We start from the raw sequence: 144,179 nt of genomic DNA on the forward strand, positions 1-144,179 counted from the left end.
TTACCGATCGAAGGTAAGCTGGGCGACGGGCGCTGACAGCCGCTGGGTTAGGTTTAGGGTTCACAGAGGGACTTAGGGTTAGGCCGCCCCAGGGAAGGTGAGCCTAGGGGAAGGGGGGGTTAGGCACCCCCCTGAAGGACTTAGGTTTAGGTGGCGGGGAAGGGGGGGTTAGGTTTAGGCACTTAGGGGGGAGGTTAGGCACCCCTAAGGGAGGGTTAGGGGGTAGAATAGGTTAGAGAATACTTACCTGCGGCCGGCGGTAAATCATACTGAATCCCTACCCTATGTATGATTGCCACAACCTGTGTTAAAACACCCTTCTCGCCAATTACCTAGTTCAACACAGGTGGCTGCAATCATAAATTAGGTGGGAAGTCCAGGAGCAGAGCAATTTGTACCTGGTGGAACAGGTCATGTTGTTGGAAAGTCTAGCACAGGCCTCTGAGGAGGGAGAAGTTTACTTTATATTTACAGCCATTTCTTCTCCTCATTAAACACCTTGCAGATCCAAGTAGCTGTATGTATCTTTCCTGTGACACACATCAAGAACAAATGTAACGTGTCATGTACAGTACCTAGCTAGCCATTATAGAGATAACAGTAACACTGTACAGCAGCAAAATACGTATCTCCCGCCTTCACCAAGATGGCGTCAATGTGCTGCCTGACGTCTTATATCTGCGACAAATGCTGCGTCACTTGCCGTTGCCATGGGAAACCGGCAGATTTGACAGCTGGCTTAGAGACAGGGACTGGACTGGAGAGGAGCCGGCAACTAACGGTGGGGGTCGCAGTGTAACCGCTGCATGTATATTGAGCTGCGTGTAGGGTGGGATGTGTGTGTGATCGTACTGTGTATACAGCTGCCTGTAGGTTGGGTGTGTTTATAGAGCTATATTTATGGATATAGATAGACCGGGATGTAGGGTGTGAGTGTGTGTGTGTATATGGTAGCGGACAGAATGTGTATATATATAGCTGTAGGTATGAATTTAGAGCTGTATGTAAGGGTGTGCATGTAAACAGTGCTGTACAGTATGAGGTGCCAATGTATATAGAGATGTATGTATCTAGGGGGAGTGTATACATATAAAGCGGTTTGAATGTATTTCCAAGTTGGATATAGGGTGTGTGTATGTATACAGAGCTGTACAGTATGTAGGGGGTGTGTATGTATACAGAGTGTATGTAGGGGGTGTGTATGTATACAGAGCTGTATGTAGGGGGTGTGTATGTATACAGAGCTGTATGTAGGGGGTGTGTATGTATACAGAGCTGTATGTAGGGGGTGTATATGTATACAGAGCTGTATGTAGGGGGTGTATATGTATACAGAGCTGTATGTAGGGGCTGTGTATGAATGCAGAGCTGTATGTAGGGTGTGTGTATGTATACAGAGCTGTATGTAGGGTGTGTGTATGTATAAGAGCTGTATGTAGGGTGTGTGTATGTATAAGAGCTGTATGTAGGGTGTGTGTATGTATAAGAGCTGTATGTAGGGGGTGTGTATGTATATAGAGCTGTATGTAGGGGGTGTGTATGTATATAGAGCTGTATGTAGGGGGTGTGTATGTATATAGAGCTGTATGTAGGGGAGGTGTATGTATATGTATATAGAGCTATATGTAGGGGAGGTGTATGTATATGTATATAGAGCTGTATGTAGGGGAGGTATATGTATATAGAGCTGTATGTAGGGGAGGTGTACGTATATAGAGCTGTATGTAGGGGAGGTGTACGTATGTAGAGCTGTATGTAGGGGAGGTGTACGTATGTAGAGCTGTATGTAGGGGAGGTGTACGTATACAGAGCTGTATGTAGGGGGGTGTACGTATACAGAGCTGTATGTAGGGGGGGTGTACGTATACAGAGCTGTATGTAGGGGGTGTGTACGTATTAGGGATGTGCAGGCTCGGATAGGTTCGAGTTTGCACGTGGAGTTCGGATTTTTCCCTCCAAAAAAACGGAACTCAGAACGAGGCAAAACGTCATCTTACATGGACGAACATCATCATTCCTGGTCTTTTGTCCAGGAATGATGATGTTCGTCCATGTAAGATGACGTTTTGCCTCGTTCTGAGTTCCGTTTTTTTGGAGGGAAAAATCCGAACTCCACGTGCAAACTCGAACCTATCCGAGCCTGCACATCCCTAGTACGTATACAGAGCTGTATGTAGGGGGGTGTACGTATACAGAGCTGTATGTAGGAGGGGTGTACGTATACAGAGCTGTATGTGGGGGAGGTGTACTTATACAGAGCTGTATGTGGGGGAGGTGTACTTATACAGAGCTGTATGTGGGGGAGGTGTACATATACAGAGCTGTATGTAGGAGGGGTGTACGTATGTAGAGCTGTATGTAGGGGGTGTGTACGTATGTAGAGCTGTATGTAGGGGGGGTGTACGTATACAGAGCTGTATGTGGGGGAGGTGTACTTATACAGAGCTGTATGTGGGGGAGGTGTATATATACAGAGCAGTATGTAGGAGGGGTATACTTATACAGAGCTATATGTAGGGGAGGTTTACGTATACAGAGCTGTATGTAGGGGGGGTGCACGTATATATTGCTTGATTCCGACGGTATTGCATAGCCGCAAGGATATAGCTGTGCAATACCATCCAACTAATATGCTAATGAAGCAGGAGCTGTCTGTTGGAAATAGACCCCTCCTGCATGCATCGGCAATCCGAGTGCAGTGTCCGTAGATGCTGCCTCAATACACCATTGTGACCATCTGTTGCTGCTTTGCCAGGCTACATAAGCTGAAGCTTACTTAGCCTGACTGGAAATCTGCGTCCTACGACGTAAACCCTGGCCGCGGCACTCCCAGGAAATGAGGACGACGTGCCCCTGTTTCTGGGAACACAGCCTAGTGCCGCCCCCGAATGGCCATAGCATGTCAATCATGCTGCGACTTGGGGACACTGCGTGCTAACATGTTCATGTACAGACCCACAAATATTGAATATGTACGTAAACCATAAAGTTTCTGTAGATATCTAAATTAGGCTCATAGAGCTGCATGTAGGGGGTTTGTATGTATATAGATCTGTATGCAGGTGGAGTGTACGTATATAGAGCTGCATGTATGTATTTATAGCTGTATGTAGGGGGTGTGTACACTACCGTTCAAAAGTTTGGGGTCACTTAGAAATATTCTTATTTTTGAAAGAAAAGCACTGTTTTTTTGAATGAAGATAACATTAAATTAATCAGAAATACACTCTATACATTGTTAATGTGGTAAATGACTATTCTAGCTGCAAACATCTGGTTTTTAAAGGAATATCTACATAGGTGTATAGAGGCCCATTTCCAGCAACCATCACTCCAGTGTTTGCTAAGCGCGTTAGAAGACTAATGGATGATTAGAAAATCCTTGAAAACCCTTGTGCAATTATGTTAGCACAGTGAAAACGGGTTTTCTCATTAGAGAAGCTATAAAACTGGCCTTCCTTTGAGCTAGTTGAGTATCTGGAGTATCACATTTGTGGGTTCGCTTATACTCTCCAAATGGCCAGAAAAAGAGAACTTTCAAGTGAAACTCGACAGTCTATTCTTGTTCTTGGAAATGAAGGATATTCCATGCGAGTAGTTGCCAAGAAACTGAACCTTTCCTACAACGGTGTGTACTACTCCCTTCAGAGAACAGCACAAACAGGCTCTGACCAGAGTAGAAAGAGAAGTGGGAGGCCCCGGTGCACAACTGTGCAAGAAGACAAGTACATACATTAGAGTCTCTAGTTTGAGAAATAGCCGCCTCACAAGTCCTCAACTGGCAGCTTCATTAAATGGTACCCGCAAAACACCAGTGTCAACGTCTACAGTGAAGAGGCGACTCCGGGATGCTGGGCTTCTGGGCAGAGTGGCAAAGAAAAAGCCATATCTGAGACTGGCCAATAAAAGGAAAAGATTAATATGGGCAAAAGAACACAGACATTGGACAGAGGAAGATTGGAAAAAAGTGTTATGGACAGACGAATCGAAGTTTGAGGTGTTTGGATCACATAGAAGAACATTTGTGAGACGCAGAACAAGTGAAAAGATGCTGGAAGAGTGCCTGATGCCATCTGGCAAGCATGGTGGAGGTAATGTGATGGTCTGGGGCTGCTTTGGTGCTGGTAAAGTGGGAGATTTGTACAAGGTAAAAGGGATTTTGAATAATGAAGGCTACCACTCCATTTTGCAACGCCATGCCATACCCTGTGGACAGTGCTTGATTGGAGCCAGTTTCCACCTCCAACAGGATAATGACCCAAAGCACACCTACAAATTATACAAGAACTATTTAGGGAAGAAGTAGGCAGTTGGTATTCTGTCTGTAATGGAGTGGCCAGCGCAGTCACCAGATCTCAACCCCATTGAGCTGTTGTGGGAGCAGCTTGACTGTAAGAAGTGCCCATCAAGCCAATCCAACTTGTGGGAGGTGCTTCCGGAAGCGTGTTGTGAAATTTCTTCAGATTACCTCAACAAATTAACAGCTAGAATACCAAAGGTCTGCAATGCTGTAATTGCTGCAAAAGGAGCATTCTTTGACGAAAGCAAAGTTTGAAGGACAAAATTATTATTTCAAATAATCATTATTTCTAACCTTGCCAATGTCTTGACTATATGTTCTATTCATTTTGCAACTCATTCGATAAATAAGTCAGTTTCCATGTAAAACACAAAATTGTCTGGGTGACGCCAAACATTTGAACGGTTGTGCTATGTATAAAGCGCTGTATGTAGGGTGTGTACAGTACATTTATGTAGAGCTGTATGTATGTATTTATAGCTGTATGTAGGTGGTGTATATGTATAAAGAACTGTATGTAGCTGCATGTATGTATAAATCTAATGATGATTTAAGTATCATTATTTGATTATGTTGTATGTTACTTGTTACTGCTGAATCACATATAATGTAATAGAAGTATGCCCCTGCATGCCTGTCCAATGCAATATTTTGTAAGTTAAATGTCGGCTGCAACGGGCAGTGTATGCTCAGCCGCCGCTAACTGAAAGACATTTCCCCTGTTTCTTCAGAGGGAAGAAATGGGGAAATGTCTCCTCCCCAGGGGCGGAGCGCAGATATCGGGGCCAATTCACTGAGATATCTCACAGTGTATGCCCGTGATATCTGCAGGGTGACAGCCTGCCAGATAAAGGGGGAAATTCAATTATTATTTTTTGGGGGCATGTTATTTCTGTGTCCAGTTTCTTCACAGTGATCGTGGCTAGCCAGCCTGCTGGTTAGGTCGCAATTCAAATTAGTTACATGTGGGCGTGTAAAATTGGTGGGCGGTGATGATCCTTTCTTCTCATGTCTTGTTAACTGCGCGCTCTGCCAGACCCAGCTTCCCGACGTTAGGCCAGGTAACCCGTGTGTAGTGCAGACCGCACTACAAACAAAAAAACACCGGCGCCTCCAGTTTAGGTCCTCACTCAAATGGCCATAGTAGTGTCCCCCCTTATGTATTGTCCCTTAGAGTGCCCCCAGAAGAGGTCCCCGATGCCCGTTACACAAACAAATACAATGCTTACCTTACTCCCCGTTCCTGCACCTGGTGCAGCCGTCCGCACCTCTGTCCTCCAATGTCTCTGCACCCACAAGCACCCACGGGCTGTGGTCACTCCCAAGCCAGTCTTCCGGATCCTGCTGTGGGTGAAAAGATGTGGGAGGACAGAGGTGCGAACGGCGGCGGCGGGTGCAGGAAGTGGTGATCAAGTTAAGTATTGTATTTCACCCACGGCAGAGGCGGGCTGGAGCTCACTCCCAAGCAAGCCTTCCGGCTCCCGCTGTGGGTGAAGAGACGTTGGAGGACAGAGGTGCAGTTGGCGGGTGCAGGAATGAGGATTAAGTTAAGTATTGTATTTTTTTGTGTATTTCTAATGGGCATGGGGGACCATTTCTGGGGGCACTCTAAGGGATAATTCATTTGGGGGGACACTACTGGGGGCACTTCTTAGGGAGGACCTAAACTGGGGAACAGAATATTTGGAAACACTATTAGGGGCACTCGGGCACTAATGGACCTAAACTGGGGGCACTGTAAGTGACATTGAATAAGGGGGAACACTACTGGGACCAATAATGGGGGCACTCCATAAGGGGCATTGCATGGGTGGACCACTACTGGGGGCATAAGGGGCACTGCATAGAGGGGACCACTAAATGGGGAAATGTATAAGGGGGCACTGCATAGGGAGAACACTACTGGGGGCACTTTATAAGGGGCACTGCATAGGGAGGGCCTTTAATGGGGGCACTCTATAAGGGGCATTGCATAGGGGGGAACGCTACTGGGGGCACTATATAAAAGGCACTACTGGGTGAACTGTATAGGGGAACAATACTGGGGGCACTCTATAAGGGGCACTACTGGGGACACTGCACAGGGGTGAACACTACTAGGGGCACTATATAAGGAGCACTGCATAGGGGTAACAGTATGGGGGGCATTGCATAAGGGGCACTGTATATATTTTATGAGTGACTGAAAGCATTCATAATAAATATTTATTTTACTACTTCCTCTGGATTATTACCTATGTGGGGTCAATTTAGTTGTTTTGTAGCCGCTGCTGCAGGAGTCGGGCCCCAGATAGAGCAATTCAATTGTTGCTTTGTATGGGCACATACAGCTGCGGGAGCACAATTGTAGTAGAAATGCACGATGAATTAGCTCTTTGGATGTCAGAATGTGGGTTTGCGCGCTTAGTAGGACTTAGACGCTTTACGCGGCCCATGCTCCCTCCTCACAGCTGCAGTTTCTTGTAACAAGATTAAGGAGGAGTTTCTTGAATCAACTCAAACGAGGGGGATAAAGGAGCCCAAACAAAGTAATTTTAATGAAATATTTGATTAAATCAATGATATTCACCCTTAAAAATAGTATACCAGTTCATTATTAATAAAATTCTAATATTAAATTACATTTTATTCAAAACTCACACCCTCTAGGGGTCATGAGAACTGACAGTGAAAAATAGGTCGACCAATATTTTTTATCACGCCTAATTTACAACAATTGAATAGCCCTGGCCATGTTACAGATAGGCTGAAATGTAGGCGTGATAAATCACAATTCTCACGTCCAAAAAATGTACAATTGAATAGCAAGTAAATGTTATCACACCTAAACACATGTGTATCACGGGAAAAAACCCAGTGATAAAACAATTTAATTCCCCCCCAATATGTCTGTTGGTCTGACAGGCATTTCATTTGGCAATGTATGCCCAGCATAAGGTATCGACTTAAATGCAGGAGTTTCGGACCATCTACGGGGCGAGTCTCAGCCTCTGACTGCGAACCTGTACGCATTTGAGAAGTCTCTGGTGTCTCAGACCACCGGCCATTCTGAGTAACCGTAGGGTTATTTAGAACGTTCATGATCGATCTGCGTCCAATGCTACGTCTTTGTTCACAAGTGATTGGTTTTGCAAAGCTGCTGGTGGGCGTCCTAATACACGGCAGCTGCGTCATTTGCATATTTTCGCACAGTCACAGCATACAAAGACACAGTTGCGATGGGATTTGCATCCATCTCTGCATCAGACCCTATGTAAATACTGTGTATGACCTCTAGTAGTTTCAGAGTTGTTGGCTTTTCTATCCGTGTACTGTAGGTATATAAAGGGTATCATTCTCTGTACATTGATTACAATATTATATGTCCCCAAAAAGCACCATGACCTTATTAAGAAATTGGACTGCGGGACAGTTATCTAAGATGCAGCATCTTCTGCTTCTGTATACTTATTCTATGCAGTAGGGAGTATAGACACCTTAACTCTTATGCTATTACCTGTCCTGAATATTGGAATGATATTTCTGCTTACTACTCTTACTGAATATATTGGTATCTGTTTCTTGTATCAGCATTATTGTTGTTGGCTTACTGGAAAACAATGATAAATAGCCACATGCGTTTATAAGTCTATGGCAAATGTTAACGTCCCCAATACCATCCTCTATCTATCTATCTATCTATCTATCTATCTATCTATCTATCTATCTATCTGTTCGTTCGGGCTAATCTCTTGAACCACTGTACATATTTTGATGAGGTTTTTACTATTCTATACAGCATTGGTCGAGGAAGGTTTAGGTTTGTCATCTGTGACAAAAAGGAGCCGAGCAGTGACTATTTTAGTGAACTAAGTCACAGAACAAAGGGTCTGATTCAGACCCGTTCGCTAGATGCGGTCGCTCGCTCCCAGCGTAAGCAAATCCAGCGCACGCCTAGCAAGGCAGGCGATCCCACGACAAAGCATTAGCACGCCCACTATGTCTTGGCGTGCGATCACTTTGTGTATGCAGACGCCCACCATCCATTCATAAGATGCCCACTTGCGCACGTCATCTCCTGGAAGTGCATGAAAACATTGGTACATCGAGCACCATCGGATGTGCTCGCAGCGCTTGGGGTTGACTATACCTTTCCGCAAGCACTTCAGTGTATAATTCAACCAGGTGACGTGTACTATGACGCTGCCTTTTAATTATGCACGCCTCTAAAACGGCGTTAAGATTCTCAAGCACACCTGCGTTTGCACCTCCACCCCCCCGTTTACAATGTCCAGCTCCTGTTACCGCCCACAAACTGTTTGACCTGTCACTCATTCAGCTGGGCTGTCTATGCTGGGCGAGCGAGTACTTCCCGATCACTTGCACTAGTTCACGCACGCGCACTGTGATACATACGCATGTGCACATTGCGAAACATCGCTCGCTACGAGCGATCGCTTCCTAGCGAACGGGTCTGAATCAGGCCCAAAGTCTTGCAGCAAGCTGCTGTATAGGACCTGGCCAGGGTGCTGAAACAGCAAAAGAAGCAAGTCTCTGAGACCGTGAGAGCCAATCGGAGGTAGCAATGTGCCCTGTTGCTTAGCAGCAGCCTTTAGATGGGAGGAAGTCAGGTACTCTCTCTCTGTCTGCCTCATACGTGACTTCTGAGGTAGGCAAAGAGTGAGACAGCCTCCAACGAACCCATGAAGATGCCCTGATGCAAACACAGTAGCCAGGCACCTCCCATGGAAGTCAGCGCTGTTCTCGGACAGGGTCACCACAGTGAGGAAGCTCAACAGGAAGCCCAGGAAATACATAGTACGTTGTGCAAAGAGGACATTGCACATCGCCATGTTCGGCAGATGGGAGGGGTGTGCATGTAGGTTACGGAAAGATGCACAGGTGCCCCAGCCCTAGGGACATGCTATTGATAATGATTATGGTAGCTGCAATACAAGTCTCTCAACCATAATCCTCCTGCCCTTCCAAGCACATCCCATTGGCTGGGCCCCAGCTAGCTTCAGTGCAGCAGTAGTGGTTATGGTGACATTGGTGAGAAACAGGGTGTTGATGGCGAGATGAAATTGCTCCCTTGTGAAGCCGCTGCGGGTCGCTAGTTATCGTATATGACGAATGTCATAATATCTGTAGAAATATGTAGTTTTGCAATGTTTTATTATATTCAAATATTCAATTGTACCGTTGCGTTCTTTCTAATAGGGGATGTCTATTCTAGACATGGGTGAGACAGCAGTCCTGTTCAGTCCTCTACCCTGGAAGGTTCATTATCTTAGGGAGTCTAGCAGTTGTATCTGTCACATTATACAACCAAAGTTCTGATATCTAAAAGTCTGGGGGGCTGATGCTGAGTTGTATGAACATTTGTTTGCCATGAGTATCTTGTGTGTTTTGCATGGGTTATGCAAAGTCGTATGCATTTCATTCACATCTACACTAAGGAGGTGGACCTCTCACATAGGCAAAGTTAAGTAAGGGTGTGTCGACACCACTATGGACTACGGCATGCAGAGTTTGATGCAAGCGTAATACACTTGGTTTTACACCTACTATTGGGTCGGTGCAAGTCCGCACTGATGATGAGTAGTAGCAAATCAGTCGCACACATCTGGACACACTATTGTAGAGCCAATATCTTGTCCCAAGTCAATTAAAAGTTATTTCAACTTGAATTATCATGGATATCCAGATGTACAGATTTGGCATGTCTGAATTGTACCTGGAATTCTACCCTAGCATAAGAGTGGTGTCAATATATCCAATGTCACTAACAGGAGAGATGGTAAATATTCCTGCCTCCATCCTTACAGGTGTGAGCTCAATAACAGGATCCTCACTCATAGCGTATGGACACAGCACCAAAAACCCTACGCGTTTTGTCTGTTAGAATAGACTTCTCAAGGGGTAAAATCACATCTGTAGGAGATGACGTTCGATTAACCATTCATAGAAGAGAACTTTCTCTCAAAGGCAGTTGATGGCTCAATCGGAGAAATAATAAAAAAATTACCCCTACAGGAGATGGTAAAAATAGAGTTTGTGTGTTCTTAGAAGAAACTGCTCACAAATCAGTAGTATCAATCAAGCAGCCAAAATAGGTGTCCTCTAATCGCAGCGGTATATTGTGTGTGTGTGTGTGTGTGTGTATGTGTATGTATATATATATATATATATATATATATATATATATATATATATATACATACATACAATGTGTGTTCGTGTGTATATACACATATATATTTCGCGAACACAGCTATTTTTTTTTGTTTAACTATAAAATCTTTTTTTTGCACAAATGTCCCCAATTTTTTTATTATCATGTTATGAAGTTAATAGCTATTTAAACTTGATTTTACATGATATGAATCAGGTTTAAATAGCTAATAAAAAAATCCACAATTGGGGACATTTTTAAAAAAATATTTGTCAGTTAAGTGGTTAAGATGTATTTTAATTAACTACTGTATGTGCTGTATTTATTTGTTGTAATTGTCTAATTTCTCTAAAAGAAAAACAAATGTAATTGTAGCAAAGATCACATGTATTCTGCTTTCCCAATCATGTGTTTGTATATTGGACTAGTGCTGTCTAGAAATGTAGGGTCACCTGTCTGATCATTGGTGTGCAGAGTGGGTTCAGACTGTTCCTGATTATGTAATCTCTTGCATCATCACTTATCAAATATATTAGTTTTACACAGCTTTGTTCTGACTGATGTCTGGATGCAGTATACTTGTTTCGGTGGAATAATAACTCAGGCTACAGACTTTGGGAACTAGAAGGTAAAAAAATGGTATACAGCCAGTAGATGTCTCCTGGATTACAATCCAGTCCATGTTCTTATCTGCCAGCTAATATACATGTTGCAGATTAGGCTTTGCAGCTGCTGTGGAGCTGGCATTCTGGGACTTGTAGTTCTAGAACCACTACTTTCTTATGACCGTTATAGATGTAATAGGTAATTAATACAGGGACCTCCAAACAGATAACAAATATTTGCGTTTTTTAAAGTTAATCTAATGGAGCATACACACGGTCAGATTTTTCTTCAGATCTGAACGATAACGATTTAAAAAATTGTTCAATCGTTCATATCTGAAGGAAAATCTGACATATCTGTCAGATGAACGATTTGAATGATGCGCGTTCCCGATGGTCAGATAACGATATCTGACCTCTGATGTGTTTGCAGTCAGACTTGGAGGATTCCATTCATTTTAATGCAGTCAAAAATCGTTCAAATCTTAGGTAAAATCGTTCAAATCGTTCATCTGACAAATCTGACCGTGTGTATGCTCCATTAGATCAAGGACAAATCACTTAACAGTGTAAAATAGAGACCATTCAGAAATGGCAGTAGGGGAGTGAGATAAATAGCCTGGGTAAGACTGTAGGAGACGTTAGTCACAAGAAGCAACATTTCAATGAGATAGAGTTAAGTGTATACATAATAAGGGTGGTATAATTTATAATACATGTGATATATATGATCTAGCACATACAAATCATAGGATAAGAGAGTTTAGAGACATAGGGATAAATTTACTAAAGTGAGAGTTTTTAGAAGTGAGTTTTAGAAGAGATGTTGCCCATAGCAACCAATCAGATTCTACTTAACATTTAAGTAGCATCTTCTAGAAGATAATAGCTAGAATCTGATTGGTTGCTTTACCTCATAGTGTAAGTATTAAGAGAGAGAGGTTTTTGAGATTGGCCTGTATTTGCTTAGGTTTGCATAAGCACTGCATGATAATGAAGGATGTAAAACGGAAATTTTATTAACAGTTATTTATGTAGTATCAGTATATTCCATTGTGTTTTACAATTGGGAGTTCATCAAATGTGTGTCATTTTATGTAGGTATCAAGGATTATATATATCAGCCATTTACATTACCTTCAAGATGGCCAGTAACAAAAGCAACTGCAGGTAAGTGGCAATATTTCATATACAATTTCAAATAAATAATCATTGGGTTGAAGCGAGAGAAATGAAGCGTGTATGACTTCTTTTCTTTTATTGGCAATGGGAAAATGTTAGTGTTTCACCCACCTCTGGGGACCCAAAACTAAACTGCACCACAATTGAGAATGGCACAAGGAAAGTGAACTCTTGGGAGCAGGATTGCACTATACCTAAGTGAGCAGACTGGGTGGTGGGGTGGGGTGTGGTGTGATATGTTGACATCCACAAATGTTGACAAGGTAAAAATGTCAGCATGTTTATTATGTCAACAGACAGAATGTTGACTTACTGTATTTTTAATATTTAAGCCTAAGCCTACTGTAACCCTAAATGTAACACTAAAATGTACCTCTGACTGCCGACGTGTGAAATGCTGACATTTTGACCATGTCAACATTCGTATGTCAACATTCGGAACATGTCGATGTAACTGGATACCCTGGTGGTGTGCCGCTGCTTACACGTGCATATCAGCCACAGGCTGCGAGGCAAAACTTGCAATGTGGATAGACGTGATGTGCCGTTCCATAACTGCACATAGCAGGTACCGCATTTAATTATTTGCCCATTGACAGTCCCCAGATTTGTTGTGAAATAAAGAAACAACAGATCTCTCCGTAGCTGTACAGTATTGAGGAGAAAGCGGCTGAGTGGTTGTGTGAGATGGGTGTATAACAATAACATTCTGGAGTTCCTGAATGAGATCCCAGCCTCGACTACTTTGGACACTGGGCCAGATTTATAGTTGGGCGCAGAGCCGATGTTTGCACAATTGAGCGATTATTTGCTACTACGCGTGTGCAAAAAGTCCTGAAAACCCTGAGTGTCGCAGGTATTAGAAACAGCTAGACAATACGATGGGCATTCCTGGCTGGTGACTGGTAGGTGGCCTGAAGTGAACAGGAAACTGGGACTAAGTATACATTTCTAACATATGAATCGCCCCCTACCCATCTCCCATACTTCATCAAATATCCCAGTCAGACCCATTTCACAATGACCTCTAATTTTCCCACTTATTTTTACAATTGCAGGTAAAAAGCCTGGTGCATTACACTACACCATCACTTGTGACAATTCTTTACAGTGGTGCATGGTTTCAAGACTGACCCCCTATCTCAGCTATATCCAAACTTCTAAGGGCTGTCTCAATTATAGATACATTTAAGTGTCTTCTATTTAGATCAATAGAACAATTTATTTTTGGGGAGTTTTATTCATTGCAGCTGAAGCTAAACTGGATGTTTCCAGAAGCCCAGTATAATTACCTTCATGTAAATATTCTAGGTGCATTTATGTTCATTTCAAGGAATAAAAAGTAAAGTAAAAAACAAAAACAAAATTGTGCTAATGAAACAAAACATTTACTATCATATTCTGTTCTAGGTTTTAACTGTAGGCAGATAATAAATCACTGAAATCCAGTTAATCGAAAGCAGTTCTTTGGGGACGTGTTTTTGCTGAAACACTAATTAATGAATGGGCTGATAAGGCTTTGTTGGTGGGAATATAACTCACAAATCCTATCTGACATGTAAAAGGTGTCTGTATTTCTTTCCAAACTGTACTCAGTATTTAGCACAGAATACTTAATGAAATAAGCTATAAAATAGCTATAAAATAAAGTGACTGCTGATTCATGGGGGGAGGGGGGTTTAGTAACAAAGGGCACTAACACGCCAGCGAATCAGAAATGAGCTTCAGCTGATTGTGTACATGGTCGACAATGAGACCCAATGTTTGATTGGTCGCTATCTATTACTGTACTTTTGCAGTTTGGTATAAAGCCCCGCTGAGATGAGGCACTTTTTGGGACATTTTTAGAGTAACGCATGCATCCCTTTATGCAGTTCTGTACTGTGCATGCAGTGTGTCCATATTTAGTTTTAACTATCACTTTGGCCACCTACACCTTGAGAAAGATACAGCGCGGGTTAGCAAACAGTACTACAGTAAGGGCATGTAGACGAATGTTGGCACACCCCAGGAGATTGTACACTGACACTTCCCCTGATATGCTTCTTAGGAAGCATTTAATCCACTCAGTCATGTATTGTACTTTGTAACCAGTGTGGGACAAAGTTTAGCATAGATAAACATACGGTACACAACTTTCTAGCACTTGTCTTACAAGTAATATAGCTGTGGAAACACCCAGCAATGTTTCAGTCCTGTATTTGTGTCAGGCAATACATTTATATACTAGCTGGGATACCCGGCATTGCCCGGGTTGAAGACTGGGGCCCTGAAGTACACCTGCAGCCTTCATTTCTTTACATTGTCCTCGTCTATAACCTGGATAACTATGCAAATTAGGAGTAAATGACAGGGCAGGCAGGTGTATTCTCATGCTGTTTGGAATGGGGTATATCAGGAGCAGACTGATTTACAGAATAGAGATCAGTATAGCTTCCATAATCACTTGTATTTCAGAAATCACTGCAGAACAGAGGGGGTGATTCGGCTGCGGACGGTTATGCTAACATGTTAGCAGCTGCGATTGCTGTAATATGGTAATACAGCAGGAGGCGTTACTTCTCCTGCATGCATTATTCATCTGACTGAGCTGCATCTGCGATCCCTTCAGCTGGCTGAGTGAGCATGGGGTCACGCAAGTCGGCCGCCGCCGATGATTAAAAGAGGCCTCTCCACTCCCCCTCCCCCCAACGCGGCAACATGCCTCTGTTTTAGGAAGCGGAGGCCGTCGCCTCCCGCTCCCCGCCCAGAAACAGCAGCAGACTGTCAATCACTGACAGTCTGTTGCTTGACTGCCTGCAGGATTGCAGACCCATACTGCACATGCCCAGTATGGGTCAGGTGCATGTACAAATTGCCGATAATCCTGAATCTGCGTGACCCCTGTCACTGCATCCGCAGCTGAACCACCCCCTGAAATCACTCTGCAGACCAACATTGAAGACCATGTCTAGCAGGGCTGCCATCAGGGTGGAATGCCGGGACTGGAGTACCATTCCTAGACAGAAGGGGGCCTGTCTGCAGTGCCACTGTGTGGCTGCGATTAATCTCCCCTGCTGTTTGTAATCTCCATATGTTAAGCTTTGCCAGGATCAAAGATTGTGGATTGATTATGCTGTCTGCCACAGTTTTAATGTAGTTAGTGGGATGTATCAAATGCTGAGCAGCCCATTAGCCTGCCAGAGTGTGACAGTGGCCCTGATTCAAACCCGGTCGCTCTGACAGAGCACTCGCTTTGAATCAGGGCCTCCTGGCTGCTCGCATAGCTGTGGGTGACCACCCACAGCTACAGCGAGCGGCCATGATGATGGTTGCGATGGTCAAGACCATCGCGACCATCGGGCTTGCAACGAGACCCTTGTGGCAGGGTCTCATGGCCGCAAGTCCCAGATAGATTTCGGCTCTAACAGAGCCGGAATCTCTCCACTGACATCACTTGTGATGTCAGTGGGGCTGGCCCCAAACGGTAGGCGTTTGGGCAGCCACCCCCGGCCCACCCACCAAAGGGGGCGAGCTGTCACTCAACATCGACAGCACGCCCCCTTTGGTGCGAGACCCGGAGCGACGGATTGTCTGAATCAGGCCCAGTGTGTGTATGAAGCCAGCCCCAGAACCTGTGTAATTTAAGAGTGTCTCAGTTTTATGGGATTGTGTGACAGTGTGTGGCCCTGACGAGGTTCAAACCTAGGCAAAACCCTAATCCTGGTCAAACTATACCACCATGCCAAATTTGGTGGAGCTAGGTACAAAACTCATAAAGGACAAACAGACAGACACCAACCTATCTATTATATAGATGTATTCTTTTTTTTATTTTATACAGTGAAACAAATTTTATGATATACTGTAAATTTGCAGTTATGAGCAATGTTGGTAAATATTGTGTGTACAGTAAATAACTGGTCAGTTCTTGTATAGTACAATAGTTGAAGTAGTAGTCAGAATATAGTTAGTTACAGATATGTCTTTATATTCATTTGGAAATTAAACATACCTATAAATCCTCTGTCTATTTGATATATCCAGCAATACTCTGATTACTTTCAACTTTACAAAGCTTACTTATCATATGTTTTTGCAATTGTGAAATTCAGTTGCTCGCTGTGTGATTTGAATGTAAATTGCATTGCAATTAACGTTCACTAAATTATGTCTATCTTTATTCAAAATATGTCATGTAATGCAGGAGAGTGAATAACATCACAGTGATACTTCAGTGACTTGTACAGACCTGGCAGTGATGGCCTTATACACTGTTTTTTCCCATCCGTATCTAAAGGGGGACAAGATTTTTATATAACAGCTGTCTTACAGTTCTCTTTGTGTGTTTACAATTTGGTTTTCATATACGTTCTGCAAAAAGGGTATCCATGGAAATGCTTTCAGGTTTGTATTTTGCAGGCTTTCATTAGGACCACCCTTCGTTATTTAAATTAAAAACAAGTTTTTACATTTTAAATACTATTTTTATGATTTTGCTCTCCCTCCATAGTTGTAGTGGAATGTAGTACCTGAATTAGCCAGCAGATGCCGCTACTGCTATACCTCCAATAGAAAGCATATTGCTATCTTGATATGGTGTAGTGGAACTAGCGACTCCAACTGGCTGTAACATATAAAAAGAAGTATATGACTGTTTGTAAATAGAACACACATGTTATGCGAGCATTATTTGTGTTGATTACATGAATGTTTTGGAAAAAAAAAGCTATGTAGGTCTGTCATTCATCCTCCGGACCAGACAAGTGGGAAGACGTAGCCATTGTATGCATTTTACCCACAATATTGCCTGCCAGGTCCCTATGTTTAGGGAACAATAAGCTACCTCACATGAATTAACAGTTATTAAAAAATGTGTTCTTCTCTTGCTCTACAGCCTCAACCTGTTGGACCTGCCTTGGGAAGACGTGCTTGTTCCTCATATCCTCTCATATTTACCTCTGCGACACATCATAAGTCTGCAGAGGGTCAACAAAGCCTTCCAGACACTGGTCCAGCTCTATCTGGCCAACTGCCGCAGCTTTGATTCCACACAGGTAATTCAATTTACTTTCATTCTATTTATTAAGGTTTCCACATATTCACAACAGTGTTGTACAGTGAAGCTGGGTACATACTAGGTGGACGGGTGTGTAACCAGTGAGGGAATTTGTCATATGGAAGCTTGTTAATAAATAGTGGGAAGTTCCCTGCTCTTCCTGAGATACAATTTCATCTTCCAATCATTTGCGAAAACTTATTCTGGAACTCTGAGCAGTTGCATCCTTCAAAGAGGATGTATTTTTGCTTTATACATTGTTGATGCCCTCCAGTATATCTCAATGGATCTGGATTCCACTTGTACAGAGAACACCATTTGGACAATACTGTATATTCACTTCTGTGATTGGTACAAATTATGAATGACTTCCCATGTGGCACCATGTGTCAACTCAAATCCCACTGACATTTTGTTCATTCAGCCTTGGGACTTGCTGCAATTGTAAGGGGATTTTAGAAACATTTGGTGTGTCCCTTCACTAGGGAAAGGTTATTGGGATTTATGTATTAACATAACAAAAGACCCATGGATTGTCTAGTTGAATTCAAGTCCCCTTTTAATTTCTAAATCTAAAAGCATGATTTTATCCTTTTTTCCTACATATAGCTAATGCTTTAATTGCAAGCCAGCTCCCATAGTATCTAAATATAAACTGGGAGGGTAGAGCAGGGGCTACAGGAGTGGTGCCCCATGTTACCCCCATGGTGATGGCACCCCATACAGTAGTGGTAGTCCGGTCACTGGTTAGAATGAGCTTCGGAACGGTTTTAATCTTGTCTGAGGCTTACAATACCTATTTATTTTTGTTAGTTTACTAGGTATTGTTTATGTTTTTCTTTTTCTTCTGTGTTGTGCATTAATTGCCAGTACAGGTTGAGTCTCCCATATCCGAATATTCCGAAATACGGAATAATTTTGGAATGACTGAGAAAATGAAACCTTTGATTTTTGATGGTTCAATGTACACAAACTTTGTCTAAGGCACAAATTATTAAAAATATTGTATAAAATTACCTTCAGGCTGTGTGTATAAGGTGTATATGAAACATAAATGAATTTCATGTATGTACACAATCTTTGCTTGAGCCACAAAATTATTGGACATATTGTATAAAATGACTTGCAGGCTGTGTGTATAAGGTGTATATAACACATAAATGCATTCTGTGTGTATATTGGGGTCCCATTCCCAAGATATTTCATTATGATATGCAATTATTCCAAAATACGGAATATTCCGTTATCCAAAATACCCCTGGTCCCAAGCATTTTGGATATGGGAGACTCAACCTGTACTGTGCTATGTGGGCCCTACTGGGATAATGACCGCAGCTCAGGAGTAACTGAGAACTAAAGGGTAGATTTATCAAACCTTCCAAACAGCACAAGTGGAGATGATGCCAATAGCAAGCAATAAGATTATAGCTATCATTTTATAGAAGGTACTAGATAAAAGACTTGTTTTCATTAGAAGGCTTGAACACCCCCCCCCCTTAGTCCTTCTGTGTCCTTATGAAGGGGTTGGTGTTTTTAATTCTCCCCAATTCATACATTTTCTCATGTTATATATTATCGTGTCCTGTACCCTGTACCAGTAAAATATTGTTTTACATGAGTATTTTTGTAGGTATTAAGGCACAGATTATGTTTTTGAAAAATGTATTTTGTACAATGAATCATTACTCCACCATAATTCACTGTAACCTTATTGCTTCACATAAAGAATATTTTCAGGCTTGGCATCAACCATGTGAATTTGATGATTATTGCAATAAATTATTAGTAATTTCTTCCCTTAAGCATATATTCAAATGAAAAACCCATCATTTGCATATATTTCTTATACATAGGACCAAAGTCACAAATGTGAAGTTGGATACAAATTAGTGTTAATATCTTAATTTTTTCAATTGCAACACTTAAGCTGCATACACACACAACGATTTTGTTACCAACGATTTTCTGAACAATTTTCTGTCAGATTATCTGTCGGATTTTTAAAGTGTAATGAACGATTTTTTTTTTGAACTACAAACTCTTTTTGCATATTCCCTTAATGAAAATCGTTGAGTTGACAAGTCTGACTAAACTACAAACGTGAACGCGCATGACGATAATCGTTCATCGTTTGACTCAGAAAGTGAATGATTTTTTCAAACGATATCGTTTAACAAATCGTTGTGTGTGTGTGTGTGTATGCAGCTTAAAGCTCACTTATCACAAACCACTAAAGGACTACTACAGTAATCTACAGGATTCACTAAATCTGAGGTTTTGTTACATCTGTTTTTCATTAGTGTTGTTTATGTAAGGGGCAGATGCCACTGTACGCACCAGGCCGACTTGTCCACCGACCGGGAGGCCGATTGGTAAGCCTATACACACTTCCCAATCTGCTGCTTAATATGTTTGTGCGGACATTACAGCTGGACAGGCATTTTAATTTGCCCCCCCTCCCCTCCCCCCCTAGTTGAGATGTCAGTCACCGACAGTCCCTGCAGCAAGTGTACGGGCGGTCGGCGGGTCGCCCATACATACAGCCAGATGCAACAATATATCTGCATAGACTGTGCTGCAGGGCCGACGTCATACGTCTGTGAACGATTTTGTTCTCAGACCTATTCTCTGTACTCACGTACAGATACACTATGCGATATGTCGTTCGGCTGATTGAATGACAGAACGCATAGTGTGTACATTGCTAAGAGTATATGTCCTGGATGGTCACTGTATGTGTTCCCTGCAGTATACAGTAAGTGTGATCGGAGCATTACTAGCACACCATGATAAACTCACATCCAGCACAAAAATGTGACAACCCTCATCCTGCTAATGAAGAGCTGTAACTGTGATGTAGAAAAAAATAAAGTAAATATAAGTGGAGGCAGAAAGGACATGGGGGGGGGAAATTAAAAAGGGTGGTAGCCTCAGGCTTTAATGCCTGGGGCTATTCAGTTAGAGCCACTTTTTCTCGCCCGTTAAATTACCCTGGTAACGGCTGTTAGCACACAGAATCTGGGATAAGTTCCCAGACCTACTGATAGTCGCGGCACCCGTTAATAGGCTATTTATTGGGGATTTTTTGCAGGAAAAAATCCTAACTAGCCTGCGGGCTGCCTTCTGGGCTAATTGAATAGTACCAGGGGATCAATTAGACCGCGGTAAATTACTGCGGCTAATTTAACTCCCCCTACAATGTAACGAAAATAAAGTTATGTATTCTCATGAAGTTTATAATAAAAGTTTCTTCACATTTATCCCTAGTCCTTTAACTTCCATGTTAGTGAATGTTTCGGATTCTATTGCTTGTGATACATTTTTCATTCTCCTACTGAAGGAAACGCGGGCATAAAACCATGAGATACATATCTCTCACAGTAGAATCAATTGTGTGATATGAGTCAATCAATAATATTTCACAGGGATTCATTCTCCTCAGTGGATAATTATTCAGTAAGGTAATTGGAAAGGAAGGTGTAGAGTTATGTCCCTCATCATCGGTGTAGTGGCAGGTTATCAGTGAAGATGTTATAAGAGTCAGACATTTCTCTGTGAGATTAGACGAAAGACATTGACCTTTTATATACTGAGCAGTAGGTGGCTCGGCTGATTGAAACATATTGCTACAGAGCTGACACAGGCAGTTAGATAATAGAGAAATCCAATATCACACACAGCTAGCTTGGATTCCTGAAACAAATCAATGATTGCTATTAAATAGAACATAATTTTCTTGATATATTTATATTATATGATTTACAAATATCTGTGTCTTCATAATTTGCTGTGTGGTAGATCTGGAAGTTCCATACATGATACTGACCTGTCTTTTCCTATTGTAATATGAGGACTTTTACCGTACATATGTTTACAAGAAGCATTTTATATTGAATTAACTTCTATTTTGGGTCTGAGCTTTTTAACAATGCTCTAGCAATTGAATAAGTCAGTTACACAATCGCTAGAAGAGTTAGTGCTGGTGACGGGCTAGTAGGAAAGGTTGAATTAACCTTCATAGTAATGTGGTTTGTTGGTTGCTTATGCGATATGTTAAAGCCACATGTATGAAGTCTTGTCTTGTGTTTGGATGAAAACCAGCCAGTCTACAATTTTGTTTAATGAAACCATTGTAATAGTTTTATTATACTGTAAGCTGGAAGGACCATTGCACAGCATCAGTCAGTCACTGTAATTATTCCGCAGTGTCCACACAATTAATTACAATGGTTGCTGAAAGCCAAATCCCTTTTGACCATTATAGCAACAGAAATGTTACCTGAAGTTTATAGCATCATTCTCTGATCTTCCTTTCCTTAACCTGGAAACCCAATGTAGTCCAAGCCCCATGTCTCATAATAACCTGGTTGCTTGCAATTTAAAGACAGATTAAAAAAAAAAGGTATGTATGTGTAATAAATACATTTTTATATATATATAAATACACGCACACACTGTATATACAGTCAGGTGCATAAATATTGGGACATTGACAGAATTTTCATATTTTGGCCTCTATTCACCACCACAATGGCTTTGAAATGAAACAAGCAAGATGTGCTTTAACTGCAGATTTTCAGATTTAATTTGAGGGTTATTACATCCAAATCAGGTGAACAGTGTAGGAATTACAACGGTTTCTATATGTGCCTCCCACTTTTGAAGGGGCCAAAAGTAATGGGACAAACTAAACAATCCTAAATCTAACTTTCACTTTTTAATACTTTGTTGCAAATCCATTGCAGGCAATTACAGCCTGAAGTCTGGAACACATAGACATCACCAGACGCTGGGTTTCATCCCTGGTGATGCTCTGCCAGGCGTCTACTGCAAATGTCTTCAGTTCCTGCTTGTTCTTGGGGCATTTTCCCTTCAGTTTTGTCTTCATCAAGTGAAATGCATGCTCAATCGGATTCAGGTCAGAGGATTGACTTGGCCATTGCATAACATTCCACTTTTTAGCCTTAAAAAACTCTTTGGTTGCTTTTGCAGTATGCTTCGGGTCATTGTCCATCTGCACTGTGAAGCGCCGTCCAATGAGTTCTGAATCTTTTGACTGAATATGAGCATATAATATTGCCCAAAACACTTCAGAATTCATTCTGCTCCTTTTTATCAGCAGTCACATCATCAATAAATACAAGGGAACCAGTTCCATTGGCAGCCATACATGCCCACGCCATGACACTACCACCACCATGCTTCACTGATGAGGTGGTATGTTTTGGATCATGACCAGTTCCTTTCCTTCTCCATACTCTTCTCTTCCCATCACTCTGGTACAAGTTGATCTTTGTCTCATCTGTCCATAGGATGTTGTTCCAGAACTATAATGGCTTTTTTAGATGTTGTATGGCAAACTCTAATCTGGTCTTCCTGTTTTTGTGGCTCATCAATGGTTTACATCTTGTGGTGAACCCTCTATATTCACTCTTGTGAAGTCTTCTCTTGATTGTTGACTTTGACACATATACACCTACCTCCTAGAGAGTGTTCTTGATTTGGCCAACTGTTGTGAAGGGGTTTTTCTTCACCAGGGAAATAATTCTTCTGTCATCCACCACAGTTGTTTTCCGTGGTCTTCCGGGTCTTTTGGTGTTGCTGAGCTCTCCGGTGCGTTCTTTCTTTTTAAGAATGTTCCAAACAGTTGATTTGGCCACACCTAATGTTTTTGCTATCTCTCTGATGGGTTTGTTTGATTTTCAGCCTAATGATGGCTTGCTTCACTGATAGTGACAGCTCTTTGGATCTCATATTGAGAGTCGACAGCAACTGATTCCAAATGCAAATGTCACACCTAGAATCAACTCCAGACCTTTTACCTGCTTAATTGATAATGAAATAATGAGGGAATAGCCCACACCTGTCCATGAAATAGCTTTTGAGTTGATAGTCCCATTACTTTTGGCCCCTTAAAAAGTGGGAGGCACATATAGAAACCGTTGTAATTCCTACACCGTTCACCTGATTTGGATGTAATTACCCTCAAATTAAATCTGAAAGTCTGCAGTTAAAGCACATCTTGTTTGTTTCATTTCAAAGCCATTGTGGTGGTGAATAGAGGCCAAAATCTGAAAATTCTGTCAATGTCCCAATATTTATGCACCTGACTGTATGTATATGTGTGTATGTGTATATATATATATATATATATATATTCTCATCTATATCCAGCAAAGGTCAGCACTCTCTTTAAGCGGTCAATAGTGCTGCCTGGGGTGACCATTCAATGGTCCTTGAAAGCTACCAGTATACAATACATATCATAAGGAATGCACTCACCAGGGCTTCTCTTCAAGGTTCAAAAACTGGAAAAACCTACTTTAACGCGGTCTTAGGACATGGTTTCACCTGTGGTGTCCTGAAGAAGAACGCGTTTGTGCGGTCGAAACGTCGACCTCTTGACATTTTAATCATGGTGTGAATATTAAAGTAGGTTTTTCCAGTTTTTGAACCTTGAAGAGATGCCCTGGTGAATGCATTCCTTAGTGTGTGTGTGTGTGTGTGTGATATGTATGTTGTTTGTGTGATATATATATGTATTTATGTGTGTGCACACAGATCAACCATGACATTACCACCACTGAAAGGTGATGTTAATAACTTAACTTTATCTCATTACAATGGCACCTGTCAAGGGGTAGGATATATTGGGCAGCAGGTGAACAGTCAGTTTGTGAAGTTGATGTGCTAGAAGCAGGAAAAATGGGTAAGCCAAAGGATCTGGGCAACTTTGACAAGGGCCAAATTGTGATGGCTAAACATGTGCCCAACTGGGACATAGCATCTCAAAAACGACAGATCTTGTGGGTTGTTTCTGGTATGCAGTGGTTAGTACCTACCAAAAATGGTTCAAGGAAGGACAACCGGTGAACAGGTCTGGGCGCGCAAGCCTCATTGATGAGCGTGGGGAGCAAAGGCTTGCCCACCTGATCAATCCCAAAGAAGAGCTAATGTAGTAAAATTGTGAAAAAAGTAAAAAATTGGCTATGATAGATGTCAGAACACACAGGGCATCACAGCTTGCTGTGTCGATGTAGAGCGGTCAGAGTGCCCACGCTGACCACTGTCCACCGCCGAAGGCACCAAAATGAGCATTACACTTCGTCCGCCTGCTTGCCTTCTTCCCAATGTTCTGCTGGTAAACCTTGGATCCTGGCATTCATGGATGTTACTTTGACATATAGCATCTACCTAAGCATTGTTGCAGATCAAGTACACCCCCTTTTATGGCAGAGGTATTCTCTGATGGCAGTGGCCTCTTTCAGCAGGATAATGTGCTCTTCCACACTACAGAAATTGTTCAGGAATGGTTTGAGGAACAAGATGTTGACCTCCAAATTTCCTAGATCTCAATCTGACTGAGCATCTGTGGGAAGGGCTGGAAAGACAAGTCCAAGCCATGGAGGCCCCACCTCGCAACTTAAAGGTTCTGCTGCTAATTGTCTTGATGCCAGATACCACAGGACACCTTCAGAGGTCTTGAGGAGTCCATGCCCCAAGGGGTCAGAGCTGTTTCTGTGGTACAAGGGGGACTAACACAATATTAGGTAGGAGATTTTTAATGTTATGGCTGATCGGAGGGTTTGTGTTGATATGTATGTATAATATATATATAGTACCTTGCAAAAATATTCAATCCATCTGCATTTTTCATATTTTGCTGCCTCACAACCTGGAATTAAAATGGATTGTTTGAAGGTGTGCATCATTTCATTCACAGAACATGCCTACAACTGTGAAGTTGTGTTTTTTTAAATATTGTGAATCAAACAACATTTAGGACAACATAACAGAAAACGTCAGCGTGCATAACTATTCACCCCCCTAAAGTCAGTACTTTGTCGAGCCACCTTTTGCGGCAATTACAGCTGCAAGTCGCTTTAGATAAGTCTCTAGGAGCTTGCCACATCTTGCCCCTGAGATTTTTGCCCATTCCTCAAGGCACAACTGCTCCAGCTCCTTAATGTTGGATGGTTTCCGCTTTTGAACAGTAATCTTCAAGTCTGACCACAGATTCTCAATTGGATTGAGATCTGGGCTTTGACTAGGCCAATTCCAACACATTTAGATGTTTCCCCTTAAACCACTCGAGTGTTGCTTTAGCACTATGCTTCGGGTCATTGTCCTGCTGGAAGGTGAACTTCCGTCCCAGTCTCAAATCACAGTCAGACTGAAACAGGTTTTGCTCAAGAATATCCCTGTATTTAGCACCATCCATCTTTCCCTCGACTCAAATCAGTTTCCCAGTCCCTGCTGCTGAAAAACATCCCCACAGCATGATGCTGCCACCACCATGTTTCACTCTGGGGATGGTGTTGGGTTTGCGCCAGACATAGCGTTTTCCTTGGTGGTCGCTCTCCGTACTAGGTTGCTGCCTCCCCAGTTCCTGCTGTGCAGGTTTGAAAATGTTAATTCAGTTCACTTGTGACTGCAGTGCAAGAAAAAAATGGCTGCCCCACTTGTGATTTGCATGAAAGAAGAGCAGCGTGCAGCGATTAGTTTTTGTGGTCTGAGGGTGTATCTGCTGCCGATATTTATCAAAGACTTTGGGCCTGATTCAGACTTGGGAACAGAGCGAAATATCTCTCTCAACTGATCATCTTGGTGAAACCATGCTGCACTGTAGGTGGGGCAGATCTAAATTGTGCAGAGAGATTTAGATTTGGGAGGAGTGTTTCCAAACTGACATCTAAATTGTAGAGTAATAATAAAGTTGTGCAGTATTTGTGGGCTACATGCAAAAGCAACCAGTATTTACCCCACATGTAAAAAAAAATAAAAATGTATGTATTTACACCCCTTGCATTGCAATATGGTCTGTTCAGGTTCACAGTGAGAGAGATATCTCACTCTATTCCCAACCCTGAATCAGGCCCTTTGTGCACAGGATGGGGAACTGTTTTGACGTGAAGAAGTGTGTATGTATGGATAGAGAAGTTCAAAGGTCGCAAAAGTGTCAGCCATGAAGGAGGAGCCGGACGCCTGTCCACGACTGATGAGAACATTGAACGTACACGTGAACTGATTCTGTTGGATTGACGAGTGACAGTGGTTTATGTTGCAAATCAGCCATGGCTCTGTGGCTTCACGTTTGATGGAGGTGAAGACAGCGGTGCATTCGTGGCTCGCAGCTCAGCCTAAAACATTTTTTAATGAGGGAATACGAAAGCTTGTTGACAGATGGACAAAGTGTATTAAAAAGCAGAGAGATTGTTGAAAAATGTTTTTATATGTATGCATATGTTTAATTGTTATTGGCATATGTCATGTCTTAACAGATTTATACTACGTATTTTCTTTTGTTCTGAGTGACAAATAAAAGAAGACTTCAGTTGATATTACTGATTCCTGGAACTACGTTAATTGGTACAGGATCACCTTATATTATTTTGAGCACACTGGTGATTGCACCGATTTATTGCACTAGGAGATGCCTCATTTGTTTTTGTTTTTTTACATGTTTTTTTTTTTTTCCAATAAAGTTTTTTTATTGTATAAAGCACCAAAAAAAAACATCAGTGATACAAATTTCAGTATGCAATGCAAATAATATAGTCGCATAGGTTTAAATAGACATTTAAACAATTGTCTCATAATAGAAACAAGAGATGAGATATACTTATAAACAGAGATACCTTTTCAGTAGTCACAATATAGAAATAGTTATCACAAATGAAGAAATATTACAATACATCGATATAAAGAGACAGTAAATATGATGAACCAATGCAATAAGAAATGCAATAAATTAAGGAAAAAGAAAAGGGGTGGGGAGCCGCGTGTGACAACAAGACCCAACCTCCAGGGGATACCACAAAGATCAATGTGATCACTGCGCACTAAAGGGAAGATCTCCCAAAAGTCGCCGTTGTTCATACCACATGGTAATTTTCAAAGTATCTTCAATTCGGCATTGGTATTCCCCTGGTAAAGTGGAGAGGTAGCTCTCCCATGTGTCAAAAAATCGCGGGGCCAAGCGCTCCCTGTTCAATGAGGTTTCTATCCAGTCCATATTAAAAATATGGAATAGTTTAATTTGAAACATCCGCAAAGATGGGGGAGAGGCCGATATCCAATTTTGTAAGATAACTTTTCTGGCGGCCACACTAATAGCTAAGAGCAGCTTTTTACATCCCCTTACAACTCTCTGTGTGGTGGATACCATTCCACATAGAGCCCATTCCGCCGTAAATGGGATATAATTAACTAAATTATTGAGGGAGAACCTCCTAATCGCCAGCCAGAATTGGTGCAATTTTGAGCAAGACCAGAAACAATGGAGGAAATCTGCCTGAGGGGTTTGACAACGTAAGCAGTTGTGTGAAGGAATCATTCCTGCCAAGTATTGCCTACGGGGAGTGAAACAGAATCTGTGGAATATGTTTAAAAACATTTCTTGATATTGCGCCGCAGGCAATAATTTACATGAACTACGTAAATTGTCCAGCAAGTCGTGATTTGTTAGTGAGGGAAATGAAGCTCGCCATTGACTGACCCCTGAGCTGACCTGTTCCTGAGCCATGTGATTTCTCAGAATACTATAATGGCGTGATATTTCCTTCCTGGCGAGTGGAGGAGACCGTAACACATTGTCAACAGCATTTCTGCCAATCCGAGTCACAAAATCCATGTATTACAGTACTCTCATAATGTGCTTGAAAAATCTTTGAAGTATTGGATGTTTGTCTTTAGCCTGATCAAAGGTTAAAAAACTCTTATTAGGAACATCTAAGACATTACTTATATCTTTGAGATGCCTAACTTTTATATATATGTGTGTTCTGCAATAAAATGAATACAAATGTACTAAATCTTATTTGTTTAAAATATTACCTTTTATTCTTACAGCTTGGCTCACAGTTACCCAAAAGTGCTTTTTCAAATATGGTTAAGCACAACTCCGTATTGCAGAGAATTGACCTGCGGAGCTGTTCTGACTGGTTAACAGACAAGGAGCTACTTCCAGTTATCGGGCAGAATCATCATCTCCTTCATATCAATCTGAACAGCTGTGTGCAGCTGACCCGACAGTCCTTGGTGGCTATCTCGCTCAGCTGTCCTCACTTACAGAATATATGCCTCGGTCACTGTGAATGGGTGGACTGCCTCTCCCTTCGCAGCCTGGCAGATCACTGTAAACATTTAGAGGCCGTGGACCTGACAGCTTGCCGTCAGCTGAAAGACGACGCAATATGTTACTTGGCGCAAAAGAGCAGGCAAATTAGGTCCCTATCACTGGCTGTCAATGCAAACATTAGTGATATTGCTGTGGAGGAGGCTGCTAAAAATTGCAGAGATCTGGAGCACCTCGATTTAACAGGATGTCTACGTGTGAAGAATGAATCCATTAGGTAACAATTCTTTCATATCCGTTTGTTGTATTTCCCCTATAAGTCCGTGCAGGTGTTTTGAGCAGACTGCAGCTCTTAGGACAGGCAATGTAGTATGAAGCAAGGGAGAAATTTCTCCGACAGCTAGAGTTCATCTTCTATTATTTCTACATTATCCATGATTTATATACTCCTAGTTGCTGCAGCTCTTATTGAGTCCTCTCAGTCCATGCCCCGTGGAGCCTACAAACTAATTTCCTTACTGCAGGTACACGCACACAAAAAGGCCAATTTAGTCAGCAGCCAAATAATTTTCCTTGATTTTGGAAAGCCATATTCTTATTGCCTTCTCCAACCACATTACATGCAGGAGCTCCAACACAAACTGGGGCACATTCTTTACAACCCTCATCAGGGATGGGCTGACAGTGCTTGTCCTGAGGGCTCGGTTGGATAAGTAATGCTGGGTACGCACCTAAAGATTTTCTGTCCAACTAGTTGATTGGTTGGAATGAAAATCTGGTAAAGTACTGTATGAAAGCAAATGACAATCAGCAATTTGCTCCCAAACGCTGTAAAATGGACAAAAACTGTTGTTAGAACAAATTGTTTAGATCAAACATTTAACAAACTTGTCTGACCACCATTTCATCTGTATTCTGGCATTTAGGAGCAAATTGCTGATCATCAGTTACTCCCATACATTACCAGATTTTCATTCCAACCAATCAACTAGTTGGATGGTTGGACAGAAAATCTTTAGGTGTGTACCCAGCTTTACCTGTGGTTCAGAGCCGGATCACCCAGTAGGCAAATTGGTTTCCTGCATAAGGCTGCTGGGCTCCTTTTTTTTTTTTTTTTTTTTTTTTTAAGATTACCTCTTGCTGTTGCTCCAGCATTTGTTTCTTCTTTGTACTTCAGGGACAGCCTATTGCTGTATGCACCACTGCGTAGTGGGGGCTGCTACTGACAGTCTTGGTCCACCCTACCTCTAGTAACACTTGGTTGTTAGAGGCAGGAGGTGGGCAACTGTGCTTCTAATGATCTCAGCATTGGCCCCATGAGCGAGGAACAGGCATGCGACACACATGCTATGAAGCTGTGATTGGTAGTCCAGGGACTGAGGAACTACCCTCTACAGTAGCGTAACCCACAAACGAAGAGTGACTTAGAGAATGTACTACCAAGTATATATTTATCAATATGTTGAATACAAGAAGGTGCAATTAAGCCAAGCGCATGTACACGGTAAGTATATAGTGTTATGGTGGAAAGGTGCAGGGGAAGATTGGGAAAGTCATTTTAGTAGGGACAATTGGAGGAGGGGGCCTATCCAACTCTTCCCTAAGCCTATAAAAGGTCTTAAACACAAGTACAGCAGCATCTATGTACATGTATATTTTTAGACACAGTAGCCATGCTATACTGCAGGATAAGGACAGCTGTACTATCTTTCTATAGAGAATCCATGTATGAAAATGTTTTCTTGCTGGTAAACAGATGCCTAGGTAATATACTATGACCTGCTCAATGCCCTCATTTCAGAGCTATCCGTCTGTCAGTGCCAGTCTTTATTGCCACCCACCCCACTTAGTTTAGTTGTAATATCTACACTATACAGTGGCGTAAGTTCATCCCAGATGCCCGGAAGAAAGTTATAATTTGGTGCCCCCCCCCCCCCGTTACAGCCGCTGACACTGTAATGTAGCAATTTGCATGCAGACAGGCTATCGATAGACGAAGGCAGCAGCTGATGGTCTTACATGGAGCTCTCCACTAGTGTATGGTGGCTTCTCAGGTGCCGGGAATGGGTGTCATGTATTGGGTGGCCGTGACGGTACTCTCCAGGTATATAATTACAGCCCTAAGTGGGGAGAATATGTTGTGGACAATGGAGAAGGTGCCCCTTCAGAGCTGGAGCCCGGTGGCAGGCGCCTCCATTGTCTCCCATAGTTCTGCCCCTGACACTTAACCTATTCAGAAGTACAGTAAGTAGGTCAGTAATAAAACATTGAGGATCACAGCATGTAAATGAACATCCAATATAATTTGGTCTATGGATATAACTGTGGCTTATTTGTCTAAGCTGTACCAACCAGGCTGTTAAAATAAAGCATTTAATTTCCGTGTAATTCTATTTAAAGCTGTGATTTCTACCCAGCAACAATAAGCTTTGGGCTCCAGGCAAAATCTTTGTTCTACGTTTGCTTACATTGGGATTTTCGGAAACCATTAAATAAATAATCACACGAATGTTGGTTTTTAAATCCAGTGTTCCTCTCCAGGAGAAATACCTATTAATGTTTCACAAGTTAAGTGATAAATCATTTATGGAGCCCCTGAAAATTATAACAAGGTGTTCAGTTTTACTCCTTAGAGAATCTTAATTTACGCAGTTTATCAAATACAGTACAAAGTACCATGGGGAACTTGTCTCTGACCCCCACAGTCTCCCCTGTGCTCTCAGCTGCCCTGCCACCCATCAGTGTATACTCTATATACTTGAACTGCTCAATGTATTTTCACTAAGGTGTCGGGTGGGAACAAGGCTCCAGGACTGGAGATCTTCTTTAATAATGTATTCAGGGCAGGGTAGTTATTTACTTAAGAAAAAAAAAATGATTAAGAACAAAGTTATTTTAATCTTAGCACATATCTGCGGGAATAAATTAGCTACTGGGGAATCTTTTGTACTGTCCTGAAAAAGGAGTACCAATTGTAGCAGAATGGGCGGTCAGACAGATTGGTAGATATTTAGCATTATTTTATTATGTTGCTTCCTACAAAGGATTGCTTTATTTTCAGTTTAGTTTGCTGAATAGACAATTGTACTTTTATAAAAATAAACATATTTACAGATGAATTGTGAATTTGTTATACTGAAAACATTAATTAAAAGAACCAAAGCTACTCTACACACTGATGGCAACAGTACTTACTAAGCGTGGTGCCCACACACCTGTACTACAGGTTGAGTCTCCCATATCCAAAATGCTTGGGACCAGGGGTATTTTGGATAACGGAATATTCCGTATTTTGGAATAATTGCATACCATAATGAAATATCTTGGGAATGGGACCCCAATATACACACAGAATGTATTTATGTTTCATATACACCTTATACACACAGCCTGCAGGTAATTTTATACTATATTTGTAATAATTTGTGCCTTAGACAAAGTTTGTGTACATTGATCCATCAAAAATCAATGGTTTCATTATCTCAGTCATGCCAAAATTATTCCGTATTTCGGAATATTCCGTATTTCGGAATATTTGGATATGGGAGACTCAACCTGTACCACCTATAGACATTTCCAAATGTGCCCCTTCCCCTGGCAATGCGCAGTGTCTGCTCCTATGTTCATATAATAACCAAAAAATGTGTGCAGGTGGGAGGATAAACCACAAGCCGCAATGGAGAGAATGTGACAGGTGCTTTGTCCTCAGATGCCATGTAAAAGTAGTGAAATATATGATTTGTCAGTTGTGCATTACAGATCAGTCAGAGCCCCTAGAAAACACAGCTGCATGTAGCAGACTCCAGCTAGTATGTTGTCATTTATTTTACCTTGGTAGTACAGGTAGTTCTTCAGGTCAGACTCCCTTTCTCATTGAATAGTTCTGTCTTTCTAATCTTTTTAAATATTTCTAGCAACTCTTAAACATCAACATTACACATAGACTTAATCCCAGGATTTAGAAGTTATTTTGTGGTATAACAATACTTTTTGTCTCCTGCAGGACCCTAGCAGAATACTGTACCAAACTGAAATCCCTCAAAGTAAAGCACTGCCACAATGTGACTGAATCCAGTTTAGGAAACCTACGGAAGAGAGATGTAACGTTGGATGTGGAGCCCCCTTTACAGAGAGCGTTGGTTCTCTTACAGGATGTTGTCGGATTTGCACCATTTATTAACCTGCAGATATAGAAATATTTCCAGAACGCATCATCTCATTCACCACAACCACTGCCAACATGAAAGCAATCACGTGCCATAACACTACCACACTGGCACACAGTCTGCAGCCAGACTTTATACTGGCAGTAAACATTTCATAAGGTGCTGTAAGGACAGAGGACATTACTTTGTGGCTGCAGGCAGCGGAGATTTACTGCCATAATTCAAAGGGAGGTTGATGGTGATTATTAGCACATCAGGATCTTTGATTTGTTGACCTTTTACAGAGCAACAAACAGCAGACTTCCCCGCTGGTGACACTACGGATGGGTTTATTTATTACTGTAGGACTAGATAAGATATATTTACACAATGCCATTCATTCTAGCTAAACTCAAGCAGCACCTGAAGCGTGGCTCCTTTACAGACCAGACTAATAGTATAGTGTTTGGTGATTACTAGAGTTGAGTCATTTGCTTAATGTGTTCTGTGGTTAAATATTTAATAAACTGTAAATATGATTTCATAAAAGGGGATTATCTTTAATTATTATACTATTTCAGCAAGTTAAAAGAATCTCAACATGCGATTGCAAATATACTGTACCGAGCATGTTTTTAAACATGCTAAAATAACGGGTGATGTATTACATAAGCTAGCTGGTTCCAACTTGGTGAACATCACGGATCACTTCAGTTATAGGAGATGCAGATGTATAGTGCATCATCTTTTCATAACTGCTTATTTCACCTCTTTTGTGGATGTGATTCTGTTCTTTTACTTTGTACAGCCACTAACGACATTAAGAATCCAGATAGGAGTGCACTTGTAAAAGTCACCAGTCTGGCCTGTTAGCATTGTTGAACTATGGGCCTGATTCAGAGATGTACAGTAACCCAATAGTTAGCGTACATCTCCGATGTTTCTGTATCTGCAGAACAGGCTCTGCGATCATGCTGCGGCGTTTGGGGGACGGAGCTGGTCATCGTTCCATGAAATGGAAATTCCCCCCTTTTTCCCGGGAGGGATGAGGCCAGGGTCTGCGTCAGTGGATGCAGATTCCTGGCCTCTCAAGTGACCAGGACCCGGGCAGACTGCGGGAAGCTTCAGCTCTATCAGTCTGACCAAAGGAGCAACGGTTGTGAAGTTGATCCAGACTGTGACCTCGGTCACAGCACTGGGATCGCAAATGCAGTAAGGAGGTGTCCAACACATCCTGCTGCATTTGCATTTTACAGGGACGGAATTGTACAGCTGCTTGTGTGCGGCTCTGCAATTCCGGCCATCTCTGATGAAGCATGCCCTCTGTCCTTTATCCATATGTGGGCGGGGGAATTACAAGTATCCCACTAAACTAGAGTTTCCCAAACTCTGCCATTCAGTCCAGATTTTAAGGATATCCATGTTTGAGCACATGTGACTTATTTAGTACCTCAGTTAATTTGATTTAATCATTTGGACTCAACCATATATATCCTCAAAATCGCGACTGTAATGGCGGAGTTTGGGAAACTATGCTCTAAACCAGGCCTGGCCAACCTGTGGCTCTCCAGCTATTGTAAAACTACACATCCCAGCATGCCCTACCACAGTTTTAGCATTCCCTAATAGCAAAACTGAAGCAGTGCATGCTGGGACTTGTAGTTTTACAACAGCTGGAGAGCCACAGGTTGGCCATTCCTGCTCTAAACCATGAATAATTTCTCCTCTCCATGAAGCACAAATGATTTTACACCCCGCAGTTGCGTCCGCCTAACTGCGCAAGATATGTAGTAATCACACGCAATTGTTCAAGTATAGCTGCATAATGTCAAATCAGCAGGAAAAAATCAAATTCAATCACGATGATTATAAACAAAGTGTGATTTAATCTGCCATTTATTGAGCTTTACAATTAACTAAATAAAAAATACATAAACACAATGCACAAAATACAACAAAATTAGCTGTACTGAGAAATCATGGCTACATAAATAAAATTATTCAAAATTCTGCTGTTAAAGGCATATGAGTAGTTATTATTGCTTGCTCAGTATTAGCATCATTTAGCAAGGCATCAGATACTGAGCTAAAATCCTCATGGTCCGCTGAAAGCCCGTGTACACTTACATAGGTTACGCTTCAAAAGACTAGCTAACATAGGTGCAAACTCTGTGGGACTGTCATACAATGTTTTAGTTGTATGGTTACATTAGAACTACAACTTGTCTTCAATTACAGTTTGTCAATATTAGGACGTTTCCCATCCAAACTGCACTGTAAAGATGAATGAATAATAACTTTTTCCTCTGTCGCAATAACACTTGTTATTACAGAGTCTACCCGGGTTGCAGCTCAGTGGAAAAGGGTCCCAAAAATATAACCCCTGCCCAGTGACCCGGAAATCCAACCTGGGTAACGACCAGGATTGGACATGGGAAGGACCTGGGTTAAGGGGCAATCCATCCTGGATCACGTTTACAGATCTGGATTTCCTGGGCGTTTGGAGATGATGTCATCACCAAGCGCCGGCAGAAGAACTGCACACAGGTGCTGTGTAAACGGCACCGATCTGGGGAATGACCAGGGATTTTGGTGGAAAAGGGGTATAAAACTCCTGCAATACTGATGCTATGGGAAACTAGTTACTATCAAACAGTTAACATATCGCACTACAGACACCATATAAATAAAATAATAATCAACTTTCATGTATATTGCTCACTTCAATGCTCATCTAATTAAGATATATTTTCTACTGATCTATGGATACTCCTAAATCATTCTGCTGATCCTACTCCTCCCACCTCTTCCCCACTAGCAAATGCAACTTCACTCTGCAAGTTGGGAGTAGGCCCAGAATGCAAATATCCCTGTAATGACAATATTAAGAAGTGCATTAACTTGCTATAAACACAAACACACTATATATATATATATATATATATATATATATACACACACACACACACACACACCTCAGAGTTCCTTCCTCTCTCTCACCCTTTAGCTCTCTGACCGATCTTTCTCAGTTTCCTCTCACGACTCCTTTTCCCCCCCACAGCCTCTTACAGTAGGTGTTCCCCAAGGTTCTGTTCTTGGTCCTCTCCTATTCTCCCTCATAACTTCCTCTCTAGGTGAACTCATCAGCTCTTTTGACCTCCATTATCTCTATGCTGATGATACTCAAATCTACCTTTCCTCCCCTGATCTCTCCCCCTCTCTTCTGACTCGTATCTCCAACTGTCTCTCTGCTGTCTCTTCCTGGATGTCCCAGCGGTTTCTTAAACTTAATATGTCTAAGACAGAGCTGATCATCTTCCCACCCTCCCACATCACCTCACTTCCCACTATTTCTTTATCAATTGATGGAATAACTATCTCATCTAGTCCCAAGGTGCGCTGTCTTGGAGTTATCCTGGACTCATCCCTCTCCTTCAAACCACATATCCAGAACCTTTCACAGTCCTGTCGTTTCATCTCAAAAATATTTCTAAGATCAGACCCTATCTCACCCAGGATGCTACTAAAACCCTCATACACTCACTGGTCATCTCCAGATTGGACTATTGTAACCTCCTCCTATCTGGCCTCCCCAAATCCCATCTCTCTCCTCTCCAGTCTATCCTTAATGCTGCTGCACGGCTTATCTTCCTCTCCAAGCGCTCTACATCTGCCTCCCCTTCCCTTTTAGAACCCAATTTAAGGTTCTCACGCTCACTCACAAAGCCCTCACCCAATCTTCTCCCATATACATCTCTGATCTCATCTCCCTTCACGCTCCTCTCCGCCCTCTTCGCTCAACTAATGCACGCCGCCTTTCATGCCAGCTGATTACTTCCTCCCACTCCCGCCTCCCAAGATTTTGCCCGCACTGCTCCCCACCTCTGGAACTCTCTCCCACTCCCCAACAGACTCTCCACCTGTTTGCAATCCTTCAAACGGGCTCTCAAGACCCACTACTTTATCAAAGCCTTCCAGCTATCATTCTAACTCCTTACTACATGCTCCTTCGTCCCCATCTGTGTCAACCCAGTTTGTCTTCCCCCACCTTTTTAGAATGTAAGCTCTCACGAGCAGGGCCATCTACCCTCTTGTGCTTCTCCTTACTATAGTGTCATTTACTTCTTACTCACCACTAGGGCACCTAACACTTGGTTGCTTATGCTCTGTTGCTTATCTGGGGATATGGTCGCTAATGTAGCAATATATATTATCCATGTCCTGTATTGTATTGTTCTGTAAGTCACTTGTATACAATTTGTTTTTGTACTTTGTAAGGCGCTGCGGAACACTTGTGGCGCCATATAAATAAATGATAATAATAATAATAATAATTTCCCCCAACGTCATTACACACTCCTCTATAAAGAAGTACTGCAGAGCCATTACATTGCAGGATTACAGTGAGACTGAAGAAAAACAAAACAAGTCAAACTACCTGTCATTTTTTATATTACTGCCAGCATATTGCCCATTCAGCATATTGCCTAATACAGGAAGAGGAATCAAATGGTCCATATAGCCCCTATGAGTTTTAAATGTGTTAACATCAGGTTACATGTGTGTGCTATGAAAAAAAATATATAATAATGTACACTAAACTGCATAGGGAGATATGGGCCCAAAATGAGATCCAGTGTTTCTATAAAAGTGGTCATGTGAATAGGGAGAGTGCGCTATAGCCAACATGCTATAGGTTGCAATATATTTCATTAGTATTTTGATAATCACAGAATAATCTTCTTTATGGGCAGCTGAAATGAAACCGAACAAATAAAATTGATGTCCTTTTTTTCTAAAGAAAAAAGCAATTACAACATTTTATTTTTGCTCCATTTAAAAGAAAACTTCATAAAAATATTTACATTAAGTATTGAACAATGTAATTGCTGTACATAAAACTAGGAGGCTGTACGAGTAGTACAGAGAGATATAAAGGGTCTTATTGCTTAGGAGTATTGCCATGGACTATTGCTCTGTTTTGTGAGGTGTGTAGAATCCATTGATTTCTAATAAACCCATAATGAAAATAGTATATAAAAGTACAGCAAAGGGAAGTATCTGAAAAACTAAAAACATTGAAAATATATATATTTTTGTTTGACATGACTGGAAAAGCAAGGTGTTAAAGGAACCATATATTAACCTGTTAGTGTAACTGTATATGATTTTATATAAACAATGACATATAAGAATAACTCAGCAATGTCAGTATTGTTATGGTCCCCAAACACCAGTGACAGATTGTCACGATGTTACGATCCACAAATGCAGAGTCGGAGGATCGGTGAAATCCAACATGTTGGATTTCACCGATTTGCCGATCACTATCAAAATATGATTGTGATTTGCAAAGCGGGGAAATTCAAAAGGTATAATTTTACGGATTCTCTAATGGATTGGGGAATATCGATGCCCGGCAGATTTGCTTTTCCAATCCAATTGCAGGTACATTGGTAGGTGCATGGGGGCCGTTGGTTTCCAAAATAGTTCAAATGTGCAGTAAGCCACGAGGGCCTATGACCATAAGCTGGCCATACACCTTAAGATTATTTGTCCAACCAATTATCTGGTTGGAATGAAAATCTGGTAATGTGTGGTAGCAAATGGCAATCAGTCCAAAAATGGACAAAATCAGTTCAGACAAATTGGTTAAATGGTTGGACAGATAATCTTAAAGTTTATGGTCAGCTTTCTATTTGAGACAAGTTTCTGGTCGCTATGGTCTACTGCACATTTGTGTTTTGTTTACACCCTGTTTATCCTACTCTCATTTAGGGCTCATTTCACTACATGAAAGTGGCTTAATTGGATAAAATTGGGAAAAAGTGGTTGGATAACACACAGGATGATAGAGGTAATCTTCCAACCTGATTTATCAACTTGCTCAATACTGATTCAATTTCAATTGGATTGTAAGTGGGGGATGAAGTGCAATGAGAAAAATAATAAATATATATTTATTATACACACACACTTACTGTCCACACACCAATTGCTATATTCGCCAGGGCCCATTTGCTCTAATGGTCAAGTCTCTAATGTATGGAAATTTTACATGGGAGAGGCAACAAAACCAGCTCAGCTTATCTCAAGCAGGAAGAGATGAAAAAGCACTTTATGGGAGCCAATGCAGGATCCTGGTGGATCAACTAAACAGAGTGAAGGCAAGCTATTTATTTTTCTCTTCTAGCAAAGACCTCTAAAACTTATTTTTTTGATTTGTGTGCAGTTAGTATGATGCACTTATTAGGGTGTTAGTACGAATTACCAGTGGATATGTAGTCAGTAATGAGACGGAGGATTGAGTCCAGCAGAGCGTAGAGATATTATACATACTGAGTGCTGAGAGACACAGGTATGACATTGATAAGTCTAACTGTCCATCCTTGACAGAGACACTAACAGGGAAGTAAGTAGTCCCTGAGTGGAGCCTAAGTCTTTCAGGAAGCCCCTGGCATTGTCTGGAAGCTTACCGGAGTTATGTGCCCAGTAGAGCGCCTATATTAAAAGTGCCGACAAGAAATGATAGGCGAAGTTCTGAGAGAAACACCAGCAAATGATAAGTGGAGATGCAGAGACACAATGCATATATGGGCATGATGGGACTGATAGTGTGCAAAACGCAAAACTGTACCAAGCTGTGGGGAGGGAAGCCAACAGAATGTAAGAAAGCAGATACTGTAGTAATAAAGTAGAGAGAACGTGAGAGAAAACCGTTATAGAGCTCAGTATACTACATGGGGGGACTTTTATTGGCACTAACAAGTTCCTGCAGGGGTTTAATAAAGAATGGCTTTTACCAAGGAAGTCTGCCTGTGATAGTACCAACTATACTGTGACCTATATACAGTCATGATGGTCCGTCATCTACTTGAATGGACTGCGGGTCACATTTTACATTTAGGTGATTAAGCCCACATGTGCACCCTCACCACTAACACATGTGAAAACGGGGCTACACTTGTTATATAGGTAACCCCATTTATGAAAGGGAGCCTTACGTGCTCACCATTTGTCACTAGAAAGTGTATTAATTCATTTGTAGATCGGAACTGTACATTTTCTCTGGTTTTTGTGGGGTATCTGGTCAACTTGTCGATATTCAGAATGTCGACATGGTCATTAGGTCAACATTCAATATGTACACATGCATTTAGGTCGCCATGGTTAAAATATCGACACGCACAAAATGTCAAAATTTAACATGTCAACATATGGTTTTTTGTTGATTTTTAGGGTTAGGCTAACCAAAAAACCATATATCGATATTTTGGTGTTGACATGTTGAGTGTCGACATTCTGAATGTGTCAACATTTCAATCATGTCAACCATAATACATGTCTACATATTGTCAACCTAAGGACCATTCTGACTGTCGACATTCAGAACCTTTTGCCCAGTCATACCACACCCTTTTGTGGGCAGTCTGACATTACCTAATGAAAATTTGAAACACAGACAGAGACTTGCAAAATCACATTGTCAGTCCTTTCAGTAGCTGGTATATGGATCTCAATTAATTCTCAAAATACACAAGGCAGCATCATGCAGAGAAACCAAGACCACACAAACACGAATGTGCCATAGAAGGAGGGGAGTTATAATATCTGATAATTCCACACTGTCATATCTATACATGCCTATGGTACAGAACATTATTCTGTATGGTATTTTACTCTCTGTAGTTTATCTCTACACTGACTGACTAAGGTTTTTGTTTCCAACACATGTGACAGTGCTGGCAGTTTCAAGCAGGCAGAGTAAATGAGCTGCTCTTTTACTGGGATGTTCCAGTGTTATACACCTATTGGGATTCATAGCTTTGTGTATTCAGGAACAGCTGAGGGCAGGTTTACAATGACAAACTTTCTTCCCAAGAGCAAACACAATTTACTGATTCAATTTCTATACACATGGAAATAGCTATTTTAAAATAGCCTGAGACAAGCATACAAGATATATACAAGTAAGAGTTATGAATCACTCTTTCCTTATGGTGAAGGAAACCCCTACCAGTGAATAAATAGTTATAGATACTGAAAATGCAACAAACAAGTTCATTTCTCTGTTACAGAGCGTATAGTTATCTACCCATTCAGTGCACATATCAGACAGAATAGAGGTTGGAAAGACCTCTGCGTCCTATCACCTCTCAGTGAAACTTGTATTTTCTTGCAGGCTTGAGATTTATATAGGTTTTCTTCATCTCTTCACTCTCTGGTTTCTTGATATCTTTGTATCTCTCCCCCTTCGTAGTGACCACTTGATTGTCAATGTATCGAACCATTTTCTTAGGTGCCTAGAGTTGCACATGCAGAAGGCAATGACATATATAGAATATATAAAGATCAGTGCATACAATAACTTACAGCACTCCTTACATGTATTACACTAAAACATGTATAGCTATATACTTTATTTAAAAAAAGGGACTTTAGAAGTGCCCACAATATGAAGCATATAATATCACTAAAGTACTGAGACACTTGGTAAGTTAATCAATCTATAGTGGTAAAACCTGGACTGTAATGGCGGAGTTTGGGAACTTCTGACCTCGAATCTCTTCACACTTCCGCTCACCCACTTCGCTCCACAAATGCATGCCGCCTTTCCTGCAAATTGATGACCTCCTCCCACTCCAGTCTCCCAAGATTTTGCCCGTGTTGCTCCCCACCTCTGGAACCCTCTCTCTCTCTATAAGACTCTCTACCTCTCTACAAATCTTCATATGGGCTCTCAAGACCCACTTCTTCATCAAAGCCTTCCAGCTCTCATCCTAACCCGCTGCTCCATGCTTCTTCCTCACTGTCTTTCCATATGTGCCCTGTCTATCTGCCCCAACCCCCCCCCCTCCCACCCCACCCCCCTTTTTGAATGTAAGCTCTCATAAGCAGGGCCCTCTTTCCTCATGTGCTTCTCCTTCCCTTACTTATACTATAATTTACTCCTAACTTCCCACAAGGGCACCTGACACTTGGTTGATGACGCCCTGCTGCTTATTTGAGTGTTATGATCGCTATTGCAGCAATGTTTATAAACCATGTACTTGTCCTGCATTGTTTTGTACTGTAAGTCACCGTTTTCTTATGTGCTCATTTGCTTATGTACTTTGTAAGGCGCTGCGGAAATAAAGGATAATAAAAATAATCTGGTATAGTTACTATACTGTGGTTTGTCAAAGCTGCTGATAATCACGCCGTGGAACGATAGTTTTCAAACAGCAAAAGGAATTAATGGTAAACCAGGCTTGTTTTAGCATTAATTCCTATTGTCAAGGTAGCTAATCACCTACTGCTTTGACAAACCGCAGAATAATAAAGATAAAAATACTTCTAGGTTTTGAGACATTTCAAGATTCCCTGCTCCCGGCCTCAAAAAGTCTCGTTACAACTGGAGTTCTATTCCCTGATCTATGAGATGAAGATTTCACTGAAATGATAGCACTTTTTTACCTGGGCAGTTGTGTGCGTGTTTTTAAAAAAAAGAAAGAACACAGAAAAAAATTATCTATGTACTTTGAAAGTAGTTTAGGGGTAACTTGTAAATCCATAGTGTGTTGCGCTCACCTCTTTAGGTGCCAATGGTCTGTGAATCTTTTTGTCTTCTTCATTGTCAACCATCATGTATCTAAAGCAGAAAGAACCCCAAAACATATATTCAAACATGTTTTTATATCACTTTGCTTTTTAATAGCTTAATAAGTGCAGTCCACAAGTATTCTTGGCAAGATATATTATTGGGGCTGGGTATGAAATACCGGCAGTTGGGATGCCGCTGGTCAGAATACCGACACCGGCATCCCAACAGCCAGAATCCAGACACCCATAGCAACTAACGGTAACTGTTTTCCTAACCCATACCCTAACCCTCCCCCCCCCCCCCATAGTGCCTACGCCTAACCTCTCCCTCCCCGCACCCTAAACCTAAACTCCCCCCCTAGTGCCTAAACCTAACTTCCCCCTCCCCGCACCCTAATCCTAACACTCCCTCCCCGGTGCTTAACCCCAACCCTCCACCTAGTGCCTAACCCTAACCTCCGCCTAATACCCCGATACTTACCTTCGGGATGGCGACGGTTGGGATACTGGTGCCGGGATTTCGGTGCCAATATTTAGACCATCGGCATCCTGCGCGCCAGGATGCAGACTACATCCCATATTATTGTCCCCTGAAAACAGTGGCTGTACGTGATGGAAAGGACATTCTCCACTGCATTTAAAGTTAATTTGACCATTGCAGTTTCACCTGTATTTCTATAACTGTAAATATTATACTGCCGGTTTATTATTGGGCATTTTAGACATCTGCTTTGTGTGGTTGCATCGTATATTACGCTATTTTAGGCAGAGGAACCACTACACCCCAAATTGACATTTTCAGATGTGAATCATGGAGATAAAATACATTATCCAGCTGACTGTCTACTGCAGTTCTGTTAAAAAAGCAAAGTACAGATGTGTCCACATAAATCTAGCCTCCTTGCGCATTAAACAGCCCTTCTAGTCACGCCATGCCGTGGCACGACTCGGTAGCACTGAGGCGATGAGAACAGGACGCACATGCAGCTTATACTGAGTAAAATGATATGCGGCATGCCTATATTATGTGTGCGACTGTGGATGTATCTGCATGCGAAATGCTATGTTTATAGGCCCGTGTTCAATTTGAGCTGAGCTGCGATACTTTTTCGCCTCCCGGACTTTTTGCCTACATCACGTGTTTTGCAGGCGGAAAAGTATCACGCGCGTGCCCGCGTATCGAAAGTAGGTGAAAACGGGACCCGGCGAAACTTAAACAAGCGGAAAGTACTGTCAGATTTAGGGAAATCAGCCTGACACCCCCAAAAAATGCTCTGACATGAGGGTTCCCTATGGTTACCCCTGATTTGGCTTGCTGAAGGTATTTGGTGTTTTTAAACGGGCTCAATAGCTGCTAGTGTTTTTGTGTAAGTGGTGCAGAATAGTATTCTGAAGTTTTTTTTGCAGAAAATAACTTATCCCAATAAATTTGGGGTACTTGAAAATGGGGGTCAGAATATTTTAACGTTGATAAAGTTAATCTTTAAAAAACGTGAAAAATCCACCTGCCGCAAGACCCCTGCAATGAAAAAAAAACACATGGGGCATACTTGGGGACCACCCCAGAGTAAAGTTCGCTAGTTTTTAAGTTTGTCCCCCAACATATTTTTTTTTCCGCCTCCAAATTCAGAGTGATTTTTTAGGGTGTTCTTAAGTGTTTTTTTATAAAATTTTTGACACAGATTACCTTTGGGAGACTGTCTGAAGGCTGCACGGGGGTTCCCGCAACGTTGCACCCCAAAACCCCAATTCTGCACTTTTTCCCCTCTGCTATTCATAGGTGTAACTTTTCCGCATATTACATGGCATTGACTTTCCGCTCCAAATTGAATATGGGCCATAGTGTCACAGCCACTGACACTATAATGTAGCATTTCGTATGCAGATACAGCCACAGTTACACACAGTATACAGGCATGCCATATATCATATTAATCAGCATAAGCTGCTTGTACATCCCATTCACATCACTTTGCGAATAAGACACATTTTAAGAGAAAAAAAATGCACAAAAAGATGCGACTTGTAGAGCACGGAGGATAGATGGATGTGAACACATCTGAATTAGCTCCCTGCTATGTTACCAACAGTTGAAGCTCATCCCACATGTTTAGCTTAACAGTGTCATCACGGCAACTGATCCAGGTCAAAAAGCGTCAAATGCAATCAGGTCATTGTCTGCTGTTTACTTAGTGAATCACCTCCCATTTAACTAGAAAGCAAATTGTGCAGTGTGTACGCACAGCCTGAAGACCAAGCAATACATTGGTCCAATCTTTCCTCTGAAGACAAACAACTCATTTACTGCATTTTGATTCACTATAAGCTAGGTACACACGACAAATAATACACAATATTTTTTTTTGAGAGCTGAAATTATGCTATAAACATCCAGTTGACGGAGGTGACGTTTTTAAACATCGGACAATCTCTGGACACACTACATTTGTGACAAAATATAATCTCATCGGAATAATCATAAGTTATAAGGCACTGCAGTTGACGTAGGTGCTGTGTACACACTGTACAATAAATAAACTGGGAAGACCAGAAATGGCTGTTCGGCACAGTGTGTACCCCACTTTACACAGAAGTCTCCACATTAGATCAGATAATCTGTGTATTTATTAGCAGTCAACGTGTGGATTTTCCATACATATGTTATTCGCTATGCACTACTGAGAAAAGTGTGTATTAAAGGATTTGCTGGCATTTAACAAAAAAAACGGTTTATGAAAGGGATATATGCCTACTCAGTTCTCTCTAAAGTGAACTTTTTTTTATGGAAATGCCGCAGTGTTGAATGCTCAATGTGAATATCAGCAGTAGGGGTTGGGGAAGATATAGCAGCATGGAGCGTATAGGGGAAGAAAGTTCTACATGCATAGACAGAGTATGATAGTTTTAGCAATTAGAGAGCTGAATGTGTATTTTGAAAAAGATGGATGTATGGAGTGAGAAGGATGTTGTGATGATCCAATGGGAAGATTGTGGGTACTGCGTGGGATGTGGGAGCCACATAACTGCTCAGATCTCAGTTGCACAGAATGCATGTGTGTATTCCAATGAGCACACAATTCTGTGAATTAGCAGCTCCACCACTTTGTGAGCGACAGCAATCTCACTCTGTGAGAGTGTTGAATCTGCAGTTAACCACAGGATGTGATGGCATACCATACCTGTACTGCGTAAGGAACACGTCCATTAAAGAGTCAGCCTTAATGATCATAATTTCATTGTTTTTTGAAGTTTGATTGGCAGAAATTCTATAGGTTTTGTGAAATTTCAGATCATGTCAAAAAGGCCTTAATGGGAAATGTGAAACCGTAAGGTTTTTTTGTCTATGGAATTTCATTGCTTTTTTTATAATTTATTAACCATCAGGGACGGGAGCAGCAAACTGGGCCACCTGCAGCCGAGAAGGGCAACAAAATGGTACACTAGTGCTGGAGGGAACAGCACACAGGAGGTGTTTTGGGGTGCAGAGGGAGAGAAGGGTGAGGGGGCAGGCTGCAGGCGTGTCGGGCAGTGCACAGGGGAGCAGTGGGGACAGAAAGGCTCACTGGCGCTGATAGTCCCAGCCCTGAACTGGTTCTCAAGACCCCTACACACGGAACGATGTGCTCATGATATGATATCGTGAACGATTTCCCTTGAACACTCCCCGACACGATATGGTGCTTAAACAGCACATTTTGACTTTGGTACTATCGTGCAAGATCTAAAAGATAGCTGACTGCATACACGGATCAGTGAGATCTGTGATGCAGGCATCTGTGTAAAACAAATGATTCAGAGATGCACGCACGGATCAGTGCGATCCGCGTGGCTTGCATCTGCAGAAAAAAAAAATCAATAAGACACAGATGCATGGACGGATCAGTAAGATCCGTCCATGCATCTGTGTTAAATTTTTTTTATAAAAAGTATATTTAGAAAAAACAAAACAAAAAACTGCGTGCCCCCCCAGGAACAACCAGTCCCGGGCTCTGGAGACCCAGTACTGGTTGTGCTTTATACAGGGGACAAAAGATGTAGGGGGTCCCCTGTGTGAGGCGCAACCAGCACCGGGCTTTTCAGAACCAGCCCTGGTTGCCAAAATACGGGGGACAAATGACGTAAGGGTCCCCCATATTCAGCGCAACCAGCACTGGACTCTGAGCCAGTCCTAGTTCTGGAAATACAGGGGAAAAAAAATATGTACGGTCCCCCTGTATTAACCAGAGCCAGCACCGAACTTTTTCTAGCGGGTGAGTACTGCCACAGCCAGGGGAGCCCTATCACTGGGCCCCCCAGCCGAAGAATCACCCCTGACTGCTAGTCAGCCCAGGACGGGGGAACCTTGGGGAGTTGGGGGACCCCCCATAAAGGGGCCCCCCTCTCCAGGGCACCCCAGGCTTGGACTGATAGCCCGGGGCTTTCCCCGGCACCCCTGGCCGGTGGGTGCCGGGTTGATAGTGTAGTGTTGTTCATATGAAAGTAAAAATATTGTCTTTTGCAGTAGGACTACAGGTCCCAGCAGGGCTCCCCCGCATACTGGTACTTGCAGAACCACAAGTACCAGCAAGCAGGTGATTAAGGGCCTGTTGGTACCTATAGTACCCCTGTAAAAGAAATTTTAAAATAAAACAAGGACACCGTTTTTATGAATATTTTATTTGCCTGCACCTTCACCTGGGGGGCAGCAGCCTTTAAGCTCTTTCTCATGGCTGCCGCTTCCCCCAGGACTTCCACAGAGTTTTCACCTGGAGGGCGGCGGCCTTTAAGCTCTTTTGCATGGCCGCTGTCCATCCAGGACTTCTCCGGGGTCTTCTTTCTTCAGCAGCTCTTCTCTGCTACTGCTGAGGGACTACCGTGCCTTCGCACTGGCTTATAGAAGCCAGCCGAGGGGGCGGGGCGATGAAGTCGCAAGCTGTGATTGGCTCGCGGTGGCCAAATTTTATATTTAAAAAATGGCACTCAGACGCCATTTTTTAAATGGGCATCACAGTCAATGGTGAGACCTGCTCATTGGCTGAGAGGCGGAAGGCTCACGCCTCTCTGCCATTGAGAACTCTGCATCAGGATTTACATAGTGAAATCCTGCTGCAAAGCTGTCATTCGGGTAGTACTGTCCTTAGAGGACAGTACTAATGTTCGCGGGTCCGCGTATTTCAGGTTTTTTTTTTGCAAAGACCCTGGATTGCCAACGAAGAGGACCTGATCCAAGAATAGGAGGTGAGGGGAGTATGGATTTTTTTATTATAGGCACACCACTGGATTATCTACATGGACATTGGGACGGGTTTGGCTTTTGCAGTGGAGCTACAGGTACAAGCGGGCCCGTAATGCCCCGCATGCTGGTACTTGTGGTTCTTCAAGTCCCAGCATGAGGGGGAGGCTTGCTGTGAACTGTAGTTCCACAGCAAGAGAGAATATTTTTAATTCTTTACTTGCACCACACTATTCACAAACTACACGGCACCCACCGGCCAGGGGTGCCGGGAATAGCCCCAGGCTGTCAGCCTGGGGTGCCCTGGAGAGGGGGACCCCTTTATCGGGAGGTCCCCAGGGATCCCTGGCCTGGGCTAACTAGCGGTCAGGGGTGAGACTTCAGCTGGGGGGCCCGGTGAAAGGGCTCCCCTGGCTGTGGCATTACCCCCCTCGCGCTAGAAAGGGTCCGGTGCTGGTAAATACAGGGGGACCATACACATTTTTTCCTCTATTTCCAGAACCAGGACCGGCTCAGAGCCCAGTGCTGGTTGTGCTGACTACGGGGGACCCCTACGTCGTTTGTCCCCTGTGCATGCTGCATCTGTCTGCTGCAGCCCTCACCGCCGCCGCCTGGTCCACCACTGCCGCCCGCTCCACTGCCGCCGGGTCTCCGCCACCACTTCCGCCTGCTGCCATTGCCGCATTGTCCCGCCGTTAACGCCCGCCCTGGACCGCCATCTTGGTGCACCCAGGTGAAGCCACAGTGAGTACACCTGCTGAAGGCACCTACTGAGGCTGCGCAACAAATTGAAACTTCCTAGCTCTAGAATGGCGCAATTGTGAGGTAATAGTTTAAAAACGGTAACTTTCTCAATTACCTGAAACCCAAAAGGCCCTTCCCTGGAACATGCGCTACCTAATAAAACAAACCCAAAGTCTAAATTTGCCCCCTAACCAGAGTTATGCCTTCCCAAAAATCCCCCATAGAGAACAGCAGAGAAGTGGTCCTAACAGAGTGTCCGAAAAAACTCACAGTTGGAACTTTAGATTACTCCCAAATCCTAATTTTGTATGTTTTTTCGCTGAAATTTGTCATGCAGCACAGAGCAACAATTAAGCCCCTTAAACACCATGCCCCCTCCCTCCGGAATTCTCTATGGAAGAATTCTGTTTTTTTTAGGGGACCCCTATGTCATTTGTCCCCTGTATTTTGCCCTGAAATTTGGCATGCAGCACCAAGAGACAGTTCTACCTGTCCTTGCCAAATTTCTGCTCATTACTTCCTATAGCTTTTGAGTTGTAGCCCCTTAAACACCATGCCCCCCCTCCAGAATGCTCTATGGAGATTTCAGTTTTTTTTCGATTCAGCCTTAATATAAGGGTACGACTGTTACCCTATAATATAGTATTGTCCCATTTGCTATATATCAGTAATATTAATATAGATTTGTAGACAGTGTCTTACTAAATGACTAAGTCGATTGAAGTTAGTTTGTACACTGAAGACAAGGCTGTATTTTTTAAATTGTAAAATGGATAAATTATCTGGAAATAATTTGAATATATAGAATATAATAAGTAAAATAAACAAAAAATAAAGCGAACTGTTTAAAAATCACCAATATCATGCAAAGGAGAGTTACTACAGTATTTCATGATTGTTTCTTACTTGTGTAATATGAAGTCTTTCAAGTCTTCTTTTCTTGGAGCTTTTTGCAACTCCTAAAAAAAAACAATTTGTAAAAAGTTTTACCATTAGAGACAATTAATATAATTATCTAGAATTTGACAGCGGAAAAGAATGAATCGGTGGATTTGGTGTATCCACTGCAGTATCCAGAATGTTTTACTACTTCCTTTATTTATATATTTTTATATTCAGTAGGGGAAACCCCACACTACAAGTTCAAACAATTGTTTTATTTGATTTGTAAAGGACATCTGCCTACCATTACCAGCAGAGACTTGCTATTTTTATTTTTAATAACTCAGCATTTCAACCCTGCAAACGACCAGAGTTTAACTCGGGAACAAGCCGGGTTGATGTGCAGTGTAAATGGGTCCAACTCGGTACTCAGTAAACACCACTGATTGGATGTTCCTGGGTCTCACTTGATGATGTCAGCAGCCAGACACACAGGCAGCATACTGCAGACAACAGCAGAGGCAGTATTCTGGCAGCCTGGAGGGGGTTAATACCACTACCGTCATTATAGTGATGGCTCATTGGAGTGATGAAGAAGTGAACTGTACACTATGCTGTCAGAAGCTGCATCATGTTCTCACTGGTTGAATCAAACAGCGGCAAAGCACAAACACTCATGAACTCAGGGCTACACAGTGATAATCCATCAGCCATGATTCCTGCAATGCTGTGAGTATTCCCCACCCCTACATTTTGTGATCTTATCTTTGTGAGACTAAAACAGTAAAATTTTAACAACATCCATAGGGTTTTACATGGCTGACCTGGGTCCAGTGTGAACAGGGCCAACCCGGAAATAACCCTGGTTCGAAGGTGCAGTGTGAAAGAGGTCTTAGACGAGTTTGCGATGTGAATGGGGTATTAGTGATGTCAATACTTACGTGCCCTTCCTCTGCACTTATTCCAATGACAACAACATATTTTCTTCTGTCTGTTAATCAAGCTTTCATCCATTCTAGCATCCTTGTGTCAAATCCCAAGACTTGCAGTTTCTCATACATTGCTAAACATCATGCTAAAGAATAAGCAGCATTCACTAAATCTCCCAGATCTCTTACTTTAGTCACCCAAATCCAAGGTCATTGTACTTGACCTGCGAGCATTGAACCCAAAGTTCTCTTGGATCTTGAAGGTCATTTTACTCGAAACGGTCAATAACTATATATTTTTTCCAACAAACTATTGCACTAATTTACCTATTACTGTAGTGAGATATACAGGACAGTAGAAACAATGCTCTTCCCCTATATTTATCATTATCATCTATAGCAGAAGTCAGCATCAATTGGTTGAAAAGTTTAATTACTAGACACAACTAGCTAGCTTTATACTATAAAACAAAATAGTCCTTTTTGTGCAAAAAACCAGGGAGCAGCAGCAATCCTGATAGTATCACCAATACTACACAATATCTCAGATATACAAAACATAGGAATATGCGCTGCTCCTAGGAAAGCATCAACAAAGTTATTGTTCAAATACCATCCAGGGGTAGACAGTATACCCCAAATTCCAACTGGCTTTAACCAGTATTTTTCAGATGTCGTATTAATTTTCCACGTTCCTTGTTACACTGTCAGTATAGAACCTTTACTTGGATTAGTCCTTTTGATCACTCTTTCTGGCTGCACAATAACTCCTCACCCTCACCAACGCGTTTCGACCGTGTAGGTCTTCCTCAAGGTGATATCCAAGTAAAGGTTCCATACTGACAGAGTGCAGCAACCTTTATACTGTCTGGACCCACTGACTTATCTGCCATTCATATTGAGAGTTCTAGTAACATCTCCTCTGTAGAAGAGTTCATCTGAAAAATGCAGAATTATGCTATAACATACCTTTGACAATTATTTTTCTTCGAGGTCCATAGGGTCCACAGGAATTACCTTGGGGTATATAGTTGGATCACATCCAATGCACCAAACAGCAAAGCTTAGGAGCTCCCAGCATGCACTGGTCCTCCTCCCTATATACCTTGCCCCCAGTCACAGGCAGTTTGTAACCAAGCCTTGCGGCAAGAGGCGGAGAGTGGAGAAGAAAGAAAAACTACACAAGAAACACTCAGGGAATCTGTAAAAAAAAAGAAAAAAAAAAAAAGAAGAAAGGCTTTAAGAACAGATCCCAACTGAGGCCAGGTGCGTCAGGGTGGGGGCCCTATGGACCTCGAAGAAAAAGAATGATCAAAAGGTTTGTTATACCATAATTCTGTATTTCTTCTTCGGGTTCCATAGGGTCCACAGGAATTACCTTGGGGACGTCCTAAAGCAGTTCCCTTACGGGTGGGGACGCTCCTGCGTAGAGAGGAGAATCGTATCAAAAGAATAGAATTTGATAAACGTATTCACAGAAGACCAAGTGGCTGCCTTGCAAAACTGTTCAGCCGAGGCGCCATGTCTTACTGCCCACAATGGTCCTGCTGACTGAGTGGAATGTGCTGTTACCCTGTTAGGAATAGGGAGAGCAGCCTGAGTATAGATTTGTGAAATTATCATAAGAAGCCAGGGAGCCAAGGTCTGTTTGCTCCCTGGCCAGCCTCTTTTGTGAAATCCATATAACACACTTCCTGATGGAACTGGTACGGTCCATGTAAATACGAAGAGCTCTAACCACATCTAAGGAAGCTTCACCTGTAGACAGGCCTAAAGACTGAAAGGCCGGTACTACAATTTTCTCATTTATGTGAAAATGGGAAACCAGCTTAAGTAGGTCGCCTGCCTTGGTACGGAGGACAGCTCTATCCCGATAAAAGATCAGATATGGCGAGCGACATGGCAATGCTGCCAAGTCAGAAACTCTGCGAGCTCAAGAGTTGGCGAGGAGGAAAAGTGATTTCGCCGTCAGCCATCTCAAATCAACTCTATCCAAGGGTTCAAAGGGATGCGCCTGCAGTGCCCTGAGAACCAAAGGCAAATCCCATGGTGCCACCGGTGGTAGAAATGGAGGTTGCAGCCGAGGAACCCCCTTAAAGACTGTTCTAACATCCGGCAGAGGGGCAATCTTACGCTGAAACCAAACTGTCAAAGCCGAAACTCGGACTCTCAAGGTAGCCAGGAGAAGATCTAAGTCTACTGTGTCAGATCGGAGAACCAATGCCTCCTGGGCCAGGCAGTGGCTATTAGAATCATCATGCCGCCCTCCTGCTTGAATTTTCTGATGACTCTTGGGAGGAGGGTGATTGGAGGAAACAGGCACGTTAACCTGAAGTTCCATCTCACCGCCAGAGTGTCCACGAAGGCAGCTGAGTGGTCCCTCGTTTTGGACCCATACCTGGGGACCTTGTGCTTGTGATGTGACACCATAAGATCTACGTCTGGTAATCCACACCTGTCCACCGAGATCGCTGGAAGATGGCCCTCTGCCCACAGCAGAATCCTTGCCATTTCCTTCATGGCTGCCGGACTTCGTGTGCCTCCTTTATGGTTTATGTAGGCCACCGCTGTCGCATTGTTCACCCAGCCGTGAACCTGGACAGGCCTGCCGTGAAGAAGGTCCTGCGCCAGAAGAAATGCCCTGTGCACTACCCGAAGCTCCAATATATTTATTGGTAGATGGCTTTCTTGGTCTGTCCACCTTCCCTGAAAGGTGTGCTGACCCATCACTGCTCCCCATCCTCGCAGACTTGCATCCGTGGTTAGGAGTACCCATTCCGGGACCCACAACGGAGGAATCTTGTCTAAGTGAGTTGTCTCCAACCACCAAGCCAGGGAGAGTCGAACCCATGGTGAGATACAAATCATCTGATGCTTTATCCGATGATATTGACCATCCCACTGGTCCGGGATCCACAGCTGTAGGGGCCTGAAGTGGAACTGGGCATACGCCACCATGTCGAATGTGGCCACCATGGAGCCCAGTATCTGTATAGCAAAGTGTACTGACACTGGCCCTGATTCAATGTGGAGCGGCCTTTTGGACGCTCGCATAGCTGTGGGTTACCACCCACAGCTTATGCGAGCATCCATGATGATGGTCGCGATGGTCAAGACCATCGCGACCATCGGGCTTGCGACGAGACCCTGCGGTAGGGTCTCGTGGCCGCAAGCCCTGGAGTGATTTTGGCTCTATCAGAGCCAAAATCACTCCCACTGACATCACTAGTGATGTCAGTGGGGCTGGCTTCAGACGGTAGGCGTTCCCATGGGAATGCCTCCGTCTGGCAGCCACGCCCCCGGCACGCCCACCAAAGGGGGCGTGCTGTCAGTCACCATCGACAGCACGCCCCCTTTGGTGCGAGACCCGGAGCGACAGCTTGGCTGTCGCTGTCCGGGTCTCGCGCATGCGCACGACGGAGCTCTCTCCGTCGTGCGCATGCGCATTGGGGTAACATCGATCCGCTTGCGAGTGTCCTGCGCTCGCGAGCGGGTCTGAATGAGACCCACTGTCTGCTTGCACAGCAAATTCTGCACACAAGACTGTAGTGCTACAACCTTGTCCTCCGGCAGAAAGATCCTCTGTTCCAGAGAGTCCAGTAATGCCCCTAAGTGCACCATCCACTGAATTGGTGAAAGAGAAGATTTCTTCCAGTTGATCACCCAGCCGTGCTCCTGTAGGCAAAGAATAGTAATCCGTAGATGACATTGCAGCATCTCCTGAGACTGGGTCAATATAAGGAGGTCGTCTAGACATGGCAGTGTCCTGACTCCTTGTCTTCTGAGACGAGCCGTCATGACTGCCATTATATTTGTAAATACCCTAGGGGCTGTAGCCAGACCAAAGGGTAGAGCCTGAAACTGAAAATGTTGCCGATCCACCGAAAACCTGAGAAAGGCCTGGTGGGATCTTGCAATCGGGACATGCAGATATGCATTCTGTATGTCCAGCGAGACCCTGAAGTCTCCATCGCCAGCATAATTGACCTTCGAGTCCCCATACGGAACTTTGGCACACTGACAAATCTGTTGAAAGATTTTAGATTCAGTATAGGGCGGTGCAACCCATTTGGCTTTAGAATCAAAAATAAATTTGAGTAATAACCCTTCCCCTGTTGCATCACAGGAACGGGCACTATGACTCCTGAGTCCAGTTGAGCCCCCACAGACTCCCGGTAGGCCGAAACTCTTACCGGGTCTGCAGGAAGGTTTGTAAGAACAAACCTCTGAGGGGGATGCCTTCAGAATGAAATGGCATAACCCTAAGAGACCAGCTCTCGTACCCAGGCATCCGTAGTTGTCTGCTGCCAGGCCTGGGAGAACTGTAACAGTCGGCCTCCAACTCTGACATCCTCCAGGGGAAGGCCAGCCCCATCAGACAGTAGGCTTACAGTCTGGCTTGGAAAATGGGCCCTTGGTTGCCCAAGACTTCCTGGGCTGCCTTCGATGAGACTGCTTGTCTGGCCAAGGACTGTTTTTTCATCCTATTCTGTGGCAGAAAGGACCTAAACAACGACTGCCTTTTAAAAGCAGACGTAGATGGTAACTCAGCAGACCTGGGTGTTGCCAACAAAGTCATTATGTCATCTAAACCTGGCTCAAACAGTACTTTGACTGTGAAAGGCAAAGATTCTAAAGGCTTTTTAGATCCTGGATCTGCCTTCCAGTTCCTTAGCCAAAGGGTTCTTCGGGCTGCCACTGAATTAGCCGATACCCTAGACACCATGATGCCTGCGTTAATACCAGCTTCCCCCAATTACATAGCTGCTCCCTGGATCTGGTCCAGAAGAGACTCCTGCTCTTTTGTTGGGTCGACTATAGTCTCCAGTAGAGACTTTGTCCAATCCTCCATAGCCTTGGCCACCCAAGCTACAGCCGTAGCTGGCCTGGTAATGGCCCCAGATAAAGAAAACATTGATTTTAGATGACTATCAAGCTTCTTATCCGTAACCTCCTATAAAGAGGATGCTGCTGGAATGGGCAACGTAGCACTCCTAATCAATCTCGTGATATGAGCGTCTATCGTTGGAGGAACTTCCCATTTATTACATGTTCCTAGTGCAAATGGGTCCTGAGAGGTTACATTCCTAGTGGCCGTAAAATGTTTGCTAGGAGTATCCCATGCCTCAGACATGAGGTTTGTCAACTGCCCTGACTGAGGGAAATAATCCTTAGATACCGCCTGACGTCTAAAGAACACCTCTTAAGATGTCTGTGCAACCTCCTCCTCCTCACCGCTCTTACCAGAGAGGAAACATCCACCTGGGATTGATGGTCCTCTTTCACTGAGACTGACCCAGAACTCTGAGAATCATCGTCTGACGAGAAGGTTGAGTCAGACTCCTGAGGCAATACATGACGAGAACCTCTTTTATGCCCCTGCTTCCGTACTACCACAGTTCTTTCCACCTGCGGGGAGGCTGAAGACGGTAGTATACTCTGGCTAGAGTGTGCAGCCGCATTAACCCAACAAGGATTCATGGGGGGCAAACACATAGGCTATGGGATACCCACAGCATGTACATCCTGAGACACCACCGCAGCTGGAGCCCGTACCTCCGAGGACCTGCCTATTAAATAGGACAAGACCTCAGGTGTGATGGCCATCCAAGACGGCTCTGGTGCTGGGGCAGGTGTACCAGATGTATTCGGTAACGGTTTGTTACAGTTTTTGCAGTACCCATTCTGGTTAACAGGATAGAAGCACCGGAGGACTCACAACCTCATATTTACCTTCAGACATAATGCAATGTATAAATGGTATAAGACATGCAAGTCTAAATGCAATGTGACAGTCTATCAATGACACACCCCACCCTCAGAGGGATAAGGAGAAACACAGTGATAGATGTACCTGACAGTTTTTGAAAACATAGGCAGTTTGAATACAGCAGCTGGCATACAGTCACATACAATGCATAAAAGATGCACAATTGCTACAGCAATATGGACTCAATCAACTGACCGGCCCCCGGATGGTAGCATATAGAGTATGCTATATGCCAAACCCTGAGGAAGAGGTATATAGAGAGACAGACCAAACCTCTGAGACCAACCACTACAGTTGTGGACAGACCAACGCTAAACCACGTGCGTCTCACACATGAGGTGGTCAATTATAGCAAACCAGACGTGGGAATCCGTACCCGGAAGTACATGTCTGGCGGGTAGGAGCGGCCGGGGGAGCACCTTATCTCCCCATCGCTGCGATTTTGACAGCCGGGTACGCTGAACTACAAGGTAGCAAGACGTTGACAAGTGCGTCTTACCACCCGTCCCCGGCAACAGACTATATGGCCCCGGCCGCTCTAGTGAGGAAACGCAGGACGACCTTCACCCGCAGCGGCCTCTGATGCGTCTCAACACCAGAGGCGAGGGACTGCTTTGCGCATGATTCCCCGAGAAGAATCCTTATCTGCCATCTCCGTTACCCGACAGCAGTCCCAGACCTCAGCGTTTTTATGCCGCTAGCTAAGCCACGCTGAGGCCTGCCGAGAACCTCAGGACATAAAGCGGTGCTGGTGTTTTGGCATCGGCGGAGGTAGATGGAATCGCAGTACAGCGTCATTACCAGCGCGGGTACTGCTAAACGCTGAAGTTTCATAAACGTAAGGTAAAACATAAAAGACCAAAAGCTTAGGACTGCCTAGCAGTCCCGCTGTTATAACAGGTGCGTCTTGCCATGCACCAAACAAAACAACTGAATGCCTGTGGCTGGGTATATAGGGAGGAGGACGAGTGCATGCTGGGAGCTCCAAAGCTCTGCTGTTTGGTGCATTGGATGCGATCCAACCATATACCTCAAAGTAATTCCTGTGGACCCTATGGAACCCGAAGAAGAAATGGTGAATATTTTCCCTCCTACTGCAAATTTTGATATATCAATTATAGTAACTGAGCAATATTAATAACCATATAGACAGATCCGAAAATGGAATTCAATTGGATAAGAGGTGGAGACAGATTCTAAAAACATATCACATTCATACAAGATGGAGAGTGAAAGTTCTTATTGCCATGATTTTTTTTCTACATGTTTATCACCTGTTTGTTTAGCATTGTTTTCCTTTTGAGGGGATTTAAATAAATAAATCACAATATTTTTACATTCAACATAAAATTACCTTCTTCTACCACTGAGCACAGATTGCTGGACGAGGCCAGGGGAATGGGATTGAAATGCCGGCAGTTCAAATCCCAACAGCGGCTGCCCGACAGGATCAGGATCAAGATCCCGACAGAGGCAGGTACCCTAACCTCCCTGGTCTCACCCCCCCTCTCCCTTCCCAACCCTCCCTTAGTGGTGCCTAACCCTAACCTCTCCCTGGGGGTGCCTAACCCTAACCCTCCCCCCTAGGGGTGCCTATCCCTACTATCCCCCCCTAAAACCCTAATCCTAACTCTCCCCTAATGCGGCTAACGCTATTGGCGCCCCAGACTTACCTTAGTTTGGAATGTCGTCCTCAGCGTCGGGATTATGATAGGCTACGGTATTTCGACGCCTATCATAAGCCCCTAGCCGGCATTCTGTTGTCGGAATTGTGACCGGCAGCCACATGACTACATCCCGAGGCCAGGCTATCCAAGTGGATATGTTCTGTGACCACTTTATTGATGTTTATTGATCTAGGGCAAGGGTGGGCAATAAGCGGCCCTCCAGGTGTTGTTGAACTACACATCCCAGCATGTACTGCAACCGTTTTTGCATGGTCAAATGGCAAAACTGTGGCAGGGCATGCTGGGATGTGTAGTTCTACAACAGCTGGGGGATCATATTGCCCACCCCTAATCTAGGGCCCATTATTCTCTGACTTTCTTCCTACCATGACCAAATTATCCTTCCAACCCTGTTAGATTCTAGCACACAGTATTTTATGAAGACATTGAGCATGCTATTAAATCTTTGCATTCACATAAGGCATTTGGAGGTTGGTGCACTCCCTGTTGAGCTATATAAGGCCCACCTGGGTTTCTTGGTCACTAAGTTGTTAGATGTCTATGTCGCCCTCTTGGAGGTGGGCTCCCTCCCTTCTCCAATGTCTGAGGCCTTAAATTTATGTCTAGGTTGTCCACTGCTGTCACTCTCCGGCATCTTTACACTTATGTGCAGGTGGCTACTGAGGAGATGGTCCACTCCTTGGATGTGTCCTTGGATGAGGCCAATGCATTTGATTTGGTGGAGTGGCTGTTTCTATGGGAGGTGCTATCTAGCTGTGGGCTTTCTGGCATGGGTTCAGTTACTATACTCCTGTCCTGCTGCTCAGGTCAGTGTGAATGGCTTTGTTACCGATTCATTTATGCTGGGCAGGGGAACAAAACAGGGATGCCCATTGTCTCCAGTTTGATAGCTGTTGCCATAGAACTGTTATCTCAGGGGAAGCTCTGAATTACACAAGCTATCAGGATTGATGGTCTTTGGCAGTGAAGAGAAAATTGCTCTGTACACTGATGACGTTGTTGTTTTTAATGCACTTTGAGTGCTTACTTCCCTCGGCAATGGTGGACAGTTTGGCTCCTTTTCGGGCATTCAAATTAACTAGGACAAATCTGTAGCATTTCCCTTCTCCCTACTGTATTTAGGTCAGCTTTCTATGCTTTCCCTGAGATGGTTTGTGCAGTTTAATTATGTGGGTATACAGACTACTCATTTCTTGGCTGCGTATGTCTCTTTTAGGGGAGAATTAAATAGTTTTTTGAGCGCCTGTTACCAATGGGTCCCCAAAGGAGCTAATTGTTGCTTTGATTGGGCGCGAGTGCCGCGGGCACCCAGATTTCTACTCGCAACGTCCTGATATGGAGAGACGAGATCCGCAAAAAGCTGGCCATCTGGGCGCTCTACACAATACTTTAGAACAGTTTAGCTGCTTTACGTGGCTAAATCTGTTGTATTTGGGCGCCTGTCCCACACGATCGGATCAACAACTGAATAGCTCTGTTGGGTGCCCAAAAAGCAACTGAATTCCGCCTTAATGTCCACCCTCAAATTGAGTAAAGTTAAGTCTCATGTTTATAAGCAACTTCCTCTCTCCGTTACTGGATGAGTGACTTTGTAAAGATGGTTATCCAACCTATGTTTTTGCATTTTGCAGCATTTATCGCTCCTTATCCCCCTTCCTGCTACTATTGCCTGATATGTAACCCTGTTATTTGGGGAGCATGGCCCTGCCTCATATGCAGCACCATTATCTTGCCAACCAGCTTGTGCATCTGCGTGATTGGGTTACTCCGCTGGAGCAGGGGGATGCGCCCCTGGCTCTATTTCAGCGGACTGTCTCGGCATTTAATCAAAATCACTGCCCTCACCTTTGGCAACAGGTTGTGTATAGTTTGGTTGACAGCAGCGAAGATTCTGGGAAAGTCTGTGGTTGACCTTTGCCCTCCGTTGTGGAGAAACTGCTCTTCCAGAACTTTGTAATCTTGAAGGGAAAACTTTATAGATGTCTTATGGGGTAGATGCTGTGGGGCATTTATATCAGAATGGAGTTTAACACTCCTTTGCTCAGTTGTCATCTACTTATGGCTTCCTTACACATCTGTTTGATATTTGCAGCTTAGACATGACCTCCATGCACAGTGGGGGAGAGATGCCCCTATTTTATCTCCGTCCCTTATTCCTTTGTCGCTCCAAACCCTTTCTAGCAGAAGTCAACATCTCAGGCATATTCATATCTCAGGCCTCTTAATGGCCTATTTATGTTCAGCCTTGTGGGTGTCTCCGTGGACTCGCTATACCGGCCATAAGAGTAGATTTATATATACACAACCATTTCCAATGTGCTGCCAGTGATCAGTTTAATTTTATCTCTCTGTTCTTTTTTTTTTTCTTTTCTTTGTTAATGTCAAAACGTTTAGTAAAAATACTCAATTAAAAAAACAAAAACAAAGAGTAAGTTTACTTCTCATAGGAAGCTGATGATGGGTCCTCTGTTGAACTCTTCACATGCCGTAATTATAAAATGCATAGAATTCCAAAAGCCTTAGGTCATATTACATGGAGATGAAACCATTTGTGTTAGTTTTACAGCATCACATTGTCACCAACCTGTTGCTCAGATGTGTTATCAAGTGTCACCTCTCTCTCCACTATAATCTGTACAGCATCCTCCAGACTCCCTTTAGCCATAGAGAGCACTTTCTCAGCCTGGTGAAGAGTGCATGCTGGGAACATCTCCAGCAGTACATCAACATTCCCCATCACATCACGGCTTTCCTGAGAGAATGAAGATGGAAAAAGAGGATTTCAGCATACTGTGGGCAATAAGGCTGTTATAGATAATATTCAGGTAGAACAACAGATAAAACACTTGATTAGTAAGCCGAGAGCTCATATGCCAGAACTGTTACAGAAAGATCTGTTCCCTAATGTTAGCACGCCATTCCCCCTACCATGTAATAGGACATAAAGACCAGAGGTTTATTAGTATAAGATGATCTAACATTCAGGGCATACACTTTTATCCTAATGTATTTTATGGTGTTATAAGTTACATTACATTAGGATAAAATAAGTTGGTGCAATAAAGAATGTAATAAGCAGTGGCACTATCACACTGCACTCTGTGTCAATGTACCTGTGCCTCTGCCCCTTCCGATGTTACTTGCACTCTATGCTCACTGGGCTCTGTACCTCCAGATTCTGTTGCCCCGAGTGAATTCCCAGCAGATGTTTCAGGAGAACAGTTTTCTTGAAAAAAAACAAAAAACATTTGCATTAATGGCAATAACATTTAAATAAAATTGTATCCTGAAAAATAAAACCAACATGATATTCATACCAAATACATGTAGTTACAAGTCTAAGATGAACTATAATGATAGTTGAAAAGAAAAGCCAGGTACAATTTAGAGGTGGGAAGAAATACTATTACAGCTTTCCTTGGTGGAGAGTGCTGAAAAGAAAGCCGTGGCCGAATTCTCTGCGCACCCAGCAATATGTGCTACCAGTGATGTGGCAGTAATCAGCGGGGCTTCATTCCCCACCTGGACCAACAGTCATATTTTTGTGATCTATAGGTTTAGCTGAAAATTATATTTACACTTTTTAAATCTACTTCAACAAATGACATTGTTCTTTTTGGGACAGGTAAATTGTACTTTTGGTATCTTACAGACCGAAATATATTTTAATGTTATAGTCTTTAAATATGAGGAGTGTTAGTTGGCCTTGCGCTCACTATTATATTAGGGTGTCTGTTGCAGCTGCGGGACCTCAAATAGGGAGTAACCAATCCCTATAGACATTAAATCAAGAAAGGAAAGAGATGGGTCTGCGCAAGTGATAGATGTATCTATTGCTATAATAATGGATTGTCAACGTATGGTATTAAAAGAAAATATATTTATTTATATATGAACAAGTGAATGCAGTCACAATGCTCCTGTGGATTGGTGACCGCTGTAGAGTATTGAAATTTAAAAAATGTCTGGGAACATTTGTAAGCAAGGGTATCAGGTGGGAGTTATGGCTGGTGGGGGTTCAAGTTAAGTCTTGGCTGAGCAAAGTTGTAATGTTGGCTGATGGAATAGGTAAAAAATGAGGGGGGGTTGGTTTAAGTCTTGGTTGTATCAAAAATCAAGTCTTAATAAAAAGTTAGGGTATTCAGCGCTGTGTCTGGTGTGGCGGCGTCCCGTATCCCCCAGGTGCACAACTTACCCTCGATGTCTTTCTTCACTCGCGAGTCTTCCGGGAAATTTATAATTTGCCTGCTGTAATGTAATACATTAGTTACGGATCCGTTAACAAAGATGGTCACAGAGATCTTATGAGCCACCTGATCGCATCTTCAAGATGGCGACTGTAATATTGCCCACAAGCATCAATGTAATGTACCACAACCAAGATGGCGCCTTTGAATTCACCTATAAAAACGTCATCACATCAAATAGAGCACAACACTTTATTCCCTGAGGAAGGCCCAGAGGACGATACGCGTTGGCACCCTGCATATCCCACCCTACCCACAGCGCTTAGAATCATAGTGCGGTTATGCACAGTTGAGCGAGCAGCCAGACCAGCATGAGACCCGGAAGTCTCGTGGCAAGTTGGCGGCCAGCCGCATCCCACAGCGTGCATCTCCAGACACGCTGCAATCCAGAGGCGAAACGGACGGAAGACGGCAAGAAGCATAAGACAGGAGCGGACCACTCTCCTGGAGGAGAGTGAAGAAAGACATCGAGGGTAAGTTCTGCACCTGGGTGATACGGGACGACGCCGCCCCACCAGACACAGCGCTGAATACCCTAACTTTTTATTAAGACTTGATTTTTGATACAACCAAGACTTAAACCAACCCCCCCTCATTTTTTAACCTATTCCACCAGCCAACATTACCACTTTGCTCAGCCAAGACTTAACTTGAATCCCCACCAGCCATAACTCCCACCTGATACCCTTGCTTACAAACATTCCCAGACATTTTTAAATTTCAATACTCTACAGCAGACACCAATCCACAAGAGCATTGTGACTGCATTCACTTGTTCATATATAAATAAATATATTTTCTTTAAATACCATACGTTGACAATCCACTATTATAGCACTATTATCACTAGCGCAGACCATCTCTTTCCTTTCTAGATTTCATAGTCTTTAAATATGTTTATTAGCTAAAAAAATTTTTTAGCAAAATAATATGCGTATGACTGTGACCATATTTACGGTCACGCTTTCAACACAATCAATTAAGTGTAACAACACATTTATTCTGTAATGAAATATATATTTATATATTTTGTGGCAGTATCACCAGAGATGGCGCTGGTGAGCAGCAGAATCTGTGTGGGGTTGGATAGATCCTCCCACACAGGGTAGAAATACTGAGTTGTGACACACCTTTGGGCTGACTTGTGGAGAGAGCTGAGGTGAGGACCAACGAGGCAGACCTACAGGCAGTCTGCATGTGGAAGCAGTACAAGGGGGACTGGCAGCTACAGAGCCCAGTGTGCCCGAGTCCGGACCTGCAAGAGGAAGACTTTAAATGTGACATTGAAGCAGCTGGGCTGCAGGCTGGGGAGGCCAGAGCTTATACCTGGAGGAGACAGGGAAGGCCACCAAGAAAGACTGTGTATGTTACTCTACTGGAAGCAGAATGTGAGACTGTAAGCAGGCCAGGAGCCTGAACGTGAGCAGGCCAGAGCCTGTGAGAAAACCTGTCAGAGACAGGACTGGGACTTTGATGCTGAGAGACTGTTTGCAGATTAGCCGCATAATGATAGTCAGGGGTCAAGAAGTGAGTTAGATGACCTAGGGGCTAGGCTGTTTATTATTTTCTGTTCACTTTTGTTTCCTCATTTCCATGCTGGAAATATACACACACACACATACAAAGTTAAGACAGGAACGGCGCTGAACTGATACAATTAGTAGTCTTGTGTTTAAACACATATAGAAATAGTAAATGGTTTAGAAATAGTAAATGGTTGGTAGATGTGAAGTATATCAGAAGAAAAGTCCTTCTTAAAAATTATTGAAATCAATTCACATCTACCAACCATTTACTATTTCTATATGTGTTTAAACACAAGATAACGGTTGTTATTAATAGCTACCGTATATAAAGTGATAATTATAATTGTATCAGATTAGCACCCTCTCTTTTCTGGTGAATGCTATTGTTGAGGTCCCACTAAAACACACATATATATATTTATATTAATTATAGTTTAAACTGATAGATATGTTGCACCTTATGTACACTTATATAAATATTTGTAAAAACAATTCAAAGTCCACAGAGAACTACAAATGATGCTACAATAAACAGTAGTTATGAACAAACAGTGGGCAGATAAGAAATAGAAAAAGCCACACATGGATCATCATTCCATTTACAGTATTCGTCACAGTGATCAGTAAATCTCTGTGACCAATGTTGTTAAAATACTTTCAACCTCAGGAGACTGTACCACTCTGATGACAGGGACCGAGTCATTTGGTAACTAGCGAGGACATCTCTATGCATAGTGACCCATTACAGAACACCATAGGCAGGCGTCTGTTTCTGCTTTCACAGAGCCTCCCTTTTTTAAAATTTACAGTAGGTTTACTTTGTCCTACATGTAATTTACTGCAGGTGGCAGCAAACATCTGAAGATGGACTGCAGTGAGGTTTATGGGCCAGTTATTAGATGCGTATTTCTTCCATGTGAAATAAATTGCGCTCCATCTACAGCCCTCAAGAGAAAATGTAGAATGTATTTCCCTAAGCAATGAACTTTGTATATACCGGTGAACCAATGGTCAGACAGATGGAGCTTAGACGCAGAAACATTGTATAGGCACCATTTTATTCATGTAGTGCACAGCTTAGTCTTTAATGATTAATGCATAAATGTATTCTGCTTATCAGGACAATGAAAAAGAGCAAGCCCCATGTATAGGTTATAATGCTAATACACACATTTACACAGGTTCAACTTACCTGTATTACGAGCCTCACTTAGCTGTCCTGATAGTTTGAACATCATCTCATAAACCTCCTCACTGCAAATGAAACTGTGTGTTACTGTAAATTAGTGCTACTCATTAAATGTAAGCATTATGGAAAGATTGGTTAATCTGGAATAAACATAACATACCTAAAAACATCTGTGTATGTCCATTTGCTGTAATGTGAGCAACCTACTTATCTAATCCCCCACAAAAAAGTCTTCCACTAGGCTTATGGTCAGAAAGTCTGATGGTTTTAGGAAAAAGACCTACCCCCATAATTAGAGCTTTCCTTCAATATCGGACAAACTCCTTGAAATTTACAAACGCACAATTTACTTAGCTTAAGAGAGAAGATCATACTTTTTTATGGCGTTGTAGTGGGATCCCCGGTTAACACACAAAATAATGTATTTTACTGTATGTTCATTGAGAAGATCTACAAAATTCACATTTTGGCACTTAGCGTTAGTAGAGTGGCATGGAACCTGGTGGCTTACTCGTGCCAGGTGTCTAGCGCCGATTGGCGTATTGAGGCTAGGCGTATGAGGACACATCTTTAGATTTACGGCATAACCGGATTAATTGACCCACTCTCAGAAATTTATATGATAATCCAGGTTGTAAACTGGATAGTATATAGCATTTTTTGACAAAAGAATCGTATTGACCAAGATCACTTATTCCTAAAAGACTGCTTTAGGCAATACAGGTCTTAATGAAATGAATTGTGTGATGGGGCAATATTATGTAGCCACTCCAGAGTGAACAAAGCTGAAAGTTGAGAATATATAATTGATTCTCAAACCTGAAAGACACCAAACTCATGCAACTACGAGCGAGTTGTGCATCCATGTTAATACACCTGTTTTCAGACAGATATTTGCACCAGGGTTAGGCCTGGTGAAATGATGAAACAAATCATACAGTTATGAAAGGGGGGGGCAGCCACAGACAACTCTGCATACAGGATAATATAGTTTTATACTTTTGGTTCAGTGCATACAATGCAAACGCAAATACACCCAAAGCACGTTTGCCCCTAGTGTCTGAACAAAGTATTTCTGAGTAATTAACAATACATCAAGTCATTAGGTGGCAGAATCACATGGCCCCAAACCTTTGACTCTTTTGTTCAAGAGACACCCCGGGGCGGGTGTACTCAGTGCTACTCCGGAAACCACAGCCTGGAGAACAATGAATGTACAAAACAGACAGCTGCTGTACCTTGTCAAGTCAGTTCCATTGGCCTCTTTCAAACTTCTCCAGTCTTATATTCCTCAATAAGTACTATTTCCAGGTACCAAAGCCAATAAGTATCTTGTGGACTAAGTGTCCCATAATATGTGATAAACTGTAGACAGTGGTATTGGGACAATACTCTATCCATACACATAATATTGTACCTGCCAATTTCCACAAATCCTGGAATGTAACCCTCCAACATTTCCACAAACGTTTCCATCTCAAAGTCTTCTTCTGAGGAATTTTGGGACCCCAGGTCTTCTAATACCCCCGTCACATATGAGAAGAATACTTCATCCATTGCACTGAGGAAAGAGGGGAGACACTAAAATAATGTATTTTTAAACAATAAACCCTGAAACCTGCGCTCCTTCCGTCGCAAGAGTCCGAACTCAGGTTCACCACACCATATGATATCCGATACAAAAAATTAGTAAGGCCATCAAGCGCTGGGTTCTATTCAAGAAAAAGACAAAAGTTCTTGGTTGATAAATGCTGAAACAGTGGTTCAAAATCTTTTGGACCTCTACTATAATTCTCACCTTAAATAGGTGAAAGGCGTTCCTTGAAAGGTATCTTTTATCGACCTATGTCCTCAATCCTGATTTTATAGTCATGGATGGCAGATCCCAATATTCACATGCATAAAAAAGGGGAAATCTCTCATAATGTTTAAAAGTTTAAACAAACAATATTTATTGACATTTAACATAAATCCACAAGACAAGATTACTTCGTACCATAAAAGGCCTTCCGAGAAAGGCACACATGTAGAGAGTTAGTGGTGACTGAAAAGATACCTTTCAAGGAACGCCTTTCACCTATTTAAGGTGAGAACCACTGTTTCAGCATTTATCAACCAAGAACTTTTGTCTTTTTCTTGAGTACATGAATAGAACCCAGCGCTTGATGGCCTTACTCATTTTTTGTATCGGACTAAAATAATGTAAGCACAATTTATTAATGTATTTATTAAATAAAAAAAATTAAAACATACCTCAAAAAACACAAACATATGTATATTTTGCCCATTGCATCCTTAAAAGTATTAGATTTTTTTTATACTTAAAAAGAAAAATGGAAAATTCAAAAGCAATCTGAAATGTCAGTTGGCAATTTTATATAAATGAACACTTGCATAACGTTTTATCTGCAGAATTACACATAAATGTTACTGAGCCCATGACAATTAGTATTCACAAGTATTAGGAATGCTTTCACCTGAAAGTGAACACTTGCCAAATTCAGTTACAGTTACTATCGTTCAGCATTAAGCAAACATTAAAGGACCTGTCACTTACACCATATTTAGCATATCAGCTCTCTAAAATCCAGCACCTCATGAATATCAGTCTGGTCTCCTGAATATTAGCCTTGTGAAGTCAATGGTCCCTAGTAAATTGATAGGCTGCATATTGGTTTTATCCACAAAAAGTATGATGCCACTCTGTGAAGGCTATAGGTCCACTTTAAAGTGTTTTGCCTCACAAAAGTTAAGTCAATTGTGTACTAATTGAGGACTATACATAGTAAAATAATAGTACTCGTCCCTAGCGGTCTTTGCCATTCGTTCAAATTTCTGGAGTACAAGATCTCCACATATATACAGAAAAGGAAAAATGACATCCAGTAGGTTGGGTACGGGATCCCGACGCCAGCATCCTGACAGAGTTAAAATTCCGACAGCGGGCGGTAAGAATCCTTAACCTCCCTCCCCGCACCCTAAACCTAACTTCCCCCCCAGTGCCTAACCCTCCCCCTAGCCACACTAACTGTTGGGATGTCGGCAGTCGGATGCCGGCGCCGGGATTTTGACAGGTGTCGGGATTCCGGATCCATTCGGAGAGCAGGTATCCTGACAGCCGGCATTTCAACTACCTCCCCATCCAGTATGCAGAAATCTGGCTCTATTACTAAAAAACCTGCCTGTGACATATTCGGAAAACTCCAGCTTTGTTCATCCTGCTGATTGGAAGTTCCTAAATAAAGTTTTGCCAGAATATCAGTCACATAAGTTAACTTCCATCTTACAGTGTCTCTTTATTGCTGGCTGAGTTATACAAGTGGCAGACATTTTTGTAGTGTCCAATATACACCGAAGCCTGTGTAAATCACTCACCCACTATGGCTTCTGCATTGGAGACAAGTTTGTTTCTTACAATTGCTCAAGTTAGACAAGCTGTGTGGAGAGAAGTGCCAGAATGATATACCGTTGTATACCAGCCCACTGCAGCTGCTATATAGAAATGTGGTTGACTAATGCAAAATTACTACTGTAATGTGTAGCATTAAATTCACCTCTGGCTCTTTAGGAGAAAATATTAAACCTCTGTATATAGAACATTACCATCAATACAGTTTAGAAGAAAACAAGATAAAAAAACAAAACAAACATACAGTAAAACCTACCTGATGTCAGCATCGGGAATATGGGACTGTATGAAACCTGTGAGTGAATCTCGTATAATATTTTCCAGTGACATGCCCTTTTACTTGTTCCTAGGAAAAGATTATATGAGGTTTAGGACACAGAATATATAGAAAACTAATTTAACAAGATGACCTGGATCATGAGGAACTAGGCTCACATAGGGTGTGCTACCTTAGCACAATGACTGAGCGATATCAATGAGACTGTGCCATACAGGGCAACTAGAGAGATTCCTATAGCTTATCCGCTTGAAGTGGACATAGGGCTGAAAGCTGGTAGAACAGAGAGAGAGGATCAAGTGGGGATAAAATGGAGTATAGTGTAGAGGTGGAATTTGAGATTGCGCTCAAAAGATTGAAGGTTCGGGGGGAGACCTTGTTACTGTTACTAGCTTTCGTAATTGTGGAGTAGCTTGGGATACATACATAATATTCGAGACAAAAAAGTTAGAGGTGGTAACCTAAGAGGTGCGTAAGTCAGAGAACAGAACGAGAGGGCGTGTGTCCCGTGATGTGAGAACGAGAGGGCGTGTGTCCCGTGATGTGAGAACGAGAGGGCGTGTGTCCCGTGATGTGGTCAGAGACGTACTGAGGGGACTTGGTGAGGGTGTTGAAGGGGAGAGTAAGGACCTCTAATTGAAATCTGGAGGAAATGGAGAAACCCTCCCTGGCTTTTCAGTGTGATATCCGCTTTGTAACAATTTATAAGCCAAGTTTGTTTACATGTTCAATCGGAATGGTATTGAAATGCCAAATCCCGACAGCGGCTGCCCGACAGGATGAAAATCCCGACAGAGGAAGGTAAGTATGCTAACCTCCCCTGCCCCCCCTCCAACCCTCCCTTAGTGGTGCCTAACACTAACCTCTCCCCCTAGTGCCTAACCCTAGCCCCCCTTACCGCTCCCTACACCGAACCCTCCCGGGGGGTGCCTAGCCCTAACCACCCCCCCAAAACCTAACGCTAACCCCGCTAACTGCCCTAAAACCTAACCCTCCCCCCCGTGGCTAACAGGGCGGACGCCCCGACTTACCTCGTTCGGGCACGCTACGTCCTGGATTCCGGGCGTCGGGATTATGATAGGCGTCGGTATTTCGACACCTATCATAAATCCCTAGCTGGCATTCTGCACTAGAAGTTCAGTTACACTTATTTTTTTAATATGGCTTTCAAAATCTTTCAATATATGGTGCTAGGATCAAACTAAATGGAATGATAAAGAATACATATCAAGCAAATCAGTTATAGTGGAAGCAGCCATTTATTTAGCCCATTGCCATTGGTACCTCATGATGCCACTTATTCCTAGCAAGTGGATAGGCATCATTTTCATGATTAAAACCTCAGCCCATAAAATTGCTTTCACTGTGTAGGCAAGAAGTGCACTTTAATCCCTGTAAGACATTATTAACATCTGAAAATGTAAAAACAGCTATTCTAAGAAAAAAAGTTAAATGTGTTGGTGCTTTTCTGTAATACTTGTAAAAAATGTCAGTAAAAGAGGAGAAAATATTTCCTGCAGTTGCAGCAGGTCAGATCTCGGAAACAGCTGAAAGATCAAAGTTATAATACTTGACAGAACCATTGAATTCCCACTCCGATCAGTCATGGTCTTGTGCGCCTGTACAATTCTGTCTACAGCAGCTATTAGACTAACTGGTATTCAATGCTGTAATTAATACCAATCTCATCCTATTTAGTCTTGAAGAAGGCTGTTCAATTCACAGTATTTTAAATAGGACTTGTCTTCTCTAGCTTTTTATTTATTTATTAACAGTTTCTTATATAGCGCAGCATATTCCGTTGCGCTTTACAATTGGAAACATTGATAGAACAAAACAGGGTAATAACAGACAGACATAGAGGTAAGAGGGCCCTGCTTGCAAGCTTACAATCTATAGGGAAATAGGCATTGATACACAAGGATAGGTGCTATATATTGCAATTTGGTCCGGCCAGAATGCAGAGTTTCTTGGTTGGCTGCATGATCCAGTCACACAGGAATGTCGGCAAAATGTCAGGAGTATGTGAAAGAAAGACAATATGTGAGGTTATGTGTGGACTGTGAGAGGGGATGTAATAAGACATGGAAGCTATGAAGGTTATGTGGTCAGTTCTGGAATCTGATAAGCTTGTCTGAAGAGGTGAGTTTTCAGGGAACGCTTGAAGGATTGATGACTAGAGGTAAGTCTTATTGTGCGTGGGAAGGCATTCCATAGAGTGGGTGCAGCCCGAAGAAAGTCCTGTAACCGTAAATGGGAGCAAGTAATGCACAGGGATGAGAGACGCAGATCTTGTGCTGAGCGGAGAGGTCTGGTTGGGAGATATTTTGAGATGAGTGAAGAGATGTATGTTGGTGTAATTCGGTTAATGGCCTTATGTGTAAGTAACAGTATTTTGTATTGAACACGGTAGAAAACCGGCAACCAATGGAGGGACTGACAAGAGCGGGGCAGCAGACGATGAACGTTTGGCAAGGACGATAAGCCTTGCAGCTGCATTCATAATGGATTGTAATGGCGATAGCCTGTTTTTGGGAAGACCAGTAAGGAGACTATTGCAATAGTCAATGCGGGAAATAATGAGTGCATGGATTAGAGTTTTTGCAGTGTCTTGTGTGAGATATGGTCGAATTTTGTATATGTTTTTTAGATGTATGTAACATGATTTTGAGACAGATTGAATGTGGGGAACAAAGGACAGTTCAGAATCAAGGATGACACCAAGGCAGCGAGCTTGTGGGGTGGGGTGGATTGTTGAGTTATCAACAGTGACAAAGATCAGATTGGTAACGGTTATTGGCCGGTGGAAATATAATTAATTCTGTTTTAGATATATTAAGTTTCAGGTAGTGAGATGACATCCAAGATGAAATGGCAGAAATACATTCAGTGACATGGACCAATACAGATAGTGATAAATCTTGAGAGCATAGGTAGATTTGAGTATCATCCGCATACAGATGGTACTGAAATCCAAAAGAGCGGATTAGTTTGCCAAGAGAGGTGGTATAGATTGAGAATAGCAAAGGACCTAAGACAGAGCCTTGCGGTACTCCAACTGATAGAGGTAGCGAAGAGGAGGCAGAATCAGAAAAAAACAGAAAAAGAGCGATCAGATAGGTAGGAAGAGAACCAAGAAAGGGCTGTGTCCTTAAGACCTAGGGATTGTAATGTTTGTACGAGAAGAGAGTGGTCAACAGTGTCAAAAGCAGCAGAGAGATCTAGAAGAATTAGAAGTGAGTAATGGCCTTTAGCCTTGGCAGTGACCAAATCATTTACTACCTTAGTCAGTGCTGTCTCTGTGGAGTGCTGGGAACGGAAGCCAGACTGAAGTGGGTCCAATAAGTTGTGGGTGTTAAGAAAGTGTGTGAGGCGGGTGTAGACAAGTCTCTCCAGTAGCTTGGAGGGGCATGGGAGCTGGGAGATAGGACGGTAATTAGAGAGAGTGTTAGGGTCAGAATTTTGTTTTTTCAGAATGGGAGTAATCACTGCATGCTTGAACAGTGATGGAAAGATGCCAGTAGAAAGCGAGAGATTACAGATTTTAGTTAGGGTTGGGATGAGCACAGGAGACAGAGCTTTACTAATTTGTGAGGGTATAGGATCTAGAGGAGAGGTAATAGAGTAGGAGGATGAGAAGAGTGTAGATACTTCATCTTCATTTGTGGGGTCAAATGAAGAGAATGTGCCAGAGGGTTCAGGTAGGGAGTTGAGTAGGTCACTAGCTGAGGAAGAGAATAACATTTCATTTAGGATATTATCAATCTTATCCTTGAAATAGGAAGCAAGATCTTGTGCACAGATAGTAGCAGGTGGCTTGGGTGAGGGAGGGGTAAGAAGCAGTTTAAATGTATTAAAAAGTCGCTTGGGGTTAGAGGCTTGAGCAGAGATAAGATATTGGAAATATATTTGCTTGGTAGTGTCCAGAGCAGTACGATAAGAGTTGTAGATAGACTTATATGTGAGGAAGTCACTTGGAGTGCGAGACTTTCGCCACTGACGTTCTACTTTACGTGAGAGTTTTTGAAATGCCTTGTTAAGTTAGAATGCCACGGTTGACGTCTGAGTCTACGCGGAGTGTGATGGGTAGCTGGAGCTACTTCATCGAGGGCTTTTACTAGAATCTGGTTTAGGTGTGATGCAGCAGCCTCAGGAGAAGTGAGTGCAGAAATTGGTGAGAGTCGTTGTTGTAGAGAGGTAGATAGTTGTTGAAAGTTAATCACATTAATATTTCTGCGGGTTTTAGGAGGTTTGGTTGATTTCACTGACATTGAGGTTGATGTAATGGAGGAAAGTGTGCAGGTGATAAGATTGTGATCTGAGAGAGGGAGAATTTAACACATGTTGGTAAGTTTTACACAACTTTTTATATTTTAAAGGATTTGTCCACCTAATTGCTATAGCAGCAGCAATGGGTGTCAGAAAGGGATGAAGTCGGCATCCCGGCGTGCGGGATGCCGACGGACTAAATGCCGGCACCGAAATCCCGACCGTCGACATCCCAAAGGTAAGTATCGGGTTGTTAGGGGGAGGTTAGGTAGCGGTGTTAGGGCACAATCAAATACAGTATGGGTCTGTATTTCTGTGGTTCATAAATGACCCTTAATAAAAGCAAATAACTAATTGATTGCTATGGTTTAGTACAGAATTGCCACTTTAGAGCAATGTTATACCACTTTCAAACAGAAAATGGCAAAAAATCCAGCTTTTACCCAGCATTTTGCGTGCCAGGTTTTTTGCCATTGTCTGTCTGATACCCCTTTCACAAAGGAAAATGAAAATACCGGGTACTTCACTTTTACCTGGTAATTTGCTAAACAGCCTGGGTTTTTTTCCCTGTGTGAAAGGGTCAACCCGGGACTTAATTTCCGACCTGGGAATTTAGGGCCTGATTCAGACTTGCTCGCTAGATGTGTTTGCACGCAGCCAAAGTATGCAAATCCCGCAATCACACGGCAAGGCATTAGCACGCCCACTATGTCTTGGCGTGCGATTGCTGTGTGTATCTAGATGCCCACCATCCTGTCTTAAGACGCCAACTTTGCCTTTGTGATATACGTAATCTCCAGGAAGTGTATGCAACAATCGGTAATATTTATTTATTACCAGTTATTTATATAGCGCACACACATTCCGCAGCGCTTTTATAGAGAATATTTGTCCATTCACATCAGTCTATATTCCCTACCACATGCTCACACACATACACACTAAGGGTTAATTTTTTTTTTTTTTGGGAGCCAATTAACCTACCTGTATATTTTTGGAATGTGGGAGGAAACCTGAGTACCCAGAGTGAAATGTCTGAATTTTCGCATGTTTGAACCATCCCGTATTCAATTTCGGTGCGAAAAGTCTTTGTAAAAAAACGGGGATAAGTTTTCACCATGTTTTACATGGCGCAAAAAAAGTGCAGAATTTGGGTTTAGGGGTGCAGGCTTAAAAAATAAATAAATAGCCTGCACCCCTGGGAGTGTCATTTAAAAATAAACTGTGTCAAAAAAAGTAAAAATAAAAAAATCGGGACACCAAAAAAAAGTAACTTTAATTTTGGGGGTAAAAAATAAAATAAAATAGGGAACACACTTGTAAAATAGCCAAACTAAATTCAGAGGGCGTCCAAAGTATGCGGCAGGTGTTTTTTTCCATTGCGGGAGTAGCGGCAGGTGCATTTTTGCAGAACTTTTAAAAATCATTTTAGGGACTTAAAAAAATGCTTACCCCCATTTTCATTACCCCAAATTAGATAGCAATAGTTATTCTTACAAAAAAAAAAATCTAAGTGCTATTCTTCACCCCTTCTTCATAGCCGCAAAAATGCACCTGCCACGGCTATTAGAAACCCCGACTTACTTCAACAGGTAAAAATGGGGGTACCCATAGTGATCCCCCATGTCTAGACATCTTTAGGGGGGGTCCCTGGAATATTTCCTGATAATTCCCGTTTTTTGGTGATACTTACCTTTCCGCCGGCTCCCGTTTTCGTTGATTTGTAAATGAATACGGGGATAAAGAGGGCACGCGCCCGATACTTTATCCCCGGAAAACCTGCGATGTGGAACGAAAAGTCCAGCACGGAATTTTTGCTCAAATTGAATATGGCCCAAAAAGGGTAAGAGGGTCTTGCTTGTAATCTACAGGATGATAGGAGTTTAATACCCACAGATGCATATTGGTCCAGCATCATTGAAACTGGAAGTGCTAAGTGGGGCTATATGATCCAGTCATACAGCGGAATCCCGACACCGGCAGCCCGATCGTTAATTAAGGTAAGTATCGCTAACCTTTCTTTCCCACGGCTATCCGTGCCCGGCTTACCTTCGATCGGGATGCCGGGCTCCCGGTGTAGGTAAAATGACAGGCGTCTGTCATTAGAACCTTGCTGGGATTAGACAGTCGGGATGCCGACGGTCGGCATCCCGACTGCATACCCATACAGCAATGTTGCTTTGGAGGTCAGTAGTTTAAGAATAGAAAGAGAATAAATGTAGGTTGTTTTAAAAACTGCTGGTAATCACAGAATTGCCTAGGTCAAAAGTATGTGGGCATCCATTCTAATTAGTGCACTTGGCCATTTCAGCCACACCCATTACTAACAGGTGCAACAGATCAAGCATACAGACATGCAATCTCCAAAGTTAAGCATTAGCAGAGGAATGGGTCATACCAAAGAGCTCAGTGACATTCAACGCGGCATCTGCAAGTCAGTTGTTTATGTTCCTGCCTTGTTAGAGCTGATCAGCCAACTGTAATGTTGCGTACACACAGGAACAATTGATCGACCAACCGATCAATCTAACAATTTGGTGAGGTTATGCACAAACGTTACTGGGCAGACACACTTACCAATCAGCCACATAATATGCCTGGCCAGAAGAACCGGTTGTGATGTAATTTTCACTGGTTCCTGTTGCCAGTGGGTCGGTCATTGGGTCGAGTGTACGCACAAGCAGATGTGAAAAATATATCTATAGATGCAGGCGGTGATCAGTCACCACAATTTTTCCCACCTGCAGGACACTGTAGCCCGCGGGTGGGGAAGGCACAGGGCAAGCTATTTTAGCGGGGCGCGGTGGGGAAGGCGCGGGGCGCTAAAACAGCCTATGCAATATATCTGTGAGGGAGCTCCGTCGTGCGCATGCGCCAGACGCGACGAGCGAAGGAAAGTCCTTCGCTCGTTGTGTCCGATCAAAGGGGGCGTGCTGTCAATGTTGATTGACAGCACGCCCCCTTTGGTGGGCGTGCCTCCCTGACGGGGGCGTTCCCACGGGAACGCCTCCCGTCAGAAGCCGGCCCACTGACATCACTAGTGATGTCAGTGGGAGTGATTTTGGCTCTGATAGAGCCAAAATCACTCCGGAGCTTGCGGTTGAAAACCTCAACCGCAGGCTCCGGCACGCAAATTCGATGGTCGCGATGGTCTCGACCATCGCGACCATCACAATGCACGCTCGTATAGCTTGTGGGTGGTGACCCACAGCTATATGAGCGTCCAGGAGGACGCTCCATGAAAATGGAGCCCGGCCCTCATTCAGAGCGTGCGCTCTGCTCAGAGCGTACGGCTCTGAATGAGGGCCTAAGTCCTTCACAGATATATTGCATAGGCTGTTTTAGCGCCCCGCGCCTTCCCCACCGCGCCCCGCTAAAATAGCTTGCCCTGTGCCTTCCCCACCCGCGGGCTTGTTTTTTTTTAACTCAGAACTGCTCGCAAAATAGCGGTTGAAAAAACCAACCACAAGAATAGCGAGCAGTTCATACACTGTACGATGTACTCGATTAATCTAATAAATAGCGGACATGACGTATGGTGCGAGCGGCAAGGGGGCATACTTTTCAAAATTACAACCGCAAGTTTTGCTCGCTCGTTCAGACTTAGAGGCGTGAACAGACCGCAAAGTGCGAACGTTTCATTTGAATAGCCACCCCTTTTTATAAAACGAACGACCGCAAATAGCGAGCGGCTCTGAATCAGGCCCTTAGTCCCCAGGACCCCAAACAGTGCATGCTTTACAGGTCTCTACAGATTCACAAGTGAAATAATTAGCTCCATCTGTTGATCTTTTAAAATGTGTCAGTGAGTAATGAATGCACCTGTGCTAGGTGACCTGGAAAATGTGAACTGTGTGGGTCCTGAGGACAGAGTTTGAGAACCACTGATCTAAACTACCAGCAATGTCCAGTGATTTTTATTTAGAAGTAAAACAAGATTCTTAGTAAAGTTAGCCCTGGAGCAAGCATTGTGTGAGGATGAGTGCCGCATATATTGGGCATTGTAAGGTATTTTGAGATAATTGAAGAGAGTATTTTACGATCCTTTATACAGCACATACATCTTACGTAGCGCTTTACGGAGATTACTTAGTCATTTGCATCAGTCTCTGTCCCATTGGTGCTTACAGTCTAAAGTTCTAAGTTTTCTATCACGAGGGAATACACATTTTGTCAGAAACCTACTAGCTATGCTTTTGAATTGTATGAGGAAATTGATGCAGTCCTGAGTCGATGAGAACACCTAGAATGGAAGGGTAGGTAGCGTTCCCACTTGGCTGTTTTAGCAGGGCCCTGCCCAATTTCAAAACGGCAAAAAGAACCCTGCCCTTATGGTGGCGCCCCGCTGAAGCAGCCTGTCGGGTGCCGCCCCCACCCGCGGGTGGGAAAAGTTGAGGTGCAGCACTCACAGCCGGTGAACAACTGCCGTATGTACGGCATCTTGTCACAGTGAGTGGAGAGCTTGGGGGCAGCCCAGCATACCCGTAAGTGCTGGGCACGCCCCCAAGAGTGATGAAAATGGGGTGCGTCTTAAGGGCACACCAATTTTCTTTTGACCATGTCCCTTTTCGGGCACACGCTCTAAAGGAATGTGTGTTAGTGCCCTTTTACCTACCGGCGCCGGACCTAGAATGATCACTAGGTAGGATGTAACGGTGTGTAGCCAACAGAAACAGATGTCAGTTGGGTAGCTTCAGCTGATAACATCTTCCAATTTTCTATATCACGGCGGATATTTTCATTTTTAATGAAAATATCCCTGCTATGTACAAAGGGGAACTCGTAAAACAGCAGTTGCTATTAACTGCTGTGCCTGTGATTGTATGCCGGCATTATGTAGAAGTCTCTCATGTATGTGGGATGCCGACACTGCACATGTGCACAGCGTCAGCTTCTGCACAGAGGCTGCTGGGGGGGATCGGAATATCTCTCTCCTGTTTGTAACCCTCCATAGGCTTAAAGCAGTTTACACCATCTGAAGATGGTATAAACTACCGTGGCCAAACTCCTTTTGGAGTTTGGTACATAAGGGTCAGCGATTAGTCCCCATTAATAATAATGGGGACTGCGATCTGCAGTGCTAATTAGCACTAAGGCCCGTATTCAATTAGCCGTGAAAAGACTGGGACTTTTCGCTTGTTGTACTTTCCGCCGCATTCAAATGTTTAGGATGTGAATTTGCGTTTCACCCTATTCAATTACAGAACAGACAACAACGCAAATAGGCGAATGCATAACAGGCGCTCTGACACTGGAAATCATTACAAATGTGTACTATTAGCCCTAATAAACGTACTTTGTGTCCTTAAGTTGTGTTAAATGCTTTTTCTTTTTTTAAACACTTTTTATTAGATGAATCATTTGATTAACACAGACCAACGTAATCAAAAATACACTTATACAAATAGATGTCAAAAGGTCTGAATCTTATAAAGCAAAAAAAAAAAAAAAAAAAACTGTAAATTGTGATCCATTTTTATATTTAACACAAATAATCAAACCTAAAAAAAGAGAAAAAAAACAGCGGATTCAGTAACAAAATAGAAAGAGAGAAAAAGCAGAAAAGAGGTAAAAAAAAAGATAAAGGATAGGGAAAGACCCTGGGGTGGGTCATCAGAATAGTAATAAACAAATAACTAAGTATATACGCATACATTAGATTGCAAACATACATATACAAATAAAAATAATTTTTTCAAACCAAAAAGGAGAAGGGGCAGATTAAGAGACTAACAACGAGCTCCATACTTTATCAAAAGATTTAGAAGAATGATTAATAATGCTAGTCATATATTCCATACGATAAATATACTAAATGCGAGATAGGATAGACTGCGTGGAGGGAGAATCAAACTTCTTCCAGTCCAAAGCTATCTGACATTTCATTGCATTAACAATACGACGCATCAATTTGTTTTGGTGCCTAGAGAGCGTAGGGAGGTCTAAGGGAAGAAGAATATATTTAAGATCATAAGTGTTCACTCTAGCTCCGGCGGCAGGCAGGGCGCCGGAGCTAGCGCGCGCCCGAAAAGAGGGCGTGGCCATGAAAAGGGGGCGTGTCTATAAGACGCGTCCCCTTTTCGTCATACTTGGGGGCGTGCCCGGCGCTTACGGACATGCCGGGCAGCCCCCAAGCGCTGCAGAAAGGGAGAATAGATGCCGGGTGCATGCGCCCGGCGTCTATTCTCCGGCGGTGACCGGGACACCGCATGTTTCTCCACCCGTGGGTGAGAACAGCACCCGCAGGCTGTGAGGGCAGGGTGCTTTTTGCCCTCCAGAAGGAGGGCAGGGCGCCGCGCCCCGCTAAAACAGCCTAGCGGGAATGCTAGGATAGGTATATTGAGTAGACGGTGTACCAGGCCAATAACTTCTTTCCAAAGAACTACTATCTTAGGACAAGTCCACCATATGTGAAGAAAGGTGCCCTCATCTGTACAACCTCTCCAACACCTGTCAGACGTGTCAGGATACATTTTACTCAATCGAGGGGAACATAATACCACCTATATAGTAGCTTGTATGTATTTTCTTTAATCTTAACACAGATTGAGCTAGAGGCTGCATTATCCCAAATCTCTGTCCATTCCTCATCATCTAAAGAGGTACCCAAATCTACCTCCCAGGCCTTTTCATAAGAATCACGTTGCGGATACAACCCCTCAAAAAAGCATATTTGTAAAAGTGGTGAAGAATGATAGAAATCAGTATTTTTTGGTGGGAATAAATAGTCCAGTCAAATTTGGGGTGCTTGAAAATGGGTGCTAGTATATTTATGTGTCTCTTAAGAGCACTTTTTAAAAATGTGATAAATCCACCTGCTGCATGCACCTGCCCCATCCATACAGTCCCCATAGAAACCTATTTTGCTAGTTTTTAATCCTTGTCCCCACACTTTTTTAATTTTTGCCCTAAAAATGACATGTCTTTTTTGGGGTGTTCTGAGGTAATTTTTTGGGGGCTAATTTGTCCTTTGGGAGGGGAGTGTCCAAAGGGTTCTGAATCATTTCCCCACATTTGCACCCCAAAATAGAGATTTTGCACGTTTTTCCACCTGCCATTCATTGGAGAAACTTTTCCGCCTGTTCCAGTGCATTAAGTTATCGCTTAGGCGAAAACGTCCTGGAATTGAATTTGGAGATAAGACGCAAACAGGTGAAAAGCAGCAACAGGCAAAACTTTTTCGACGATTACGGCTTTTCGCGTCTAATTGAATACGGCCCTATGCCGGAGAGGTCTGTGAAATAGCAGCAGAGTGCAGAAAACTGTCAGAGAAACCAGATACACTGGTACAATTACAACACATTTATGAATATTATGCAGCCAGTTAAAAAGCAGAATTTAATATTTATGAAAGTAATGCATTGGTTTCTCACACTTTACAGGCCTCATCAACTGTGAATGATTTTGTACCCGTGCTGTTCCCGTTCTTTTTTTCGCCATTTAAAACATGGTGAAAACTTATCCCCTTTTTTTTACAAAGACTTTTCGAACCGGTGAAACGTCTTTGTAATTGAATACGGGAATAATTGAAACATGCGAAAATGACGTCATCGGCGATAATTTATCGCCAATTCCGACTTTTCACAGCCTAATTGAATAAGGACCCAAAGCGATATATCTGCAGTTGACGGTAATTCATACATACTGAACGACCAACATCTGCATGCTGCAGCGGGTCGGCCTGGGGGCGTGGCCTATTCGTGGCCATGCCACCTTCAGAAAAAAATAGAAACATTTGCGGCGCTGCACGCTGGGGAGGGGGGCGCTGTGTGCCCCTCACCCCAGCACACAGCCAATATGGGGCACGATCAGCGTGATTGCTCCCTCCCTTTGGCATAGGAGACTCTCTGGTTGCTGCTTTAGCAGCCTCGGGCAGTCTTCCAGTGCAGCCCAGCACACAGCAGCGTGCGCTGGGCTGCTGTGACCTAAGAGGGTTGGGGAGCGGTGCCGGATCCGGCTTTCCCCACCCCCCTCCCCTCTCGGCATCCCTGCTACTGGGGATCGGCTGTTCGCCCCATGCACACTTCCCGATGGACAGATATGTCTGCAGACATATCTGTTCATCGGCTGTGCAGCACAACCAATGCGATATGTCTGAACGACGTCATTCACAGACATATCGTCTGTACACACTGGCCGACGGGGGCACAATATATTGGCCAATCAATTGATCAGCCATTGTGTACACAGCATTACTCCCCACTAGGGCACCTAACACTTGGCTGCTTATGTGGGTGTAAAGGTCGCTAATATATAGCTATGTTTATTATCCATGTCCTGCATTTTATTGTAAGTCGCTGGTTACTTATTTATGTACTTTGTAAGGTGCTGCGGAACACTTGTGGTGCCATATAAATAATAATCTGTGTTAAAACCCACTGGCACGCAGTCATGCTAGAGATATGTATGAGAACCACTGCAATACCAAATTTACATTGTATGTATGATTGTAGATTTTAAAAAAAAAGGATAGATATCAACTTTTGGAGATATCCTGCTTGTTAGGTAATGGATCACAGTCAGAAGTGAGGCAGCAAAATGCTAGCTCATCTCAACACCCGGATGCAGTTCTCTCTCAATTTAGGCTCGAATATCGAACCAATAAGGACTAGTATGTATGATAAGCCTCAGAGATTCAGTGCATGAAATGTAGGAGTCAACTTGGTTGGCATTTACTGTATAGCCTTACCAACCTTTCCCTTTAAACCAAGATACTCAGGAATTACACAGGTTCTGTGGCTGGGTGACTTCAAGTCTGCATTTCACCTGGTTTTAATCAGCCACAGATCCTGTGTAATTCATGAGTGTACCGGTTTAAAGGGATAGTATGGTAAGCCTATGCATTCATATAGAAGCATAGAATCTGACGGCAGATAAGAACCACTTGGCCCATCTAGTCTGCCCCTTTTCATGTATCCTTTAGGCAACTATATATATGCAATTACCTTGTATACATTTTAAACTACATGCAAACTATATACGTACTACCAAGTAAGCAATTTTATGGTTCAAATAAAGCAAGTTGTTCCAAAAGAGACTTTACATTTATATACCACAGCAGGGCACACATTTACATTGACATGTTTCTTGGATATGTCATACATTCCTTTTTATTTAGCTACCAAGAGAACCAACATAAGAAAACAAATAGCGCTTTGGCATTTTGGTACCCTCCCCTTATTAGTCACTCAGGGTCTATTTACTAAGTCTTGGATGGAGATAAAGTGAATGGAGATAAAGTACCAGCCAATCAGCTCCTGCCATATCACAGGCTGTGTTTGAAGAATTACAGTTAGGAGCTTATTGGTTGGTACTTTATCTCCATCTGAGGCTAAGGTACATAGACCCCTATACCCAGATCCACTGTTAGGTGATTCTACGTGTGCCCAAATATATGGTATTAAAGTGTACACCCAAGCAAATGAATGAGGTATTGCGATAGAGAACAATTCCATCCCATATATTATTACCCTTTACAGGGCTAATGATATACAGTAGTAGGCTGTTATCCAGAATGTGTCTAGTCATAACAAGAAAATATTACCTCCTACTGTATAATAAAACAGATTATATACCCCTTTAGTCACTTAGTTTAGGAGGCTTGTGGAGCATGTGTGTTTCACATGCATCTCGGATTAAACAGCACAGCAACTACCAGATTACATAAATATCACAGTGCTAACACTGGGGACAGGGCACATATATTATCTAGTGTCTAGTCATAGTATATAATATCAGGACCAGAACGCTGCAGAGATTCCCTTCCTCGCTATGCTGCACCATGTCTCATTCATAGTATAAAACAACCTGGACTCGTTCAAACCTACCGCTACTATCCAGGACACGACACAGCCAGGCCTGCTGCAGCGCCTGTAACCGGCGTCACTTCCCCATACCTCTACACCACTACAGGGGATCCGACGCTCAGGCGGCCATGATGGAAGTGGGCAAAGCGCGGTTTAGCTTGTGTCCCAGCTGTGAATGATAGAGTATCCTGACGGAATAAGTCACTTGTTCAGCCTTCAAGAAACTGTATCCATGATCTGCTATAAACAGCCACAGGGCCCCAGACAAGAACCAGCCAATGGGTGCAGAGATAGGCGGTGTGTACAATACTGGTAATAACATGCCCACTCCTATCCAATGAATCCATCCAGCAGCCCTTCTTCTCATACATTCACTGTCTGCAGCCCCTGTAGTCTCAACTGCTCATTTATTTATTCATTCCTATCCTAACAACAGAACCCCCCAAATAGGAGGGCAATTAACAGACATTAGGTTATGTGTTTATACATTATTCAAGTATTTTTTCAAGTCCCATATCCTGTCTCAAGTGATAGGAGATCGGGGGGAGTCGAGATTCAGTTGTTTTGGGTGCACACACCGGGTTTAGCCATGTTAAGTGGCTAAACCCGTCTAAAGTCCTAGTTAACGCATCCAAACAGCTCAAAACCAGCACTTTTCGACGATTTCTGCTCGTCACCTCAGGAGCCAGTAAGCAGAAATCATGCTATTGCATCCATTGGCCGGAACAACTGAATAACTGTTGTCGGACTTCAAAACAATTGAATTTCCCCTTAGTGTCTAAATATGGGTATATGAAGGGACAAGAGACAAAAGGTTGACAATGTATAGGTCGACAGGTTGAAATGGTTGACACACCAATGGCAGACCCACCAACAGGACCCGTTCCATTAGGTACAAAATTCTGTGCTCCTGGACTTCCCTCTTAATTGATGATTGCAGCCACCTGTGGTGAAAGGGATGCAGTCAGGAAGCCAATGGTGGAAATGCAGACCGCCGGCTTCCCAACTGTAAAATCCCGGCAGGGAACTAATGACAGGTGTCAAAATCCAGACGCCTGTAATTATACCTACGCCGGGAGCCAGACGCCTGGCATACCGATCGAAGGTAAGGCGGGCGTGGACAGCCGCAGGGGCGAGGGTTTAGGTTAGGGGCTCCCGGGGGGGACTTAGGGTTAGGCACAACTTGGGGGGGGGGGGTAGGGATAGTTATACTTACCTAAATCCCCTGTCGGGATTTCCACTGCTGCCGGTCTGCTGGCGTCGGGATTTGAACCTGATACTGATTCCTGGTGAAACACCTGTCTCTCATCAATCACCTAGTTCAACACAGGTGGCTGCAATCAACAATTAGGTGGGAAGTCCAGGAGCAGAGCATTCTGTACCTAATGGAACGAGTCATGTTGGAGAGTAGGCAATGGTCTACACAAAAAAGGTCAACACGTGATTTTTTTTTTCTTCTTGTTTTTCAACATGGTAAGGGTTAGATACCAATGGGCATGATACAGATTTGTGTGCTATAAGCTTTGGGCGCAGCAGTGATGCTGAAATATGCTAATGCAGCAGGAGGCATCTGAAGAAAAAAAGGCACCTCTTGCCAGCATTGCAGATCCGAGTGCTATATTCAGAGAAATAGCATCAGATCACCAGTTGCGATGGTTGCAGTAATTACACATCTGAGTAAGTCACAGCTTATTCAGAATGACCGCCATACCTTCTCAGCTGGCGCCAGAAACCTGCATCGGAAGACGTAGACCCTGTTTTGTAAAATGGTCAGCGTCGCCGTATAAGCCCTCAAAGGGCTGCAGCATGTCAATCTTGCTGTGGCTTAGGGAGCACTGTGAGTGTTCTCGCAAAACCTGTTATGCGCATGCACCGAACGGGTCATGTGCATGCGCAGTCCCCCCGCCATCGGGCTTGTACGCAAACCATCGGGCCCCATATTGATACTGAATCAGGCCCCATATTAATACTACTAAAGCACAAGTATTAGCAGCACAATTTCTTTTGTATTTGAATAAGGTAATGAGCCTTTTAGTTTCAATGTCTGCTACTCCATGTCTCTTAAAAGTTGCTGCTTTCATATCTGATGTATTTTACAATTATATAAGTCAGGTGTCAGCAACCTATGGCACAAGTGCCACTGGTTGGCACAGGGCCATGTTTCTGATGGCACTCACTGCTTGGGCTGAATCTGGCACTCGGGAGGCAGACTGTCGCACTGGATGACTGGGGAGATAGTCCTGTGCTCTATTTTCTATCAAATATTTTATTTTATCTACTGTCTCTAGACTGCCTGCGCCACACCCTTACCCCTACCCACACAGCTCCTTGCTCTGCCGGCCTGGCAGTCAGAAAGGGGACAGCCGGAAAGTCGGCAACTATGTTTTAGGGATACATACTGTACGTCTTGTCAAGAAGCAGTATGCGGACCCCGGAATGCAGGCACTGAAATGCTACACTTGCATACCCTGCTTTACTGCACTTGGACTTTAATGCCTCTGATTTCCTCTCCTGTTACAAAGCAGTTACATGCAACTTTAAGACAAAAACAAAATATTGGTTATACATGTAATATGCTAGGTAAACACTAGATGTCACTCTCATCCCACTGGTAAGAGAACATTGTATTGCAAATGTTAATTTCAACATTGATAAGGCATAATTAAAAGCAGCCCCTATAATTGTTTCAGAATCCGCCAAAATGTTTCATTTATTTATTGTTTTCTAAATTGTCATGTCACCAGTAAATAATTCAGTTACTCCAATGTGCTGCTAACACCTGCTAGTGGTCAGTGGAATAATTACTAATAATTTTGTATAGAAAAGTATAGGAAAAAAGAGTGGACAAGCAATACAGGGCCTGGTTCATATGCAGGTAGGCCGATGGTGCGTACTGCGCATGCGTAGGCCAGTATTGTGATCATGCTGCGAACACATACGCAGATACAAAGCAATTGCATAGTGAGTGACGGGACGTCAGTGATTGGGGGTGGTGACGGGGGAGTGGTTGGGGAAACGCAGGCGTGCTTGTCCGTTTGAACGCAGTTTCCTGGTCATGCATAAATTAGCCTCTGCGAAGGCATACAGAGCCTGAGTATTCACTGCGTGCGACGAGACTTGCGATTTCTGCGACAGGTCAGACTTGCTGTAATTCTGCATGAGGGTCGGTTGTTACTCGATGTTACTGATGTATATGCAGGACTGCGAGGTCTTACGGATGGGAGAGAGCGGCAGTGAGTGTCTCTATACTGGCTGAGCAGTTGCAACCATTAGCATATTTTCACAGCAGACTGCATGCGTACACATGCAGCAGAGGCCGCGGGGAGGGGGGCGGACACGCCCCTGCCCTGCCCCCTGGGCCGCCGGGACCCACAGCCAGAAGCATATGATGGTCGTTCAGTGTGTATGAATGACCATCATCTGCTGATATAGTGTGTACCCAGAATAAGCCTTGGCCACATCTCAGATATGTTTCTTAGGAGACATATCATCTGCTGATACCAGAAGTTTACAGATCTACTGACTGTACCGCATTCATAAGTCAAATTGTAGTTGTCTAATTAAGATCTTTTATTTGTCATTTATGTGTGGACCACTGCAAGAAATTGAATTTATTTTATATGGAAAATTATACTTTCATATTTCTTACACTTTTTTTGACTGTTCATTACATTAAGTTGAGTATGCATATGCTAATGCAACTTTTGCATATTTACTAACTACATCTGGGCTGAGGAGGGCAAATTATGACAAACTGAACTAGAAATACTGCTGTGTTTTGATTTGAACATACACTATAGGGACAAAAGTATTTGCCCACACCTATTAATTATCGAATTGAGGTGTTTCAATCAGACCCGTTGCCACAGGTTTATAAAATCAAGCACCTAGCCATGCACTCTCCATTTGCAAACGTTTGTGATACAAAAAGGGTTGTTCTGAATAGCTCAGTGACTTCAAGCGTGGTACTGTGATAGTCTGCCACCTTTACAATAAGACGGTTCATTACATTTCATCCCTGCTGTATATTCCACGGTCAACTGTAAGTAATATTATTCGAAAGTGGAAATGTTTGGGAACAACAGCAACTCAGCAAAGAAGCGGAAGACCACCTAAAATCACTGAGCGGGGTCAACAACTGCTAAGGCACATGGGGGGCAATTCAATTCAATGCGAATTGAATAGCGCCGGGAGCAAGCTCCCGGGGCTTTTCAATTCAGTGTGCTGTGTGGTCAGAGAATGCCGGTTATCGCGGTCATCGGGCCTTAACAAGGGTGTTAAGGCGCGGTAACCGGCATTCTCTGACCAAAGTGCCGGGCGCGTGGCTGTCAGCGCCGCGCTATGCTGAAAAACAGCCGCGCACCCGGCACTTTGGTCGGATTTCTCTTCACATCCCCAGGGGGATGCGAGAAGAAATCCTTAGCGCGGCCTAACAGCGCGGTGTATTGAATAGTTTCGGGAGTCCCTCCCGTCGCTATTCAATAGCGCGTTGAATTGAATTCCCCCATGGTGTGTAACAGTGTCCATCGCTCTGTTGATTCCATAGCTGAAGAGTTCCAAACTTCCACTGATATTAATGTAAGCACAAAAACTGTGCAACGGGAACTTAATGGAATGGGTTTCCATGGCCGAGCAGCTGCATGCAAGCCTCACATCACCAAGCCCAATGCCAAGCATCGGAGGGAGTGGTGTAAAGCACACCGACACTGGACTGTGGAGCAGTGGAAACATGTTCTGTGGAGTGACGAATCACGCTTCTCTGTTTGGCAGTCAGATGGGCGAGTCTGGGTTTGGCAGATGCCGGGAGAACATTACCTGCCTGACTGCACTGTGCCAACTGTGAAGTTTGGTGGAGGAAGGATAATGGTATGGGGCTGTTTTTCAGGATTTGGGCTAGGTCCCTTATCTCCAAGGAAGGGCAATCTTAATGCTTCAGTATACCAAGACATTTTGGACAATGCTATGCTTCCAACTTTGTGGCAATAGTTTGGGGAAGGCCTTTTCTATTCCAACTAGACTGTGCCCCAGTGCACAAAGCAAGGACTATAAAGACATGGTTTGATGAGTTTGGTGTGGAGTTTGACTGGCCCGCACAGTGCCCTGACCTCAACCCCATCGAGCACCTTTGGGATGAACTGGAATAGAGATTGCGAGCCAGGTCTTCTCATCCAACATCAGTGCCTGACCTCATAAATGCTCTACAGAATGAGTGGGCACAAATTCCCACAGAAACACTCCACAATCTTGTGCAAAGTCTTCCAAGAAGAGTGGAAGCTGTTATAGTGGGACCAACTCCATATTAAAGTACATGTATTTGAATACAATGTCATACAATCCCCATTGGTGTAATGGTCAGGCGTCTGAATACTTTTGTCCATGTAGAGTATATTGTTATATATATGACTCAGAATACATGTAAGACCACAAATCTACATACACGTGGGCTACAGAAAATGTATTTAACTGTAAATAAGGCCAAAGCCGGAAACAAGTACATTACTGTTGTTCAGTTTAGTATTTTCATACCATGTTACTGATGTGGTCCTGAGAAAGAAAGAATTGAGGCACATGGCAAGAACAATTATAACATGTAAGTTAAAGCTGCAAATAAATGCAATATAGCTGGATAACAGGTGTTTTATAATACACCTAGCTTGAGATTTCAATGTACAGTATATATTGTTTTACTCAACCTATAAGTTATATGTCCTGCTTCCGCTGTATTCAACCACATTAGACCAGCATTGCATTGTGGGAAGGCAATGCAGGTTAGTAACTCTAGTCCCATCCAATATTATGACATAACTAGCCAGTCCGCTAAATGCTTCCTTTAAACTTTTACATTAGAGGATAACAGTCGTGTAGTGTGAATATAGATGTTATGTTGAGGATTTTTTTTTTTTTAAAAGGCCATTTTGATCCAGTATACTATTGGCTGTATATTCTGTTAAATGAATAAAGATAGCTGATTTTTTTTATTACCACTTTTTTTCTTGATCCTGCTTGGACATGAGGACGGGTACACACTAAAGGGTTATCTGCACAATATGTTGTTCTGAGGATAATTGGAACACCATATCGTGCGGATCGCACAGTGTGTAAGCTTAATTGCGAGCTCCCGTGCATCGTAGACGACATCTGCACGGTCAATCAGAATATATCATGAAGAATATGGTGCACACTGTGCAGTGTGTATGGCCAACCAGACGACCATACGATATGTCGTTCATATTTGGCCTCTGAAGACAGTGATCTAAAGATGGTTGTTCTAGAGTGTACAGGAGCAGCGACAAATCATATATGATCAAACGATACGTTAAATCATTCCGTCGCTTGAAGGATTACACATTGTGTACGCTCAATATCCTTGGTATAGGATGAAGGAAATTGGAATGACCATCACGTCATTTTGTCATCGTTCTGATGTGTACCTGGCCTTAATTCTCATGTCTTTGTCACTGTCCTTAGGCTTTTGCCTGATTCTAACAACCTTTCTCACCCAATAAAAGTGGGAAGTAATAAACAAGATAACATATGCACACAATATAGGCCTTAGCATATATTTATATTGTGTCACAGCCAGGTTTCACCAGCAGGTGTCACTATAGTGTTCGTTCATCTGCTGGACATCTACTGGTTTCTACCACAGTGGTTTTCCAAAAATGTCAACATTATTTCTAGCCAGGGGTGCTTGGGCTGTAGATCACCCCTGTGCGCACGCCTTAGGCAAAGGGGGTGTTGTTACGTTTCAAGGGGATGTGCCGGGAGTCAATGGGGGTGTAGGGTGGGGACACCTCCGAAGTCCGGAAGGTGACTTCCACCCTGTGCAGGGTAAGGAAACGGAAAGGTTATGCAATAAAGTTATGTTAGATTGAACATGATAAGCAGAAAGTCGTTTTATAAAAGAAAAGAAAATAATTGTATTTCTGACGATGCTCAGTTGTGGGCAGACATGGTAATGTAAGTAACCGTCTGACCTAAAACTTGAATGCATAATGTAAATAGTTTATCAGACAAAAGTGTCACAGCAGTAAATGGCAGAAACTCAGGAATAAAGATCGTAGAAACACTTTTGGCATCTGGAAAAACTGTCAGAGGTGACAATCATGAAACAAAGTAATTGCCAAAATGTATTTCATTCTACTAAAGGCAGCATAAAATCCAAATGCAACCAACAATGTCTGTTTTCCCTATCATCAGCCCTAGCCTGTTACACACTGGGCTGGGAGTTTCTCCAAAAACTGAGAACCACAGTCAGGGCTGGACTGACCCACAGCGGTACAGGAGAAAGCCCCGGTGGGACCCACTGCCTGTGGGCCCCAACCTCTCAGGTTCCAGACTGTGCACTCCTAATATACATTGTTACTCTATTAGAGGGTCAGTTACCTGGTAGAGCAGGAACATGGATGCTAGGTATATTTCTACACCCCCCTTCCAATAATATTTAGCAGTTGCATTTTATATATAAATACAGTCAGGTGCATAAATATTGGGACATTGACAGAATTTTCATATTTTGGCCTCTATTCACCACCACAATGGCTTTGAAATGAAACAAACAAGATGTGCTTTAACTGCAGACTTTCAGATTTAATTTGAGGGTAATTACATCCAAATCAGGTGAACGGTGTAGGAATTACAACGGTTTCTATATGTGCCTCCCACTTTTTAAGAGGCCAAAAGTAATGGAACTATCAACTCAAAAGCTATTTCATGGACAGGTGTGGGCTATTCCCTTGTTATTTCATTATCAATTAAGCAGGTAAAAGGTCTGGAGTTGATTCTATGTGTGACATTTGCATTTGGAATCAGTTGCTGTCGACTCTCAATATGAGATCCAAAGAGCTGTCACTATCAGTGAAGCAAGCCATCATTAGGCTGAAAAATCAAAACAAACCCATCAGAGAGATAGCAAAAATATTAGGTGTGGCCAAATCAACTGTTTGGAACATTCTTAAAAAGAAAGAACGCACCGGAGAGCTCAGCAACACCATCGCGACCATCAAGACCATCGCGACCATCGGGGCTTACGACGAGACCCTAGGGTAGGGTCTCCCTTGTCGTAAGCCCCGGAGAGCTTCTGGCTCTGTCTGAGCCGGAAGCTCTCCACTGACATCGCTAGTGATGTCAGTGGGGCCTCCCCCAAATGGCAGGCGTTCCCATGGGAACGCCTCCGTTTGGGCTGCCACCCCCCCGGCCCGCCTTCCAAACGGGGTGAGATGTCAATCAACATCGACAGCTCACCCCCTTTGGATCGAGACCCGCTACGACTGGCGCTGTCGGTCGTAGCGGGTATCACGCATGCGCGTGCCAGCGCCGTCGTGTGCATACTCTGTGGGGGGCCATCGACCCAGTCCGAGCGTATCGGCGCTAACGACCAGGTCTGAATGACCCCCTAGATCTCTTCCCAACAACCGTGCCCACTAGGTGTTGGGGTAATAAAGACTTCAAAGATAGATTTCAGAATTTAATCTTGGTGCACTATAGCCCCAGCAAGCCATGACAGCCCTAAATTTGCTTACTTTTGTGGAACTACATGTGCCAGCAAACTCATGACCTACACACTTCTTTAACATTTTATTAGTGACCTGAATGCAAGGGAAATCCTCTTTCTTACTGCTTATAATCCTTTCATGAAAAGTAAAAATCCGTGGGCCTCATTCAGCTTGGATCACACGCACCCGGTCAATGTTTGCGTTCTGCACATACGTATGCCCGCAAAGCGTGAAACGAACGCTGCGGACACGCAGAGCCACTAAGAAATGATTGACAGGAAGTGCCGTTTGGGGGTGGAGAGGGGGGGGTCGAAGGGAAGCAGGCGTGCCTGTGTGCTTGAACGCCGTTACAGGGTCGTGCATAATTAAGCCCCTGCGATGGCATACGTAGCCAGAGGTCTAGATGGTAAAAGGAAGTTTCGCAGTTTGTGAGTCAGGTCAAGCTCAACCACAACTGTGCGTGTGGGTCCGATGTTAACGATGTTTTCGCTGACTTGCGGATGTATGTAATGGGAAGTGGGCGGCTTTATAAGCTGGTGGGCGTCTTGGTATAGTGCTGCGATCACATTCATTTGCGGGTGTGTGCAATTGCAGACTTGCGATCTGAGCTGAATGAGGCCCCATATCCACAATGAAAACTTGCTCCTTATAGAGCCACATGGCCTGTCAGCTAGTAATCTGACTGGTCAGAGTGTTCGAAAGCAGCTGTGTATTGGTTTGTAGTGGTTACATCTAGGGGTGAGCGGGTTCGGATTTCTGAAATCCGAACCCCCCCGAGCCCCCCCGATCCGAGTCCGATCCGAGTCAGGCTCGACTTTTCCCGCCTGACTCGGATCTGAAATCGAGGCAAAACGTCATCTTCCCGCCTTCCGAGTCTCGCGGGTTTTGGATCCTATATAAGGTACACACGTCGGCGCCATTTTCTCACTCGGCTGTGGACAGTGAAGAGGGAGGGTGGGAGTTAGGGCTGTGTAGTGTAGTGTAGTGTAGTGCTGCTGTTGTCCACTACTTCAAAGTCCATAGGGGCTGGCTATGTTGTGCTGTGCTGCTGTTGTTAATAGGGGCTGTGTCCACTACTTCAAAGTCCATAGGGGCTGGCTGGACTGTGTTGTGCAGTCAGTTCTCCATAGGGGCTGTGTCCACTCCAAAGTCCTGTGCAGTGTCCCAGTCCTAAAGGAGTGCTGTAGTGTTGTCCAGGGGGTGCTCTGTCCATCAGGGGTGCTCCCCCCAAATGCTAAAAAAATAATATATTTTCTGTGTTTGTGAATTGTGTGCGCAGTAGCCGCACGTGCATCAACAAAGTAGTGCCAAGCGTGCGCCTGTGTCATAAGTAAAGGGCCGGCTGGCTTGACCGTTAAGGGTGCTGTAACCCCCGAAAGTACACTCCAGTCCAAACCAAAAAAAAAATTATTTTCTGTGTTTGTGAATTGTGTGCGCAGTAGCCGCACGTGCATCAACAAAGTAGTGCCAAGCGTGCGCCTGTGTCATAAGTAAAGGGCCGGCTGGCTTGACCGTTAAGGGTGCTGTAACCCCCGAAAGTACACTCCAGTCCAAACCAAAAAAAAAATTATTTTCTGTGTTTGTGAATTGTGTGCGCAGTAGCCGCACGTGCATCAACAAAGTAGTGCCAAGCGTGCGCCTGTGTCATAAGTAAAGGGCCGGCTGGCTTGACCGTTAAGGGTGCTGTAACCCCCGAAAGTACACTCCAGTCCAAACCAAAAAAAATATTATTTTCTGTGTTTGTGAATTGTGTGCGCAGTAGTCGCACGTGCATCAACAAAGTAGTGCCAAGCGTGCGCCTGTGTCATAAGTAAAGGGCCGGCTGGCTTGACCGTTAAGGGTGCTGTAACCCCCGAAAGTACACTCCAGTCCAAACCAAAAAAAAAATTATTTTCTGTGTTTGTGAATTGTGTGCGCAGTAGCCGCACGTGCATCAACAAAGTAGTGCCAAGCGTGCGCCTGTGTCATAAGTAAAGGGCCGGCTGGCTTGACCGTTAAGGGTGCTGTAACCCCCGAAAGTACACTCCAGTCCAAACCAAAAAAAATATTATTTTCTGTGTTTGTGAATTGTGTGCGCAGTAGTCGCACGTGCATCAACAAAGTAGTGCCAAGCGTGCGCCTGTGTCATAAGTAAAGGGCCGGCTGGCTTGACCGTTAAAGGGTGCTGTAACCCCCAAGTACACTCCAGTCCAAACCAAAAAAAAAATTATTTTCTGTGTTTGTGAATTGTGTGCGCAGTAGCCGCACGTGCATCAACAAAGTAGTGCCAAGCGTGCGCCTGTGTCATAAGTAAAGGGCCGGCTGGCTTGACCGTTAAGGGTGCTGTAACCCCCGAAAGTACACTCCAGTCCAAACCAAAAAAAAAATTATTTTCTGTGTTTGTGAATTGTGTGCGCAGTAGCCGCACGTGCATCAACAAAGTAGTGCCAAGCGTGCGCCTGTGTCATAAGTAAAGGGCCGGCTGGCTTGACCGTTAAAGGGTGCTGTAACCCCCGAAAGTACACTCCAGTCCTAACCAAAAAAAAATTATTTTCTGTGTTTGTGAATTGTGTGCGCAGTAGCCGCACGTGCATCAACAAAGTAGTGCCAAGAGTGCGCCTGTGTCATAAGTAAAGGGCCGGCTGGCTTGACCGTTAAGGGTGCTGTAACCCCCGAAAGTACACTCCAGTCCAAACCAAAAAAAAAATTATTTTCTGTGTTTGTGAATTGTGTGCGCAGTAGCCGCACGTGCATCAACAAAGTAGTGCCAAGCGTGCGCCTGTGTCATAAGTAAAGGGCCGGCTGGCTTGACCGTTAAAGGGTGCTGTAACCCCCGAAAGTACACTCCAGTCCTAACCAAAAAAAAATTATTTTCTGTGTTTGTGAATTGTGTGCGCAGTAGCCGCACGTGCATCAACAAAGTAGTGCCAAGAGTGCGCCTGTGTCATAAGTAAAGGGCCGGCTGGCTTGACCGTTAAGGGTGCTGTAACCCCCGAAAGTACACTCCAGTCCAAACCAAAAAAAAAATTATTTTCTGTGTTTGTGAATTGTGTGCGCAGTAGCCGCACGTGCATCAACAAAGTAGTGCCAAGCGTGCGCCTGTGTCATAAGTAAAGGGCCGGCTGGCTTGACCGTTAAGGGTGCTGTAACCCCCGAAAGTACACTCCAGTCCAAACCAAAAAAAAATTATTTTCTGTGTTTGTGAATTGTGTGCGCAGTAGCCGCACGTGCATCAACAAAGTAGTGCCAAGCGTGCGCCTGTGTCATAAGTAAAGGGCCGGCTGGCTTGACCGTTAAGGGTGCTGTAACCCCCGAAAGTACACTCCAGTCCAAACCAAAAAAAATATTATTTTCTGTGTTTGTGAATTGTGTGCGCAGTAGTCGCACGTGCATCAACAAAGTAGTGCCAAGCGTGCGCCTGTGTCATAAGTAAAGGGCCGGCTGGCTTGACCGTTAAAGGGTGCTGTAACCCCCAAGTACACTCCAGTCCAAACCAAAAAAAAAATTATTTTCTGTGTTTGTGAATTGTGTGCGCAGTAGCCGCACGTGCATCAACAAAGTAGTGCCAAGCGTGCGCCTGTGTCATAAGTAAAGGGCCGGCTGGCTTGACCGTTAAGGGTGCTGTAACCCCCGAAAGTACACTCCAGTCCAAACCAAAAAAAAAATTATTTTCTGTGTTTGTGAATTGTGTGCGCAGTAGCCGCACGTGCATCAACAAAGTAGTGCCAAGCGTGCGCCTGTGTCATAAGTAAAGGGCCGGCTGGCTTGACCGTTAAAGGGTGCTGTAACCCCCGAAAGTACACTCCAGTCCTAACCAAAAAAAAATTATTTTCTGTGTTTGTGAATTGTGTGCGCAGTAGCCGCACGTGCATCAACAAAGTAGTGCCAAGAGTGCGCCTGTGTCATAAGTAAAGGGCCGGCTGGCTTGACCGTTAAGGGTGCTGTAACCCCCGAAAGTACACTCCAGTCCAAACCAAAAAAAAAATTATTTTCTGTGTTTGTGAATTGTGTGCGCAGTAGCCACACGTGCATCAACAAAGTAGTGCCAAGCGTGCGCCTGTGTCATAAGTAAAGGGCCGGCTGGCTTGACCGTTAAGGGTGCTGTAACCCCCGAAAGTACACTCCAGTCCAAACCAAAAAAAAATTATTTTCTGTGTTTGTGAATTGTGTGCGCAGTAGCCGCACGTGCATCAACAAAGTAGTGCCAAGCGTGCGCCTGTGTCATAAGTAAAGGGCCGGCTGGCTTGACCGTTAAGGGTGCTGTAACCCCCGAAAGTACACTCCAGTCCAAACCAAAAAAAATATTATTTTCTGTGTTTGTGAATTGTGTGCGCAGTAGTCGCACGTGCATCAACAAAGTAGTGCCAAGCGTGCGCCTGTGTCATAAGTAAAGGGCCGGCTGGCTTGACCGTTAAAGGGTGCTGTAACCCCCAAGTACACTCCAGTCCAAACCAAAAAAAAAATTATTTTCTGTGTTTGTGAATTGTGTGCGCAGTAGCCGCACGTGCATCAACAAAGTAGTGCCAAGCGTGCGCCTGTGTCATAAGTAAAGGGCCGGCTGGCTTGACCGTTAAAGGGTGCTGTAACCCCCGAAAGTACACTCCAGGCCAAACCAAAAAAAAATTATTTTCTGTGTTTGTGAATTGTGTGCGCAGTAGCCGCACGTGCATCAACAAAGTAGTGCCAAGAGTGCGCCTGTGTCATAAGTAAAGGGCCGGCTGGCTTGACCGTTAAAGGGTGCTGTAACCCACAAAGTACACTCCAGTCCAAACCAAAAAAAAAATTATTTTCTGTGTTTAGCCGCACGTATATATCAAATCGATATAACATAAATGGAGGACCAAACTTTCTCCGATAAAAATAAAATAGAGAAAGATCAAGAACCACTTCCTCCTAGTGCTGAAGCTGCTGCCACTAGTCATGACATAGACGATAACATGCCATCAACGTCGTCTGCCAAGGCCGATGCCCAATGTCATAGTAGAGGGCACATACAATCCCAAATGGCAAAGTTCAGGAAAATGACCTTGAAAAAGACATTTAAATCAGCTGAAGAGAAACGTAAACTTGCCAATATGCCATTTACGACACGGAGTGGCAAGGAACGGCTAAGGTCGATCCCTAGTATGTTCATGACTAGTGGTTCAGCTTCACATGACGATGGAAGCCCTCCTCCCACTAAAAAAATCAAAAGAGTTAAGCTGGCAAAAGCACAGCGAAGAACTGTGCTTTCTAAGAAGATATCACAAATCCCCAAGGAGAGTCCAAGTGTGGTGGTGGTTGCGATGCCTGACCTTCCCAGAACTGGACGGGAAGAGGTGGCTCTTTCCACCATTTGCATGCCCCCTGCAAGTGCTGAAAGGAGCACCCACAGTCCACTTGCTGATATGCAAATTGAAGATGTCACTGTTGAAGTACAACAGGATGAGGATACTGGTGTAGCTGGCGCTGAGGAGGAAGTTGGCGAGGAGGATTCTGATGGTGATGTGGTTTGTTTAAATCAGGCTCCGGGGGAGACAGTTGTTGTCCGTGGGATGAAAAAGCCCATCACGGTCATGCCTGGGCAGAAGACCAAACATTCCACCTCTTTGGTCTGGCAATATTTCTATCCAAATCCGGACAACAACTGTCTTGCCATATGTACCATATGTAAAGGTGAAATAAGTAGGGGTAGGGACGTCAACCACCTAGGAACATCCTCCCTTATACGGCACCTGCAGCGCGTTCATAAAAAGTTACTGTCAAGTTCAGAAACTTTGGCTAAGACCGTAAGCAGTCCAGGGACACCTAAATCCCGTTGTCCTGTTGTATCCAAGCGCCTGCAAACCACACCGTCAACTCCCTCCTCGTCAATTTCCTCCTTAGTCAGGATCGGAAGTAGTCCTGCAGGCCATGTCACTGGCATGACTGACTCTCCTATCCGGGATTCCTCTGGAGGATCCTGCATTGCTACGCCTACTGCTGCCGCTGCTGCTGTTGCTGCTGCTGGGAGTCGTTCATCATCCCAGAGAGGAAGTAGGAACACCACTACTTTTACTAAACAATTGACCCTCCAACAGTCCTTAGCGAGGAGGATGAAGTACGACAGCAGTCATCCTGAAGCAAAACGTATAACTGAGGCCTTGACTGCTATGTTGGTGTTAGACGTGCGTCCGGTATCCGCCATTAGTGCAGTGGGATTTAGACAATTGATGGAGGTAGTGTGTCCCCGGTTCCAAATACCGTCTAGATTCCACTTCACTAGGCAGGCGATACCGAGACTGTACAGAAACGTCAGAAAAAGTGTCCTCAGTGTCCTGAAAAATGCCGTTGTACACAATGTCCACTTAACCACGGACATGTGGACAAGTGGAACAGGGCAGACTAAGGACTATATGACTGTGACAGCCCACTGGGTAGATGTATCACCTTACGCAGCAACAGCAGCAGCGTCACCAGTAGCAGCATCTCAGAAACGCCAGCTCGTTACAAGGCAGGCTACGCTGTGTATCACCGGTTTCAGTAAGAGGCACACCGCCGACAACCTCTTAGAGAAACTGAGGGAAATCATCGCCCAGTGGCTTACCCCACTTAGACTCTCCTGGGGATTTGTGATATCTGACAACGCCACCAATATTGTGCGGGCATTACATCTGGGCAAATTCCAGCACGTCCCATGTTTTGCTCACACAATAAACTTGGTGGTGCAGAATTTTCTGAAAAGCGACAGGGGCGTGCAGGAGACGCTTTGGGTGGCCCGAAAAATTTCTGGCCACTTTCGCCATTCAGCGACTGCGTGCCGAAGACTGGAGCGCCAGCAAACACTCTTGAACCTGCCCCGCCATCACCTGAAGCAAGAGGTTGTGACACGGTGGAACTCAACCCTCTATATGCTTCAGAGGATGGAGGAGCAGCAAAAGGCCATACAAGCCTATACATCCACCTATGACATAGGCAAAGGAGGGGGTATGCACCTGACTCAAGCGCAGTGGAGAATGATTTCCGTGTTGTGCAAGGTTCTCCAGCCCTTCGAACTTGCCACACGTGAAGTCAGTTCAGACACTGCCAGCTTGAGTCAGGTCATTCCCCTCATCAGGCTTTTGCAGAAGCAGCTGGAGAAAGTGAAGGAGGAGCTAAGACGGAGCGATTCCGCTCGGCATGTGGGACTTGTGGATGAAGCCCTTCATTCGCTTTGCCAGGATTCCAGGGTGGTCAATCTGTTGAAATCAGACCACTACATTTTGGCCACCGTGCTCGATCCTAGGTTTAAAGCCTATGTGGTGTCTCTCTTTCCGGCCGACACAAGCCTGCAGAGGTGCAAAGACCTGCTGGTGAACACACTGTCAGCTGAAGCGGAACGTGACACGTCAACAGCTCCTTCTTCATTTTCTCCTGCAACTGGGGCTGCCAGGAAAAAACTTAGGTATCCTAAGCAACCCGCTGGCGGTGATGCAGGACAGGCAGGACCAAGTTTGGACATCTGGTCCGGACTGAAGGACCTGGCAACAATTTCTGACATGTCTACTGTCACTGCATATGATACTGTCACCATTGACAGAATGGTGGAGGATTACATCGGTGACAGCATCCAAGTAGGCATGGCAGACAGTCCATACCTGTACTGGCAGGAAAAAGAGGCAATTTGGAGGCCCCTGTACAAACTGGCTCTATTTTACCTGAGTTGCCCCCCCTCCAGTGTGTACTCCGAAAGAGTGTTTAGTGCAGCCGGGAACCTTGTCAGCGAAAGGCGTAGGAGGTTGCTTCCACAGAATGTGGAGAAGATGATGTTCATCAAAATGAATTATCAGCTCTTCCAGGGAGACCAGCCTCCAGAAGGTACAGAGGGACCTGTGGTGGTGGATTCAAGTGGGGACGAGTTAATACTTTGTGAGGATGAGGATGTACACACTGAAGAGGGTGAGGAATCGGTGGATGAGGAGGATGAGGATGACATCTTGCCTCCATAGAGCCAGTTTGTGCAGGGACACATTAATTGCCAGCTTGTTTTGTGGGGGCCCAAACGAACCAATCATTTCAGCCACAGTTGTGTGGCAGACCCTGGCGCTGAAATGATTGGTTTGTTAAAGTGTGCATGTCCTGTTTATACAACATAAGGGTGGGTGGGAGGGCCCAAGGACAATTCCATCTTGCACCTCTTTTTTTTCTTTGCATTATGTACAGTTTGGGGCCTAGTTTTTCAAACTGCCATCCTGTCTGCCACTGCAGTTTCACGCCTAGATGGGTCACGTGTTTGTGCCGCCCACTCGTGTCGCTTAGCATAGTCATCCAGCTACCTCGGTGCAACGTTTTGGACATAAAAACACTATTGTGAGGTGTGAGGTGTTCAGAATAGACTGGAAATGAGTGGAAATTAAGGTTATTGAGGTTAATAATAGCATAGGAGCAGAAAAACCTACAAATTCTGTGATTTTAGCTGTTTTTATGCTTTTTTAAAAAAAAATACAGATCCAAAACACAAAACCCAGAACCCAAAACACGGAAGGGTGGTTTTGGCAAAACCAATCCAGATCCAAAACACGAAGAAAGATCCAGATCCAAAACCAAAACACAAAACACGAAAAGTGGCCGGTGCACACCCCTAGTTACATCCCATATGGGCATAACCTCAATGAACTACATTGCTAAAAGTGTAGTTCATCAAAAGATAAACTGCATTGTATTATTATTATTATCCTTTATTTATATGGCGCCACAAGTATTCCGCAGTGCCTTACAAAGTACATAAACAAATAATTTGACAACTGACTTACAGTACAAAATAGGACCAGGACATGGATAATATACATTGATACATAAGTGACCATAACACCTAGATATGCAACAGAGCGTAAGCAACCAAGTTTTAGGTGCCCTGGTGGGGGGTTAGAAGTAGGTGAAAGTAACGTAAGGAGAAGCACAAGAGGGTAGAGGCCCTGCTCGTAAGAGCTTACATTCTAAGGCTTCTTTCGGATAGTACTAACAGATACATGCTTGAAGGGAATTTGGAATAAGAACTTTTGTGCTCAGGTGGTTATTGAAGGTACAGAAGAGACATTTGTAATTTCCTCTTGCAAATTCTTGTGCATGGTTAAAGGGTGTCTGGATTACAAAACACAAAAAGACAAAAAAAAACAAACAGGCACAAAACCAGGGACAAAAGCTAGTAAACAAATAGACATAGTACTTTTCCCATTTCCCATTTATTTAAGGTCTAAAAGTCTGACATTTTTAATCTAATCACACCTCATCTCCGTGTTTTTAACCTTGCCCTCCTCAGCCATTTTTACCAGGGCTGTAGCTAGGGTAGTGCAGCTGGTGCCATCGCACAGGGCACCACAGGGCGGGGGGCGATGTTTGGGCCTGTCAAATTTCTGTTTATTATCATTCTTGCTTGTAGCTTCCTCTTATTTCATCCCCAGCATCTCCTGGCCTCTCCTATCTCTTCCCTGGCCCTTCCCCATGAAGCCATGGCCCTTTTTTGGGTTCATTATGTCCCTTTGAAAAATGAGGGGAGCGTTAATGCTTTTTCTGGCACAGGGCACCAAAAAGTCTAGTTACGGCTCTGATTTTTACTGTCCCCCAACTGAGCTCTCTAATTTTAGCTCCTACACACACCTCATTCAACCACAGGCGGAGAGAGGGGAAACATGTCTGGTGGGGAGTCCAAGCCAGCAAAGGGAGATGCAGTAACACCTGCAAGTTTTTGCCATTTGAACTCCCTAATGAAACGTGGTATTAACATGAGGGAGCAAAGATAAGTTCAGAAAATAATATTTACTAAAAGTAGACTAATCTACATGAGAAAAAAATTATCAGAGTTGTAAAACTTCTTCACCATACATGCCAACTTTATGGCTCCCTCCTGTGTGAGGGTGCAGCCAGGTGAGAGGTGCGAGAATGTTGCGCCGCAAAGTGGGTGGAGCTGAGGGCGTGAATCTGCGATTGTATCATCGTGGTCCTGCCTGCTATATAAAGCTGCAATTCCTGGTTTTGTAAAATCATGCCATCAAGCTGCCCAGGTCACCAACTTCACTCGGGAAGTTGGTGACAGTGGAGGACCTCAAGGAGACTTGCCTACCTTTTATGTGCGTCTGGGAGAGCCACCAGAGATTCGCTAGTCTCCCAGACATTCCGGAAGCATAGACAAATATGTTTTTATTATTTATTTAGCACCCCTTATTGGGCTACCTATAATTCATGGCTTTAAATCATAATTTAAACCAGGGCCGTAACTAGGGCGGTGTGGCTGGTGCCGCACAGAATGGAGGATGCCCTGGGGCAGAACCAGCTGCCGTAGAGGAATAGAGGTGCCCTGAGTGGTTGGAGCTCTGAGCTCTGGCCCCGCCTCTTTCCCAGCATTCTTCGGTTTGTCACTGCAGCTTCCTTCTCTCTGGCTGTGCAGTCCAGAGGATGCTTGCTAGCTGAACCACCAAAACTGCCAATCAGCAGATGCCAGATGAGGAGAGACTGGAGGCGGCACTGGCAGCGGTGGCAGGCTGGGTTGACATGCAGAGGAGAAGGGGATTTGTGTGAGGGACAGGAGGATAAAAGTTGCCGGAGTTAGTGGATTCACTATTACTGGTTGTTTGTTGTTAATGCAGCTGGTGTCAAAGCTCAGGTACCCAACATGAAGCACCTGGCGCCAAAGAGGTGAGGGTCAGAGGAGCACATTCCCCCAGTGTGGATGGGGAGGTCAGACCTAGTATCAGGTCTTAGTCCTGTTGTCAGAGTTCCCGGTCAGCACTCACACAGAGAGCAGCTCCTATTCATGTACTCTTGCTTTCCTGGTGACACCTTATAATGTGACCTAACAGCTTCCGTAATATACATCATCATCAGCCTGCTTCATTATCATGGTATACCTTACTTACAAAAAATATGGTGGTTGCTCATATCAGCTTAATGACATAGCACAGGTGCTTGTAAAGGGCCGGGTTTATACTGAACACAGAAAAAAGGGATTTGCCCACCAGCACACTGCAGCAATATCAACAAAAAATACTTAAATCCTACATGATAATAGAGATTCAGAGGTATTAGTTACATACATTTGCAAATATATGAATAAGCGCCAGGCCAATCGTCAAGGCTCCTCTATACTGGCATCCCTAACATTAAGGGGTTCACGTCCGAGAAGCAAGGTACCCCAAAAAAATTCAAGCCAAGGACCATCCCCAGGGCATCACACGAAAAGGGGAAAAAAGGTGATAGTGAAGTGTAAAGGATAGATGTGTAAGGATAAATCATTAAGTGTTAATGAAATGTAAAAGAGTTAAAACAACATAAATAATAAACAATACACAGGTAAACCTTGCGCAAACCCTTCAATCGGGGTAATTACTATAAAATGGTGATGTATTTATAACCACCAAAAAAAAGGTCAATGTATGAAGTCCAACAGAGGAGTATTACTGTAAGAATATATTCTAATTAGATAAGTTCATGCTTCTGAATCCTCTTTTTAAAAATACACTGTTCTGCCCAAACGTCACAAAAGTCACTTGCTGATTTCTTCACCCACACTGTAGTGCCTCTTTGTTCCTCAATGATAAGAAAGGGAGACAAAGGAGGGCCACAATAGTGTGATACAATTTTATTTTTTGACAATGTGTTTAAAAAATACTATGAAGTTGCGTACCAGACTTAAAGGTGTATAATAACACCATCAAGCATATTGGGTTATAACAACAGGGTACCTCCTGGGCTCAAGAATCCACCCTCTCAGCTCTGGTCTGGAACAGCTACTCCTCAGAAAGTTCCCCAACGCGTTTCAGCTAACAAAGAGCCTTTGTCAAGGTGTGTTTAGGCTAGACCATGGATTTTCCTTATATCCCCCCCCCAAATGATTTGATTGGTTGGTACAATTCCTTTATACTGAATGGGGATACTCCTTAATTCTAAGTACATTTTAGCGTTCGTCGCTTCTTATATTGTGATTCATACATCTTGTGTGTCCCACCTTTCTTAATTGGATGGGAATAACAGCTGCACAGTAGTTAAAAAGCGGGTTTTAGTTCACATGCGTTCCACCGCGATCTCCGCGTGGAACGCACATACTTCCGGTATTTCCATCCGGAAGTCAGCCTTTCTATTCTGTAGTGCGTTCCACCAATGTTACCAGGTGGAACGCATATACTTCCGGCTTCCGCCAGAGGGGTTTCTGTAGTGCCAGCCTTCAGGAAATGCTCTATGTTCACAGCATTCCCTGTCTCCGCTAAGGGGAATATAAGAGTTTCCAGTATTCCCCTATTTGGCATGATCATATTTTCATGCTTATGCGGTACCTGCTAGCAATGCTTGAAATAAAAATTTGAGAAGTTTTTGTATAAAAATACTGTGACTTCCTCAATTCAGTCTCTGGATAGATTATAATTAGACTGATAGGTAACCTATTCCATCCAATTAACGGGGATACACAATTACAAATATATTAAAGTGCATAAGTGTCTATAAATACCATAAAAAGGGTAAAATTCATGGAAAACATAAAAACATGAAGAATCCATAAGAACAAGGAAAAAAAGGGTTTTAGCAGCATAGGAACAGTGGCATAAAATGGTTGATACATAAATATAGGGAATATAAATAATGTAAAATATGCTATGAGTGATTTCTTAGAAAAATATATCCCAATAAAATTTATCATTAAAACCCTTATAAAAACCATTTAAGCTCGAAATCCATATTCATTCCTTTTGGGTGAAGTGTTCCCATCTCATAGATCATTTTCATTTCTGTTTTAGCTAAATTATTGTCTATTTTCTTTTTTCTCCAATGTTTTTCAACTATTTTTATACCCATCACTTTATTAATTCCTTGGATTGGATTGAACTATTATGGTGTTCCTTGAAGTGATTGGATACTGAGTGTTTATCAAACCATTTTTTGATATTTCATGCTCAGACCATCTTTCCTTCAGAGAACGAGTGGTGTGGCCTATGTATTGAAGACCGCATTTACACTCAATTAGATACACGCAATTTCTAGTAATAAACTGTGAAATATCATAAATTGTTCCAGTATTGTTTGAGTAGTATTGTTCTAATTTGTTAGGTTGTGTAAGATGATTTTTGCACATTTGGCACATTCCGCAGTGATAGAATCCTTTCGATTTGATTCTGTTTGTCCTTTTTAATGGCACTGCACTTTTTACTAGTCTAAATTCCCAGCTTTTCTATATATAAAAGAAGGTTTGTCTGGAATAAATGGTTTTAAAACTGGATCTTTTTGTAAAAGGTACCAATATTTTTTTATAATTTTTTCAATGGTTTTATACTGTCCATTGAAAGTAGTAACAAATGGTATTTTCAATCTCTCTTGATCTATGTTTTTCGTTTTTGTTACCAACAAGGATTTTCTATCAATTTGTTCCATTTCTTTGATAGGGATTTCTAACTCTCTATTGGAATAACCTTTAGCCAAAAATTTATTTTGCATAACTCCCGCTTGTTCTAAAAATACTTATTTTTCCATACAATTCCGTCTTATTCTCCTAATATGGCCTTTTGGTATATTTTTTAGCCAAATTGGATGGTGGTTGCTCTACATGTTTATATGTGAATTGCTGTCCGTTGGTTTTGTATGATTTTTAGTATGTATGCAATTTCCCTTTATATAAATATTGAGATCTAAAAATATAATTTCTATTTTGCTGTGATTAAATAAAAGGTGGATATTAAAATAATTTTGGTTTAGTTTATCACAAAATGTTGTTAATTCTTCTTCATTCCCTCTCCAGATAAATATGATATCATCTATAAATCTGTATCATAATTTCAGATTATCTATGTATACATTATTGGCCCATATATTCTCTTCCTCCCATAAACCCATGAAAAGGTTAGCATATGAGTGGGCAAAATGGGTTCCCATAGCGGTCCCCCTCTTCTGTTTATAAAAAGTGCCGACGTGCCAAAATAAATTATTATTTAAAATGAAATGAATACTCTCTAAAAAAAAAAAAATTTTATTCTCACTCATATTGCTTTGGGTTAAAAAGAATTTTGTGGCTTCTATACCTTTTGTGTGTTCAATAATAGTATAGAGACTACTTACATCTGCTGTTACTAAAATGTAGTCTTCCTGCCACTCCAGATCTCTAATTTTAGTGAGAATATCAGTCGTGTCTCTGATGTAAGATTTTAATTTTATGACTTCAGGTTGTAAATAGAAGTCCGTATAGTGTGACAGATTGGACGTCATGGATTCTGTGCCAGCCACTATTGGTCTACCTGGGGGGTCAATCAAACTTTTATGGATTTTTGGAAGTATGTAAAAGACTGGGAGGGAGGGGTTGTCATTGATGATGTATTTAGCCTCATTATCTGTAATGGTGTTATTTTCTTTATATCTGTCCACTAATCTCACCAACTCTTTCTCAATTAGATCACTGGGATTTGTTTTCAATGGTTTATAGGTGGTTCTATCCTGTAATTGACATAGGATCTCTTTTTCATATTTGTTTGTATCCATGATGACAATACTCCCCCCTTTGTCTACGGGTTTGATCGTAATCATCTCATTCTTTTCTAAACTTTCTATAGCTTCTCTTATTTTTTTATTTCAATTGTTTTTAATATTATTCCAAACTGGTTTGATTTCATCTAACTCTTCACAGATGGCTTTTTGGAAGCTCTCAATGAAACATCCACGGTTAAACGTGGGATTGGAACTTGATTTAGGTTTGAAAATTTCTCTTTTGCCACTTTCAATTCCTTGTTGATTAAGGAAATATTTTTTTAGGGAAATTTTTCTCACAAATTTCTGTATGTCTATATAAGTCTCAAATTTGTTAAATTTTGAAGCTTGTGCAAATTTTAGTCCCTTTTGTAGGGCTGAATTTTCATCTTGGGAGAGGGTGTGTGTACTGAGTTATAGATTTTAGTCTCAACCTGTTTAATGTTTTCAGTAGGGATTTCTCTGTTTTCTAGGATTTGTCTATTTTTGTTTTTATTAGTTCCTTTTCCTCTAGATCCCCTCCTATGTTTGTTTTTCTTTTTTGTACTTCTAATTACAGTTTTTTGTTCCTCCTCCAACTCCTCTCTAAAAAATTCTTGTCATTCAGGATCCTGAACCTATTGGTTGACCTTCCTTTATCAGGTCAGTATTGATCTGAATACCATTCGTCTTTTATGATATACCGATCATTAATGAATGGTGTTCTATGGTGTCTTTCATAATTACGTGATTCCAACGGTCTCCTATTTCTACTTATGCTAGGGTATTTTTCAATTTAATTTCGTTTAGATTTATATGGGGTTAGTCTTTCCCTCCTCTTTTTGTCTTTGCGTTTCCAATCAAGTCTGGATGGAGTTGGATTGTTTCTTCTAAATGGGAATCTCTCTTCATCTATACAATCACATGGTATACTTATGTCTCCTTCCTGAATAAACATGCTATCTGAGAGTGAATTATTCTGTTCAAAGTTTTTTAGATTATCTTCCCCACTGTTCTTATCCCTTAAAAGCTTTTTTTGTTTTCTTAAAATTTATTTTTCTTTTTTCACTATCCTTTCTTTCATGTCCCTTTCTAATATCTGATATTCTTCCTCTTCTCTATGGTGTTGTACCAAATTTGTAAGTCTCGTGAGTTGTTCCTCTATCTCTGTTAAATTCTTTTTTCTTTCTTGTAAAATAAGATTATAATCTATCCAGAGACTGAAGTGAGGAAGTCACAGTATTTTTATACAAAAACTTCTCAAATTTTTATTTCTAAGAATCGCTAGCAGGTACCGCATAAGCATGATAATATGACCATGCCAAATAGGGGAATACTGGAAGCTCTTATATTCCCCTTAGTGGAGACAGGGAACGCTGTGAACATAGAGCGTTTCCTGAAGGCTGGCACTACAGAAACCCCTCTGGCGGAAGCCGGAAGTATATGCGTTCCACCTGGTAACATTGGTGGAACGCACTACAGAATAGAAAGGCTGACTTCCGGATGAAAATACTGGAAGTATGTGCGTTCCACGCGGAGATCGCGGTGGATCGCACGTGAACTAAAACCCGCTTTTTAACTACTGTGCGACTGTTATTCCCATCCAATTAAGAAAGGTGGGACACACAAGATGTATGAATCACAATATAAGAAGCGACGAACGCTAAAATGTACTTAGAATTAAGGAGTATCCCCATTCAGAATAGAGGAATTGTATCAACCAATCAAATCATTTGGGGGGGGAATATAAGGAAAATCCATGGTCTAGCCTAAACACACCTTGACAAAGGCTCTTTGTTAGCTGAAACGCGTTGGGTAACTTTCTGAGGAGTAGCTGTTCCAGACCAGAGCTGAGAGGGTGGATTCTTGAGCCCAGGAGGTATCCTGTTGTTATAACCCAATATGCTTGATGGTGTTATTATACACCTTTAAGTCTGGTACGCAGCCTCATTGTATTTTTTAAACACATTGTCAAAAAATAAAATTGTATCACACTATTGTGGCCCTCCTTTGTCTCCCTTTCTTATCATTGAGGAACAAAGAGGCACTACAGTGTGTGTGAAGAAATCAGCAAGTGACTTTTGTGACATTTGGGCAGACCAGTGTATTTTTAAGAAGAGGATTCAGAAGCATGAACTTATCTAATTAGAATATATTCTTACAGTAATATCCCTGTTGGACTTCATATATTGACCTTTTTTTTGGTGGATATAAATACATCACGATTTTATAGTAATTACCCCGATTGAAGGTTTTGCGCAAGGTCTACCTGTGTATTGTTTGTTGAATCTTGGGTGTACTGTGGGTGCACACCCTTTTAACCTGTTGAAGCATTTCCTTCTTATACGTGAAGCACTCGGATTATCAACACCCTTTTATATAACAAAAATAATAAACAATTAGAAAAGTGATACAAATATTCTATGTGGATTAAGTGATGATGCCCTGAAAAAGGTCCAGCCAGAACAACTCCGGGGGCCCCACTCCCATTATAAATATGCCCCTGCCCCTTTGTGTTTCTGTGTATTTGTGTGTATCTGTTCCTATCTTTCCCCATCTGCTTATCCCCACTATTCCCTTGTGCTCCTCATGTGACACTCTAGTGTGGTGGGTGCTGTATTGGATGTACCTGTGGTCTTCTTGGCTGTCTACACTCACAGCAGAGAGGCAGATGGCTCCCAATCCCAACACAATTAATGACATAATAGACAAAAAAACGTTTATTATTATTTATCTGGATCTCTTCAATGCGAATCCGGAACCTATTAATCTAGGGTTACACAACAGCAAATTACACACAGTAACACAGTGTCTTATATTTATGCAACACTTTCCAATATCAATACTCAGGAATTCCTATCACTTAACTGTAACTATCTTCAGCGTTAACACCCCAGACATATAACTTTCTGATCACCGGTAAGAAGTAAGCAATTGGTGATAAACAATAACTCTACACAAAAATATACATATAATTACGTGTTGTACATGTAATATATACTATCCTAGTCTTTATTTACACAGGTTAGTGCTATGGGAGCTGCTGAAGCTTCTTACGGGCTGCAGTCTCTGAGACTGTAAATTGTTGGTTTAAGGCAGGGATGTCAAACTCATGGCCATCCAGCTGCTGTGGAACTACATATTTCAGCATGCCCTGCCACAGTTTTAGCATGGACTAATAGTAAAACTGTGGCAGTGCATGCTGGGATGTGTAGTTCCACTGCAGCTGGGGGGCCGCAAATTTGACACCACTGGTTTAAGGGGTTTACAAGACTTTCTTATATATTTATTTTGCAGGATTTGTTCCTGAATCTCATTTGCCTCTGAATGGAATTAATTTCAGCAGTGACAGTGTTAACAGCTCAATAACCCCCCTGAGGTAAAGGCTTCTGTAATGACTATCCCTATTGGTGTTTCACTCCTTAGTCTATATCAGTAAACTTATCAGCCAGCACTGAGGGACCTTTAGCTAACTTCATAGGGCAGTATCACTTGTCTCAGTCCCCTCAGCAAATGAATAGCTTAGTTACTGTTCTGGCTATAGAAGGGAAGCAGTGGGCAAATGTTCAGTGGTACTTACAGGGCTGCTCTTTTCCCCTCAGATGCAGTTCAGCACAAACGTCTTAATGACAGCTCCAGCTCAGGTGTAGTGTGAAAGAGGGTCTCAAGCAAAAACCCGGGTCTGAGCAGGGAAATTCCTGGGTCGTATGTCTGAAAGTGGTATCAGACGGTCCACAGACACAGCCACGGACTCCAGTCACGCTGCAGGACTTACACTTCAGACGCCCTGTCAACTGCCTCTTCAGTCACGCTGGCCAACTCCTTAAGTACCTCCCTAATGGTCAGTCTAGTCTCCTTATTTATCTCCATCTGACCAAGTGCCTGGATCTCTCCTCCCTGCAGCACAAGCAGCTTGTAGTCTTTTCTTTAGCATAACTGTCCCAGTTGTTCATTTAGCTACCAACGGCTCTCCCATAGCTGCAGGAGGCAGTGGGTGGGGTTTGCGACATGGGGAAAGCAAACCACCTTAGCAGCACAGTGTCACGCATTGATGTTTAAGCCTGGGGCAGCACACGTATAATACACCCATATGAACCCCTTTTTAATAAGTGTGATACCACCATCTATGTCTATATAGAGGGCTCTTTTGTGCACTCTGTCCCACCTCCTTGTTCCTATTCCTTTTCTGCCCTCTTCACCCCTTACCTTTTTCCTCCTCTTCTTCTGAAGTTTGCAGAGTCCTGGAGAATGCTGACCAGAAACGACAAGAACAACTGAGGTACAGCTGCATCCAACACCACACAACTGAATCTCAGTATGGTAGGTAAGCATAATCATTTCTTTTTAATAATTTTGCTGCGGTAAAGAATGAAACCAAATTGAAACATTGTATGGGTCCTATTCATCAAGCTCAAAATCCATAGCAAATGCGCTAGTAGGAATTTGAGACACTGATGGACAGGAATTCCTCAGTGCTGGACACCCTCTAGAGTGATGAACATGAGGGTGTGCAGTGAGGCCACACCCTTTCCCACTAGGCCACACCCATGCTCTTTCTGGCACCAAAATGTCTCGTTATGGCTATGATTGAAATTGTACATATGACAACCAATTCAACTATAAAACCTGAAAGAATGACAAAACACAAAGATTTTATCAAAATTGAGGTCACAGTTTTTGATAAATAGAATCAAATTGTTCAATCAAAATTGTATTATTTCTCAGGGTGACAAGAATGCACTCCATGTTGGCCAAAGCCAATCTAGAAGTAATGGAAATAATGAGGGCAGGTATAGCCCCAGCTCCAACACAACCTACAGTCGGCTAACAGGGAACCATCCCACCTTACTTGTTCAGTACTGTTGGAGAAGGTTGTCCTATAAAGTACTGTCCCTGTCCCTAAGATATTGGGATGGCCCACCCCAAGGTTATGGCCTTCTCACCTGAATCAAATGCCCGGCAAGCACCCTATGTGGCAGCTGTCAAGCAGTGCCTTCCCGCCGTGCTGCACCTCCTCTGAAAGAATAATTGGTAATCGGGTTGGGTCTCGGATGCCGGCCCTCGGGATCTTGGTGGTCAGAATCCTGATGCCGGCATCCCGACAAGGTTAGAATACCGACACCTGTTGGTAAATATCCTAACCCAACCCCTACACCTCTCTCCCCGCAGCCTATACCTAACCCTCCCTTGCAGCCTAACCCTCCCCCTAGATTGCCTAACCCTCTCCCTACCCCCAATACTTACTATTGGAATGCTAGCACCGGGATTCTAACTTGTCTCGGGATTCTGGCGCCGGCATTCTAAGCGCTGGCATCACGACAGCCAGGATATCAACTACATCCCGGTTAATCAATCCACGAACAGAACAGACAACAAAAAGGGTGTGGTGTGAAAATTCAAAATAGAAAGAGGCAGATTTCCTGCATGCCAGAATATTCATTCTACACTAAGCCCCCCCCCTTTTGCAATCTACCTCGCTCACTTCCACCACAACAAATGCCTGTCAATAACTATCAAAGGACTGTTCAAACTAGGGGTGAGCGGGTTCGGATTTCTGAAATCCGAACCCCCCCGAGCCCCCCCGATCCGAGTCCGATCCGAATCAGGCTCGACTTTTCCCGCCTGACTCGGATCTGAAATCGAGGCAAAACGTCATCATCCCGCCTTCCGAGTCTTGCGGGTTTTGGATCCTATATAAGGTACCCACGTCGGCGCCATTTTCTCACTTGGCTGTGGACAGTGAAGAGGGAGGGTGGGAGTTAGGGCTGTGTAGTGTAGTGTAGTGTAGTGCTGCTGTTGTCCACTACTTCAAAGTCCATAGGGGCTGGCTGTGTTGTGCTGTGCTGCTGTTGTTAATAGGGGCTGTGTCCACTACTTCAAAGTCCATAGGGGCTGGCTGGACTGTGTTGTGCAGTCAGTTCTCCATAGGGGCTGTGTCCACTCCAAAGTCCTGTGCAGTGTCCCAGTCCTAAAGAGGTGCTGTAGTGTTGTCCAGGGGGTGCTCTGTCCATCAGGGGTGCTCCCCCCAAGTGCTAAAAAAATAATATATTTTCTGTGTTTGTGAATTGTGTGTGCAGTAGCCGCACGTGCATCAACAAAGTAGTGCCAAGCGTGCGCCTGTGTCATAAGTAAAGGGCCGGCTGGCTTGACCGTTAAGGGTGCTGTAACCCCCGAAAGTACACTCCAGTCCAAACCAAAAAAAAAATTATTTTCTGTGTTTGTGAATTGTGTGCGCAGTAGCCGCACGTGCATCAACAAAGTAGTGCCAAGCGTGCGCCTGTGTCATAAGTAAAGGGCCGGCTGGCTTGACCGTTAAGGGTGCTGTAACCCCCGAAAGTACACTCCAGTCCAAACCCAAAAAAAAATTATTTTCTGTGTTTGTGAATTGTGTGCGCAGTAGCCGCACGTGCATCAACAAAGTAGTGCCAAGCGTGCGCCTGTGTCATAAGTAAAGGGCCGGCTGGCTTGACCGTTAAGGGTGCTGTAACCCCCGAAAGTACACTCCAGTCCAAACCCAAAAAAAAATTATTTTCTGTGTTTGTGAATTGTGTGCGCAGTAGCCGCACGTGCATCAACAAAGTAGTGCCAAGCGTGCGCCTGTGTCATAAGTAAAGGGCCGGCTGGCTTGACCGTTAAGGGTGCTGTAACCCCCGAAAGTACACTCCAGTCCAAACCAAAAAAAAAATTATTTTCTGTGTTTGTGAATTGTGTGCGCAGTAGCCGCACGTGCATCAACAAAGTAGTGCCAAGCGTGCGCCTGTGTCATAAGTAAAGGGCCGGCTGGCTTGACCGTTAAGGGTGCTGTAACCCCCGAAAGTACACTCCAGTCCAAACCAAAAAAAAAATTATGTTCTGTGTTTGTGAATTGTGTGCGCAGTAGCCGCACGTGCATCAACAAAGTAGTGCCAAGCGTGCGCCTGTGTCATAAGTAAAGGGCCGGCTGGCTTGACCGTTAAGGGTGCTGTAACCCCCGAAAGTACACTCCAGTCCAAACCAAAAAAAAAATTATTTTCTGTGTTTGTGAATTGTGTGCGCAGTAGCCGCACGTGCATCAACAAAGTAGTGCCAAGCGTGCGCCTGTGTCATAAGTAAAGGGCCGGCTGGCTTGACCGTTAAAGGGTGCTGTAACCCCCGAAAGTACACTCCAGTCCAAACCAAAAAAAAAATTATTTTCTGTGTTTGTGAATTGTGTGCGCAGTAGCCGCACGTGCATCAACAAAGTAGTGCCAAGCGTGCGCCTGTGTCATAAGTAAAGGGCCGGCTGGCTTGACCGTTAAAGGGTGCTGTAACCCCCAAAGTACACTCCAGTCCAAACCAAAAAAAAATTTATTTTCTGTGTTTGTGAATTGTGTGCGCAGTAGCCGCACGTGCATCAACAAAGTAGTGCCAAGCGTGCGCCTGTGTCATAAGTAAAGGGCCGGCTGGCTTGACCATTAAAGGGTGCTGTAACCCCCAAAGTACACTCCAGTCCAAACCAAAAAAAAATTTATTTTCTGTGTTTGTGAATTGTGTGCGCAGTAGCCGCACGTGCATCAACAAAGTAGTGCCAAGCGTGCGCCTGTGTCATAAGTAAAGGGCCGGCTGGCTTGACCGTTAAAGGGTGCTGTAACCCCCAAAGTACACTCCAGTCCAAACCAAAAAAAAATTTATTTTCTGTGTTTGTGAATTGTGTGCGCAGTAGCCGCACGTGCATCAACAAAGTAGTGCCAAGCGTGCGCCTGTGTCATAAGTAAAGGGCCGGCTGGCTTGACCGTTAAAGGGTGCTGTAACCCCCAAGTACACTCCAGTCCAAACCAAAAAAAAATTTATTTTCTGTGTTTGTGAATTGTGTGCGCAGTAGCCGCACGTGCATCAACAAAGTAGTGCCAAGCGTGCGCCTGTGTCATAAGTAAAGGGCCGGCTGGCTTGACCGTTAAAGGGTGCTGTAACCCCCGAAAGTACACTCCAGTCCAAACCAAAAAAAAAAATATTTTCTGTGTTTGTGAATTGTGTGCGCAGTAGCCGCACGTGCATCAACAAAGTAGTGCCAAGCGTGCGCCTGTGTCATAAGTAAAGGGCCGGCTGGCTTGACCGTTAAAGGGTGCTGTAACCCCCAAAGTACACTCCAGTCCAAACCAAAAAAAAATTTATTTTCTGTGTTTGTGAATTGTGTGCGCAGTAGCCGCACGTGCATCAACAAAGTAGTGCCAAGCGTGCGCCTGTGTAATAAGTAAAGGGCCGGCTGGCTTGACCGTTAAAGGGTTCTGTAACCCCCAAAGTACACTCCAAACCAAAAAAATATATATTTTCTGTGTTTGTGACTTGTGTGCACTGTGGCTGCACGTGCATCAACAAAGGAGCAGCGCCAAGCGTGCGCCTGTGTCCCATAAGTAAAGAGCCGGCTGGCTCATTTCTTAAAGGGTGGTGTAACCCACAAAGTGCACTACTCTCCAGCAAAAATAAAAAAATATTTTCTGTGTTTGTGTGCGCTTTAGCCGCACGTATATATATCAATATAACATAAATGGAGGACCAAACTTTCTCTGATAAAAATAAAATAGGGAAAGATCAAGAACCACTTCCTACTAGTGCTGTTGCTGCTGCTGGGAGTTGTTCATCATCCCAGAGAGGAAGTAGGAACATCACTACTTTTACTAAACAATTGACCCTCCAACAGTCCCTAGCGATGAGGATGAAGTACGACAGCAGTCATCCTGAAGCAAAACGTATAACTGAGGCCTTGACTGCTATGTTGGTGTTAGACGTGCGTCCGGTATCCGACATTAGTGCAGTGGGATTTAGACAATTGATGGAGGTAGTGTGTCCTCGGTTCCAAATCCCGTCTAGATTCCACCTGCATCCTCAAAGCAGCAGCGACAAGCGTGCGTCTGTCTGTTAAAGGGTGGTGACACCCTCAAAGTGTGCTACACAAACAATTAAAATATTGTTCTTTTTTTTTCTGTCTTTGTGAAATGTGTGGGCTGTAGCCGCACCTGCATCCTTAAAGCAGCAGCGACAAGCGTGCGTCTGTCTGTTAAAGGGTGTTGTAACTCTCAAAGTGCTCCAAAAAAATCAAAAAATTTTTTTTAATGTGTTTGTGACTTGTGTGCGATGTAGCCACACTTGCATCCTCAAAGCAGCAGCGACAAGCGTGCGTCTGTCTGTTAAAGGGTGGTGACACCCTCAAAGTGTGCTACACAAACAATAAAAATATTCTTCTTCTTTTTTCTGTCTTTGTGAATTGTGTGGGCTGTAGCCGCACCTGCATCCTTAAAGCAGCAGCGACAAGCGTGCGTCTGTCTGTTAAAGGGTGGTGACACCCTCAAAGTGTGCTACACAAACAATTAAAATATTGTTCTTTTTTTTCTGTCTTTGTGAATTGTGTGGGCTGTAGCCGCACTTGCATCCTCAAAGCAGCAGCGACAAGCGTGCGTCTGTCTGTTAAAGGGTGTTGTAACTCTCAAAGTGCTCCAAAAAAAATCAAAAATTTTTTTTTAATGTGTTTGTGACTTGTGTGCGATGTAGCCACACTTGCATCCTCAAAGCAGCAGCGACAAGCGTGCGTCTGTCTGTTAAAGGGTGTTGACACCCTCAAAGTGTGCTACACAAACAATAAAAATATTCTTCTTTTTTCTGTCTTTGTGAATTGTGTGGGCTGTAGCCGCACCTGCATCCTTAAAGCAGCAGCGACAAGCGTGCGTCTGTCTGTTAAAGGGTGGTGTAACTCACGAAGTGCTCCAAAAAATAAAAAACTATTTTTTTTATGTGTTTGTGACTTGTGTGCGATGTAGCCGCACTTGCATCCTCAAAGCAGCAGCGACAAGCGTGCGTCTGTCTGTTAAAGGGTGGTGACACCCTCAAAGTGTGCTACACAAACAATAAAAATATTCTTCTTTTTTCTGTCTTTGTGAATTGTGTGGGCTGTAGCCGCACCTGCATCCTTAAAGCAGCAGCGACAAGCATGCGTCTGTCTGTTAAAGGGTGGTGACACCCTCAAAGTGTGCTACACAAACAATTAAAATATTGTTCTTTTTTTTTCGGTCTTTGTGAAATGTGTGGGCTGTAGCCGCACCTGCATCCTTAAAGCAGCAGCGACAAGCGTGCGTCTGTCTGTTAAAGGGTGGTGACACCCTCAAAGTGTGCTACACAAAGAATAAAAATATTCTTCTTCTTTTTTCTGTCTTTGTGAATTGTGTGGGCTGTAGCCACACTTGCATCCTCAAAGCAGCAGCGACAAGCGTGCGTCTGTCTGTTAGAGGGTGGTGTAACCCTCAAAGTGTGCTCCACAAACAATAAAAATATTCTTTTTTTTTTTCTGTCTTTGTGAATTGTGTGGGCTGTAGCCGCACTTGAATCCTCAAAGCAGCAGCGACAAGCGTGCGTCTGTCTGTTAAAGGATTACATCGGTGACAGCATCCAAGTAGGCATGTCAGACAGTCCGTACCTGTACTGGCAGGAAAAAGAAGCAATTTGGAGGTCCCTGTACAAACTGGCTCTATTTTACCTGAGTTGCCCCCCCTCCAGTGTGTACTCCGAAAGAGTGTTTAGTGCAGCCGGGAACCTTGTTAGCGAAAGGCGTAGGAGGTTGCTTCCACAAAATGTGGAGAAGATGATGTTCATAAAATGAATGATCAACTCTTCCAGGGAGACCAGCCTCCAGAACGTACAGAGGGACCTGTGGTTCCAGCAGGGACGAATTAATACTCTGTGAGGATGAGGATGTACATAACACTGAAGAGGGTGAGGAATCTGTGGATGAGGAGGATGAGGACGACTTCTTGCCTCCGTAGAGCCAGTTTGTGCAGGGACAGATTAATTGCCAGCTTGTTTTGTGGGGGCCCAAACGAACCAATCATTTCAGCCACAGTTGTGTGGCAGACCCTGGCGCTGAAATGATTGGTTTGTTAAAGTGTGCATGTCCTGTTTATACAACATAAGGGTGGGTGGGAGGGCCCAAGGACAATTCCATCTTGCACCTCTTTTTTTTCTTTGCATTATGTACAGTTTGGGGCCTAGTTTTTCAATGCCATCCTGTCTGCCACTGCAGTTTCACGCCTAGATGGGTCACGTGTTTGTGCCGCCCACTCGTGTCGCTTAGCATAGTCATCCAGCTACCTCGGTGCAACCTTTTGGACATAAAAACACTATTGTGAGGTGTGAGGTATTCAGAATAGACTGGAAATGAGTGGAAATTAAGGTTATTGAGGTTAATAATAGCATAGGAGCAGAAAAACCTACAAATTCTGTGATTTTAGCTGTTTTTATGCTTTTTTAAAAAAAAATACAGATCCAAAACACAAAACCCAGAACCCAAAACACGGAAGGGTGGTTTTGGCAAAACCAATCCAGATCCAAAACACGAAGAAAGATCCAGATCCAAAACCAAAACACAAAACACGAAAAGTGGCCGGTGCACACCCCTAGTTCAAACCATTGCAGCCCCAAACTAAGGTGCTTATACTGTATCCGCTTCCTGCTTATTTTCAGACGTTTGCGTGGTTTTCCTCCCGGTACTCTAGTTTCCTCCCACACTCCAAAAATATAATGGTAGGTTAATTGGCTCCCAGCAAAATTAACTCTAGTGTGTATGTGTGTGTACAGTACATGTGTATGGAATATAGGCCCTCATTCAGAGCCGTACGCTCTGAGCAGAGCGCACGCTCTGAATGAGGGCCGGCCTCCATGAAAATGGAGCGTCCTTCTGGACGCTCGTATAGCTGTGGGTCACCACCCACAGGCTATACGAGCGTGCATTTTGATGGCCGCGATGGTCGAGACCATTGCGACCATCGAAATTGCGAGCCGGAGCCTGCGGTTGAGGTTTTCAACCGCAAGCTCCGGAGTGATTTTGGCTCTATCAGAGCTAAAATCACTCCCACTGACATCACTAGTGATGTCAGTGGGCCGGCTTCTGACGGGAGGCGTTCCCGTGGGAACGCCCCCGTCAGGGAGGCACGCCCCCGGCACGCCTACCAAAGGGGGCGTGCTGTCAATCAACATCGACAGCACGCCCCCTTTGATCAGACACAACGAGCGAAGGAAAGTCCTTCGCTCGTCGCGTCTGGCGCATGCGCACGACGGAGCTCCCTCCGTCGTGCGCATGCTAAGTCCATAACATCGACCCACTTGCGAGCGGACAGCCGCTCGCGAGTGGGTCTGAATCAGGCCCATAGATTGTAAAAAAATAAAATGGGCAAATATTCTCTGTAAAGCGCTGCGGAATATGTGTGTGCAATATAAATATAAAGCACTGTGGAAAATGTGTGCAATATAAATATAAAGCACTGTGGAAAATGTGTGTGCAATATAAATATAAAGCACTGTGGAATATGTGTGTGCAATATAAATATAAAGCACTGTGGAATATGTGTGTGCTATATAAATATAAAGCACTGCGGAATATGTGTGAACTATATAAATATAAAGCACTGAAGAATATGTGTGTGCTATATAAATATAAAGCACTGTGGAAAATGTGTGTGCAATATAAATATAAAGCACTGTGGAAAATGTGTGTGCAATATATATGTGTGTGCTATATAAATATAAAGCACTGCGGAATATGTGTGCGCTAGATAAATATAAAGCGCTGTGGAATATGTGTGTGCTATATAAATGTAAAGCGCTGCGGAATATATGTGCGTGCTATATAAATATAAAGCACTGTGGAATATGTGTGTGCTATATAAATATAAAGCACTGCGGAATATGTGTGTGATATATAAATATAAAGCACTGCGGAATATGTGTGCGCTATATAAATATAAAGCGCTGTGGAATATGTGTGTGCTATATAAATGTAAAGCGCTGTGGAATATATGTGCGTGCTATATAAATATAAAGCACTGCGGAATATGTATGTGCTATATAAATATAAAGCACTGTGGAATATGTGTGTGCTATATAAATATAAAGCACTGCGGAATATGTGTGTGCTATATAAATATAAAGCACTGCGGAATATGTTTGTGCTATATAAATATAAAGCACTGCGGAATATGTGTGTGCTATATAAATATAAAGCACTGCGGAATATGTGTGTGCTATATAAATATAAAGCACTGCGGAATATGTGTGCGCTATATAAATATAAAGCACTGCGGAATATGTGTGCGCTATATAAATATAAAACGCTGCTGAATACAGTATGTGTGCGCTATATGTCAATATAAAGCACTGCGGAATATGTGTGTGCTATATAAATATAAAGCACTGCGTAATATGTGTGCGCTATATAAATGTAAAGCGTTGCGCAATATGTGTGCGCTATATAAATGTAAAGCGCTGTGGAATATGTGTGCGTTATATAAATGTAAATCGCTGCGGAATATGTGTGCGCTATATAAATGTAAAGCGCTGCAGAATATGTGTCTGCTATATGAATGTAAAGCGCTGCGGAATATGTGTGCGCTATAAAAATGTAAAACGCTGCGGAATATGTGTGCGCTATATAAATGTAAAGCGCTGCGGAATATGTGTGCGCTATATAAATGTAAAGCACTGCGGAATATGTGTGCGCTATATAAATATAAAGCACTGCGGAATATGTGTGCGCTATATAAATATAAAGCACTGTGGAATATGTGTGCGCTATATAAATGTAAAACGCTGCGGAATATGTGTGCGCTATATAAATGTAAAGTGCTGCAGAATATGTGTGTACTATATAAATATAAAGCACTGCGGAATATGTGTGACCTATATAAATATAAAGCACTGCGGAATAGGTTTGTGCTATATAAATATAAAGCACTGTGGAATATGTGTGCGCTATATAAATATAAATCACTGCGGAATATGTGTGTGCTATATAAATATAAAGCGCTGTGGAATATGTGTGTGCTATATAAATGTAAAGCGCTGCGGAATATATGTGCGTGCTATATAAATATAAAGCACTGCGGAATATGTGTGTGCTATATAAATATAAAGCACTGCGGAATATGTTTGTGCTATATAAATATAAAGCACTGCGGAATATGTGTGCGCTATATAAATGTAAAGCGCTGCGGAATATGTGTGTGCTATATAAATATAAAGCACTACGGAATATGTGTGTGCTATATAAATATAAAGCACTGCGGAATATGTGTGCGCTATATAAATATAAAGCACTGCGGAATATGTGTGTGCTATATAAATATAAAACGCTGCTGAATACAGTATGTATGCGCTATATGTCAATATAAAGCACTGCGTAATATGTGTGTGCTATATAAATGTAAAGCGCTGTGGAATATGTGTGCGTTATATAAATGTAAATCGCTGCGGAATATGTGTGCGCTATGTAAATGTAAAGCGCTGCAGAATATGTGTGCGCTATATGAATGTAAAGCGCTGCGGAATATGTGTGCGCTATAAAAATGTAAAACGCTGCGGAATATGTGTGCGCTATATAAATGTAAAGTGCTGCAGAATATGTGTGCGCTATATAAATATAAAGCACTGCAGATTATGTGTGCGCTATATAAATATAAAGCACTGCGGAATATGTGTGCGCTATATAAATATAAAGCACTGCGGAATATGTGTGCGCTATATAAATATAAAGCACTGCGGAATATGTGTGCGCTATATAAATATAAAGCACTGCGGAATATGTGTGCGCTATATAAATATAAAGCACTGCGGAATATGTGTGCGCTATATAAATATAAAGCACTTCGGAATATGTGTGCGCTATATAAATAACTGGTAATAAATAAATAAGTGGTAATAAATATTTAATCATTCACATCTGGTCTGCCGATGCCACAGTCTAATTTCTATAACACAAGAACACACACACTAGGGTTCATTTGGTCTGAAGCCAGTAAACCCGCCAGTATGGTTTTGGAATCTGGAAAAAAATCGGAGCACATGGAGAAAACATGAGGGGAACATACAAACTGTAAACAGATGCTAAGCACTGTTCCTCTCATCCAACATTCCCCTTCAGCAGACAGCAAAGGTTATATACTAGCAATGCATTTAGAGACTCTTACATTATTAAGAATTCTCTCACACTCCTGGCAGAGTAGACACCCCAGTTTTCGGATCCCAATGCATAGCAACCGATCGAGTGGATTAAGAGCCACATGGGCCTGTGGCCGAAAATGTTCAAAGGCCTGTTCTGAGAAGGGGAGGGGATGTGACCATTGCTGTGTGGGTGTGACCATAGCCACGTGGGCACTACACTATGAGCCCCACTGTCTCCCTGAATACATAAAAATCGAAAAATGCATAATTTTGGGAGAAAACTAGAAAAACAATTTACTTATAATTTATGGCTGACTGTGTGACCTGCTGCACATGACTGATAGAATATGTTTTGTTCCTAAAGGCAATATTGTAAATATCACTAAAAGTGCCTACACACTTGGCGATGTGCTCTCGATCCGACATTGTGTCCAATTTCCCCTTGAACTCTCCCCAGCAGCTCCCCGGCAGTCGTGGGCACAATTTGTTATTAAAAACTGTCCAATGTGACAAACAATCTATCGTTCCTACTAACTATTCCAGTGCATTGTAACTGAGATTGTCAGATCTGCCCTACAGCACAGCAGATCTGAAGATGCGATGTTCGACCTGCGGGGACGCGCATCGTGATCGTGAGTGGACACTCACGATTTGGGTATAGTTTACATGATTTGTCGTCACGATGCATCGGAATCGGGAAAATCGTGTCAAATATCGCTAAGTATGTAGGCACCTTTAGTCTAAAAGCACATGCCAGTAGATTGCAGTGGCCATTGCCTCCCATAAGCACTTCTGTGACTGTGGCTTAGCAATGGAGGTATTTTGTGCCTTCAGTAGTATGCCACTTGCAGAGGCGTCGTAAGAGAGGAGGGGGTCCATGTGCATTCCCCCTCCTCTCTCCTCGGCGGCCAGCCGCGTCACCGCAACAGTAAACTCTGGGCACTAGCCTGTGCCCAGAGTCTACTGCGCATGCGCAGGTCACCGGGAAAATGGGACAGCGCCATTTTCCCAGCAAACATTTTTCTGGTGTTTGGCCAGCGCTACAGCACGATGCAGGACTTCGAAGCGGTAAGTGTTACAACATTTGGGTGCAGAGTGTGCGGTGTGGGCCACTGCACACCCTGCACCCATTATAAATACGGCCACTTGCTTGTTTTAGGTGCATAAGAGAAAATTTTGAAAGATAGAAATCAGTAAACATGATACTTGAAATAAGGTTTCCTCATGTCATTTTACTATCATGAGTTATTTTTGAATTGTGATCTAAGGAACAATGTGTTGGAAGAAACACGCAACTAGTATTCAGGATTTCATTGATATATTTATAAGAGATGAGGTCGAGGAAGTAGACAGAGTCTTCAGCTGACCTTTTTGTAACTCCACAAATGTTGATGTTGTAGACCACCAAGCAAAAGCAACACAACAAACCGGCAAATGCATTGCTCATTGGGGTGTGACCAAGGAGTCCCAAACTCACTTATCCATGGAGGATTACCCTAAATATTGCACTTTCTTCCTTATGTACCTAATGCAAATCTCTTGAGGCCTTTTTAATTCCGAAACTGGTTTCATCCAAACATATTAGGAATACACAGTAAAGGACCAGTATTTCCAACTCTTCAAATAATATATTGGTGACAAGTTCATAACATTGAACTGGCATACATATGTTTTACTGACACATAGGGCCTGATTTCAGAGGGGGGCCATACTGCATCCGCTCTTGCCGGACTCGCTGCTTGAGTAATATACAAATGTTAGTATCAGCCTTCCCCTGGTATAGATGCCGGTCTCTGAATGGGCAAGCACTGAGACACTCACTTTCAGCGTCTCTGCGCACTGTAACACCACCGGCGATTGTTGAGACATCGCCATTGGTGAACCATTGTATAGTACGACGCAGGGTGGCTTTAAGAACGAAACGGTTGAGAGATAGATAAGAGTCTGTTTGCAGGTTTATAAAATTCAGTATAACACTAGAAGAATGCATGAGTCCTAATTAATCCTACTGCTAATCAGAAGGCACTTTGATCTGCCCAGCTGGAGTATTTTTGTAACCCTAAGTCAAGCCAGCAATTGGGAACTAGTTTCTTTTTTTTCTGTGCCATTCAGTCGTTGAGGGTCAAGCAGCATCACTTAGCCTCCAATTCAAATGCATTGTAACTTGCTTCTCACGTGTGTGATTGAGTGGATGATGCTGTCAAAGGGTTACTGATTTACCCTAGTAAAATATTTCATACATGACATCTCATTCCACTTACACCAAAGTCCCAGTGGTGAAATGTTTTATCTAGGAAAGGCATCCAGCCTGTATGCTCACACTGTGTCGTTCGCATCCATCTTCCTGGGCCCTCCTCGCATTAGCATTGATCTACAGGGGAAATAAGAAGCACGGGGGGTGTTTTCTTTTATACCCTGTTGCAATTTCTGTTCCAGTGATTGAGTGTGCCGGCAGTTTGTTTGAAACATGGCCGTTCTAACTTCTTTTGTCTTCCTGTCAATATTGTGGCACTTGTCCAAATTATGGATCAATACCAGCTGATCTTTTTATGTTAAACTGTAATGAAGTTGGCCGTTTCTTATTGGAGATGTGATTTTGCTCTGGGCGACATTTTCAACTGAGAACTTTGAAATGGAAATGAGATATAAGGAATGGAGTGTAGGTGAATTTTACTCGGTGTATTATAGAATAAATGGCAGAAAGATATAGAGCTCCCTGTTGTAACTTAATTAAAGAACCTCACACACAAGAGGGCAAGTTATCCCATTCAATGATGAATTAGCCTGCTCAGTAAAATAAAGATACCATATAGACGTTTTTCTAACGGCACAAGAGACAAGGATGAATTTAAATTGGTATTGTAACCTACAAATCACATTTTGCAAATGATATGATATGATCAGAGGTCTTTGTACACCGTGGGGAAGGGTGTAATTAAAAAGAGGTATTCCTGTGGAAATAAGTTCAAGGCTAAATCTAATTGCACTTTTCAAGCAAACGTCACAAGTAAATTTTTATTAAAGTTTTTATTCAAACCCTATTACAATGATGGAGCAAGCAGATGTAATTGCTATGAAAAGCATTAAAGTCAAGTGCATTGAATACATTAATTTCTTAATTATATGTTATATCTTGTAAACCTAGAACATATTAACATGTTTATTATTTGTTAGCTTCTAATACATTTGAATGTTAAAGTTAACTAGTCACCATGATTCATAGGACATAAAAATCATCTAAATACCACACTAGGGACTGAGGGCCTGATTCAGACCCGCTCGCGAGTGCTGAGCGCTCGCAAGCCCTTCGATGTTGGCCAAGTGCGCATGCGCGAGACCCGAATAACGACGGCCAAGCCGTCGTTATGGGTCTCGCACCAAAGGGGGAGTGTTGTCGTTGGTGACTGACAGCACGTCCCCTTTGGTGGGCGTGCTGGGGGCGTGGCTGCCCAGACGGAGGCGTTCCCATGGGAACGCCTACCATCTGGGGCCGGCCCCACTGACATCACTAGTGATGTTAGTGGGAGTGCTTTTGGCTCTGAAAATCACTCCAGGGCTTGCTGCAGACGAGACCCTACCACAAGGGTCTCGTCGCAAGCCCTAAGGTCGCGATGGTCTTGACCATCGCGACCATCATTTTGGCCGCTCGCTATAGCTGTGGGTGGTCACCCACAGCTATGCGAGCGGCCAGGAGGCCGCTCTTAAAAAAGATAAGGATGGCCCTGATTCAGAGCGAGCGCTCTGTCAGAGCGTCCGGCTCTGAATCAGGGCCTGAGATAGGTAATTCTCATGACAATGTTCCCTTTTTGTACCTTTTTTCTCTCTTTGGACTCTATTTACTACAATCTGCATTGGGAATGCAGATTGTAGTGCAATATTCAGGCAGAATCACAGGGATTTACTAAAAATCCCTTTCAGGGACAGAGCTTGTGATAAAGCACACATATCATGGTATTTTCGCAAAAAATACAGTGACAAGTGCCCGCGCATGCGCCGTCCGGCCACCGTTAAGCCCCATCCCCGTCACTAAGCCCCACCCCCAGCGATTGCGGCCACCCCTTACTTAATTGCACTTACCTCAGTGATCGGGGCTTCGGTGATGTCCTCCATGGCTTCGGTCAGCTGACATCCCACCCTGCATTCGGACCCGGTCTCCTGATGACCGGGCCCCAGTGCAGGATGGGAGACCAGCTGGCTGGAGGGAGGACATCACCGGAGCATCGAACTCCGGTCCCTGGACTCAAATATATTTTTTTTACAATTTTTTTTTTTTTTTTTTTAGCAGAGATCAGCTTGTGGTCTGTTTAGACCTCACAGCTGATCACTGGAGGTGGCTCCAGGCTCTGCTTTGCTTGTTAGAGTGGAGCGGAAATGCGACCTGATTACCAAAAATGGGTTGGAGTAGAATTTTATGAATTCTACTCCAATTGCCCTTAGTAACTTTAGGTGAAAGTAAAATAATGTGAAAATAATGATAATAAATAGAGCTCCATATAACTAGAAATACATGTAGCATGCTATGATACAGCTGTATCTGATCAGACGGTTGACAGTAACCAACATTCTATCTAGTACAATAAGCATTCTATCTAGTACAATAAGCATTCTATCTAGTGCAATAAAGTACCGATGTGTCAAATTTCTTGCAGAATCCAAATGAAACTGTGTATTTTTACTGTTTTTTACATTTTTTATTGTACTTTACTATTTGTCATATTTATTTGGAATCTGCAATAACATTGATAAATAATACAATAAAGTACCAAGATAGAATGTTTAATGACATTTTATATGTATTATGTGACATTGTTTGTGAGAAAGATGGCTTCTCCCAGTAATTAGGAGGACACCATCCACACAAAATAGGGATCCTGTTTTTCATTACCCCACTACCGTGAGCAAGACCGCCCAAATCGAACTGTGTTTGACGCTAAGGGGTTAAACGAGATACCTTCCTGGGAGTGAGGAGTTTGGATCCAGTGGAAGTGATTCAATTGTTGTGTGGGTGGCGATAATTAATGGGCACCCACTGTTGCAATGAAATTGTTCTGGGTTCCAATTAATTATCTCGGTCTTCATGTCCTATTAGACCTATTCAATTGTTTACAAGGCGCCAATTTTGTAGGAGCAATTCAACTGTTGCTCTGTTCGAGTGCATTAGCCGCCAGTGCCGGCATTTCTGCTCACTGCCTCAGGAGGCTGCGAGCAAAAAACAGTATTGTTTAATTACTGGGTGTGTTCACAATTATAAAGCGTTGCACAGTATGAAATAAACAGTAGTAGGAATTAAGTATAGACTGATTTAATGATTTTGTGAAAAAATTAATTTGTTGGTAAATCTAATAAAAAATAATGGCCCTCATTCAGAGCCGCTCGTTAGCGGCAGTACGCTCGTTCCGAGCGATGTTTGCACATCTGCGCATGCGTACGGTTTTTAGTACGCATGCGCGAACCAGTCAGTGCGGCCGAAAATCGTTGGTACGCAATATAGCGAGGGCCTGCTATTTTGAGTGACAGAATGAGGCGTATGTGGGTGGTAACAGGGGAAGGAGCTTGAAAATGGGGAGTGGAGATCCGAACGCAGGCGTGCTTAAAGGTCAAAACGGGCGTTTTATGGGTGTGTATATTTAAAACAGCAGCGTCATTGACCACGTCACTGGGTTATTTTATAGCCAGAACTGCTCGCAAATTTGTGGTAGCAAACACCAACCACAAGAATAGCGAGCAGTTCATACGCTGGTCGATGTACTCGATTAATCTAATAAATAGCGGACATGACGTAGGATGCGAGCGGCCAGGGGGCGTTTTTAACAAATAAACGAGCGTATGTTTTGCTCGCTCGTTCAGACTTAGAGGTGTGAACAGACTGCAATGTGCGTACGGATCATTTGAATAGCCACCCCTTGTTTTTAAACGAACGACCACAAATAGCGAACGGCTCTGAATCAGGCCCAATGATCTTTATTTTATACACTGCACTAATACCAAAATGTATTAGTTTGTGCAATGTCAGGACTGTGGTGTTTTGTGTTCCTGACCATGATACTGGTGGCTCAGTGGTGGAACTCGGGAAATGGAGATTGGCAGGCTTAATATAGTTTCTGCGCATGTTCAGACTCAGGGGGTCATTCAGACCCGCTCGTGAGTGGCAGTACGCTTGCAAGCGGGTCAATGTTCCCCCACTGCGCATGCGCACGATGGAGGGAGCTCCGTCATGCGCATGCGCGAGACCCGGCAAGCGACGGGCTCTCCATCGCTCTGGGTCTCGCACCAAAGGGGGCGTGCTGTCGATGTTGATTGACAGCACGCCCCCTTTGGTGGGCATGCCGGGGGCGTGCTTGCTAGACGGAGGCGTTCCAATGGGAACGCCTACCGTCTGAAGCTGGCCCCACTGATAGAGCCAAAATCACTCTAGGGCTTGCGGCAGCGAGACCCTACCGCAGGGTCTCGTCGCAAGCCAGATGGTCGCGATGGTCAAGACCATCGCGACCATCATCATGGACGCTCACTATAGCTGTGGATGGTAACCCACAGCTATGTGAGCGTCCATGAGGACTCTCCAAAAAAAGGTAGGAGGGCCCTGATTCAGAGCGAGCGCTCTGGTCAGAGCGTTCATTTCTGAATCAGGCCCTCAGAAGCAGATGGAGAGGAGGCAGCAGTGTAAAGGACTCGAGGAATGAGCTCAGGTACTGGGGCTAGATAATGACCAGGACTATGGAGGAACACAAGGAGACTGTGCTCAGAAGATAGCACAAGCTGACAGGACTCAGGAGGTAGCACTGCTCTTGGGAAACTGAGCACTAGATAAGTTTAGGGAGTTGACTAATACCCTAACCAAGGGTGCAGAGTCTAAACACACCAGCGGTTTTCACCAGGGAACCCCGCAAGGGGATATGGATTTTGCAGCGTCCGATGTGCAGGTCACGGCCTCCTGGTAGGGTCTCCCTAGGACTTAATCTAGAACTCTCCGAAGATACTGAGGGCAAGGACCATGAACTAAACAATGGGGAAGGATAGCAATAGCCAACGTTAATGATCCGATGTATCCGGTTGCAGTTGATGATGTTGAAACCAATGGTTCTAGATACAGCTGATGAATGTGGAACCGATGGTTCTAGATATAGCTGATGAATGTGGAACCATTGGTTCTGGACAATGCTGATGAATGTGGAACAGGTAAGTTGGTAATCGGATAGGTACCGATGAGATTAGATTTGAGTAGGTACCACTTGGCTGAATATCGGATAGGGACTGATGGTGCTAGTATCAGATAGGGACCGATGGTGCTGGTATCGGATAAGGACTGATGGTGCTGGTATCAGATAGGAACCGATTGTGCTGGTATCGGATAGGGACCGATGGTGCAAGTACTGTAATGAGGAGAAGTCTGGAGCCTAGTAAAATAGCACAGGAGTGAGACGTGTTGTCCAAGGCACTGACTGCTTATCAGGGCAATCCTTTTATTCCCCCCTGGTCTGTGCTGGTTGGCTGACAGGATCAGGTGTCCGTTGCGATGTGTCTGATTGGATGAAGGACACTCCACACTGAGTAGAGCTCAGAGTCACATGATCGCCGATGGCCCAAGGACAGGAGGATCAGCGGTCAGCTGACCGCAGGTGTCATGGCGGTGCCTAGGCCCAGAGATGGCAGGCATTCCAGCGGGGTTACAGCAGCCAGGGGGAGATGGGGTATACTGTGGACAGCTGCGCAGAGCAGGAAGCAGAGAGCTAGCCTGAATTGATGACCTGTGCAGGCCAGTGACCCAGCGTGAAGGTGAGATCTGTAATGCAGTGACGTGATTACTAACATGCAGTAGATGAGAGGAACACCATCTTGGTAGCCACCTTAGCAAGATAATTGGCTAGTCACACATTTGAACACTATTGCAGAGTTCCACTGGTTTGAAAGAAGCAAATTATAAAGGTCACTTTTAAGAGTAATTAATGAAAAATGTACAGGTTTTTAGAAGTGGAGATGTTGCCCATAGCAACCAGTCAGATTCTAGCTATTATCTTCTAAAATTTGCTAGATAAATGATAAGTAGAATCTGATTGGTTGCTATGGGCAACATCTCCACTTCTAACAACCTACACTTTAGTAAATATAACCCTAAGAGTAGAGAGCATATGTTAAAGAGTGAAGTCCATGATCTGCGAGTGGTGCTTCACTCTGCAGACCATGAACTTCAGACAGTGAAGAAAAAGTAAAGCTTGTTCAAAGAAAAACAAGACAAGGAGATGACTCTGCTATCTGGCCGATATATTAATGGCGACTAGATAATGTCAGGCTGGAGCATGAAAACATATTAGAAGAAAAGCTATCCCTCCAGTATGCCTACGATAACCTTGAAAGGTGATGAAATTTGAGACTGACCAGCTAAAACAAGAGCTTTTTTGCAGCAAAAGAGAATGAGACTGTGAAACTGATTTTAGTAATCTTTTGAAGCTTTTCGGAACAGAAAATCGGAAGTATCAGCTTGAGGAGGATAAAGAGAATAACTCAAATGAATTTTTGAAAGTTCTAGAGGAGAATCTCAAGCTTAAGAAACAGTGCTTGGAACTAGTGACAAAGTGTGACCTGGGGAGGGGGATTTGTGGTAGTAGGAGGCTAGGTGGCCACCGATTCGCTGCGGGGATGGAGGTAACCACCCACACAAGATGGAAAAGGGGGATGCCTTGTGAAGACAGTCCAGGTGGGTCTGTGGCAACCAAGCAAGCCAGTGGAGGCCAGGAAGCCTGTGGCCGTACCTGCTAGGAGACTGTGAGACTTTGAATCTGTGTGAAACGTGCAGACTAGCTGCCCCTGAATAGATAAGGCTGCCGAAGTGAGGTAGTGCCACTAGGCTTTTATTATTTTCTGTAGCTGTATGCTGATGACATTAAAAGCACCACTTTGTTTCACTAAGAGAAGCTGCGTGGTGAATTTAATCTAAACACTGCACCACGTACCATTCTACTGAGTAATGAAATTGTCTGGTATATGCATGGAATATACAAATTGACTCAGTGTCCAAGCACCTATATAAGTAAACATGAAATTAAAAGCCTAATCCACCTTTCTAAAAATAAAAAGAACTTCTCCACCCCAAGTACCCTTTTCCACACCTTCATACTCACCCCTGTGAGGTCCTGGTTTTGTTGTGGACTCGAGGTGGTGAATAGGAGCAGACACAGAAGCAGATTTAAATGAAAATGTGGAACTTTTACTGAGTGGTTTAGTAGAAATGGAAATGGAAAAAGAAAAAGTCCAGGTATAGCACTGAAGTACACTTGGGAACTGTAGTGAAGCAAATGGGAGAATGTCCAGATAGTGACAGGTAGAAACAGTCCAGTATGCAGGTGTGGTGAAGCTGAAATGATTTGTAGACTGAGGTGAATTGCAGGCTGAGGTGAATTGGCAGGCTGAGGTGAATTGGCAGGCTGAGGTGAATAATGTCCAGAGGAAATGTAAGTGGAGGCAGGGTGCAGGGTAACAGCTGACATAGGTACTCAGGCAAGGGAGAGGCAATGGGAGGAGGCAGGGGATTCCAGCAGGGTGTGGAGCAGGTCAGGTAAAGCAGGCTTAGGCAAAGATCCAACAGGCAGACGGACAAGCTCAGGAACTCTTTCAGCTTGCGCTGAGAAACACGTTGCACTGGGAATGCATGGGAGCTCTGAACTCCCCTAAATAACCAGTGCTAAGCCGTGACTGGTCAGAGAGTGAGCATGTGACACACCAGGATTGGCCGACTAGGTCTCATGGCTGAAAGCAAGATGACGGCGCCCATGCCAGAGCAGAACGGAAGCACCGCCAGGCCTACCCAGCACAGAGTGACAATATGCCCAAACAGGTCCACGCACAGCCAATTCTCCCTGCCAGGCACCAGCACTACCGCCAGACGCCCCCCGCCACAGCATCCTCACAGGTAACACCCGCCGACCACCATGCCGAGAAACCCTGGTCGTGACAACCCCAGCTCTAAAGGATACCCTGGTGTCTTTTCCAGCCTCGCCGATGTCGCTCTGGGGCTCAGCCCTAGCCGTTGATCTCCTTCGGCGGACTCAATTAGGGGCCAATCCTGCTGTGGCTGTGTGACTGCTCTCATAAAGATCGCTGGGAGAGTATGTAACTTTATTTGGCCCTACATTCCTAGTTGTTGTTGCCTCAGTCAGGTTTACTTGACTCTCCTGTTGATGCTATGATTTAACTGTCAAGCCACCAGGGGGAATATGACTTTGGGTAAGTGCCCTCCACTGTGCATGTTGTCTCCTCCTGAACCATACTGAAGATATAACCTAAACAAGCCAATGGGGAGGAGGGGTCCTGCCAAAAAGTGCATAGAGAAATCTGAGAAGAGCTTCTCTCATACTGCATGTCAAACCTTATTTGGAAACTCCTCCTCATCTTCCACTCATGCTACGTCTTCCTACTCGTCCAAGATGCCAACCAGGAGTCCAGAGGCACACTCCGTGTCTACGCCCCACTCTTCCCCATTGTGGAGAGAAAAGATTTAGCAATTATGCATCATCTCTGTTCACTGTCGACCAGGCAAGATATTCAGCAAGATCTTCAGTTACTGGGAAACAGGATTCATGAGGTGGTCCAGTCACAGGTAGCCCCTCTTTAAAGTGACCTTATGCAGGTTGTGGATCACATTGTCTCTCTGGAGGAGCACAAGTAGGCAGTGGATGCTTGCCTAGATGAACTGCATGGCCTGCTCACTGACCAGATGACAAGGATGATCGAGACCCGCAGGCACTTGGATGATCTAAAGGGTAGAAAAGGTGGTTCTGGCGCTTTCTTTAATCCCTAAGTGATATGTTGTTTGGATGTTTTTGCCAAGTTTCTTAATATTGTAATTTCTCCAAATGAGTGTCCCAGAATATGTGGGAGAGAAAGTACAATAAAGGGCTAAATGTAATAGCCTGCAAGCCGGTGCCCGCAGGCTATTACATTTAGCTCATAGTGTGTATCACACTGGTAATAAATTGATCATAGAGAATATGTGCTAACTCACCCTTGGTGAATGAAAAACATAGGCTTTGGACAAACTCACACCATTGTATTGGTTGTTGTTGTCCTGTATTCTTCTTGTTATACCACAGGAATCCCAGGGGAAAAAAGTGAAATGTCAAAATGGTGCAGATCATTATGACCAAGTTATTCTGTGCTTAGTGAAGCTACACCATATACTCACCCTCAATACAACGTGAATAGGCCTAGGACATTTATTTAAAAATCCAACAGTATTTGCAGTAAGGGGATCCAATAATTATAATGAACTTGGAGTCCAATAATTCAGCTTCCAATGATTTGATGTCTAAAAGGATAATTGTATTTATAAAAAAAAAATTCTCTCTCTCAATACAGAATTAACTATATTTTGAAAATTAATAAACTAAAATAATAAAATAAAAAAGAATTGCATATATCTATATGTCTGTAAGGAGCTGGAGGGATGGTCCTTGCAGAATTTTCATGGATGGGTAGACTAATTATCAAAATTAGTATTCCTCCATATATACTGTCTGATGAAGTTGCCTCCAGGGGGTATATTTACAAGATCAATTTTGGATTATTTTTGATTTGCCATTCGATTTTGGTTCGATATCCATTCGATTTTGATATTGGAGATTTACTAAAGCCAAAATCGAATGTCAAATCGAACAGAAAACTGAATTTCACTCAAAATCGAATATAGGCAAAACATCAATGTTTTTCCATGGTCGAATATAGGATCCCTTCATTTACTAACATTCGATTTGCAAATTGAACATAAATCGAACTCATAATCAATCTTCAAATCCCCAAATGAATGGAATAAGGAGACACAGTCGATTTGAGCTTCTAAACACCATTCTGTTGGCTGGAAATTGATTGTGATGCCTTTAAAAGTTTTGAAAAACATGTGGGGCAGTCTGGCTGTATGAATAATGGCTGCTCAAGGCTATGCTATGTAGTGCAGCAACCTGCGTTATCAGGAGCGTAACTAGCTCTCTTTGGGGGCCCCATAGCATAGGTGCATACAGGACCCCCCCCCCATGGTGGGGTTCAGTCGACATAGCCAGGCGAACAAAAATTTTTTTTATACACATGTATACAGTATATATATATCTATATATATATATATGTATATATATATAGTCACAAGGTGGCGGCGGCGGCACTCGAGAAACAAACTCATTAAAGTTGGGTAAATAACCACAGAGTTTACTTCAACGTTTTAGTCATTGGACTTTCGTCAGTATTTATATACATATATATATAATATATATATATATATATATATATATATATATATATATATGTTGAACATATTATATCTATGAAGAAACTAAAAATCACTCATTTTACTAGAGTGTGCATGTGATACATTTGGCCCAATAGGAAGTAATGAGGAAGTTGAGTTCGATTTGCATTCTATTTTGCATTCAATTTTAATGGAGATTTGAGGTTCAATTTTGGCATGGATTTCATAAACTGAACACAAAATCCCTTCTTAAACTTGACCATCGAATTCAATTTGAAAATCGAATGCAAAATCAAATATTAGTAATTGAGGGATTTGTTACGGGATTTTGCAGTTTGATTTAAATTCGATTTCAGTTGATTTTATCGATTCATAAAATCTAATACCAAATCGAACTTTAGTAACTTTACCCCCAGCTTCCTAGCTGATACTTATAAAGTGATTTGTCACTCTGTATGAGGGGGAAGGAAACCTAGGTTTAAGCTGTCTTGGAGGCACCACATCTATCGTGTTGATGTATAAAGCAGTGAAAAGAGTGGAGAAGTGGACCACAGCAACCAATCAGCTTCAATGTAGCATTTATCAAGTACATTCTATAAAATGATAGATAGAAGCTGATTGTGCTATTAGCAACTTTTCACTGCTTGGTACAGTACATCAACCCTACATTAAAGCTTAAATGAGATGCTTAATATGTCTGCCTGTTACTGATCTATTTATCTTCCTTTATATACTGCTTGCTTTTAATCAATGATGGTCCATATGCCTGATCTGTTTATTTTGTCTTCCATTTTGTAATAACGCCACAGTTTCTATTTTAAGGTTTAATGCGATTCTCTGTGTGACGCACGGGACACATACATTCAGGAAGGTGAACTGTTTCTATACCACAATTTAATTTTTGTTTTTGGTGTCCAAATCTTAAATACTTCATTGGTAGAAAATATACACCAGAAAAAAATTGTGGTATAGGAACCGTTAATTTACTTGAATGTATGTATCACGTGCGTCACACAGAGAATCACCCTTTAGTTATTATACCAATTAGGCTTTATGATTATGACTTTGTGTCTGATTTAATATATTTTTTTTTTAACTGATTATGTTTCCTATAGAAAATGTATTGCTCCACAGGCTGCACTGTTCGGTCTTTTCTCTATTATAGACTATGATATTGCCTGCACTGAATGGCGCTTTGGGAGTTGAGCTTTGTGTGCATTCTTTTATACTAGCTGAAAAGAAACCAAATCAACATTGCTTGTCTTCTACTAAAAGAGTTTCAGTCGTCTTGGTTGGATATGGTCTTTGTATAGACCACATTCGCAGACACTGGTGACTTTTGACCTGAATTGGAAATTTCTATTTTCATGTACTATCTTTATCACTATATTTTAAGCTATTTTTGATAAATTGTTAATTATTGTTTGCCATTATTTTTATGTTGGCGCTAGGAAATGCCTTGAGCTTTGACTAGTTAATATTTTTCATAGACTCGACTAATGGTGATTTTGTGGTTGCGGAAAGTGATGGATATTGTGGGAGAAAAGTATGTTTGGATTAGCAGAGCCATAACAGGGCTTAAATGCGTCCTGTGGCGGCCCGCCTCCTTAGCGCCTGATGTCATGACGTTATTACAACATGCGGAAAGGGCGGGGCTGGCAGCACTGGTTAGTGCATCGCTGACTGGAGCAACCTGAGGATGTTTCAACCAGCTGCATAGACTGCAGGTTGCCTGTGTGGAGCATATATTGGATGCTACAGTGGGGTCGCAGTAGTGATCCTAGCTGCAGGGTGCCGTTCCAGGCACCCTGCTAGCCAGAAGCTAGGGTCATGGGTTTTCCAATGTTGCTGCCCACAGAGCCCTGCGCAGCCCTTTGGATGAGTAAATCTAGGTGTCCTGTTTAGTCATATCTGTTTTGTACTTTATCACACTTCTTTTATCACCTTATTTATAGGGAAGTGAAAAAGGGCTGTCCCGGCAACGGAGGGAACCGCAAAAGTAACCTTAAGTTACCTTTGCTGTTCTCATCATTGAAGTCAATGGTGGGACCCGTTCATTGACTGAGAGGTGGAAGGCTCTCAGCCAATGAAAGTTCAGCGCCGGAATTTCTATAGTGAAATCCCGCTGCAGAGTGGTCATTCGGTTCGATGATCCGCATATTGTCGGTTTGTTTTTTTACCAAGAACCTAGATGTCTACATGGACAGAAGAGAACGTGTTCTATGCATAGGAGGAGGTGAATATGGATTTTTTAATTACAGGTACCCTATGGATTCCTAATGGACAAGGGGACATGATGGCTTCAGGGATACATAGGTGAGTATGTGAGATAGTGAGTGTGCATATTTTATTAAACTTTTACTATCACGGTGTGTGTGTACTGTGTTTTTTTTTATTATTTATTTTGCTGTGGAAGTACAGGTACCAGCCGGCCCATAATGCCCCGCATGCTGGTACTTGTGATTCTCCAAGTACCAGCATGCGGGGGAGGCTTGTTAGGACCTGTGGTTCCACAACAGAAGACAATATTTTTTACTACTATCAATTGCACCACACTACATTATCAACCCGGCACCCACCGGCCAGGGGTGCCGGGGATATCACTGGGCTATCAGCCTAGGCCTGGGGTGCCCTGGAGAGGGGGACCCCTTTATTGGGGAGGTCCCCAACTCTCCAGGGATCCTCAGCCCAAGCTGACTAGTGGTCAGCAGAAATGCTTTGGCTGGGGGACCCGGTGAAAGAGTTCCCCTGGTTGTGGCATTCCCCCCACTAGAAAAAGTTTGGTGCTGGTTCTGGAATTTACTGGGGAAACATACACATTTTTTCCCCTGTATTTCCAGAACCAGGACCAGATCAGAGCCCTGTGCTGGTTGCACTAAATACAGGGGACCTCTACGTCATTTGTTCCCTGTATTCTGTCAACCAGGGCTGGCTCTTGCTAGCCTGGTGCTGGCTGTGCTTAATACAGGGTACCCCATTATGTTGTTTGTCACCTGTATTTAGCACAACCAGTACTGGGTCTCCAAAGCTCGGTGCTGCTTGTTCTTTTTTTTAAAATTTTTACAGTGTTTTACATTTTTTTAAACACAGAATCACAAACCGATCTCACTGATCCCGTCCGTGTTTTGTATTTATTTTACACATAGATGCATGTACAGTATCATGGATCTCCAGGATCCGTGCATGCATCTGTTGGTTCGAGTTAAATCAAAACCGAACGCTAAATAGAAATGAATAATATGAATGACAACGAATGATAATACCATCGAACAACACGAATGACAGCAACTTGGCAGCTTAGTAAATTCAGTAACCTGTTCGAAAAATGAAACCCATAAGTACGGAAGATGTCATCCGAGATTGATCTCTAATGACATTGAATAGAAATCGGCACCTTAGTAAATATACCCCTAAGTTATGAAGCCCAGAGAATAATGGATATAGGCCCTCATTCAGAGCCGCTCGTTAGCAGCAGTACGCTCGTTGCGTTCCGATGTTGAGAAACCGCGCATGCGTCGGTGTAACACTGCACATGTGCGTACGGCAGTTTGCAAGCTTTTTTTTCACTCGTTCGGCAAATTGCGAACAGGAAGTGACATGTGAAATGTGATTGACAGAACAGGCCGTTTTTGGGCGTTGACGGGGGTGGAGATGGGAAAACGCAGGCGTGGCGAGGCGTTTTGGGGGCATACATAAATTAGCTCATGCGAACGTCAAATGTGTTCGTACCAAGTCATACGTCACTGGCTGATCCTCTTTCCGTTCAAACTGCTCGCACAGCTTGGGGTCTGGATTACTCGACCACAATGGCGATGGCCTTGTCCTCTGGTCCGGGCCTCCTCGATGTTTCATCGATTTATCACGGCTTCTCAGAAAAACAATCAACTTTGGATTGAAAACCAGCTTGTAATGTGTTTTTTTTTTCTTCTTTGGGATAGCACAAAACCGTACGCAGCTGAAAATCTCAGCTGCTAATTTCAGGATTACACAATCAATTAGCGTTTTTTTGAAGGAATGTTTTTTACAATTTTGTTAGTGTTTTGTGATATTGTAACAATATTGGCCCTCATTCAGAGCCACTCGCTAGCGGCAGTACGCTCGTTCCGAGCGATGTTCGCACATCTGCGCATGCATACGGATCGTTATACGCATGCGCGAACCAGTCAGTGCGGCCGAAATTCATGTGCTCGCAATATAGCGAATGCCTGCTATTTTGAGTGACAGAATGAGGCGTATGTGGGTGGTAACAGGGGAAGGTGCTTGAAAATGGGGAGTGGAGATCCGAACGCAGGCGTGCTTAAAGGTCAAAACGGGCGTTTTATGGGTGTGCATAATTAATACAGTAGCGTCATTGACCACGTCACTGGGTTATTTTATAGCCAGAACTGCTCGCAAGATTGTGGTAGCAAAAAGCAACCACAAGAATAGCGAGCAGTTCATACGCTGGTCGATGTACTCGATTAATCTAATAAATAGCGGACATGACGTATGGTGCGAGCGGCCAGGGGGCGTTTTGAACAAATAAACGAGAGTATGTTTTGCTCGCTCGTTCAGACTTAGAGGTGTGAACAGACTGCAATTTGCGAACGGATCATTTGAATAGCCACCCCTTGTTTTTGAACGAACGACCGCAAATAGCGAACGGCTCTGAATCAGGCCCTTTGTCATCATGTTTGTGTGTATTGTAACCTTTTGCATTGGGCTGGAGGTTTTTTTTTTTTTTTAATAAAGTGTTCCTTAAAGAAACATTTTTTTTTAACCCTTTTTTTTGTTTGTTTTTCTTTAAAGCTAAGATTTTGTTTTTTCCTTGTGGTACAGGATTAACTAGAAACCATTTTTCAAATAATGTCACAATACAGTTGAGAACATTTTTTTTGTTCTCCACACATTTTTGTACAAATCATGTGCATTTTGACTTAAAAGTTTGGGGTCATTGTTACCCACTAATATTTTGTACATTTGTCTTTTTAAAAAAAACAATGTTGGACCAAAAAAAAAAAAAAAAAAAAAAACAATTCACAAGAAAAGAGAGGGAAGTTTTGGCCCTTAAGGAATATGGGGCAAGCACAGAAGGAGTGTGGGAAAAGTAGTCAGTGCTGTCATCGTTTCTTTCCCCGTTTGGCTGGGGTAGGGTGGGCGCCAGACCGGGTCCGGGATGTCCTCTGGCTGGCCTGTCCAGAGGCAGATGTTGTGGCCTCTGGACTAGGCACAGGGCTAGGCACATTTGGAGGAATGGCTGTTGTTGTGCCAGAGGTGGAGGATCCAGATGTTCCGGCAGGAAGGGAGGTCGGCTCCACCATGTGCTGGTGAACGAGCTGCTCCAGGGCATTGGCGATTCGGATGTTGGCCCTGGTATTTTCCGCCAGGGCCTGACCAATGGTAACGTTGGCCGCAGCATTTTGCTCCAGGGCCTCAGCCACCCATAGCAGACTGGCGTCCATCCTCTGCAGAATCTCCGTATGGGAATCCGATTTAAAATTGAGTTCTGTGAGGAGTGCCACTGCCTGCAAGGGGGATTGCCCAGGACTGGCTTCTGCAGGGTCCTCAGCCGGATGTACTGGTTCCTCCCCTGCAGAGCCAGCAGAAATTCTGCGGCCAAGGCTCCCCTCTGGAGCAGACTCATCCGCCTGTGTCTCTGTGAGAAAAAAGAGAAAAGAGGAACATTACAATCTACATATTGTCACAATAACATTTCAGAGTTGGTTACATCACAACATTTACCTGGGACAACATGAGGAGCCGCAAAGTCTGGCATGTCCGTATCCATATTGGACACGCCAAACACCTCCACATCCTGCACACACCCCTGTGCCAGCTCTTCTAAATCATTAAACTCCAATGACAAAGGGGTGGGACCCCCACCTGTCCCCCTTGCATGCCTAGCCCTGTCAGCCATTTTTTGCTTCAGGCGATATTTGAAGTCTTGCCATCTGTGGGTGAAAAAGTAGGCATTATTCCTGCATTATTTGACCCTTTTTATTTGTGTTGGTCAAGTTTTTACTTACCGGCGTTTGACATCCCGGGCTAGACGGACATAATCACCCACCCTATTGACAGCACTGGCTATCTCCTCCCACATTCTCCACTTCTGGCTTACACCCATATTCCTGTCTGCCTGTGGCAGGATGTCCACACACATCTGAACCAAAACCTCCAGCTCCTTTCTTGTGAATTGTGGCTGCCTTTTCTTTTTGCCAGCTTTGGCCAGAATACTGGGCCCAGCAGCCTCTTCCATGTCATCCTCAACACCTATTTACATTAAATTATTGTTAAGTTAGATGTCAATCTTTCACTATATTCTGCTTCTAAATAAGCCTTGATTTGAAATGTGAGAAATACTTACCAGCCGCCTCTTGGCCATTGTTTGGCTGGTCTGTAGCCATTTTTCAATCAAAAACAAGAACTACACCAGACCGTTTGTTTTTTGCCATGACGTATTTATACATGCGTCCTTATTATTCGGACGCATCATTGATTGTGCATTCCTATGATCCGTCCTTAATTTGAGCGGGAAAAGAAACACTATTTATGTTACGTTGGTCGGAGTGGATTGTTGGCGGGAGTTGTATTTGGAGGTGTTTTGGTATTTGTTAGAGGCGTTTTTTTGGGGTTTAACTTTCCGTTCGCATTTTTTGGTGTGGTTCTTTTAGTTGTGGTGTCTTTTTTGGGTACGTTTTTTCCCGTCATCCTTTTGTAAAATATGGCTCTCCTTTTTTTTTGGTTTGGGACCAACAATAATTTGTGTTTTTTTTTTTCTTTTGTAGGTTTATTTTGGCTCTGCCCCAACAACCTTTTTGTTCTGTGACTTCTATATCGTGTATTGGTAAGTTTGGATTTCAACTTGTTTGTTAAATGTTCAGGACTTGTTTTTCGCATCTTTTGGGGACATTACTGATTTCTTCTGGGTTTTTTGGGATGTGAAAATTGCGAACTATTTAGCGCACTTTTGTAAGCTTGATTTCTCTTGTTAAATTGCGAACTATTTAGCGCACTTTTGTAGGCTTGATTTCTCTTGTTAAATTGCGAACTATTTAGCGCACTTTTGTAGGCTTGATTTCTCTTGTTAAATTGCGAACTATTTAGCGCACTTTTGTAGGCTTGATTTCTCTTGTTAAATTGCAAACTATTTAGCGCACTTTTGTAGGCTTGATTTCTCTTGTTAAATTGCGAACTATTTAGTGCACTTTTGTAGGCTTGATTTCTCTTGTTAAAATGCGAACTATTTAGCGTTCACAATCTGGGTTGTTTTTTGGGGGCAAAATTGTGGAAGTCGTCGCAATGTCAGTTTGCTCTTTGTAGAAATGTGTGTTTACCCCCTTTATTTGTGTGCCATTTCAAAAATCAAGCTTACAAAATGGACACCCCAAAATCTGTCCTTTTTATGGTCTGTTGAAATGTAGGTTTTGGAAAACATGACAATACCCCGGCATGTAAGCATCTTTGGATTGTATCGGAAAGATAAGTATTTTTCTGTCTTTTTTGGGGGCAACATACCTTAACTTACCATTTCAGGTTGATGTTGGTCGTATTATTGTGGCCATGCTACCGGAAGCCGACCAACCTCAATCTCGTCCCAGGCGTAGGCATCGTAGGTGTGCAAGGCCCCAGATATATAGAACACATGTCACCCTTTTTGGAATGCCCGATGATGAGGTGTTAAGGCGATACCGTCTTCCGCCCCAAATCATCATAGACACTCTCTCATTAATAGAGAGTGATCTGGAGTGGCAAATTGACAGTCCTACAGCAATACCACCACTTACGCAATTTATGGCGGTGTTACATTTCTGTACCTCAAGATCCTTTCAAACCACGGTGGGAATAGTTGCGGCAATCTCCCAATCCTCCTTTTCAAGGATCCTGAGGGCAGTGATGGAGGCCCTTTTCAAGCACCTCCATCATTTTATTAAAATGCCTTTGGATATGGGTTCCCTTAGTGTGGCCAAGGCCAATTTTTACCAAATAGCTGGCTTCCCACAAATCATAGGGGTTGTGGATGGTACTCACATACCACTTCAGCCTCCAGCACGGCTGGAGGCCATTTTTAGGAACCGAAAACACTATCACTCACTGAATGTAATGGTGGTATGTGATGCCTCCCTCCAGATCCTGTCCCTGAATGCAAAATTACCCGGGAGTGCACATGACTCATTCGTCATCCGGCAATCATGGATTTGGCAAAAATTAAACAACCTACAAGCTGGTGATGCGTGGCTTCTGGGTAAGTGGAGACCTTTAGTAGATACCAATGCAAAGCTTGATACACAGTGATCCTGATGTTGTCACTTCTTTTTCACAGGAGACTGTGGCTACCCTTGCACGCCCTGGCTGCTCACTCCTTATTTGGCTCCCACACCAGGCCGACAAAGTGATTTTAATTCCGCACTTACAGCCACCAGGCAAGTGGTGGAGCGCTGTATCGGCCTTTTAAAAGGCCGATTCAGATACCTCCACCGCTCTGGTGGCGAGCTCATGTATTTGCCGGATATGGTTTCGAAAATTGTGGTCCTGTGTGGGATATTTCACAACATCGCCATAAGGAGTGGTGTCCCAATGCAGCCTTGCCTGAGGATGGCCCCCCCGAGGTTGGTCGGAGGTCAGTATGTGGGGGGGCCATACGCGATGATGTGGTGGCCAGATTCTTTAGGTAATTTTTGACACAAAATAAGTTATTTGACACAATGTAGAAAGGTTATTTTTTTTAAATCAAATTAATCGGTTTTTATTTTCCCATCTTGTTTTTTTTTTCAAAATATTTTGGAATGAAACGATGACTACTTCCTGCTCCCCAAAAATGACTTCCTGTGGCCACATTGGATATATCTTCTGGACCCAATTTTGCAACGCAACATTTGTGGAATCATGTTGGCATGCTCATTCGTCAACCAGTTCTTGATTGTTTTTTGCTTCTTTTATTATGGTGTAGGCTGGATTTTTGAGTTTGTTATCACTGTGTATTGATTATGACCCAACACTTTGTGTTTATTATTTATTTTTAATACATTTTTGGTTATTTTAAAAACATCATTTCTTTTCGACATTACAAGCAAGTGTAAGCAGGTTCACCCAAGGAAAAGTTGCTTAATGGCTAATCCTGTAATGTGTCAAATTGCTCATTATTTTACTATGCTTTGTGGGTTAAAACCAACACCAAAAGGTATTATGTAGAGGCAGTATGTTTTACAATCTCGGCCTAAGCAGGTTTCAAAAATTTTTTACAAATCCCCCAAAAATTTAAAAAAAACAAATGCTGGTAACTCTACAAACCTATTGTTAGTGTTAGGTGTTTCATGTGCCTGCTTAAAAAATCAGCTTTACACAATCTTAGTTACATTAGTTTCAAATACTTGCTGCAATAGTCTACTTATGTAAGTATAAACAATCTAAGATTTTCAGACAAGGAATGAGACTGTATTAAAAATTTTAATGTTTATTGTTTTAAAATATTTTGGGAAAAAAAAATAATAAAAAAAATTAGTGGCGCAGGATCCCCGACATTCGATCCAGGACCACCAGCAGGCCGATCACATGCCCCCTCAACATTTGGACACACCCGGCTAGCTCCGCCAAATGCCCCTGGTCCTCTGTGGGTTATGAAATTGTGGTGCTTACTAAAATTAATCCTTAATTTATGATTCTAAATAACTTCAAAAGCAAAATCGACTTAGCAAAAAGTGACAATTGTTTTACAAAACCCCAAAAAACACCAATTCATTTTTCAAACCAAAAACTTAAAAAAACCCCCCCAAAAAATGTAAAAAAAAAAACAAAACAAAAAAAAAAACACTTTCTTGCTACCGTAAACAAGAGATACAAGTATGAGTGTTTTGACATGTGTGATATGTGTATGGGGAAATCAGCTGAGAAATTTATAAACAAACAGATATATAACCAACCTTTTAAAATACTAAAAAAAGGAAAAGGCACAGACAAAGGATTACATCAACACATAAAAAAAAATAAAGGATAAAAGGGAAACATACCGTTGAGAATGATGCCTGGACCAGGAGCCACACCATCGTCCTCCTCGGAGGTGGGACAATTTCATAAGGAGATCGGCGGTGATTTCAGACTGTGGTGATGGGGTGGTCAAGAGAAGGGTGGGTTGAGGGGAGGGGGAATTTGGATGGATGGGAAATCTCCAAGAGGGAGGGGCGTCAGGGTCTGGGCAGGCTGGGGTGGAGGGGGAATTTTGGGGAGAGGAGGTTTGGCTCGGGGTTGGGGAGAGGGGACGAGGGCGAAAACATGCCAGCAAGCGGGGCGTCAGCCATTGAAGGTCGGACCACCTGCGCTCCAGTTGGCTGATCTGTCGGCGTGAGCCGAAGGAATGCAGACGGCCGCGAACCTCCGCATAGGCGGCACGCTTCTCCCGATTGCTGATGGGGGGAGGCTGGCTGGTGATACGCCGGTCCATCACCTCTGTCAGGACAATAAGCTCCCGCTTGGTGAATGCAGAGGCTCTCATGATGGCAATGGTGTATTTTTAATAAAACAGTTTTAATAAAGACCAGAACATTTTTTTGATTGGCTAATGTAGTTGTGAAATTAACAGGAAACATTCTATTGGTTAGTGTATGAGTCATGTGTTCTACAGGCCAAAAAATCTATTGTGAGTTATGATAGGCTTGATGCAGTGACATGCGTAAGCTAATTTAAATAAAGAAATGAAACCAGTAAAATATGCGTGGGTAAAAACACGGAAAACAATTTGATAATTGGATCAAACATGTATTTTGGATAAAGAAAACCATTGTTTAAACCGTACGTATTCTGCGGGTAAACAAAAACACGGACAAGAGTAAAGTTTATTGAAAAAGAACAAAAAACGTTTTGAAAACGTGAAGAGCAATTAAGCTAATTGATATATTGATTGGCATGATACGATTGAAGTAGGTAGGCAGAATGAACGAGCAGGTAATCGAAATCTGACAGGCCCACTTCCGGTTTGTACTTGTGCGAGCGTTCCCTGCAAGCCACATTGGGGATGTACGCTCGCTATTTGGCTCGCTCGTTAGCTAGAGGAGGGGTTGGGAGACTTTGGGGAGGAAGTATAGCTGCGTACGAAATTACGAGCGTGCTCTTAAATTAACATATTTCGGCACGTACGCCGAACGTACGAACGGCCACTTGCGTCCGGGTCTGAATCAGGGCCATAGACAACTGTAACCAGTATATAAAATAACAGTAATTGTACTAAGCAGATTTGAAAACCGTGCACATTTCCGTGTACACAGCCCTAAAGCAGTACTACAAGCTAGGGAGGGAGTGCAGCACTGCAGCCACACCCCTCTCTCCTGTGTCCAACGGGTACTGCAGCTTCTCATTGGTCCTCTTGCTCCTACCTCCAATATGCTGTTATTTTTAAGTGGTGAACAAAGGGCCTGATTTAGGTTGGATCTCAAGGCTGTGAACGCATGCAACCAGTCGATGTTTGCGTTCTGCGCATGCATCGCAGTGTGCATGCATCGCAGTGCCCATGTGCAAGCCGGCCATTGCAATCTGGTATGCGAAAGCAGCGGACAAGAAATCATTGCCAGAAAGCACCATTTGGGGGTGGAGAGGGGGGTGGTCGAAGGAACGCAGGCATGCCTGTGCGTTTGAATAATTAAGCCCCTGCATAAATAAGCCCCTGCGAAGGCATACGCAGCCAGAGGTTCAGATGGCAACAGGAAGTTTTGCAATCTGTGAGTCAGGGTCAGCTCAACCACAACTGTGCGTATGGGTCCGATGTTACCGATGTTTTCGCTGACTTGAGGATGTATATAATAGGAAATGGGCGGCTTTATACAGTTGAAAAGAAAAAGAGTTCCTTGCTCAGGCAAGTCAAGAAGACTCCTTTTTGGGGCACTCTTGTGTAATGTGTTATATTATATATGACGTATGAAAAATATGTGGAAAAATTTGTTCTTTCTAAAACATAAATTTTATTAGCATTATCATTAAAATAAAGGCACAAAAACTATTTATAAAAACTCAGCAACCAATAAATTGGAACAAACCACTAACTCATATGGTATAACAGTCCTATTTCAGGAAAAAAGAGGAACACTTATCATATCATATGCAATTACCATGTGCCATTGACCTTATCAT

At 43.3% G+C, this 144,179-nt stretch overlaps 2 protein-coding genes across 4 annotated transcripts; one reads left to right on the plus strand and one right to left on the minus strand.

Annotated features, from left to right (window-relative positions):
• The first annotated feature begins 622 nt into the window (after positions 1–622).
• Positions 623–33,334, plus strand: FBXL15 (F-box and leucine rich repeat protein 15). Of its 2 annotated transcripts, XM_088475625.1 has the most exons (5): positions 709–781; positions 12,161–12,229; positions 17,118–17,277; positions 28,131–28,633; positions 32,360–33,334. In XM_088475625.1, the coding sequence occupies exons 2-5, from the start codon at positions 12,204–12,206 to the stop codon at positions 32,547–32,549; spliced, it is 879 nt and encodes a 292-aa protein (XP_088331751.1). In that variant the 5' UTR covers positions 709–781; positions 12,161–12,203; the 3' UTR covers positions 32,550–33,334. The 2 variants fall into 2 exon arrangements, with proteins under 2 accessions (XP_088331752.1, XP_088331751.1); XM_088475626.1 differs by lacking the exon at positions 12,161–12,229 and having other exon boundaries at positions 623–767.
• A 1,051-nt stretch (positions 33,335–34,385) lies between these two features.
• CUEDC2 (CUE domain containing 2) lies at positions 34,386–82,212 on the minus strand. 2 transcript variants are annotated; one of them, XM_088475628.1, is made up of 9 exons: positions 82,033–82,212; positions 67,936–68,025; positions 65,688–65,831; positions 64,274–64,335; positions 60,422–60,534; positions 59,893–60,060; positions 48,946–48,998; positions 42,072–42,132; positions 34,386–40,804 (listed from the first exon to the last, which is right to left on the minus strand). In XM_088475628.1, exons 2-9 carry the CDS (start codon positions 68,007–68,009, stop codon positions 40,658–40,660), a joined length of 822 nt encoding a protein of 273 aa, XP_088331754.1. In that variant the 5' UTR covers positions 68,010–68,025; positions 82,033–82,212; the 3' UTR covers positions 34,386–40,657. The 2 variants fall into 2 exon arrangements, with proteins under 2 accessions (XP_088331754.1, XP_088331753.1); XM_088475627.1 differs by having other exon boundaries at positions 82,053–82,211.
• Between the last annotated feature and the right edge of the window lie 61,967 nt (positions 82,213–144,179).

The sequence above is a fragment of the Taudactylus pleione genome, unplaced genomic scaffold, assembly GCF_031769625.1.
Source record: "Taudactylus pleione unplaced genomic scaffold, aTauple2 ptg000016l, whole genome shotgun sequence".
In the NCBI taxonomy this organism is placed as follows: Eukaryota; Metazoa; Chordata; class Amphibia; order Anura; family Myobatrachidae; genus Taudactylus; species Taudactylus pleione.

What these genes read in the sequence shown, in the direction of transcription:
- FBXL15 (XM_088475626.1), top strand. Translation starts at nt 688, where the DNA reads ATGCTGCGTCACTTGCCGTTGCCATGGGAAACCGGCAGATTTGACAGC. An exon ending in GCAGCTTTGATTCCACACAG is followed by an intron (nt 17,278 to 28,130) that starts GTAATTCAATTT and finishes TTATTCTTACAG; the next exon opens with CTTGGCTCACAGTTACCCAA. An exon ending in GTGAAGAATGAATCCATTAG is followed by an intron (nt 28,634 to 32,359) that starts GTAACAATTCTT and finishes TGTCTCCTGCAG; the next exon opens with GACCCTAGCAGAATACTGTA.
- CUEDC2 (XM_088475628.1), bottom strand. Translation starts at nt 68,009, where the DNA reads ATGTCACTGGAAAATATTATACGAGATTCACTCACAGGTTTCATACAG. An exon ending in ATTCCCGATGCTGACATCAG is followed by an intron (nt 65,832 to 67,935) that starts GTAGGTTTTACT and finishes CTCTTTCCTCAG; the next exon opens with TGCAATGGATGAAGTATTCT. An exon ending in ATAACACATCTGAGCAACAG is followed by an intron (nt 48,999 to 59,892) that starts GTTGGTGACAAT and finishes GTTTTTTTTTAG; the next exon opens with GAGTTGCAAAAAGCTCCAAG.